We start from the raw sequence: 121,896 nt of genomic DNA on the forward strand, positions 1-121,896 counted from the left end.
GATCTACGAGAGGGAGAACTTCAGCGGCCAGATGCACGAGCTGATGGACGACTGTGAAAACATCATGGAGAGGTTCCGCATGTCCAACTGCCAGTCCAGCAACGTGATGGAGGGCCACTGGCTGATGTACGAGCAGCCCAACTACAGAGGCAGGATGATGTACATGAGGCCCGGCGAGTACAGGACCTTCATGAACACCGGCATGAGCGGAATGAGGTTCATGAGCATGAAGCGCATCACCGACTCCTGCTATTAAACTCTTTGCACTGAATAAAACTGTCAAAACCTAAACTGCTGCTTCCTGTTGTTTTACTCGGGGCGTTTCCACACATTCACACAGTTCAGAGCTGGTTTTTCATCCTCATTCAGTCAGTTGAGCTGTGGGTCTGAACATACAACTGTGAACAATCTTCAAACAAACAAACAAAGTACTTGTACAATGCGCTTAAGGACCAATAAAATAAATAAATAATGGATACAAAATCTTTTTTAAACAAGTATAACATGTAAAATAGAAAACCTAACTTGCCAAATAGAAGAAGAAGACCAGGGTGTGTCTTCGTATTACAAAAATAGCATTACAAAGAGAAAATGTATGTAAAAATAAAATCAGTAAAACCGAAAATTGCATAAATGACGGTTGTACAGTTGTAATGACCCAAATCCAACATTAACCATCTTTTCAAGAGCATGTCTGATAGCGATTCTCTCCATCTGTCATAAATATTTTTATTCCAAAAACCTGCACAATCTAAAACATTAGCAATGTAATGTGATCTTTTTAATTTTAAGTTTAGCATTTTTCTTCTGCTTGGCCAGGTCAATAAGATTGATGGTGTCTTTACACAGAAACAGACCGGCACTGTTTTAAAATGTGTTATGTCTGTGACTGTGTTTCTATCAGAGAGTAGAAGGTGGAGTCAGTGAAACGTGAGGGTGAGGCCATGGGTATTCAGTTGGTTGTGTGTACACAACTTCACCACTAGATGCCATTAAATCCCACACACTGAATCTTTCAGGTACGTCTGGCTTTCGTGAAAATATCATAGAGACTCATTGATGAATACAAGCTATTTTGGGGGGAGAAATTAGGAAAGCAAAATATCTACAATAAAAAATTGGCAAAACAACACATTGCTCCATAGTGTGTTTACTTGGGTGAGAAGCTCCAGGCTGCCTTGAATATAACTGTGTGGATATAGAAATCACACAAGCTGTTAAACCCAAGCTGGTTGTTTATGGGCAGAGCAGACATTAAAATAAAAAAAACAGGTTTACATGTAGGACAAGTGTCAGGAGTCGGTAGATTTCCATGTGTGAAACATACAGACTCAAACTGCCTCCTTCTCATTATAAATACTGAAATGGTTGCACCGAGCAGGAGGACGTTTAGTCTGAATCTGAGTGAACTGTAAACCATTGTGTCTACAGCCTCACATAGTAAACTTGGACGGTGTCGTATAAATACTGGAATAGCCAGGATTCACTGATTATATTTACACTGCTGCAGTTTGGCCGCTGAAGGACAATGAGATGTGAATAATTTGTTTTGAAATGTTTCTGCTCGACTGTGTGTTTGCCAATGCAGTCACACAGGCAGATGACTCACACCACCAATCAGATTCAATGACATTATCACACATCGCCCAGCCATTAACATGGAGGAGGCAGAGTGTATGAGCATTACTTCAGTCGGCCACCAGATGGCGATCGTGACGCTTTGGCTTCACTTTTGTGGATCTGTCATGTCGTCCATCTTTATATATGATTTTAGGTGTACCTAATAAACTGCTAACACAATGTATCATTCACTTATATACTCCAACAAGATAAATCCCTATATACAGACAGTTTTAGTTGTATGTCTCGGAGGAGCACATTAAAGGCACATGCCTCTTTCTTTCTCTCTTTCTTTCTTTCTTTCTTTCTTTCTTTTCCTCTTTCTTTCTTTCTCTCTCTCTTTCTCTCTTTCTCACTCCTTCCTCTCTCCTCTTCCTCCAGAGAGCAGCCAATCCAGCGAGCGAGAGGGGAATCGATGCCCTGATATGAGATTCAGCCTAATGAGGATCAGAAACATCTTAATAAAGACCCATAATCCACCACTTAATCCCTCATTACAGAATCATCTACATTCACTGGTCCTGCTCCGTACCGCCGCAGTGACGGCACATCCAGGCCCATTGTTCTGCCTCGCCTCATCTCTCACCGAGGGCTACGTCTCCCTTTGTCTCCCCTCGGTGTCAGTTATATTTGATCTGCTCTCATTAGACTTTCAGACGAGATGAGCAGAAAGGCCTGAAAATAGTGCTTTTGTGTGCAGCTTCTTCGCTATCTCTGGTCTGAAATGGAAAGTGAGACATATGCTTAATGAGGAGGAGATGGACTGGGACCTGGGAGTTGCCGTCCGACGGAGAGATAGGGAGCGCATTGTGAAAGAGGAAGTGCCGTGACCGATACCGCTAAAGGACACGCTTTCCAGGCAAACGTCCGCGTCAGTGATTATGACTTCTGAGAGAGAGAAAATTACTCTGAAGTGGGACACATGGATTAAAGTTTAATGCTGAGCCCTGGAGACGTTCCGAGGCCGCGGTTTGGTTTAGTGCAGCATTAACACAAAAGTTGGGGGAAGTTTTACTCAAGTTAAAAAGTATTCGCAGTACATACAGTATATCCTTGATGGGCCGGGATTTAATTTCCCAACCTCGTTGTCATGAACCTGTTTCTCTTCCTTTTCAACACTATATAACGTTTCCATCACCAGCAAGTGAAGAGTTATTCAGTTACAAAATACACTCAACGATTCAAAAGTAAAAGTATTCAACGCTGTGAGTGTGATAATTTATTTGATTATTATTACTTAGCAATAGTTGGTTGAGGTGGAACTAGATTTAATTAATTGTTTGGTTTAGAAAACATAAGAAACTGGTGAGAAATGTTCTCCACAACTGCCCAGAGGTCGAAGTTACATCTTCAAATGTCATGTTTTATTTTATTTATGTCCCCATATATAAAATGTTAACAGTTAATAAACTAGCCTGTCATCACCTGTCATCTAGTATTGGTCATTAAATTTTGGTGTGGATCTGAATCAGGGGGCGGATCCAGGAATTTCTTTTCAATTTCCTAAACTTTGCAAGATGAGACATTTTCATCATTTTTGATTTCAATGAGTGTGTGAAATTTGGTGCTGCTTGGTTGAATTTAATGGAACTGGTGAGTCTTGGTGGATAAATGTGTTTCTTGTTTCTTGAAGAAGGGATTCGGTGAAACTACTAATTACTATCAAGTAAAAGCCAAACAAAAGAATATTTGCTCAGGATTGATTTCACACGCTTCCTCTTTGTCCACGAGTAAATTTAGAAACAGCAGCAGACAGACGCTCAACATTCAATGAGGACTAACAAAGGAGGTTATTATAGAATTATGTGGAGAGGAGGAGGAATCTCTTTTCCTTTAGGTGAAGCTGTGAGATGATCCTCACGGGGGTCGGATAATTAGCCCCGCGAAGGTGTAGAGACGTCTGATTCTTCGTTACCCTGCACTGAGGTGAGCGGGAGGTGGAGGAGGATAAAACAAAACAAATAAAACTCATTAAAGGTGCCTGTGTGGCTACAGATCCCCCTCCGCAGTCTGTGCTTACACACCACAGACATCATTAGCTGCGGTCAAAGGAGCCCAGATTATTCAGCCTGGATATGAACACAGATCAAAGTCGGCTTCGGGTCATCGTCTTTTAACCCGAGGCGGGATTCTTCAAAATCACAGCTCGCTTTCGTTTGGCAGGTTTCCATTTTCTCCCTCCCTGATCCCAACCTGTGGAGACTCGGAAAACCGCAACAAAAAAAAAATCTAAACGATTTCTCCACTGATGCACCCGTGGCATTTTCTTGTTGTGAAGATGGGAATTAATTTTTGAAGTTGCAAAATAAGATAAAGGTTCTTTTGCGGTTCTATAAAAAGAAGTTTGGTGAATCTTCATAGAAAAAGAGGACTGGTTTTTCCCACGTTTTTGTGGCTCTGTGGCCAATGTCTCAAAATATACAGGTTTTGAGAGACATATCTTAATTATCAGCTGGATTATAGAGTGAAATTCTGAACATACTTTGACGTCTTCCTGATAAACAGCCAACATTGTCCAAAAACGTCCAATAATTGGAAATAACGCTGAAAAAAGACGGTGCATAATAAATGTGACGACTAATGATTTTCTCACTAGATTTGGCAACTTCAAAGACCATTTTAGAAACGTCCACACAAAAACCCTCAAAATTCATAATTGCAAATGATGAAGATAGTTCAGCACAGTCTGGTTTAATGTCATTTTTAAGACTTTCATTTTTAAATGAAAAGCATTGGATGGGCTATGCTATTTCATCATGACTTTATAAATTCAACCCGTCATATGACGTCAAACGATAAGGAATCATTTTCTGATCAATATAAGCTTTAGATCATTCCTCTATTAAACTAAAAAATGTTTTTGGGATCATATTTTGTTGACCTTGAACTTTGACCTTTCAGCTCCAAAAACAAACAATCTGGAGATTTCTTCCAAAGTGATATCAACCCACTACGTTTGGTGAAAATTGATCCAAGCGTTAAATTATTTTGCACACACACACACACACACACACACACACACACACACACACACACACACACACACACACACACACACACACACACACACACAATACAAACATACAACACCCTACTTGCATGCTCCAGGGTAAAGATCTGGATATATGTAAATACCATGTTATGACTGATATGTAAATTCGTGTGATGGCTGGAGCCACTTTCTGTTGGAAATATTGTGTAACACTGATAAACATCAGCATGTTTTCACTGATGTTCTGCTCCAGCATGCTGGATGTGATCCCACCGGCCTCACATGACTCATCCTCTGGGCTCCGTCCCTGTGACCCCCTGACAACTTGATCTCATCCGTGCAAATGCCTTCATTCACATCCCACATTTCCCCTCCTGCTCACACACACACACACACACACAGATTGTTTTTTCTACCTGTTTACATCAAGCGGAGACGGAGGCAGGTGCAGGGTGTTTCTCCTCGGGGCGGCTCCCAGCTGTGACGGCTGTTAGACAGAGAGGGAGCATGTGCCGACAGATGTGCTGTTCACTAATCACACATGATAGCATCTCCAGCCAACAGACAGCAGGCACACGTTACAGACCTGAGGCACAGCAGCTCAGAGCTGAGGGAGCGACTGCAGCCGGCCGTGACCGTCCAAACACACACAGGCCAAGGGGACTCCCTTTGTAACATGTTTGCAGAAATTTAAGAAGCCAGCTGAGATGGAGCTTGTTTTTATGAGCTGCTGAGATATTTAATCCATGACTAATGACTATCTTTAACTGAGGTACAACAAGGACAGTAGCTTCCTTGTTCCTCAGAGAAAAGCTGGGTTGTAAATTGTTTTGTTAAACCACTGTTTCCAAAGTCAAGAATGAACTTCATTCATTTTGTAGAATAATCCTTAAATTAGATATTTTTAATACTTAGATACTTTTAATACTTAGATACTACTTAATTTTTCTATTTTCACCTTCTCTGGCAGGTGGAGGTTTTTCATTCAGGTGAAAATCAGAAGACAAACTTACCTGAGGCCTTGACACAGAAAACATGATAAAATACATAATGTAAATGCACATTAAAACCAACTATGCAAGTTCACGACCTTTTGATTTGGGGCCTTTATTAATTTATTTTAAAATATTTTTTACCAACATATACGATACGAAAAGCAGCAAAATCCTGACATTTAAGAAGCTGAAACTGAATAAATCTAAAATGGGACATCAAAAGTTATTCAGTCATCAAAACTGTTAGTTTTATTGATCAAATTGAATCATTAATTGATTGAATAAATCAACTAATTGTTTCAATTCTGCATTTGCCGACATGAAAACTTCTATTTTACATTTTTACTATGTGGAAAAGATGCATTTGTGTTTATATTTCATGTGAAAATGATTATGTATGTTTTCTGTATCATATTCAAGCTCTGTATATTGTTGTATAGTTAATTATCATTAAGTTTATGGTTAAACTGTAAAATATGAATCCTCAATTACATTTCTTTGTTATTAGGGTTCGATAATCAGAACCACAAAGTTTTTACTCCATCATATTGTCATCGACCCCCAAAAATCCATATGGGTTGATCAATTAAAATTAATAGAGCAGAAGTAAAATCATAAATTCCAACTACTAAAGTTAAATATATATATGTTTTTGCCCAGTTAAACCTGTGCTCAGATAAATCTAAAGTTTTAAAGAATTCACACTCTTCATTCTTTCCTCCTCTGTTTCCAGCCATCACCGATAATAACTCAGGTGGAGGAATGTTGGCTCCGGCGCTGAGTGTTTGTCCTCGATGACTTATTCCTCCAGCTTGTTGCAGTTGGAAGCTTTTTGGGAAAGAAACAAACTGTGGAATCCCGTCTGCTCGTAACAGCAGACATCCAGGAAGTGCTGGGTGAACAGAGCAATGGGATCGAGCCAGGACTATTGTGTTCCCATTGTGTAACCGAACACACACACACACACACCCTGCACTGGTTAGCGGCGGTCAGACATCGACCTCTGACCTCATGATGAGCAGGTTGAGTGTTATCAGCACCAACATGGAAAACACAAACCAGCTTTGACCGATGAGAAACGTCTCTTGTGCCAAAATGATGAATTCATGTTTTTAAGGGTTGGATTCCTCATTTTTTACTTACTATACTAATTATACTTATACTGATTATAGCAGCTTTTAAAATAAAAACAGGGATTTGCTGCCACAGCTGCTGCGAGAAGATTGAAAAGGTGAGTTTGTTTTTCTTTTGCCATTAAATCAACTTTTCCCTGTCTACTCGGCTTTGTCCAGATGAGGAAGTGAAGGGGTTAAGGAAAGTCTTCACGGCCTCTGAGACGGCTTCATCGGATTAACCTCTGACCTTTGTCACATTAGCCACTTAGCAAGTCGAGAAGATAAACACGTAGAACACCGGGAGCGCAGAGTTCACTTGCAGATCGAGTCTCTGCTTTAACATCAGAACTTTTCTTTATTTTCATCCATGCAGCATCACAGTGAGCTCAAATTCAAGTTTCAGGAATAGTTTTCTTTTGTGTGTGTGTGTGTGTGTGTGTGCGATTCTATTTTGATATACTTGGTCGTCCTTCTCTGAGATCTCGGTGCTTTGGCATTGTCGCTGAAGAAGAAGCCGTTTTCAGACATGAACTCTTGGGGAAACTTCACGAGGAACGCAGAAGGAGATTGTCGACGACGGGAAAATGATTCAGACCAGGGATGGCGTCTGGGATCGAGCACGTATAAAGTCCGTTGCGTATAATCAAAAACTCTCAAATATCTTTTCAAATTGACATCTTCTCCTGTGCATGGCTCATCTTTTTCATCCTGAGATATTCGTATTCTTCCAGTTTCTCGTCCGTCGCATGTCAGAAACGTCGTCAACACGCCCTCTCGCTACTTGTGAATTTTACAGACGTGCCCCTGCTGTATTCCCACATGCGCTCACTCCCACATTTTCCAAACATTTTCCTCTGGGTCTGGCAAGAAAACTTCTGACTTTGACATTTTGCGTTCTCACACGCAGCCCCTCCGGACTTCAGTGCGTGTCTGAACCCAGCTCATGTCGACTGATTCCACTGCCGATTCCACCTCAGGGAGTCTCGGTGCACAGACACTGATGAGGCCCTGATGACCCACAGCGACCTCTGACCCCTGAGCCCTTTTATATAACCTCAGCTCATCAGTTTCATATTGTGATCCGGAGAGGAGAGCCCACTCCAGAGTGATTGAATTAGAACTCTCCCCGTGTGTGGATCAGTGGAACATACCGAACCTTATGAGGACGACGATGATCAAAGGAGTTATTAACTGCACTGTAAGTTACAGAGTCAATGTGTAATGAGGAAATAACTGCTTCTCTTTCTTTGAAGCTTGGTTAAAGACTGACAGCTGCTTTCACTTAAAACACAGTCATTATTAGAAGGAAGCCTTTTAAACTGGGGCTTTTTTCAATACCACAAATGTAAGGATGTACATTTTATAACTTGTAAAATCTGCAGTTTGAAGTCGGAGTCAAACATATTTTTATCTTTGCCCTCAGTGATACAACAGATTGTCAGTGTCGGCCGAGCCCGTGGCGTGGGCCATGCTGTTGACACAGCTGCAGTCTGGGTGTAAACCAACGTGTTCAGGATACATGTCGGTGCTGCTCGCCAGCGGAGCAACTTCACGAAAATACAAAGACTGGAAAGATCGTGTCTCCCACCCAACATGTGAATCCAGTCTGGGAAATGTTCTCTCTCACTTTGTTTGACCTTAGAGGAAAATCTCAGATACTTTACGATGGGTGAAAAGGACATTTTGTTAGACCTCCAACAATGAACAACTTCTCACTGTACGGTGCAGTATAGTTTCACACAGAATAGTGGTGTACATGTCATTACTCATTATACTTGCACTTTACTTGCGTATTTTTATACTTTAAACTTGTGGTAGAGATGAAACCTTGTGGTTCCCAACATATTTAGCTTCTGCCTGCCTCATAAAAAAGTAGTGCCTGCATGGTCGGGGCCCCTTCGTCATGTTTCAGATGTCAGCAGTTAAACCAAACAGTAATTTCCCCACTAGACATTGAATTGAAACAAATGTAAAAAGTCCAAATGTGAACTTTGTCTTCTTTCCTCTCCCATCAATCATCTCCTGAACCCTCAGATTGACCTTTTGACCCTTTGTGAGAAGCAGGAACCTATGTTGGGAAACACTGGTGAATGGTACTAATACTTAAACCTTTCTGTGTGGAGTTTGCATGTTCTCCCCTTGTCCTACAGGTCAGGTTGAACTCTAAATCGAAGGAGTGGGTGTGAATGTGATATTGAATGTTTGTCTGATTCTATATGTTGACCCTGCGTATACTCCAATGTCAGTGCGTACATCCTCAACCCTCAGAGGATGAATGATAGATGATAGATGATGCATGGATATACGATAAAATATCAGTCACAGCAACCCCTTCTCTGCACAATGCGTATTATTGTATGGTATTTTAAGTACATTTAGCTGAAAATACCTCTTTTCTTTTACTTTTGCTTGTACTGGAGCAGTTTTTTCTTCACAGTTGTATTCTTGCAGCAGCAGACGCTACATGATGCGTGCAAGAATTCGAGTATATCTTATCTTATCGTCCTTTTCTGAGTTTACAACGTATTTCACAATCCCTTCTCTGGTGTTTGTTATATTTTTATATTCAATTTTGTTTCCTTCTTTATATTCCTTTATTTATACTTGCACAAAACACAACACAGTAAATTCCTTGTATGTGTAAACCTACTTAATAAACCCAGATTCTGATTCTGAAGTAAGGAAGCAGCCCTGGCCCATTGAGTACCACTCATGACCAGAGGGGGGCAGTGATTCTATGACTGAATCCCAGTTGAGGTGGATTCTCCAGTTCTCCAGCTCCACTCACTCACCAGATGTCTTTCAAAGAACCAAACATCTGAAACTAAACCTGACAAGGAAGCCAAACTCTGACCCTTTGTCAGCAGCAGATCTGAGACTCTGCAGGATCTTTCTCTTTGCTCTGGTATCATAGCTTCAGTGACAGGGAAGCCTTGCCCTGTAGGCAGACAGACACAGGGAGAGGAATCACCCTTTGTCTAGCCCCTCCACTTCTCCTCAAGCCGGGCTCAAACATTCAGCTTTGTGTGAGAGTGGGTGTTAATGTACCCGGGGACAATGGTATCAGATGGGCCCTCCACGGGGACAAGTGTTCACAGATCTATATTTAACACTGTATATCCCTGAGTTGTGTTTCAGAGGAGGATAGAGTTGTTGGATAGAGGATAGAGGATAGAGGTATTGTTGTGTGTGGGTCGGGGGGCTGGGGGGTGAGAGGACATCCTCTCGGTGAAGTGAAACAGGTGCTGCAGGGACAGAGCTTCCCCCGAGGACCAATCACACGGAGCCCTCGCTGTACGGTGCACGGTTTACACTTGTGAGAACAGAGAGGAGAGAGGGAGGATGCGTCATGACAATAAAGCGAAGCAGCAAAAAGTAGACAGATGCACATTCTCATCTATAAACATGAAACAAAGCTCAGGAACCAAAGAGTCAACACATCAATCAATCAATCATCTTCCTCCTGGACTCTTGTTTCTCTCTCACATTCTGACTCTGTTTTATTAATGTACCCCATTGTTAATCATTCATTGTTTTCCTCTTGATGACTCACTGCAACACATTCACCTGGAAGCCAAAGATGATACGTCTGAAGAGTCACTGACACAAAAAAAGGGATTTGATGGGTAACAAGAACTTGAAGTGACTTTTCATCCATGTTGACTTCAAATATGAGCTTAACGGTTCATTTTTAATTTAACAAAGACTCAAAATATCCTAGAGAAGTGAGTAAGTGGATAATTAGTGGAGATGGATGTGTTAAAAATAAGTTATTTAGCCCAATTCTTTATCTCTAGCTAAGTCTCTAATCCTTGGCTTTGGCCTTTATTACTATAAAACACATGTAAATTCATAATGTTTCTGGGTCAAACAAACAAAACTGAGTTTGTGGTACTGGTCAGCTCATCCCAGGTTTGATTTCTCTCTTATTTATTCAATTGTTTGCGGGAAACAGGGGTAGAAAAACATAAAAACGCGTCCATGTCCGAGAGGGAAAAGGTCCCTCAGGATCTGAGAGTTTCCGTTTTACAGTAAATCCTCTGGCATTTTTCACAGAGGATCTGAGGTCATTTCCTGTTTGTTATTCCTGATGCGATCATCCTGAATGGCCCAGCCGTTGTTTTCCAACCATCCAGGAAGTCCGCTCTTAATTTGTTATGCCTCCATCACCTCCTCTCCTTTATATCTATCTCCCAGTTAAAACGGTGCACAAAGGGAGCGGGTGCTTATCAGCCAGAGACTTTAAACATGTTTATTTACAGATCATCAGGGAGCTTGGGAAGAGGCCTCCAAGAAAATCTGCCTGCTGGTCTTCAAACCCGGGGATTCGGTCCCTCGGCGCAGCGTCGGAGGCCGTGCTCCTGTTGCCATGTTTGATGGGTGTCGACAGCCACTCCCGGGGCTTCAAAGAGAAATGTGGCGGCTGTAGATGTGTGACTGCTCACAGGGTCCTAATCTGTTCAGAGGAGGGGGGATCCAATCCGGATCTTTTTCATCCAGCCGCACAGAGACGGGGCTTTTTCCAAGAGGCCCGCTGTAATACTGTGCATTACTGAGATAAAGGCCTCTGCTCACAGCTGTCTCCTGCTGACAGACTCCTGGAAAAACTGGCTCTGGGTGGATCTGGGAGGATCCCTTCCTCCTGCTGTATCTCTGCCACAGGTTTCTTCCTCTGCAGCCTCACACTTCCCTTCGAACCCTTGAGTTTGGCCTTTTTTCACCCGCAAATCCCTGTTATCATTGTTTGGATAAGGTCTCCTCGCGGTCCTGGTTCATAACACTTCACTGCAAAGCCACAGCCATTTCTCTCAGACACATTTTATTACTAAATGCTGTGAGACAAGAATCACTTTAAAAAATACCAATCAGCTTATTCTAAATTAGGGTGTTTAGTATGGCAGCCACAATGTGAACCATCGTGCAGGAATTTGACAGAATCAACTTATCTTTTCTCATTAATTATCAAATATTTCAATATTTTATTCATATTTTAAGACCATCTTATACACTAATGATAACATCGTCGGCATATAAAGATATTTCCTAACGTGTATTGTTTGAGAGTTAATTCTCTCCTCTCTTGTAGTTTGGAGAAAACATTCATGAAAGAAGTAATTAATATTTGAACATCTGCAAATTTCAACAAAGCATCTTAAATAACATGACATTCTTAAAAACTAAACTCTTAAAAAACACCTTAAATTTAAATGAATACTTAACAAATTAGGTATATTTTAAACAAAGGGTCAAAAACATTTAAACTCCTCAGAGACACAGAGACAAGCTCTCTTCTGATTGGGCCATAATAATGAGGTTTATAGCTGCTCCGGTCCAATAAGAGTCAGCGATGTGTCTGTTGTGTTTGTATTTATAGAAGCCAGAGTGATGGATTGTAGTCTTCCCTCCTCGCAGCAGACAAACCAGGACGCAGAGAGGAGGCCGTCCAGCCGAGCAGAGCAGGGAGGAAGGGAGGAAGAGAAGGAGGAGAGGTGGGAGGGAGGCTGTGGGCCCCAGACGTCACATCTGCTACCACTACTCCCCAGGGGCCTCCAGGGCATGGGAACGTCGCTCACCTCCAACCAGGCCCCAGCCCCCCATGCTCCGACCGGTCCCTCCGCCGGCCTGAGACCTGAATTCACTTAGATATATAACACAGGTTTATTTTAAGGTTTCACATACAATCAATTACAAATTAATTTTAGCCGGTCATCCTCAAGGGTCAAAGTCCTTCACTGTTCAGTTACTGAGGATGTGAAGGCTTGAGAAACTCCCTCTGTTTAATAATTTCCCACAAATATAGAGAAAAACCAAGAGAATATCATCCTGCTAGTAAGTACTGCAATATGTTTTCCAAAAACTCTAAAAATATAATATAATAATCATAAAGTCATGTCATGTGTTTCAGCTTTAAATCGTTTGGGAAGATTTTCCCTCCAAACCACAGTGGAAAGTTTATCTTGCTTATTTATTTTGGACTTTTTTATGACAACGTTCAAGTTGCATATTTGCAGGAGTCTTTTACCAATTAAAAAAATGAAAATCACATCTTGAGCAGCTTATTTTCTAGAGTTGTGTTACACTGACATCCAGAAAGGACTTAGACGGAACATAGAAAATGTCAAATTTTAGTTTCTTTTAATTTAACTATGCCCTGATGACCCACTTGTTCACAGACATGTTCATTCTGTCCTAAAAAAAAAACTTGTTCCAGAGACGGACTTGGACACGGCTTCTTTCCAAGTCGACCCAAACTAAATTTATGTCACACTGTTGCATTTACTTCCCAGTTTTGACAGTTCATGTTACCATTGTCAGATTATCTCCTCCCCCTTTGCATGTCTGGGGTAATACAGCAGTTAAACCCCCGCCAGCTGTTAACAATGGCGAGCTGTGTGTGAGTGTGTGTGCACATGCATGTGCAGCAGCTGTTGGCAGCACGTACGAAGGCCTCCATCTTCCAGTGGCCAAAACACAGCAGCCGGCTGCTCCCACCACTCACAGCACGGCGGCCTTCACACATTTACTGCGAACTGCTGCCGGCCCTTTACACCGTGTCAGTGTTATTACAACACGTCCCAACACTTGAACCAAAAATATCTCCGAGTATAATGGGCCCGAATTAGCATTTTCAAACTATTTAGTCCTTAATCCTGGCTTTCTGTGCACAGCAATACAAAGACAGCGGCATTTTTAAAATTCTTTAAGACTGTAGCTTCTACCTTACAGGTAAAACTCAATCAAATTAATGTAAGATGTTAAACTTGATATATTTTACTACAAAAGGAAGAAGAAAAATGGAATTCTATGATAGCTGTAGCTATTTGGCTTAAATTCTGGCTTCAGTTCTAAGATTGTGGTCTGAATTTGAACGAAATATGTCGCCAGTGTATTTTAGATACAGAAACAGGCTGTACTCACAGATTAGCAGTGCTATAAGCTAAATGCTCATGTTATCAGGCTATAAGGGCTAAAATACACTTCTTCTGCCTGTGTTTTGATGATGGACATGTTACATGAATTAATAGCAACCTGAGCGTGTATCTTTTTTGTTAGCATGCTAACATGTGCTAATTAGCACTCAGCTCACAGTGCAGTTCAGGCTGTTTATTTTTTTATTGACTTAATGGGATGAAAGCTAAAACCTCCCAGATGAGAATGTTGCCATCTGCGCAGTAGCGATTGGGGGATGGAGCTCCAGGAACGAGGGGTCGTCATTACAAGCACTCGACCAATCACGAGTCAGTCTCAGCTGTCAATCGTCAAATTTTAGCCTGTTTTTTTAGCATCAAATAACTAACCAAACCAAACTTACTGGAAAAAATGAAGAGGAACAAACATCAGTGTGATCAGAACTATCTACAATCACAGAAACCATCTTTGAAACACATTTATTTAATGTGCACTTTGATTTCTTTTTGTTTGCTCCATGTCCCGTCTATCAACATGGAGGAGGCAGGTGGCGATCAAGATGATTGGTTTCACTTTTGGGGAGCTGTCATGTCGTCCATCTATTTATACAGTCTATGGTATTTTCTTATTCATTTTCTGAGGGCCGTTAATGTCGTTACCAATAGTTGTTGAGATATTTAAGTCTGGACCAAAGTGGTGGATCTGACCGACATTACCATCCTGAGAAATCTAAAAGAATCTTGATTAATGAAGTATAACTTTGTAATTCTTGCTGTTTTTTAAGCAGTAAGCCCTGGATCTCTTCTCTTTTTTTTGTCTGAATCGTGTGAACGAGCTAAGATACCCCCCCCTCCACTAGCTTAGCGGCGGTTAATACTTCATAAAAGTATAATGTTTCATCTTGGACCCACAACAAATCAACATCAAACAGACGACACATTCTTTTCTCGGCTTAGGTTTCACAAAGCTGGTCTGTGTCGCAGTCGGGGGAACAAACAACCCCGTGCTCCACATGCCAAAGTGCGGTTTGTCACAGCCAGTCAACACATGTCTGAGTGTTCTCCAGTCTCATATGTGACTAACTGCATGTTGTCAGACTTACATCAGCAGAGAATAAAACGGCTCTGACCTGCATGTAGACAGAACAGATTTGGCACAAGCTTGTTTTCATCCAGGTGCAACGCTCCGGGCTTGTGTGCACTTTGCCCTGAGAAACCAGTCGCAGAGGTTTCTCCATAGTTTCCTGCAGAATGTCTCGTCTTTAACAACAATCTCCCTCCGAGAGACATCTGGGAATCTTCATGCTCCCTTATTGAGGGGTCTGGTCTGTAGGGAACGGCCTGTTCATATAGATTCTCGCCTCCAGCTCTGTAGAAACAGTTGGGAGGAGTGCGACCACCTGAAATGACACAGTGCACCAGTGGAAATTACATCATTTCTGAAGTGTGGCCCTGCACCGAGGGCAGGAGCATGACCTAAAAGCTTGATCCATGTAAAAAGTTCAGAGTTGACTGGTGAGTGGTTATATTATAGAGTTATAATACCCTGGTTATAATAAGACTAGATATTTTGGTGGAAAGCAAATACAGTGATGATTTTACCGATACATTCAACATCAATATTCCTCAGCAATACATTCAAGTAATCTAGATACTTCAATTCAATTCAACTCAATTTTGTTTGTATAGCGTCAAATCATAATAGACATTATCTCAAGGCCGCTTTACATTGAAGGTCAATGTACTTCAGCTGTTTGCCCTCAGTGTTGTTTCTTTGTCATCCAGTGTTTTGCAGTGAAGTCGACTCCGGCTTCCTCCCGACAGGCGGGAGCTGAATTCAGGGAACAAACTCGACACTTTCCGGAGATTCTTACTCTTGAACACAATCAGGCCTGAATTACAGCTTATCACTACAGGAACAATGTTCTCGTTCAGGTCCTGGACCTAAAGTACAAGGAACTGGTCCAGCAATAATAAGCTGGCACACACACACACACACACACACACACACAAACCTATATTTATGTACTTAAGAGGCCATTCTATTGCCATTGAAAACATTCAAACCAGTTCTGATTACATTCACTTGACCTGAAACTGAGACCTAACCATGAAATAAATGGGGAACCTTGTAGGGATCTTACTGTTTGTCTACATAAGGTGACAATTTAATTGTGTTAGTTGTTACATCAGAAGCTCAGGTTTGCATGTGTGATTAAGTTTAGGCAATAAAAACCCTTTTAAATTTGCTGCCTCAAAATGTGTTTTCATTGTTAAAAGCAGCTCAAGAGGCGTCGCATTTCCAGAACTACAGGTTTAAAATGACCGATCTTGCCTGTATTTGCATGATTTGATAGAAGTGCAGCACAAATGTAGAAGTCTCTGTGTTTCATTTGCTGTTTACATAATTTCTTCATGATACACACATAGATTTGCACAGACGAAATTGTGAAATTAAGAAAATACAACTGGTTTTTATAAAGAAATATAAAAAAAACAATAATAAAAGCCAGTTTAAAAGAGAAATGATATAAGGAAAAAGTTGAGGAAGGTTTTATGTTTACCTGAGATAATTACATTGAGAAGACTGAGTGTAAAGATGACTTTACAAAAGCTGACATAAGACTCCAAACCTCCTTTAAACCCTGTTTGTCTCCATCTGTCACTTCACGTCCTCCGGGGATTTGTGGCGTTTATCAACTCGACGCATAAACAGTAATAAACCCCTCATTTGTCAGGAAGTGTATCCAACACCTTGTTAGAATCTGAGGCTTTAAGACGCAGCAGCTGAACCACATTTCCCATGGTGCCCCGGCGACCACTGGGAGGGGAAAATTGACTAAATGCCCCTTTAGAGATGTGGCCTGCTTAATTGGCGCGGTGCCGCAGATGGACCTCCTGCTGATATCGGAGATGAGTGAAGCAGGAGGCATCGTGCTCACATGTTCTCCTCCGCTCTCTGCCCACACACAGAATCAAGAGTGATGCTAACTGATAAAAAAAAAAAAGGGATGAATAAACACAACAGGGGGCATCAGAAGCTGGAATATCACGTGGGACACGGAAAGGAAAGAGATTTTTTCTTAGAAAGAATACGAGGAAAAGAACATTATAAAAAAAGTTTAGAAAGGCTAGAAAGGAAAAGAAAGCAAAGCAAATTGTTGCACATTTCCTGTCTCCACCTCCTCGGTAATCCTCGTGTTGAGCAGAGGCGGCCGGGAGATTGGCAGCTCTTCAGTCCCTAATGAGCGCCCGTCTCCCTGACCCTGCCTCGTCCCTCTCTTCCTCCTTCCATCCTCCGTTCAATAAAGCCCTCACTCCAAACCTCCAGCCTCTGCCTGCCTCGCTCCAGCCAGCTCTCCGCAATTAGGAGAAGGACCAGATATAATTGCAAAGAAAGGAAGGGAGCCTGTGTGGCCCACGTCGCCGTCGGGCTCGGCTGTGTCAGAGCCAGACGCCTCGCCGCTCTCAACGCTGTCCATGTGCACACAGTGAGCGCCCTTGTTCCCGGAGGAGAGCAGATAGAGGAAGGGCGATGACCGGTGCACCCGGGCCAAGAGGAGGCCTGTCCTGCAGAACCCTGCTCTGTTAATAAGGCTTGTGTCTGATACTGGCAACATGGAGTTCTTTAGGAGTGCAGAACAAACGATACACTGCTGAAGACTTGAGCTCATTCATGCTCAATGTTAGACACGGAAGTAGACAAAGCTCCTTTCATCAATATTTGTGCACGTCTTCTCAAAGCTTACGGATACGGACAGAAATGGAGGAAGAAATTTCAACGATGGCGGAGACTTTGCGAGCGGTTTGTTGTCACAACCTCCGCCCCCGTCGCCATGTTTGTTGTGGGCAGGGTTACACCCAATTCATGCTTGTGTGTCGAAGCTACGCCGTAGATACACACGTAGCCTACGCACGGGGCCGAGCATTCATAGTTGTGCGTAGGTGTGTGTGACAATTACACACCGCAGAAACGCTAGTGGGGGTAAAGTGTCTGTGCTGGTGTTGAGTGTCTTCCGGTTCCTGGTCCGCTTATTTACAGATTCTGTGTTTACTTCAGAACAAAGGTTGTGATCATGTTGGAGCTCATAGATGTTGAAGAGCAATTACTTTTTCCTAAAGAACTGTATTGAATAAAAGAAAAGACGTCGTCCGTGTTCGTTCCTTCAACTCAAGCTAAAAAATGGCGGCGAGTGTCCTGGAAATGCGATGCTACCAAGCGGACCAATCACAGCTCTTGTGATACGCGTAGTTACATTTTCGAGGTCTTTGGTGTAGCTTCGACGCAGAAGCATGAATTGGGCTTTAATGTCAATCCGACAAGTAGAGAGTGAGAGAGTGTGTGTGTGTGTGTGTGTGTGTGTGTGTGTGTGTGTGTAGCTATACTAACATAAAATAACCAAAACATTTACACAGCTAGTTTGATGAAATTCTGTTATGCAAAACCTTTCAATGATTGATCTGTTGGCATTTTTGAGGATAAACATGTTTATGCAAAATTATTCCAGCTGCTCAGTGACCGTCTCCTGTTTTTTCTCACCACCATCAAACACAACCAGTCGTGAACCGCGTCAGAACCTCGAGAGGCTTTTTCAGTCCCTGCTCCAGACATCACTGCTAAATATCTTTATTTTGTGTCATGCACGATATCAAAGAGCTCGTGTGTTTGTTGCAGAGAGCAGTGAAACCCGAACCTCTTTCAGGTACCAGGGAAACCACTGTGTGAACATCAATATGATTTCCTCACTCAGGAGTTTGTTCCCAGGCTCTGGAAGAATTTGGTTCCTGTTTGAAAAAAAAAAAAGACTGCAGAGCCAGAGAAAAAGATACAGGAGTTGGTTGGTAAACAATAGCCAGTAACCCTGAGGCTTTTCTCCTTTGTGATGCTGCAGGAATGGGGTGGGGGGGCGAACCGGAGAGTGAGATGAAACAGGATGACAGGTGTCAGATGGTCTCAGAGATACTGGACGGCAGCAGGGTATGAGATATATATATATACACTTTTTTTTTTTTAAAGTATGCAGTGTCAGCATTTACAAAACAATCCCAAACAGAGGGAACGTCTCGAGCAGCCGACTCTGTGGGAAACTGATGAGAAGCTCGATTAAGTTTCTCACAATCGCCTTTTCTGGCTCCTGGAATTTAAAGGTTGAATAAATATGAATATGCCCCAAATTACTAATAATTAGCCACCAACATTCTTTAAGGACAATTTAAAAAGCCTTTTGCAAGTTTTACATTACTGTACATTTAATTTACCAATGTCTGATGCATACATCCTGAAAAAATATGTTTTTTCTAGGCTGTAGAGCATAAAAAAAAAGTTCCGGGAACAACAGGCCATTTCCTGTCGTGCAGCTTTGGCGGAGACATATGATTTCCCCACGCAGCCTCCTGCAGATGTTGGCCAGTGGTGTGAGCTGAACCAGAGGAGATTGGTGTTTGTACATGCCATCATAATTAGAGCCACTTAATAAAGACCAGTGAGGGCATGAATAGAGCAAGATATGTTCTCACCAAGTAAAGAAAAGATGACACTGGTCGTTTTAGTGATCGTTTGATTTGCTTATTTTGTCTTTTCTAACTTTGTGAGATGGGCCGTTTGTGAAGAAATACTGCAGAAATCAAACATTTATATGAGACCTGTGTGACACCTGAGATGATGCAGGGTGGTTCTGTTTTTAAAACGCTGCCTGGGAGATGAGCTCTGAGCATCAGAGAGTTTAAGAAGAGTTACATTCTTTAAAAAACCTTTGCATTTTGTTTTACGACTTCAAAAACCTTATGTCAAAGTAAAATCTGGTCTTTCTGAGGTCTGAGTAGCTGCATCACAGCGTCTCTAAGGCCAGAAAAACAGGAAATCAAACATCTCAGGGAACAATTACTCACGACAACGTTTGTTTGTGAGCAAGACGACATAAAAACCTTTAAACGAATTTCCACAAAACTGGAAGGATCCATTGTGAGTCAGGGAATAATCCATTAAGGTTTGGTGTGGATCTGGATCAGAGGGTGGACCTAGGATATTTTCTTTTCAATCTTTTCCCACGGAATATTTAAATTGAAGGGCTCCAAACACCAGAGAGTCGTATGTTTCTTTAAAACCTGCATTTGCATTTCGTGCTATGACTTTAAAATCTTGTTTTTTTGCACCTGGAACTCTGGTCCGTCTGGAATCTGAACGACTGCATCACAGTTTGGAAAAACAAGGGAACAAACATGTAAGTGAATAATTACTGCTGACGTGTGAGCTCAAATTCGAAAAAAGTTCAATCCGAACACCTGTCAGTCAACTCGTTGAACGAGGCGTCGGGAAAACACTAAACCCATTGTTCTGTTTTTCACTTGTTTGTTTGGAAATGAAAGGATTTCACAGTTAATGGCGGTGAAAAGGTGCAATAAACCTTTTATCTGAGAAGTTTCTCACCGCTGCTTTTTCAGGATTAATGCCACTCGATTATGTCGTTCGGTTGGATAAAATACATTTCCCACCGCGGTGAGATTGTCTGGTCATGAGAGCCAGCCGAGGACAAACAGGTCTCTAAATGCAGACTACTGTATTTGTCTGTGTGTAGACAGAGGGGATATTCAAGTACCCTGTGAACTGCACTGGAGCTGGAGCCTCAAATAGCTGTTTTCTTTTAGGAGCAGGATTAAGTACATAAGCAAACAGTTACCGGCTCTATAATTCATGTAAGTTCTTGGAGATGTTTGGAGGTGAAAGTGGAAATGGGAACTAAAGTCAGATCCATACGTGGGACCTGGAGGAGAGGGGCACTTTTCTTTTCTTTTTTTTCAAACCAGAAGCTAAGGGGCTTAATTGCAGAAAGCAAAACAGTTACTTCCTGTGAACTGTGTACGTGCTGCTGGGAAAAGCGGCGCAGTGGGTGATTCTGTCGGCTCGGTACCGCTGAGGAGGAAACATGCACTCCGAGTGGCTACTTATCACCCGTTTTGTCACAGGAGCCATTGTTGTGTTTTGTGTTCTCGTGCTGTGTCCAGGATTCCGTCAGTCATCTGCACACACACCACCCTGCAAATTCACTCAAATTCATTATGTAATAACAAACTGTGCAGAGATCTCTTTATTTTAAATCTTATAATGTACATCTCCAAGTTTCAGGCTGAACTTAAAGGAAAAAAGACATTAAATGAAATTGTGCGGCCGTCTTGGGTTTGAGTTTTTGTAAATTTGCACAAACATAAACAAGCAATCAGGGCCTGAGGACAATACAGAACACATATGTTGTATATATATATATATATATATATATATAATTGTCAGACTATGTGCAACAACACAACTTTTCAGCAGCTGTCAGCTCAATTGTACAGAAACCATTGTGAATTAACACCTGACGCTGCAGCTGCCTCAGTTTTCTGGAGCTTTATGGCGACTTTCAGTTCATTGTTTAAAAGTCTTGTTTACTGCAAATGTATAGTTTTGGTTCAATCTCACTGTTCATCCCATCAGGAGATGTCAAACTTACTCAAAAACAGGAACATGATACGCTGAAATGTTTTGTACGTAAAAAAAAATGTAATTTGTTATCTAACCATGCAGAAATCAATAAATCATAACATGGAAATAATCAGATTCTAATTCAAAACTAGAATGTCCTTAATTCCCATTAACATTTTTGTTTTTTCATCTAGATCCATGAACTAATCTGATCTGGATAGAAATGTAAGAGGTTCTTTCCTGACTTATACCACATCCTTCCTCTAAGTTTCATCCTAATCCATTTTGTACATTTTGGGTAATCATGCTAACAGTCAAACAGATAATTACAGTGTTGAAGTCAATGTGAACCTATATGTTGAGAGAAAATATATGTTAAGTCACGTTTGAATGAACGAGTCAGTCGGACATATCAATTAAACAAGATCAAATCTAATTGTACCTTATAACAGTTAAACATGTTTTACGACCCCCCACCTAACTGAGAAAGCAAATCTCATTGTCGTGAATAAACGAGATGTGTGTGAAATTCCTCTTTCCGTCACTTCCTCGTGCTGAAACCTTCAGGTGCTCCATTGTCCCACAATGCTCCTGGTTTCCTCGCTCTTTGTGTGGCACCGTGTCACAGGCTCCCACACTGTTCTCATTACACAGCAGCACACAGAGGAGCGCTAATCCTCACCCTTCCTTCCCCTGCCCAAACGACAATTATGAGATTACTCCCACAAACAAACAGCACACACACACACACACACACACACACACACACACACACACACACACACACACACATTACTGAGGCTCGCAGTTATATTGTACAAACTCTGAGCACTTGAGGAGACATCAAATCTTAGAAAAATAAACCTTGAGAGCATCAAAGTCTCAGGGTAAACAGTTATTTTCCAGCAAATATTTTTCCTCCAAATATATTCAGTGGGAAAACGAGTGAAAGAAAGACACTGAGGGTATTTCTGTATATTTTGCAGAGACTGAAAAAGAAGCAGGAGGGGAAATAGTTCCACGAGAGACAGAGTCCCTAATGAGAGAGAGACAGAAAGTCCCTCTCGGTCCGAGCGGTGACCTTTCCCCGGTTAAGTCCATATCAGTAACCCCCCCCTGCAATCACAGGCTTGACATGGAGCTATTTCATTCCCATGACTGGGCTGCAGATATTTACCCACAATCCCACATGGTCACGGAGCCAGTGTGTCCCACAGCCTCCCACATCTCCCTTATCAGTGCACCATCAGTGGAGAGCAGCTATCGGGTTAAACATCTTTCAGTGAGAGGACGACAGGTGCGAACGTTTCACCGTGGAGACAAGATGTTGAGACTAAGGATGAAGGAAATATTTCATCAAACTATGGAAACTTAAGTTTAACTGAAATTCCTTTAAGTTTGGGTGTTAATTTCAACCTTGTTCTGCCACGAGGGATTCTTGAGAACTCGAGCACAATTCCTGTTCCGGGCCCTTTACATTGTTTCCCATCATGTCAACATGTGCAGCTGTGGTTCAGGAGCTGGAGCGGGTTGTCCACTAACCAGATGGTCGGTGGTTTGATCCCTAGCTCCTCTAGTCCGTCCAACCCTGTATGAAGATGGACGAGGCATCTCCACTTCTTCCCTTTGTACAAAAGTTTAGCTGAAATATACAGATACAGGTGTGGATACACATGCTTGACTAATTGTGAGTCAGTCTCAGCCAGTAGTCATGATGTCTTACTGGAAAGATGAACACTTTGAACAAACATCAATGTGATGAGAGTTACCTAAAATGACCATTTTGGAGAAAAATATGTTCAATGTGTTCTTTGGCTTTTTAGTTTGGTCCCATCTGCTAACATGGATGAGGCAAGATTTATGATCTATACTGCCGCCAGCCACCAGGAGGTAATCAAGATGGTTTGGCTTCTTTTTTGCTGAGCTGTCATGTCAGGATTTGCACTCTCACACTCAGCCCCTCTGGTCACAACAAATATTTGATTTGATTGAGGTTTTTCCAGTTTACTGCACTTTGTATGAAGTTCATTAATAAATACAAACTTGATATAGTACTTTCAAAAGCATCCTCACTTGACTTTTTGTGTCTCAAACGTGCACAGTTCTGTATAAGGATTTTTAAATCGAGGTTTATACATCCAGAGCAGCCTCATGTAACAGTAAAGAACCACACCCTCACTCCTCGAGCAGACAGGTTTCACTGGCAGCTCCGGTTGTACTTTTTACCTCTTTCCCCTTCATTTCCTGTCAAATGTCGAATGTCTCAGAAATGTGGGCAAACGAGGGGCTGGGCTCGGTAACGACGTTAAATAGAAAAGTGGGAATGCCAAAAGTGGATCAAAATGGGCCGTGACTGGGGAAAAGGTGACGCACCTCGCCATAATGTGAGGTGGTGGCTCTCATTCCGCAGGAAGTGATTCAACATCGGAGAATATGGTGCCCCTATGTGACATCATCGGGTGAAATTTGGCATCAATGAATGAGTTTTTGTTTTTGCAGATTTAGACGATTTAAGACTCAAAGGTTCAAAGCTTCAACCACAGTGATTATCAAGATCAGCTCATCAAGCACTTCTGCATGAAGTCAATATCTGACACCACATTCCTTTTGATTGAGATTTTTAAGCAACAACACAGGCCTTTAATGGCTTGTGAATTAAGCTTGTGAGTTATTTTTATGTTTCCCTGGAAGTTCCAATTTAAAACTGCGGTGGAAAAAAAGGGGAATTAAAGTTCCTTAAGTCGCCTCTGGGAATTAAACAAGCCTGGACCTCATGGCAGCGGCACTGTGTGTGTGTGGGAGGGAAACATTAGTGGCTGGCAGCTGAAACGTAAAAAGAGCAAACAGAGAGGGAAAGATTAATAGGAGGGGAGTGAATGGCATCATCAGGATGGCAGAGGCAGAAACGAAGGAAAAACAGTATTTCAGTGAGAAGAAAGCTGAAGTTTGAAAGATGGAACCAGTGATGGACGGAGGAAGAAGTGGAATCACAGAGTCTCTCGGGAAATCCCAATAAGGGAAAGGCCGCATGTTTCCCAAACCTACTGAAACCCAGAGGTTTTTCCTGGCTGCACCTCCGGCAAACAGCCTCAACACTGGGAAGTTAACATTTAAAGTTACATGTAATCCCCTTGACTTCCTCAAAACAAAGACTCAGATATAACTTTTTCCATTAAACTGTGAAAATAGTAATTTTATGCATAATGCCGTGGTCTTCACGCGACGGAGCACATGAAGGTAACGTGCGGTGGTGTGCAGAGGGCGGGGGTTAAGAGCTTGCTCTGTGGTAACTATCAGATATTTGAGGAACAAAGGAATGGCGTTCTCATGGGAACAGTGGCTCAGAGGTGTGTCCCACTACGTCTAAAGCCACAACAAGCGGAATGCATTCCTCTAAGAGCTTCATAGTGTATCATTATGTCACTGCACGTTCTGTGGTGAGACTTCTTTCATCATCCAGTGTGAAAAACTGTGTTTCATTAAACCCATCGAAGCAGCTTTTGTCCATTTTGGTCATTTTCAGATTTGAACTTCGGATATTGTCTGAGAAATTGGTTCTGGACATTTTCTAGAGTTTGTCTTTCATGTACAAAGAGCAGAGCAGGAGATTGTCTGAATCGGATGTGTCCACAGCAACATGAAAACATCCAGAACATTCAGGTGAGGGCTACGACCTGAGAAGAGCAGAACATAACGTGTGAATCCCCCTGAGGAAACCACAAGTTTTTGTTTGTTGAAAAGCTCTCGAATTTAACTGAGAACTTCTCAGTTTAGGCGATGATCATGGTCAGGATCAACAAAAAGCACTTATTTAAGTTTGGGGAAATATCGTAGTTTCTGTTTTGTTTCCCTAAACTAAACGCCGACACATGATGTCCCAATATGTGAGTGTAATAATTCTGTATTGTGTTTTTTTTGTGAGTCAAATTTGATTGTTTAATGATTTGGGGTTTTATTTTAATAGAGAGATTGTATGTTTACTGCCTTTTCTGGACAATCTTAAAGAAGTAAGTTAAAATATAAATAAATGTGTTGCCATACAAATCCAGTAGATGTTTTATTGTTTCAATATGTAAACTAATAAAAAAGAATTACATTTTACACTATAGAAAAAAGAGCTAAAAACTAAATACATGTTACAAATTGCTACAGATCTTTGAAACATTAGTTTCAACTAACTTCCCTTTTGATTTATTTGATCCTTTGAAGAAGAATACAAATAAACAACTCATTTTCAGTGGAATCTTTACTTTGAAACAAAGAGATGAAATGTGTGTTTAACACCCTGAACGAAGATGAACTGATGCAGACTGAGAAACAGAAGGAGCTGGAGTGACGGTGGCATTAACATTGCTGCAGCTTTAATTCAACCCCCCCCCCCTCCAGTAAACAAAAGGAGGAAGTGGCCCTGTGCGACTGGCTTGCAGGGACTTCCTGTTTGTGATTTTATGTCCAAAAACAGAACCAGGGTCTCTGGACCTCCCACGACACTGCTTCACTCAGAGCTGGAGAACCACTGACCCGCTGCGTCTGGCTGTCCGCACATTGTGCTTACGTAGCCGGGGCGCCACAATACTGGGAAGCAGCTGCAGCAGACATAAAAGTGACAAATGCATGTTGTTAATGGCGTGCAACACTCCAGCTGTCATTAGTGTAATTATCTCAATAAGTAGTAGCACGGGAAACAGTCCTAATGACAGTTGAACTCTCTGGGTCCATTTTTAAAAGATTAACTTTGTTCCCATCGGGGGTGTTGAGAGGAGTGTGATTGTGTTTCTTCTTAATGGTGGCTAAATAAACATGAGCCTCTTTTCTCTCCTCAGAGAACCGATCATGGAGAGTTTGTTTCAGACCATCCTTCAAACATCTCAGACTGAATCTTTGCCCCTGAAGTTCCACCTGACAAAGTCCCTGACTCCTGAGCTCCTGCTACCGCTGCTCAGATTATACTGTCTCAGAAAATCCTCAAAACTGATCTACTGGTTCCAGTTTTTATTTTCACTCGTACTGCTCCACATGTTACAGCCACAAATCTTTTCCTAGAAATAAAAGCCATTTTCAGACATGACCTGCGTATAAAGTCCAGACAATTGGGTCCGCAGATAATCCGGAGGCTCTCACTCGGACATTTGCGTTCACACATGCACCTCCTCCGGAGAAAATGCGTTGAATCTCCAGAGTTCAGTGCAAGTCTGAAAGCATCTTAAGTCTCTTCTTTGGAGCCTGAGTATTTCAAATCCCAAAGATTCTCAGCAGCCAGCTCCTTCCCTCGACCTTGCCACCGCAGGAAAGCAGGAGCCAACGACCCTCGCCTTCACTTCCTCACTTTTGGCGACATAATCAATGATTCAACAATAAAGTGGGTAAACCCTCCTCTCTGATAAGAACAATACCGCAACACCAGGATACATTAATCTGTGCTTGAAACACTCAGGAAATAATACGAGTGCAATACAATGGTCTATTTCCCTTCCCGCAGGTACGCTTTGTATGGTGGTGGACATCTCGCTTGTAGGAACCGTCGCAGTGCTACATGCAATGCATACTTTGACAGTAAATTCAATGTTAAAGGTATGAATCTGAGGAAACCAGGTTTGTTTACAGGGAAAAGGAAACACAGACAAAAGAGCTGATCGAGCTTTTGTTCGAGTCTCACAACGTCCTTCTTCTTAGAAGCTAGAAACAGGAGCAAGAGAGTGGATGAACAGATTCATCACTTCACACACTTGTAGTCTCATGGGAAAATTAAAGATCCAGTAATTCATAGTTCATATCGACAAGTTTAAAGCAACACAAGGTCGTTTGTATACCTTAATGCATGGAACTGAACTATATCTGTGTCTCAATTCAGGGGCTTCACCCTTTGGAGGACACGGTCGACCTGGCCAGAGAAGATCGTCTCCTTCTGCTGTTGCCCAACAAAGATGGACGCGACGAGAAAGTTTTAATGCCCCGTGTTTTTTTAACATGTTTACCATTTGCTGTTTGAAGGAGCCTTTGAACTGGGAAGGTCTCGTCGCGTCACAGTGACAGAGATGGTCCTAACATGCAGCCTCCAAAGGATGCAGCCCCTGAACTGAGACACAGCTTATGTGACTCTGGTGGATCGGGCTGAAACATTACGACCTGTTTCTACAGCATACGTCACACAAACCAACAACCAGCTGTAAGAGACAACTCGCTCGCCAGTCTTAGTGTGGACATCTTGGCACCAAAGAAACCGAAGAGGACGTTGCCGGAGGGATCGAGTATGAACCCGAACATGAGTGAAAATCAGAGCATATTTCATCTGTTAGCGAGAGGTAAAAGAGGCCAAAGGAACTTGTTTGCTTTGTCTTGTGCTGTTCTGCTTGATTAACCTTGGACCCCAAAGTTTATGACTTGCTAGTTTGTCACCAGAAGCCTGGTAAAACCTGTTTTGATCGAGGTTTAGCTAAAGTTAGCCAAACAAACACCGTCATATTTATGTAAAATCTCTTCGTTATAGGTCGACATAGTTCTTTGGCTTCGAAAGGTTTCTGGTTGCTGGTTTCTTCTCCGTCATCTTGTAAACAAATGCTTGTGCGCACAGCTGCATGCACTGGGAGGCTCAGACCACAGATTTTACGAATTTCGCATCCCACCTGTAGGGGGAGCACGAGTATGGCGAATACTGCACTGTGTTACTTTAATACCATCGGAACATTTGATCCTGTATCTGCTGCTTTACCAGTAAAGGGATTTTAGAAACATATTGATAACTGATGAAAGAAGGATAAGGAGGCAAAAAAGAACAGAGACATAATAATAAATAATCTGATTACATAATGCAGCCCACTGTGTTCCTTGTCTTTAAAGACCTTTAGCTCAACTGGACCCGAGCAATCTGGTCTGAAACTAATGAGAGTCCCTCTGGGATGTGAGGGTAAGGGTTGATTCTTTCCACTCACACAGCTTGTTACAGGCCTGTGAATGTGTAAGTAGTAAACAAGACGGTATAATTAGAAATTCTCTGGTTAAGGACATTTTCTGGAAAGAAACAAGACCACAGAGCGGAGAGAAGCTTCCGATGATATTGTTTGGGGCTGCTCGCATCCTTCAGAAGGGATATTTTTCGATTTGTGGGAGATTTTTATAGTCCTAAACATCTGGAAGTCATCACTTTGAGGTCGTCACCACGTCATCTGCCACATATTCAGATAACAAAACAAAGAGAAGAAGAAATATTTTAGGCCCAGCCGACAATCTCTGACGATGAGTGAGGCTGTCGTCAGACCAGATGCGGTGAAGCCGTCATCAGTCTGAGGCCAAACGCAGGAAGCTGCTGTGTTGATGGGTCAGCGGATTAAAGCAGCTCAGTTTTCAGGGGTCATTTACTGTATGTGTCACAACTTCAGTTCCAAGATGAAGAGTCGAGATAATGAGTCACTCTGTCTGATGAATATATGAAAAGGTTTTTTAAATGTTTTTTATTCCCGTTAAGAAAGTTGTTGTTTGTTTTTTTCGTTTGTCAGCAGGATTATGGAAAAACTACTAAATGGATTTCCACAAATCTTGGTGGGAGGATGCTACATGTCCTCAAAAAGGGATCAATTACATTTTAGTACAGATCTGGACTAAAGGGCGGATCGAGGATTATTTTTTTTATCACCTTATTTGACATCGCAAGGCCTTTTTTTTGACAGTTTCACAGATTTCCAAGGGAAGAATGAACTCTACTGAGTGCCGTGGTTTTTAGATTTCTAGGTTAATTTAAGTTACTCTGGGAGTTATTCTATTTTTATTTTTATTTCTATCTTCCTGGCCGTGAAAAACATCCAATAGATTGTTGTTTTTTTGTGGGAGTTATTGACTAAAGGGAAAAACTGAGTAAAGCTAAAATGTCTTTTCTTTATTTTGATATATGAATAAACAGTGGAGGATGAAATTGTGTTGCAGACATAAGATTATTTGGCTTTAAATAACTAAAACTTCTCCCTGTGGCTCTAATCACCTCTGTATCTTTCTTATTATCTCAAAGCAAAATCACTTCAACTCTTTCAGGACTTTTAACTGGGAAAGTCACACTGACAGAAAGAAGCTCCACCAGTTATATATGTTATGTTTTCATATTACATGAAACATTACAAGCTGTTTGACAGTTTCCACCTGAGGGAATATTTCAGCTTCCTACAGCAGCAGATGCAAAGAAAGGAGCCAAGCTGACTTGTAGGTTACATGACATCGAGCTCCGTCAGCGCGCCCTGACTTGTCCCGTACACGCCACATCTGCCGCTCGGCGCCCACCCACACACTTTCTCGAAAGGCCAAACAGTGGATCTATTATGCAAAGTGGTATTAACTTTGTAAGCACTTGGCAGAACTCTCGGTCATGAAATTCAGGGAGTTGAACGAGGTTATATTACATCACAGACGTAACAAGCAGCCAAAAGTCAGGAGCTAAATGGTCGTGACACTATATGAATGCATGATTTTATATTTTAGAGATATAAAAGTTAAGATAATTAGACATAGAAATACATTTGATATAAAAAGATATTATATATTTCTAAAAATGTCTTTAATACAGGTTTGATTGCAACCATAATGGATTTCTGGACACTAATGCTTCACCCAGTCAACTACACATGTCAATCTACCATGACTGGGACAGTTCTTTAGCACTTTAGTTATGGGGCAACAACCAACAATTGTTTTATATGATCGATTGCTGATCTAAACCAAATTATCTGCCAATTATTTTCTTGATTAATTGATCAGTTGTCTGGTCAATAAAATAGCAAAAAAAAGCACTTGACTCCAACGATTAATTGATTTTCAAAGACGTTGTCCATTATTTTGTCAATCAGCGATTGATTGACTAATCATCCTGACTCCGCAGCTCTCCTGAGTTATTTGAAGGATGAACACCTAGAAAAAAACAATATCATTGATGGTCACTTTTAAGATATTCATTGACATAAAGATCTACAGAAGATAACATCAGCCGGATTCCTTGAAAGATCCAATCAATGAATGTAAAATACTTTGAATCATAGTTTGGCCAATATGTTTTTCTTATAATTTAGAAATTAAAAAAGACCCTGAAGTCCACTGATCTTGTCACATGAGGACCAGAAGGGTCGACAAGTGCAGATCTGTGAGATCAGCATTCACACTCTATATTGTGATCCGTCATCAGATGGCTGGAATTAAAAAAAATCAGTATTATACGATAATATCCTCTAAATAAACCGATATCCATGCGTCGCTGGGGGCCACTGAAAGCAGATTGTGTTTCTCCGATGTGATCCAGCTGTCTCTGTTTTATGAGGCTGATAAAGTGGAGCAGTTCTCTCCATCTGTGCCGCACCAGTCGTGGGGACAGAGCCCAACCCCCAGGTCAACACAATGAGCAGGAAATCAACACAAATCCTGTTTACTCTCCACCTCACAATGTGATACAATAAACACATTTCCCCATTGTGCTTTTGCTCAATGAGATTTCAATGAAACGCAGCTTTTAAAGGTAGATGTTTGGAAATATGCCGCAGGAGGGATGAAGGGTTTGATATTTGTTGTTTGACCACAGTTGTAAGTGTGATACTGCCGTGAAATGGTCAATAAATTAAAACTAAGAGTACAGAATAACTCTGAGGTCAAACTTTTATATATGTTTTATTTAATTGACCAGGACTCTGTGGGACCGTCCTGCTTAAATAAAAGATACATAAACCATCACACTCAAATTAATTGATTAATTGTATCTAATGCTTGTGTGTTTGTTTCACATGCAGCAAATAAAAACCAGGTTATCCTTTAAAGTGCTTAGATTAATTGAATGATTGAGCTACAATCTCGATGGGTTAATAACCAAACAGATGATTATGAGCTTACCGGGATAAAGATAACCAGACTGAGACATTTGCATGACAATACCCACGTAGTAGTATTGCTTTAATCAGATTACCGTGATAGAAATGTAGGTTACACACACGGTTACACCAGCGCTTCCTCGTGCACTCTTTGTTTTTATTTTGTTTTTTATGACTGCCCTCAGGGTTATAACGTCTGCCTGATGTTTTTTCTGGCAGCTGTTTTACCTGTAACGTCCAAACAGGGTGTCTGTGTGTCTGTCTGTGGTTTATTAAACAAATGAGGGCCCGGCGGTGTTGACACTGACAGTTACCAACTGCTTCAAAAAGGTCTGTCGGTTTGTCTGATCCACCTTTAATATACATACAGGGTCTATAAAGAGTCATTTTTGAGTGGAATGGGTTTAACAGGCTCAGGCTGAGGCCCCCCCCAAGTTTGATCCTCTGTTATTTCTTATTTGAACCAAAACAACAACAAAGAAACACACAACAACCACAAGAAGATGCAAAATGACTGATTAAAGGATCAGGATTAGGGTTTAAAGTCATTTTTTTGCAGTCAAACTCTGAATTTGTCGCATCAACGAGAAATATTTGTGGAACTTCTGGAAGCGTGCATGAGGCAGGACGTTACGTATTCTGCTGCACAAATCATGTGGTTTTGTTTACAGGTCTTGCACGTGTCCATTTCCCCCAAATTTCTCCCACGTGTGCTTCTCGTAGTCTCAATACAAGTATTAGGAGTCATTGTTTAATTTCTTCAAATAAAGTTAGCATTATTATTTCTTTGTTATTCCCAAGTGAAGGGGAGGCGGGACTCTGTCAAAACAAACAACTGCTGAGGCGACAGTAAAGTGAGACAAGCTCACGTGTGTCCACCGGCAGCAGTTACCTGTGTGAAACTTCTCAGACTCCGTTCACAAACTCACTTGATGGGAATCTACCTCTGCTTCTGCTGAGTCTGCAGACGGCCTGAGTGAGAATGGATGCGAGTCGCTGTCAGCAGTTATTTATCAGCGTAGAAGATCCTAACTGCTAACAGGCCGGTTTCCATGCTGTGTCAGGCTGTGATGCCCTGATGCAGGAACGAGGTGGATTTCAGACACAAGCTCGGTTTACTTGAGCTTCTCTTTGGGGAACTGTGATTGTTTTCATGTAAAGAAAACTCAAGCAGTTAAATGTCTGTTTAATTGTTTAAAGGTACAAAATTTAAAGGTTATATTCAAGTAGTCGCTGCTCATCTGAGTGATTACAGACAGGTAATATTTACAGATGTCAAACTGGTGGACATTGGTTACATGATGGTACCATGAAATCAAAAAAGTTGAAAGAGTCTATTGACTAATATTCCTCTGGTTAGTGGTTGTTAAAGTTTAATTGAGCAATAATGGGGATTAAATATTAGCGTTGCAACTTTCATTTCTGATTTCCACTTCATCTTGCTTACTTCTAAGTTCTTCATTTTCTTTACTGAGGTTTTTCTTCCCTTATTTGGGGTTTACAAAAGTTTTTATAACTTTTTTGTAACTTTAAGTTTTTCACAAGTTTTTTTCTTTCATTTTTTTTCATGGTTTAGTATAAGTTGTCTCCCAACTAGGATAATCAACTTTAAGAGGACCCACAACACCAAGAGCTCACAAACTGCACACAGATTAGATGCATGTTGTCTGAACAGCAGCAGCAGCAACAACAACAACAACAAGAATAATAACTGTTCCTAATTTCAAAAAGTTCAGACACTTGTTTAGCACAATGTTACATTAGCATTGAAATACAAGCAAAGTAAAGCAGATTTAAAACAAACATTTATATTTACAGTGCATAACATAAACTCCCAAATGCTCAGAAGACGTGTTTAATGTCTTATTGTTCACTGTGTTAACAACAAACCTAACTTTTAAAAAAGAGACACAACATGATAAGTGTTACTAATTAGTAATTGCGACTAATTGCTGCACCAGTGATTCAGACTCATTACTGAATGAATCACTCCGTAAAGAAAACAAAAACCAACTTCCTCACTATCTCTTCATCAGGTTGTTCAGTCTGTGTCTGAATGTGCAAGTGTGTGTGTGTGTGTGTCTGTGTGCGCGTGTGCATGCGAGGAGAAGAACGCCCCTCGGCGCCGCGCACGGAGAAGCGCGCGTCCCTCCAGTCATTCCCAACTCGGGAGCTGAAGTGACAACATCTCGAGCGTCACACGGACGCTTCACTTTCTCTCTGCGGATCCACCGGAGGATGAACTGAAACTTGACCGACTCCTTGATATTTTTTTTCTACCGGAGCTGGGAGACACTCTATCGGATCTATGAAAAAAGCCACGTGGATTAGTGAAACCGTTTTAAACCAGAAGGAATGTATATGTTCTTGGTCAAACTAACTCTCCTGCTGTCGCTGATCGGACAAACACGAGGTGAGACTGCGCTCGTGGGACTTTTCATTACTTTCAAACAAGATGAGAGAACGTAGTTTTGATTTGTTGAAGTTTGATGAACAACAGGCAACTTTTCTCTGTGAACTCATCCACTGAAACTCACTTCTCCCTCATGTTTATAACTTATCCTGCAGGTTTTCCTCACTTTCCTCATAGTTTCAGCTCCACAACTAACTCTAACCTCTACTGTGTACAAGTTGTAATACTTTTCTAAACTTATAACACAGTCATAATGAATGAATCTGTATCTGCAGTGTGGTTTGGTAGAGAACACGAGTTTCTTATAGAATTCCATGCACCTGTTTGCATCTTGAACATCATGTTTTCTCCAGCCCACTTCTTCTTCTTCTTCTTCTTCTTCTTCTTCTTCTTCTTCTTCTTCTTCTTCTTCTTCTTCTTCTTCTTCTTCTGCAAACTGCATCACCCCTCAGCCTCCAACTTCTTCGCAGCAGTATGTAAAACGCATGCCTTTGCATTTTGCATCCAGAGCATCTATTTATTATTGCAGAGCTGTGCTGCTCCCACAAATGGTACATTCTTTGTTGGGGCAGCTGCAGGGAGAAGCACTCTGCTGCCAAACCAGAGTCAAACCCCCTGTTCACCGCAGAAAACTGCACTTCCCAGGTGGCAAGAGTCACACCTACGCTTCACATTTATGGAGTAATACCGGTGCCACTTATTTGCCCCCTGAGAAAAACAAAAAAACTTGGATGGTTCTTGCTGCAACCGACTTCCCGTGTTGCAATAACTTCCAACTGTAACTAAGTAGTGATTTCAGATGTTTCAGGGAATTGCAGGTGTATTAAAACTCTCCCTCCGCAGGCCTGAGATGCACCGAGTCGTGTTTGAACCAGGGGAAATGTGAAACGACTCCAGATGGGACCGGAGAGTGCAAGTAAGTCCAACATCTGCATTTTTTTTTTTATGTAAAAACCAATGAGTGAAGGGGGTGCGGGGGATTTGGAAATGTGGGATTTGTGAAATCAGAGATGACTCAGATTTTTTGGTTGACATGTGAGGCCTCTAAAGGTGGAGTTCTCATACCAGTGCTGCTATTTCTGGGAGGCAAATGGTCAGAGAGCACAGACAGAGATGAGTGGACATTGATGGGGACTGGGGTCACTGTGTTTGTGTGTGTTTGTGTGTGTTTGTGTGTGTTTGTGTGTGTTTGTGTGTGTTTGTGTGTGTGTTTGTGTGTGTGTGTGACTGCCACCACACTCTCCCCTCTGCGGCCAAAACTCTCGCAGCCCTAAATCTTGTTTTTCTTTTCTTTCACGGAGCGACAGCTGGGGTTGCCAGAAGCTCGGCGACCATTGTTCTCCGCTGCGATTAATTCTGTGTGACTAATCTGGGTGAGGCTTCCCAGAGAGACCCTCAGACCCCGTCCTCCTACCCTCCGTCTCTGCTGCCGCCCCTCTCTCCCTCTCCTGGGATTTTGTCCCCTTCCTCAATGGCCTTCAGTCTCTCCCTCTCTCCCTCTCATTCCTCTGGACAGATGGCAGATGTTAGATGTTTTCTAACCTGAGACAAGTTCCTCACTTTGTCTCTTGAGGTTTTCTTTTAATTTGGGTTGATGTTTTGAGTTCACTTGTGAACCTGATCTGCCCTGAACTCTTTATTTTCCAAGCATCAACAGCCCATCTTTGTGCTGTGAGTTGTGAGTTGTGTGTCTGACTTGGCGTGAGCAGCACCAGCCAGAGTCCAGTGTCGTCTCCCTGTCGCTGACCGCCGGACGATTGGGCCGAGCCGGGGTCACAGACAGCTTCAGGGCCTCGAGAACCAGGCAGCACACACCGCCATGTCTTAATTTGGTCTGGTTGTGTTATTCACTCGTCAATTACCCTCCCCCTCACCCCGCAACCTCACCTCCTCACTGTGCCACAAAGCCAGCATTGTGCTGCTGCACTGTCCTCCTCCTCAGACTTCTCCAATTAAACATGGAGATGGGCATCATTGTGAAGAAGGAAAAAAGAGGTGTGTGTGTGTGTGTGTGTGTGTGTGTGTGTGTGTGTGTGTGTGTGTGTGTGTGTGTGTGTGTGTGTGTGTCGTTAATACATTTCTTTCTTATTGTTAGTTGTCATTATGCTACCAGAGGGCTGCAAACTCCTGAGAAAAAAAGTTTAGGGGTCATTAAGTTCTCGTAGGAAAACTTTCGAAGCAGAAACTCGTAGATAAGATTTACGGGAAAAATGTTAAATATTTTTCTTCTAGTAGTGTAATCTGATTACCTTTCGGATTGTACATTTTGGATTAAGCTGGACTTGACTCAGGCCCTGGGTTGTGTGATGGGTATTTTTTTTTTGCCACCGTTTTGTATTTTATAGATAAGGTGAATAATTGATAAGCCAGAAGAATAATTAGCTGATTGATTAACTGTGAAAACTGAAATTCAGCATCATGTTAATGATTTTTGGCTCCGCTGATGTGGAACTGTTACATTCTTCCTTGTGTGTTTTGCCCTGATGGAGTTACTGCTAACCGCCGTCTTTGTGCATGAACCCAAAACATACAGACAACATACCCCAAATAAAACAGTTACTGTTCCGCCTCACTCATTTGAACCGGATCTCTGTGAGGCTGTAACTGTCAAAAAGAAGTCAGTGATCTAAAACAACTTCTTTTTTCTTGGTTCTAGTATGCTGCTGATTTTTATGGCATCAAATAACAAAATAAAACAAAACTTATGAGAACTACCTCAATTGAAAAAACTATCTTTGGCCCATCTGTTAACATGGAGGAGGCAAGGTTCATGACTTATGCTGTCGCCAGCCACCAGGGGGAGATCAAGACGCTTTGGCTTCACTTTTGGGAGCGGTCATGTCGTCCATCTTTATATAAAGTCTGTGGTTGTCACAGTTATTTGACATATTCCATCTTTATTTAGTTGCTGTGAGGTCGGGGTTAAAATTTTAACAGTTGCAGAGGAATCTTAGTGTTAAAGGGTCAAAGAGTCATTCCAGAAATGTAGTATTACTCTTGCTTAAAGTTGTGGAACTTGGAAATAGACAGACACAAAAGAGAGAGAGAGAGAGAATGGTCAAGTTCCCAGTATTAGCTAAGCTGAATCACTGGTCTCAAACCTAAGCCAAGTTAACCCTGATGACACAGTCAGAGTCGTTTTCTCACACTGGACAAAGCTCCGTCCTCCAGAGCCATAAAATACATTATACAACAGTTTTACAGAGTCGGACTCGAACGCGATAATTCACCTGTGAACTGGAGCTGCAAAGTGAACGTCACTTCTTTTCCGTGAACTTCCTGTAAACGGTCTCAGAGATTGACGACTTCCACCGCGAGTGCGTTGGGTCGGTCAGTGCAGCTGGTGGAGCAGCACATCTGGCAACATCAGGACATGCCCAGTGAGAAGTGATCACAAGCAGGTGGATCCTGTTTGAAGCTCAGTGTGTTGAAGTATCTCCTCAGACAGGAGTGTTAAAGGTCTGTCAGTGCAGTGAAGGGTTTATTATCTCGGCCAATGAGGTTGTTTTCACCCGTTTGTTTGTTTGTTTGTTTGTTTGTTTGTTTGTTTGTTTGTTGGTTAAGTTTGTTTGTTTTTTACGCAAATTATTTTTTGTGGTGTGTATCCGGAGAGACCCAGGAATTTTGTTTTTTACTTTGTTTAATTCTGCGTTCATGTGGTGTTGTAGTAACAACAAGTACGTTTTTGACTAGGACGTTTCACGTGAACGTCATCTCAAGTCACAAAAACAACAACTCAGACACTTGGGGAAATTTTGGTACTTGAGTTGCCGGGGTTGCTGACGTCATCATAAACCAATAGGCATAATTTTATCATCAGCTCTAAATTAGTATGATGCCAACTTATTAAATGTGACTATTCGATCCTTTGATCCTTTTTCTTTGCTGTTCGTTGTCATGCAAATATTGGAGAGAGGTTTCAAGGTGTTGCTGTTACTGATGCATGAGTTGTGTGCAGATCCAAATAGAAAGCTGGATTTTGTGGATTTAAATGTGGTTTCATAAGGGAACTGTTGTCATTCTAGTTAATATGTCATTGATCATGAAGTTTTTCTGCGTTTCCGAAAAGCTTAGAGAGGTTTGTTTTGTTCTCCCTCCTCACTCCATGCATGACAGAATTATGAGCTGCTTCTCCTCCATCAAAAACCCACTCAAGTGTTATGTTGAGTTCCAGTAAGTGGCGTTTCAGTTTTATTTAGTCTGACAGAGATGCCTCCTCGACATGCCATAACATAAATACCATCCGCTCCCCGTATCTGGCCCAGCGAGATCCCGACCGACTGAAGTTTATCTCCACAAGAGCTTCGAGGAGGCCTCTCATTTACTGCAGAGGCTTGGCAGCAGCGAGAGCCGAGCACAGCGACGGGGCTGAGCCAATCCAGATCGGGGAGAAAATAACTCTCAAGAGATTCCAGCGGCACGATTCTCTCCACCCGCAGGGATGAGAGACGTCAGACGGGCCGGTTCGGGAGCGAGGACGGACGCCACGGAGAGATCACATGCTCTCATCATCAGATAGTTTGATGAAACAGTACAACAGGTTTCTGACAGCCTGTTGATAGTAGAGTCACATTCTGCGAGAAACGCACAACAGATTAACACAGAATCATCAGGTGTATGCATTTCCCAGTCTCTTGCATAAAGACAGGAACCTTGTCCCTTCTACTTTGTTTAAAAACATTATTCTTACGAATTAAATGTGCTCTCAAACTTTCAAATTGCTTGATAAAACAATCCCGTCTTTCTCTCTGGAGCTTTCAGCTGCCTCTCACCGGCTTCAGCAGCAAACAGAGCTTGATGTTGTTGACGTTAGCAGACCTTGAGTTGGGGGGGGTTGATGTTTTTAAACTGCTAATGCCAATGTCAAGAATTAAGTTTCATTCAAGAATTCCTGGAAGTCCAAGGGATAAAATCACGAGAGCTACGGGAGCGGATCCAATAACTTTCACAATTTGAAGCCATTCCCTTGCTTTGGACATTTTGACATATTCTGGGACCACTTAGGTTAAAATGCTTCAGGTTTCAGGGGGACTGACAAACACTTAAATCCTGTTGTCAGGCTTTTTTAAAGATTTGTCTGTGTTTGGGTGAGAGCAGCCTCAGGTAACGAGCAGTGGATAACTCCTCGCTGGTATGTGCAGCGACGGCTACAGTATACATCCACTTCGGTGAAAGTGAGCCCTTGTCTCTCCGGTTCTGGGGATTCTTCAATGGCACCTCTGTCTTCTCTGGTCAGATGAGTCCATCGTAACCCCCCCCCTCCTCTTACACCTCCATTCATAGTCAGGAAGCAGCCTCAGAGCGGCCCGGGGGAAGAAAAGGTGCTGTATCTGATCATATCATCACACGACGAGAAAAAACACAGCGCTCGGCTTTTATATGGCCGCTGCCGCCCGTGTCGGGTTCCCTTTGGTATGAGTCCTGCCGGGTGAGAGGGCCGATCGCTGTGTTCTGGCCGTATGAAGCGACTCAGTGGTGGGGAACCTCATAGCGCCGGGAAACGGTGATACTTGAGCCGCTCTGGTTGGTATATGCCAAGAAAATCACGTAAACTTTGATCGCATTGAGACTGTGTGTGTGTGTGTGAGCAACAAACCACACTTCCTCATTTCTTTTCAGATTTTTTTCCTCCAGTCAGACCACCTGTCTTTGGATTTTAGTAGAACAGCTAAGTAGGGACGTGCACTCGTCCACACAGCAGCGTGCTCCATAATACCCATGATTACTTGTGGTTTCTGCCCATTCAGCTCCGCACAGCAACGCACCGGCTCCGTCTGCCAGGTTTGCTCTTAGCCTTCAGTCACTCTCGCTGCCCGACACACATTCAGTCGCAGGATATTTGGGAGAATGGAGCGTGATGCCTCCGCAGTGAAATGGAGCAGCTTGTTCAGGATATCTGTTACACAGGGAGGGAAAAACGACAGTACCTGGAAGGATTATTAAGTCCAACACTTATCCACACATGAAAACTTACTGTGTCGTGAGCCAAGGGTCAAAAGGAACCATTAATACTTTTCCACTTCGACATATACAGAGGTTTATGGGAGAAAGATGATGTGTGAGAAAACTAAGACAAATCTGAAGACATGGACGTAATACATACATATTTAGATTTAAGACTCATTAATGCTCAAAGTTTACAGATTTGTATTTGTTCACGTCTTCTTAAAGCTCATGGATGAAACAGACACAAACGAGCGGTACCCCAGGAAATCGTACAAGGAAGAAATTCAAACAATGGTGGAGGGACTTTACGAGGTGGTAAGAAACAACAAGAATTCGCCCGAGCAAAGGGACAAACATCCACTTTCGCCTCTTTATTAAGAGGTTCATTATCCCAACCTCCTCCGATGTCGTCATGTTTGCTGTTGTCAGAAACTTTCACCTCCAGCGGAAGTATGCAGGCTTACATCATTTGAAACAGACCGATTTCTTTTCATGCATAAAGGCAGCACAAATGAGACCTGTCAGGGACACAACTCCGCCCGTAAATCAGCTCGTAGGCCACAGAAAGTAGATGCTTCTGTAACTACAAATCATATCAAATCTAAAACTAGCCTGATCCCGGTCTTGTTTTATGGCGCCTGGAGGATGAGGTGATGGGACAGTTTAGCTTCGCCCTGGCTCAAGCACATGAACAACCCGAGGGTCCTGTTGTCAGCTACACCTTCAGACATCCGTAAAGCATTTAAGTGGTTCCCAGCCTCGTAAAGCAGGCAGTGGCAGAAGTCATTAGGCTTGCTGTAACTCTCAGCACACACACACACACACACACACACACACACACACACACACACACACACACACACACACACACACACACACACACACACACACACACACACACACACACACACACACACACATGCACAAACACACTCTCTTGAGTGTTGATCCCTGGGGGAGCTGTCTCTTTCCCATGGGCTGTGTCCATAATACACCCAAACATACAGGGTCTCTAATGAAGGCTGCCAGATGTGGGCTGGCCAGGTCATCTCCCCTGTGCTATTAGAGAGGAAGGAAAAGAGGGATGGATGTAAGGAGAGAGAGAGAAAGAGGGGCAGCGCTTCCCCTGTAATTTCTGCGGCCAGTGAGGATTTGGTGGTAACTTTGGTTTCGGTTCCACAACAAACAACAGCCCTGTTTTTGTGCCAGCTATGGTTTTAACCAAAGAGCTATTTTTATTCCAGCGGAGTCACTCTGTGTGATGTGCAGCTGAATCCCAGCGCGCATTTTCTCCGTTGACTTTTCTGCACGAGTGGTGGCTGAGTCTGTCAGTGTCCATATGCCGCTTGAGAGGAAAACACAAGAGAGGACAAAAGGAAGAGAGGAAAGGAGACGAGAGAGCCCCCCCTGGGCAATGCTTGTAAAACAGATCAGACGGGACTAAAGGGGACTTAGAGAACCAAACAGCCAGGAAATGAGAATAGGTGGAGGGGAGACGGGAGGCACGAGGGGAGGGCGAGCAGAGGTACAAACATGCTCCACTCACACAGTTTGACTCCGGGTTTAAGGCCTTCGTCACCAAGGAGAGAGAGATAATAAAACCACTTTATTCAATAGCTTGGCAACTTTGCTTAAACGAAAGCCATTTTCAACAATGAACTTTGGAAAATGTCCAGCATATTAGGTCCTGACACTTTCCCCGAGTTTGCCTACAGTTAACCAGAGATCAGATCCGTTCTTAACAACAGGAAAGTGTCCAGAGCGTTCAGAGCTATAAATACACTGTGTGGTTGACATCTCCGTCTGCATCTTCTCTGTGCATGCGACCTCTTTTTCATCCTGAGATATTTTTATTCCTTTTGTCTTTGCAGTTTTGTCACAGAAACGTCATCGACAAACCCACTCGACCGCCGTTAGGAATTTTTTAATGCAAAACTCCAGGATAGTCAAACATAAGTTGAACTCACACAAACCCTAAGAAAATAAGGCCTAAATTTGATTAAACTGGACTTTTCCCCTTAACTCGCAGTCTAAACACGGATTGTCTTTTGCGATGTTTTCCCCAAAAAATGGTAAACAAGGTATTATCCTTAAATATTCCTAATTATGTCACGTACAGAAATGAAGCCTGACACTGATTCTGTCTCCCACACGGCTTTATGCGGCTGAACAATTGAATAAATGCACAATCTAATTCAATAAGCTTCTTAAAAGCCAGGCAGAGTGAAGCCTGTGCAGCTACGAGTGCAGGTTTGTATTTGTATACAGTGCACGTGTAGCCCGCATATTACGTTCAAAGCCTCTGTCCCCATCTGTGTGTGACCTCAGAGAGATGGCAGATGGCAGATTGGCCCGACACCGAGGAAAGCCCCTTTTTTTTAGAGTGACGCCTGGCTCAGGGTCAGATGTCACCACAACATCTGCTGGAGGCTCGAGCCGCCGCCCCGGCCCTGTTATGCATCCCATCAGTGTTGCAGACCTGTTGCCACGGGCTACTGTGGCAGCAATCGAATAGGAGCCTGGGCACAGAAGTGAGCGCGGAGGGGAACAATGGGGGCTATTGGTGCAGGGATGACGGAGGAGATAATAACAGTATCGGCCTTACCGCGGATATAATTCCGCTGCTGTCCTGCAGTTATACGATACCTTCCAAACACCTGATATTTGCTCAGCTTCTGATTTGTGCCCCTCTTTTCATGTCTTCTTTATTTACCTTTCCAGCCGCTCGGTTCACCTGCTGCTGTCGAGATTATCCCGGCAGATTTCTCTTGTTGGAGCAGCTGCGTTGCTCTGTTTGTTTTGAACACAAGCAAGACTCCATAAAAGAGTCGTTGAGCATCTTTTGTCTCATCGCTCCCTTATTTTGTACGTTTCGAGCTCCCGTTGAGACAGTTGAGCCCGACGCCTGTGAAAAACCACTTTGTGCCGAGCGTGTATTTGACGTGCTCTCGCCAAGTTAAAGAGCAAACTGTTAGCATTCTTTGCCCAGCGTGTGCTACAGTTGACTTGCCGCCTGCACCTCAGCCAGGGCGTGTTTGAATAGTGCGTCCACGTGCACCGAGGTAGGGTCCAGGGGGCTCTATCTGTTTGTCTTTCGGGCCTCGGTGTGAGACGCTGGGCTGTTTTTCTGCGGGGGAAGGTGCCGGTTTCAAAGCCGGTGCGAGTTTTTTCAGGGAGCCATAAAGTGAGGCTGCCAGCAAGCCTCTCCATTGAGGTTGCTCGGGTTAGGAATCAGGACAGGAGACTCTTTAGAGTAAACACCAAGATCCCTTATGAGCTGGCAGCCCCTGTCTCTCTCTCTCTCTCCCCAGAAAAACCCAACCAAACCAGTTCCCTTTCTTCCAGACTCCTTTGTTTGCCCCACCACTTGTGTGTGTTTTGGATTTTAAGCTTTTCTTTTCCCGTACGCTTTTTTGGCATCAAACATTGCCGACCGCTTAAAAGTTGCAGAGCAGCTTGGAGGAAAGTTTTTTTTATTTTTGGGGAGGGGGCGTGAGGGGTAGTCAGTTGAGACTTGTAAATCCTAAAGTCTTGCAAATGAAAAGAAGTTGGAGATGTTTTTTTGGGATTGAGAGAAGGTGCATGGAGCGGAGCGGGCGGATGCCAGCGACCACGCAGCTTTGAACGGAGGAAGTGAAACCAATAATGAACAGGGGGGGAAAAAAAGGGGGGAAAATTCAGGGATGAGCCACATGTAATGAAAGGAGATTTGGAGAAAGATTTCTTTTTGGGATATGGATAGAGGAAGAGAGAAAAGGGAGAGGAAAGAGGAGGTGTAACAGCTGAATGGGGAGGAGAAACAATGGGCCCACTCATCCTTCTCTCTCTCTCTCTCTCTCTCTCTCTCTCTCTCTCTCTCTCTCTCTCTCTCTCTCTCTCTCCCTCTCCCTCTCTCCTCATTTCTTTGCCATCAGAGGAAGCAGCCATTCACATACCAATGCTGGAAGAAATAAACAACTCATTTAAATATTTAAAAGTGAAAGATCGGACTCTTTTTATATCACATTTTAATCGATTTAAAATTTTAAGCAGGCGATAAATATTTTAAATATTTTCTCCACCACTGTCGACTCAATGTCTCAAAATAAAATAGTTACTCTATAAATGACTAATTCTGATTAATTCCTACATTAAAAAGCGTATTTCTGGGGAGTGTATAGGTTCTCGGACAGTAGCAGGATGGGGTGGGATGGGGGTGCCCTGGAGAGGAAGGAGGCAGAATGGTGGGATAAGGGATGACGGAGGGGGGGGGGGTGAATGGCTGGAGCAGCAGCTGCCGTCTCCTCATTAACATGCACACCTGCTCCCTGCGACCTTTTTCCAGCGAGTTCGTGTGGCGCCTCACGACCTCAGCACCCGCCACTGCTGGGGCTTAACTGGACTGGCCTTCTAGCAGCCAGAGCCCCCCCACCCCAAACCACACACACACACACAGACACACACCAATGTCCTGCAACCACAGATTGTGGTTATTTGGAGGAGTTTGTGGCTCCATCACAAGTTGCGTGAAAGTGAATCTGCAACAGAGATGATGTCTGTGGCCCCATGTTTAAAAAACACATTGGAAGTTGTTAAAGATTCATCAATTTCTCCAAAAATCGAAATTCAAATTGAGATCAAATCCTCTGCAGTTTGTTCAAATGAATTTAAATACTAACAGATGTTTGATTACATTATAGTTTCAATACATATCAATATTGATTATCAATCTGATGCCATTGCTTTAATTCCCACAGATTTCCAGTCTGTGTCTCACAGTCAGTGCATCATGTCTGGTTGATTGGGTCAGTACCTATATCGAAACACGATTGTTTCCTACAATTAAAAGGCCTTAATTTCTTTGTAGGTTTCCTCTCAGAACATTTACTGTATCAAAACCTACTGTATCTGTCTTTTGTGATAGAGAACATTATATTGGGTCGTACGTTTGTGATTTTTGATTCATATAAATTCAGCCTCCGCGCCACCGACTCTCTGCTCTGGACGCGGTGACATGCCACCACCACTCACTACTACTGTTTGTGCAGCGGGCAGCCTAGCATGTGATGTTTTCTTTTCCTTGCCACAGTCCCAAGGCCGTCTAATCCCCTGAGAGGGCGACCCTGTCTAAACACACGCCTGTCCCTACAGAGGGGCCACGGCTTGGCCCCCACTCACACACACACACACACACACTGGCTGGCCCCCCTGGGAATGTTTGGGGACCGGGTCCTGCCAGCCCCCTCGGGGCTAACAGACTTGTTGGCTCTGCTCAGGTATTTGAGAGCGACGGCGTGTTTTCATGTCGTGGGAAGTCCGCTTTGATGTCGACAGGATGTTCTATGCACAATATTGTTTCTGCACGAGAGTAAAAACACAACAATATTCAAACAGAGCAGTTGATTGTCAAGTGTAGAAAAAACAGAAAAGACATTTTCATATCTAGACATTCCCTGTGTAATTTTCCTCTGTGCAGGAATTCGCTTTGACAAATCTTTCATGTTTCCTGACAGAGGTTGTTCCACCAGCTCTTCTGTTTCATCCTCTTCCCATCTCTAGTTTGACGCTGAAGCAAATCCTCTCTGGGGGGGGGGAAGAATAACGAGCATTGAGTTGTTGGCATGATGCTTCATAAGTTGCCATAATGTTGGCTCGCAGCTCAAACGCTGTGGTATAGATGGGGCCTTGTCCTCAGGATGAATGAGTGCTGACAAAAGGGTTGAAGCGAGCACATTTCAGCGCTGAGAGCCGCTGCCATGATGGCTGCTTTTCTCGTGTCTCTACTTTTACCGAGAACAGATTAGGAAGAAGAATTCCAAATACCAAAGACTTTTTTTTTGTTCATGTCTCCAGTGGTATTGAGTAGATTCTTTGTAATGCCCGCGCCTGCTCGGCCACCCAGCGCTGTCGACAACAGGACTGAACCCCTGAAGGTGATGAAAACAGGAATGTGGTGGAGAGGGTGGAGCTCAATGCATTTATGGTAATGCCCGAAATTACAATTAAGGAAGTTGTGTTTTCATCGGCGTTTGTTTGTTTGCCTGTTAGTTTGTAGGATTAAACAAAAACTACTGGAGTGATTTTCATGAAACTTGGTGGAAGGATGAGTCGGGAAAGAACCCAGTACATTTTTGTGCGGATCTTGGATTTTTTTATTAACTTTTTTTAACATTGCAAATGAAGGTGTTTCACCCAGGGAAGAATTCATGGACCTAGATAAAAAAAAAACATATTCAGGGGAATGATATCTGTGATTATGTACAATTTGGTTCCAGATTCCTATTTTGGGTGATCAGTAACTCATTAAGATATCGTCTAAATATACCTTTAAGTTTTATAAGTTATAAAAAAGTGTAATTTTGATATAAATAAGCAAACTTTTACAAAGCTAACTTAAAATCTCACAATCAAATGTTGAATTGAAATTGAAAAAAACTGAGAAAATCATCACATTAAGAAGCTGGAAGAGTGAAATAATGAAAAATTATATATAACATAATCAATAAATTGAATATGATGTGAATGTTAAACATGTAAACTTACAAACTGTGTGTGTGTGTGTGTGTGTGTGTGTGTGTGTGTGTGTGTGTGTGTGTGAGAGATTGTGTCTACGTCTGTGTGTGTAAAAGAACCTGCACACTGTAGGTATGTGTGTGTGCCTGCTGTGTGTGTGGCCCCTTTGTTGAGCCGTGCGTATCCTCAGGGGACGCTTTCAGCTCCTCTCATTGTAATTGTAAATGTGCGACTGTGTCCCTGTGATCTGCAGCCTCTGGTGTGTGTGTCTGTGTGTGTGTGTGTGTGTGTGTGTGTGTGTGTGTGTTGTGTGTGTCTCTGGGAACTTGTCCAGTGGACGTTTGTGACACACACAACCTGTGAGAAACCTCTCAGTAGTTTGTGCCCCCCCCTCCTCCCTCTGTTCCAGACCACTGTTTTACAGCCTCACACACATTGTTCGTGGGGGTCACAGTAGAAAGATGAATGTCCCGTTCAGAGCATAGTTTCTCGTGTCCGTGTTGCCGTGTTGTAAAAGCAGCAGGGCAGAGCAGGGCCGTGGTTTTAAAGGAAACAGATAGTTAGTCCTCTTGGTCCGAGCTCTTACCAGGCAGCTGATGGATGAGCACAGTACGAGCACAGAGGGACTGAAGTGTTGTCTTAACCTCTGCCGGGCTGAGAAAGATGGCATCGGTGAAAATATAGGACCTGACTCTTTGTAATGCTAATTTCAAAATGAGATTCATAAATAAAGAATGGACGTTTATTATTCAACCAATACATCTTGCAGAAAAGATGTTTTTTTATTAACTTGCAAATTGCTGTGATGGTGGGTTCTTCATGGTCTTTTGTCTGATGATTAAGTTTTCAAAGGCTTAACAAGATTTTCTGAAATATTTTTATGACCTAGACCCCAGAATAGTGCTGGACAATAAATTGAGTTGAGCAGATTACAGACGATGTGATTATCCGTCTGATCTCAGTTTACTCCCATCGCAGCCAAAACATATGATCAACACAGAATCCACTTCAGTCCAGTTCTTTTAAACAGTTTTACTGAAATGAATCTGGACCAATCTGGTAAAAATATGCAAGATTAAAAAAGGAATAATTAAATACTGTTGTATTTTTTAAAATTCAGTTTGAAGTAAATGTACCCGTTTCTTTTGCTGTGTAAAGTGGATCAGAAGTTTAGTTTTGAGAATCAACAACTTTGCAAAATAGGTAAATAACAGCATGTTTATAAGAAGCTCTAAAGATTGACATGCTGTCAGTTTTTTACAGATGTTTAACTCTGTATGTCATTACTATTAAAATAATCCCAATTTAATTGAGTACAACATTTAATCCATTTGCTGTTGCTGAAAAAAAAGTATCGAGGTATTGAATAAGTGACTACTTCTCTTTTTTCACTGTTAAACTCCTCAAAAAACATTTTCTAAATACGTCAAATCACAGATATACAACTATACATCAGTAAATGAGGGATGAAGGTGAGATAAAGACTGGGGACAGAAACAAAAACGTCCCTTACTCACTGCGCTTGTCTTTTCCCAGGTGCCGGGACGGATACATAGGAAGCCGTTGCCAGTTTCCTGACCCGTGCACCTCCTCGACATGCACCAACGACGGCGCGTGTCATGCCTTCATCAGGGGGAGCATGGTGGACTTCACCTGCACCTGCAGACTGGGCTACACCGACCGCCACTGCCAGACGCCCGTCAGCAATGTCTGCATCAGCTCGCCGTGTCGCAACGGAGGGACCTGCGAGCTCGAGAGCCTCCAGACGTACAAGTGCCGCTGCCCGCCCGGATGGTCAGGTAACCGGCACCACAATCCTTTTCTCGTGAATGACTATAATTTTAATCTCTTGAAAGAAAACTAAATTACTCTTGAGTTGAGATGATCAGTCAGAGATTGAACCAAAAACTATAGTTTCAGTGTCTGAGTTTTGAATCTCAGGGGTTGTGGGGATAATCGGTTAATCGGAACAAATTTGATAAACTTTCGATTCATTTTGTGTAAAATGAGAATATTAACCTTGACAAAGAAGAAGAGGGTTGAATTTTTGAGATTTGAGATTTGAGTCTAACATCATTTCTCTGTGTCCTCAGGTAAACTCTGCCAACAAGCCGACCCCTGCGCCTCGAACCCGTGTGCCAACAACGGCCAGTGCTCTGCCATCGAGTCCCACTACGTCTGCTCCTGCACGTCGTTCTTCTCCGGCAAGACCTGCAAACAGGACGTCAACGAGTGCGATGCAGCCCCGTCGCCCTGCAAGAACGGCGGCGTGTGCGTCAATGAGGTCGGCGGCTACAGATGCAAGTGTTCGCAGGAGTACATGGGCAAGCACTGCGAGAGCCGCTACCTGCCGTGCAGCCCGTCGCCCTGCCACAACGGAGGCACCTGCATCCAGAGGGGAGAGACCAGCTACGAATGCTCCTGCGTGCCAGGTAGAGATACCGTCTAAATTCATGTGTAATTTATAAAACAATTAAATAAACTGTAGAGCATTATAAGAAATAATACATGTTTTTTCTGTTGTCACATGGTGGAACCAGGTCTTTAATTCATTTTTGTTACGAAGAAGAAATGGAAAGTTTGTAGTTTTGGGGAAAAAAGAAGTTCCAACATATTTGTCTATTTAATAAACTTTATACATTTATACACCTTTTCTTGAACAGTCACGTGCTCCTCTTGAGTTAACGTGAGGTCGACTTCTCTGGAGTTGAATTTAAATGTCAGTGTCTGGTAATTGCTGGTTGAGAGATGATGTCATCTAAGGCTGGGCGGCTCCAGCCTTAGATGTGTGTGTGTGTGTGTGTGTGTGTGTGTGTGTGTGTGTGTGTGTGTGTGTGTGTGTGTGTGTGTGTGTGTGTGTGTGTGTGTGTGTGTGTGTGTGTGTGTGTGTGTGTGTGTGTGTGTGTGTGTGTACGTGAACATTTGTGGGTGTGAACAAGGCAGAGCAGGAAGGCATCGGGGGTTTATCGTAAGGAAATGGTCAAAGGACAACATCCTTTTCACATAGTGGAGTGAAGCTCTGGAGCTTGAGTTCTGCTCACCAGCTCGAGGCTCATTCTGCTTCACGTAATGTGTCTTAGTTTCCATCCCATCTCACCAGTGTACACAACAAGCTGTTTGTTGACATCTCATGAAGCTCGCTGACGCTTTAACTACATAGTCACCCTCTGGAGGAGCGTCAGGGAGGACTTGAAACGATAAAACAAGAATTTCATTTGAGGCCTATTTGTACATATAGTTAAGTTAATTATCAAGAAGGCTTTCTTAATTGCTATAAATTGTTATTGACAGTAATAATTTTTTATTTTCCGACAGACTACAATGTAAATTTAAATTTATCTGTGGATGCACATAGATGCAACATTCTCTTCTTGCATAAAAACAGATACTGTCGGTTAAGCAATAATTAATGATGTGATGGAGAATTATTGTATTGTTTCAAAGCTATAAGTGCAGTTTAATATTTTATCTTTAAATTCAATTGGAATTTGTGCCACATAAACATTTTTCAATGTTGGTTTGCTTTATTAGCTACTGGTAAATCCCTTGAATCTTGAAGTAAACCAGCAATTATTGAGGAAAACACCGTTAAGTTCCTCATTAAGTCTACGACATAATTAATTTTCAGGCCACTGGTCCAGTCCAGTGGTTTCCTCTTGTGTAACTGTAAAACACAGTGGATGTTATTACACGGCGCGGTTGCCACAGACCTCAAGAGGCTACAGCTGCCGTCTGTCTGCTGGCAGGAAAAAGACAGTTGACCACATTTAACTGTAGAGAAGTTTCACTCCCTTTGTTGTGATGGGACAATGTTGAGACGAGTAACTGAAGCTCCCACTAGTAGAAGTTACTCAGGGGGAAGTGAAGGAAATACGTTGCAATGAATAAAATTGAGTCTTTTATTTGTTTAATTCAGGTTTTACTGGGAAAAACTGCAACTACAACATCGACGACTGCCCCAATCACAGGTGCGAGCATGGGGGGACGTGTGTGGACGGAGTCAACACCTACAACTGCCAGTGTAAACCGGAATACACAGGTTTGTACAGAGGTGTTTCAGTACAACACTGGATTCTTATATAGTGGACATGTGTCAGGAAACGAGCGGCATCATGGGACATTAACCAGCTGTAATCCTCTGACCCGTTGGTTCCCCCTCAGGTCAGCTCTGCACCGATGACGTTGACGAGTGCCAACTCATGCCCAACGCCTGCCAAAACGGCGGCACGTGCCACAACATCCACGGCAGCTACCAGTGTGTGTGTGTAAACGGCTGGACCGGGGACGACTGCAGCGAGAACATCGACGACTGTGCCAGCGCCGCATGCCACTCCGGCTCCACCTGCCACGACCGCGTGGCGTCTTTCTTCTGTCAATGCCCCCTTGGCCGCACAGGTACATCAGGATTTATTTACCTCTGGGGGGGTTTTCGTACGAGCTCAAATTTGCTGTCGTTGACTAAATGACGCTTTAATTATGGCGTGTGATGGACGAGGAAGTAACGGATTGAAACGAGCTCAAATTAAAGGCTGTAAAGTCGACACCAGAGAACGTGACACTCAAATAAATGCTGATGTTTGGTTTCTCCTGTGGTTTTGGAGTCTTAAACTAAACTAAACTCGTGCTGGTTGACAGGAGAGTGTTTCCTGCAGTTTGCAGATGTATCATTTCTTTACTCACTCACTCTAATTTGATGACATCCATTATTTAGTTTGACATGAGTTTTCCTTAAGCACCAGCTGTCGGTCATTAAAACGATTCAGATCCCCGTCTTCCTGTCACGGCAGCTTCTTGTTTTATGGCCTTACAGCCCTGTGGCTTTAATCGTTAACCAGAGGACCAGTTTGAGTCATCGGACGTCTGGATCTTAAGTTATCAGAGAAACAAGCTGAGCAAACAGCGTCTCCTGATGTCCTGTGTCCACAGAAACGCTTTGGAGATGATGATGTATGTATACTGCTGATAAACAGGAGGGCTTACCTGAGCTTTCACACCCAAAATAACAGGTGTGAAAGGAGCCTCGGGCCCTGGTCCAGACCTCATGAGGCGGTCCTGGTCCAGACCTCATGAGGCGGTCCTGGTCCAGACCTCATGAGGTGGTCCTGGTCCAGATCAAACAAACCATAGTTTGGTTCGTTTGCAAAGTGAAAACATTGTTTTTTATAGGTCTGACTTTTGAAAAAATTGCAGTAAGTTGAGACGGCGTTGAGCAAGAGAAGTACTTTGTAGTTTTCGCCTCTAATGATAGTGAATTGATTATTATAAAATGATTGAAACAGTGGCTATAACATTAAAGGTTCTCTCATTTTCTCTATTCAAATGGAAAGACATGTTTTTTTCTTACACGCTTGAAAACGCCTGAAACTGTGTTGGACTCGCATCAGATTTTCTGTCAGTGAAAAAATGTGCAGCACTGACAATTAAGAAATATAAGTTTAAACTTGACTGAGTCACAGGTTTATGGGATTCAGGATAATTACAGTTCATAAAACAGAGAATCATGAGCTGACAGTCCTGAGTTCAGTGGATGAATAATGAAATCGACCGTCTGTCCCCTGCACCAGGTTTGCTGTGCCAGCTGGACGACGCCTGCATCAGTAACCCGTGTCAGAAGGGCTCCAACTGTGACACCAACCCCGTCAATGGAAACCATTTCTGTACCTGCCCCTCGGGATACTTCGGTGCTTCCTGCGACCAGGATGACGATGAGTGTGCTCTGGGTACGACGCTCACTCCTTCACCTGCCAAATCTCTGTCTGTTTCAACTGCACTGATGAGTCAAAGTTTAACTATAAATCAAGAAAGCTCACACTTATCTGTAATTATGGGATTTCTGGAAGCCCTGATTGTACCTGTAATGTTTGAATTCGTCCTGAACCAGGCTCCAACCCGTGTGAGCACGCGGGGAAGTGCATCAACACCAAGGGCTCGTTCGAGTGCAAGTGCCAGCAGGGTTACATGGGGCCGCGGTGCGAGCTGGACATCAACGAGTGCATTTCCAACCCCTGCATGAATGAGGCCACCTGCCTGGACCAGATAGGAGGCTTCCACTGCATCTGCATGCCAGGTGAGATACTCATGAGGTTTCATCTTCAGCTGTGGAACCAGGCAAATTTGTGATTTCTGGCCATATTGTTATTAATTTAAATTTAGTTTTCATTTCACCAAATTGCAGATGAATCAGAAAACAAGTCTCATAGAGTCAAACGCAGACTATTTATTCACCAGTTTTCAAACACTCCTTCGAGGTGAATCTGTTCCTTTTCAGTCTCTGTGGCTTTAGCGGGGTTCTCTATACTTTCCCTGTAATTTACGCTTGGGGTAAATACTCTGACCACATGGCATCAAACATGGAAGATGTAGACATGAACCTCTTTCTCTTCCTTTTTACATCCTCCTATTTATTTAGTGCTGAAGTTATTTACAATTTAAGTTCAATTTCCAATCAATTTCAAGTCTGAACAGTTTGGTAACTGTCATTTTTCTTGTTGTTCCCTCCACGCTTTTAAAGATTTAGCTGCTTCTCTTTGTCATGTGTGATAGTAAACTGATGATCTTTGCGATTTTTCAGGAATTTGTTCATGTCGATAAGTTGATTAACTTAGACAATAATTGGTAATTGCAGTTATTCTCAGACTCTCGTAGCCACAGTGTGTAATTTAAGTCCAGTACAGAGGTATGTTACAGCAATGTGAAACTGCCTCTCACTGTGTATCTCTGTCTCACCGATCCATCCCCCCCCCCCCTTGTCCTCCCTTGCTAATTGGCCAGGCTACGCGGGGAACTTCTGCGAGATCGATTCGGACGAGTGCGCCAACAGCCCCTGCCTGAACAACGGCAAGTGTATCGACAAGATCAACTCCTTCGACTGCCAGTGCCCCACAGGTGAGGCTGCCGTACCGCTGCACAGGAGGGAGGAGGGGGGAGGAGACGTTTTCTCTCTCTCTCTGTCTCTCTCATTCAAACACACACTCACACACACACTTACACAAACACACAAACACCTCTCTGGACGGGCACTAATCCCAGCCCTGAGGCAGGCTTACCCAGGCCCGGGTAGCCCCGAACGAACGCAGCAGTCGAGGTGGAGAGAGAAAAAAAGAAGAAGCGATCTATAGGGAAAGACTTGAGGAAGTTTGAACTTTTTAAAGAAGTTTCTCATCCTCGTTACAAACTCTGATGACTGAGCAGAAACTTGTGGATCCAAACAAGACTAAAATTAGCAGGCAGAGCTACGGCAAGGCTTCATTAAATAACGTTTTCTGTGTCCTGGTGGTGAGCGAGGTTGTCCTTTGGTTTATTTTGAGGGGAGGAAGTTGTTTTGCTGCAGAAATGCCAGCGGCGTTACAGTATTTGGACAAGTTGGACTGATGTTTTGTCCTGGGGTGAAGGAATGCAACTATTGAGAGACAAAAGAGAAAGGGAGAAAAAGAAAGGAACGTTCTTCTAATGTTTTTTTTTGGTTGTTTTGAAATCTTTCACTGGGATCATTGACGTGGAAGTAATTTCTCTCTTTTTCTGGGAGGAAAATAGCGAAGCTCCGAGTCGGGCGGATCAAAGACGGCCTGGGTGGAGAAAGGCAGGATTCCTCCTGTTGAGAGAGAAAAAGAGAGGAAGGAGGGAAAAATGGAAAGAGAGAAAGGAAAAGAAAGAAAGAGACATCCCAACGAGGAAGCTTTAGAATTAATAGAGAGAGGGGGGGGTACAAGAGTGAACACAGGAGCTTAACGCCTACGAGAACCCTGTGTGACATTGAGAGCGGGTTATGTGAGGAAGCAGCACTAAGTGGTGGCAGTGAAAGTGTTTTTTGGGGTGGGGGGGGGTTGAGACGCACGGACCGTTATGCCGAAACAGGAAGGGGGGGCCAAAGGAGGAGGGGGAGGGGCTTTAACCGCTCTGCTTGAGATGTAAATTTGTCCCCGGGGGCGAGGAGGGTCCCCTCTTTTCATTTCTGTACATGGAATAGCCATGGAAACCCCACTGAGCGCCATTGAAATGTCTGATTCCAGCAGTCTGCGGATAAATCCCTCTTTGGCGGCTGAGGTGCACGGTGCATGTGCTCGCCCCCTCTGTGCATGGCCACATTTCAGCTTCAACTTTTGTATGTTTATGCATATGTGTGCATCAGGGTAAGAAATCCCGCTCAAGGTTCTTTTGATTTCCGTGAGGAGGATTTCATTTAACTGTGAAGAAACAGATTATTTGCAGCGCGTCCTGGCAAATAAACACTCACTTTGTGTCGCTGGGGTTTGTTCCAGGTTTTCTTTTTTCCCGCTGTTTGAAAAGTGGCTCTGGTGTTTGAACCTCTCGGTGTGCAAACAGCTCATGTTCTGCTTTTTGTCTGTTAAAGTTTCTTCTATATTGGCTGTTCGGCTTGTTGTTGATTCAGACTTCATCCACGCTATCACATTTACTCCTGTCATCCACAATACTCTGGAGTTCTAGCAACTAGAGCGGAGAACGCTGTTGGCCTGGTTTTAGTTTGAAATCTCCACGGCTGCGTTGTGGTCTGGACGCGCAAAAGCGGAGACTCTCAGGAATGATGACGCAGTTCCAATAAGTCATATTAAAAGAAATATGAAATGGCTGGTGTTTAAAATATAAGTGCAGTTATAAATTATGGTCATCATTATTAGTTCAATTAGGTCAACCCAAAATGTGTCTTTATTAATAACTTAAACATGATCTTTAAAGCATAAGTAAATTATCTATGAATCAGTAAAGCAGGTATCTTTGAATTAACTTTTCAAATTTTTCCGAGGCCCCTGATATTTTCTTCACAGTCTTCATGTCTTGTCTGCGCTCACGACCAAGTCAGACTGGTTCTAGCAAAGTCCTCTGGGAAAACTCCGCTCGCCGCCAGCCACACAAATACTTCCTCGCTGTCTGTCTTTTTTCTTTTTTTCTAAGCCTAAACCACCTGCGTCTTCCAGCGGCGAGGTGTGGGGGGGGGGCAGTGGAACTTTATCGCTTCATCAGACGACAACATCCCACTCGTCTCGTGGACTGTACCATCGTGTGACAGAGGGGACATGAGAGGAGAATATCTGAGATGAGCTATAATAAAACAAAAAGGGGAGAAAGCCTGCTGGTGGATTTTGAATGACGGGGAGTTTGAATAGTGGAGGGTCAAAGGTCAAGCTGGCTCTTTGTAGAGACGGCCCGGAGTGGAGGGGGTTGTCGAGTGGGGCTGAAAGTAAGACGGGAGAATGCACATTGTGATGGAAAAGTTTTGGAGGACAAAGGAGGCAACAGGCTCAGTTTGGCTCAGATGAGGCGTTGGGCGCACAGGCCCGCCTTTGTCTCGCACCCCTCGGTCAGGAGGCCTCGCAACTTTCATTCTTTCCTTATTTCCCCCCCGTCTCCCGCTCTAAACGAGCCAGTCCCCCCCCTCCCACACTCTCCCTTCTCCTTTTAGAGTCGCGCTGAAAAGAGGAGACGGGGAAAATAGAGAGTGTATAGTGTTTAGCTCTCGTTAATTAACATGCAGATTTCTGATTCGTCGAGAGCCCTTGTAGCCTGGGCTCTGGATTATGAGCGGGACTGGTTTGAAGTGCTGAGAACACAGTAGCCATGTCTGTACACACACACACTCACACACACACCCACACACGCACACACGCACACACACAGACATTGGCACAATAAAACCCTCTTGTTGTTTTTCCAGGCTTCACTGGGAACCTCTGCCAGATAGACATCGATGAGTGTGCCAGCACACCGTGCAAAAATGGCGCCAAATGCACAGACGGCGCCAACAAGTACACCTGCGAGTGCACTGAAGGTAAACGAGTTTTAACAAAAGCTGAGAAGGTTTAACAAATCCTGGAATTACAGAGTATAAAACTTTTACGAGTGGAAAAGTGTCAAGTTTTGGCACGGGAGGCCAAGATTCAAGCCTGTGAAATATACAGAATTTCAATTAGAACCCCCTCTTTTGTCAGGTTACAGCGGGAGACACTGTGAGACGGACATCAACGAGTGTTACTCGGACCCCTGCCACTACGGCACCTGCGTCGACGGCCTGGCCTCCTTCAGCTGCAACTGCAAACCTGGATACACGGGCCGGCTGTGCGAGACCAACATCAACGAGTGCCTGAGCCAGCCGTGCAGGAACGGAGGCACCTGCCAGGACCAGGAGAACTCCTACATCTGCAGCTGCCACAAGGGAACCACAGGTAAACACCACACACACACACACACGGGAAATAAAATAAACTTCAGTGTGGCTTCTGTCTGAAATCTTGGGGTAACCGATGCCAATTTTCTTCCAGGAATCAACTGTGAAATCAACATAGACGACTGCAAGAGCAACCCCTGTGACTACGGGACCTGCATCGACAAGATCAATGGCTACGAGTGTGCATGTGAACCGGGCTACACCGGTAAGCAACTCCAACATTAGCTTTAAACATGACGGAGGAATCAGAGCAACACTTTCTGCAAAAAGCTAAAATCACAGCAGGAGAAATGAAGATTACATTCAAACAATTCGAAGGGGGCATGTTCCTCGAGGTCTGGACGGAGCAGTGCGGCCCTGATGGGGAGGGAGGGAGACAGATGGCGAGCGAGTGAGCACGCTCCTCTGAGGCTCGACCGGTGTCGCCTTCCCGCTCCACCCTGTCCCCGACCTGCTGCTGTTAGGACACGCAAGATGCCCTCGCACACAAAGCGCAGACACACACACACACACACACACACACACACACACACACACACACACACACACACACACACACACACACACACACACACACACACACACTCTCTGGCGAACACTGTCACCGGAGATTTGAGCCAGAGAAAAGATTGCCTGAAAGATTCCTGAAAGTTGAGCTTTTAAAAGCTTGGAAGCCGGGCCCCTGCTTTAAAGCCAAATGGGCCGCCTTTATGTTATGCGCGGCACCGGGCTGAATGGCGTCAGTGCCTCAAGTGGCCGACAAAGAGGGGCTTAAAACCCCCTCATGTTTCTGGGAATCGATACATCACCTGCTCTGAGATATAGACTTCATTGTGTGGCGGCTTTGTCTGTTGTGTATTGTGTATTTAAAGGAAAGGTATCGGCATAATTTCAAAGCCACTTCACCGCCTTTACATCAATAAAGACGATGAAGAATGAATATCAAGCACCGTTCCTCTCTCTTCCTTCAGGCACCATGTGTAACATCAACATCGACGAGTGCGCCATCAACCCCTGCCACAACGGCGGCACCTGCATCGACGGCATCAACGGCTTCACCTGCGTGTGTCCGGAGGGTTACCATGACGCCACCTGCTTCTCCCAGGTCAACGAGTGTCTCAGCAACCCCTGCATCCACGGTGACTGCAACGACAAGATCAACGGGTGAGCACGTCCGTAAACTGCAATGAAAGGGTCGAGTGTAAGAGGTTGTTCCCACGGTTTTCAGTCTTTATGCCAAACCAAGGTCACCAGTCGTTGGCAGTTTCACTATATTTACTGGCCAATAAGTTTATTTTCCAAAATGTACAACTATTAAAGATTATAATACTATATAATTACTAAGACTATTAGAGTAGGTGATAAATTAAAGGTTCAGTGAATACGATTAAGGTGAAAGGGTTATTATATATGTAAAATATAAGGGTTAGTTAAATATCCCCAAAGATCAAACAATTTTCCTTTGACAGTTTTGTTTTTTTGCTTTTTGAACGAAAGCAGATTTGAACATTTTTAACATTTTCATTTAAATCAATAACCACCTGATCAAAGAAGATAAATAATCTTTCACTTTTCTTTTCAGTACTTGATAGTTTTTGCAGTTTGGTGCAGACGCCACAAATATCTGACGCTAGACTTCGAGTGAAATTTTGCAACAAAAATCAATTTCCAACCCTTTTCTCCCCGTCAGCTACAAGTGTCTGTGTGATCCTGGCTGGAGCGGCAAGAACTGTGACATCAACAACAACGAGTGTGAATCCAACCCGTGCATGAATGGAGGCACCTGCAAGGACATGACCAGCGGATACGTGTGCACCTGTCGCATGGGCTTCACCGGTCAGTATCCCTGTGTGTGTGTGTGTATGTGTGTGTGTCTGCGTTTTGGCTTGTGTCATGTGTTCATCATCCAAACCACACTTCCCCTCCGCCACACCACTTGACTGTTGACCTTCATCTTAAATTGAAGTGTGTGTGTGTAATAAATCCTCTCCCGGCTCCGACCACAGGACCCAACTGCCAGACCAACATCAACGAATGTGCCTCCAACCCCTGCCTCAACCAGGGGACGTGCATCGACGACGTTGCCGGCTACAAGTGCAACTGTGTCCTGCCTTACACGGGTATGAAAATATTATTGCGAATCGTTGATATGCTTATGTGCTGACCTGGTGCTCAGGCATTTCCTCACAGTGGCAGTTGGGGGCGGGGGCAGTTTCCACGGCATGTGTACTTTAAGTTAAAGAGCAGAAGCAGGAGTCGTGGTAAATAACTGTCGAGTAAAGTTCAGCGGCAAGACTTCCTCGGGGCTCAGACGTCCAAACCTCTGCGGTGCACGAGCGTCCTCGATGAGAGATCTGGAAAATATTTTCATGTCATCTCAGCTATTACTTGAAAAAACAGATAATAATGGAAAGGATCAGGGCAAGAATTTCTTGTATTTGTTGAGTCGTCTTTTCGGAAAAAATCTGCAGGCCCCTTGCTTGTGCCGGGGGGTGGGAACGGGGTGCTTGACACATTTCCTGTTTGCCTGCTTCCTGTCTCACAGAAAAGCAAATGGCTTCACAATGGGCGGAAACTGGAGCCGGCTTCCTGTACGAGCCGTGTGTTGTGGAAACAGATAGGGAAACGTCTCCGCAGGCCTCTAATACCAACAGAACCTGGCTAAAATCTTCTGATAGCACTGACTGAAAGATGATTCTGTGTCCATTTGGGTTGGGTTATCTCCAAGTTCATGACTCCTACATGATATCGCACGGTGGCCCTTAAGGTTGTTATTGATTTCAAATGAGGCTCTGGTGTAATATGAGTGGTTTTCTGTTGATGTGTTGCAGGAGATAACTGTGAAACCCTGATGGCCCCCTGCAGCTCCAAGCCCTGCAAACATGGAGGAATGTGTCAGGAGTCTGAGGACTATCAGAGCTTCTCATGTGTCTGTCCTGAAGGATGGCAAGGTAGACATGACATTCACTGTGTCACTCAGTAGAGCGCACATCTCCACAAGGGCCCAACAGTCCCCTTAGATTCAATCAAGCTGCACCAAATGTCACTCACTGATGTTAGTCCCCTAAATAAACCTTCTTTTCATCAAGATCCATGAATGAATCCCGGGGAAATTGGTGGAAACTTTGCAATATTGAGGAAAGTGAAAAACAATTCCTGGATCTCCAGATCCAAAATTGAATGAATTCTTTCTTGGTTCATTCTTTAACCTAGTTTCCTCAGAAGTACGTCTGCCAAGGCCCGAGATTCTCTTATGAAACCACATTTATATTCACTGGATTTAGATTTTCTTTTGGATCTGCTCCACATTGTTGACACATTTTTTTCCTCAAGTTCCATGAATTATTCTCAGTGGAATCAGTAAAAATGTTGAAAAACGCCCTCACAATGTTAAAGGAAGTGGAATAAAAATTCCTGGATCCGCTCTCTGATCCTGGCTCACACCAAAATTTAATGGATTGTTCTTTGGGTCAGGTCACCAGCACCTGACCTGAATTATACAAGAAATGAAACTTTCCCATTTGTATAGAGTATGAAGTTCAATAGTAGTTAGTAATTCATTTAATATCCTGTTATATCCCATATCTTGTTATCTAAACATACTATTGTTCCTTCATGTGAGATGAAATAAAAATCTCTCCTTGCGTTCCTTTACTCTCAGGACAAACCTGTGAGGTGGACATCAAGGAGTGTGTGAAGAATCCCTGTCTCAATGGAGCGACCTGCCAGAACACTCTGGGCAGTTACCGCTGTGGCTGCAAACCGGGCTTCACCGGACGCAACTGTGAAACCAACGTTGACGACTGCAAGCCCAGTGAGTTTTCCAATTCTTCCCCCTTCATTAAACCCCTGAACCCCCCCCCGGTGCTAAGTCAAACTTTCCTCCTCCTCAGACCCCTGCAGCAATGGAGGCTTCTGCAAGGACGAGGTGGACGGCTTCCTGTGCACCTGCCTGCCCGGCTTCAGGGGCACAAAGTGCGAGGAGGACATCAACGAGTGCGAGAGCAACCCGTGCAAGAACGGCGCCAACTGCACCGACTGCGTGAACAGCTACACGTGCACCTGCCCGGCCGGCTTCAGCGGGATCCACTGTGAAAATAACACCCCTGACTGCACGGAGAGGTACGACGCTCACAGAGAACAAAGAACAGGGGAGCAGTGGTGGTTTTTGTTTTAAATTTACACAGATTTGTGGGTCAGGTTCAGATCAACAGGTTCATTTTCCTCCTCCTGATAAAGTATAGCCCATTTTCTTGTCCACTACTGCCCTCTCTGGTGGATCTTTGAATAAGCTCATCATCTCCTGTACTGCAGCTGTCACATGAGCAATGTAACACAAGTTTTCTGTGCATTAAATTAGTGTGTGACTGTAGAGTTGTGGCTAAAATGTTTAAAGTTTAAAATAATACAATAAAAATACTCTGAATTTGCTCATTAATGTGACTTTTACTTTGCTCTCCTCCTTCTCTCTTCTTTCTAAAAAGCTGCAGAATAACTTGCATCTCATTTTGGTTTATTTCAACCATTCATTCCTCTTTTTCTTTATTCTGCAGCTCCTGCTTCAACGGCGGCACCTGCATGGACGGCATCAACACCTTCACGTGTTTGTGCCCGCCCGGCTTCACCGGCAGCTACTGCCAGCACGACATCAACGAGTGCGACTCCAAACCCTGTCTGAACGGCGGCACCTGCCAGGACAGCTACGGCACCTACAAGTGCACCTGCCCTCACGGTTACACCGGACTCAACTGTCAGGTAGGAGTTGTTGCTCTTTGTCATTGTGTGTTTTTAAAAAGTGAAAGTTTTTGAGATGTTGTGGAGACTTTGTACTGTAAAGCTGATGTTTCTGTAGACGTTGATTCCCATATTCCATTTTTCAGGATCCACTTTTAAACTCTTTTTCTCAGAAAATAACCAAATCAGACCTTATTTTCATATTTAAATTTGTAAAAAACATGTTGATACTGTGTGAAACAGTGGTTTTATGTCAAATTTCTCTCCTGCACCTTTCAGAACTTGGTTCGCTGGTGCGACTTGTCCCCCTGTAAGAACGGAGGAACCTGCTGGCAGCGGGTCACCACTTACAGCTGCGAGTGTGAGACCGGCTGGACGGGCCTTTACTGTGACGTCCCCAGTGTTTCCTGCGAGGTGGCAGCCAAACAGAGAGGTAAGATGGACGATGAACAGGTTATAAACATGTGTGCACAGGTGTTTTACCTATTAAAGTCATTTAAATCATCAATTAATATACCTTCTATCTCGTCCTCTCTACGCAGGAGTCGATGTCGCCCATCTGTGTCGTAACTCGGGCCAGTGTCTGGACGCAGGAAACGTTCACTACTGCCACTGTCAGGTGGGATACACCGGGAGCTACTGTGAGGAGCAGGTGGACGAGTGCACGCCGAACCCCTGCCAGAACGGAGCCGCCTGCACCGACTTCTTGGGCGGATACACCTGCAAGGTAAGAAACCCAGAGAAACCTGAATTTACATGAAACTGAGAAATCAAATCCATGCAGCATCAGTGTGAAAACAGTTTGATATGTTAATTTTACTGGTTTTAATAAACATACCTGTGTTGTGACAGTTTTCCAGTAGAAATCAGTCTAATCTTGCAAATGCTTACTTTGATTTTAATTGCAATTTGAGTCGTAAATTCATTTCAAAGGCCTTTCAACCTTATTTTATACATTTTAAAATCTCAAACCTCTATTTAGTTTAGTTAATTTGTTAAAGTACAGTAGCTGTGTGCGGAGCTGGAGTCTTTCCAGCTGCAGCAACACTGTGCCGTCTTAATGAAGAGGCCTGTTTATAAATAGAAGGCTCCGTTATGTTAATCTCCTCTGGAATAAAGGATCTGCTGGCCTTGGCAGGATGGAGGCCAGAAAAACAGCCAGGTAAACAAAAAAACATCTTTGTTTCATGTCAGACATTGATTAAACTTTCCCCTCTCTTCTCCCTCTCTCTTCCTCTTCCTCCTCTTCTTCTCCTTCTTCTTCTCTCCGTCTCTCAGTGCATGCCAGGCTACGTGGGGACCAACTGCTCCGACGAGATCAATGAGTGCTTCTCCCAGCCGTGCCAGAACGGGGGCACCTGCATTGACCTGATCAATACCTACAAATGCTCCTGTCCCCGCGGAACCCAAGGTCAGCGGACCCCACGCACACGCCTCCGCACCTCTTCTTCCTCTCCTTCCTCCCCTTCCTCGTCTCCACGCTTCATTAATTAGGGCTTAGCAGCGCCCAGAGCGAGTCTGCAAACTCCTCCTCCCGTCTTCCCTCCATCCCTCCCTCTACTTGTCAAATACGCCATCGATTTCTCCCTCGCAGACATGAAGGGAGTGTGTGTTGTAGGTCAGACTGAAGTGCGCTGTGAAGAGTTGGGTGGATCCCAAAAAAGCCAACATGTTTCTGGAGTTTTTCTTTTTTTTTTATAATCAAGACTGTCTGAGCCTTTGACATGAAATCCACCATGAAATTGGTCTTTTTTTCTTTTAAAATTTATTTTAAAAACACATCTGAACTTTTCAACCCTAAAACCCTGTAATCCCCCTCTCTTATTCTTCTTTTAGCCCTAAAGTGTGTTGCATTACAGAAGCAGGGCACACGATATTCAGTTTTATTTGATTTTGTATTATGTTTTTATTTCTGCACAATTCTGCCTTTCCATCCTCTTCAAACTGTATTTAACTTGGAATTTAATACAATGGATGTGTTGTGAGTCAAAACACATCATTTTTAATTAGAATATCCATATTTTGACAGGGTTGGGATCAGTTTAAACCAAATTCCAGCTGGATTTTATTTCTCTCTACACTGCAGTTTATAGTAAAGAAGATTATCTTGCAACTAAAGGGAGGAGAAAACTAATAAATGGGGATAAAATGGGGAAAAATACAACTATACTCTGGATAATCTTTTATCCCTTTTATTTAACTATGGAGTGCTTTATTGTATTATAGGTTAATTCAAATCTAATATACAATAATGTTTTAACTTAAGAATAAAAATAATCTAATGAAAAAATTATATCTGCAGTAAAACAGAGACAAATCAGTTATGTAAGAGGCAAATATATGAGTTTAGAATTGTGTGTTACTTTACCTTTATGGGTTTGTGGCTTTTGATTGACATTCATAGAAAATGATTTAGTGAAGAAAAACAGAAACCTGTCATCACCAACATCACATTAAATGTTGCCAAACCACATGACAGTAAAACTTTACCTTTGCACCAACTAAAGAATCGTCCCTTGTCCTCCTTCCCGTTGCTCCACCTCAGGCGTGCACTGTGAGATCAACATGGACGACTGCAACCCGTTCACCGACCCCGTCACCAAGGAGCCCAAGTGCTTCAACAAAGGCAAGTGTGTGGATCGGGTCGGGGGCTACCACTGCATCTGCTCCTTGGGCTACGTCGGGGAGCGCTGCGAGGGGGATGTCAACGAGTGCCTGTCCAACCCATGTGACCCGCGGGGCACGCACAGCTGCATCCAGCTCACCAACAACTACCGCTGCGACTGTCGCACCGGATACACGGGTAAGAGAGCCGGAGGTCAGAGGTCGTACAGTATGTTTACATGTGCTCCACCTGCTCATATTCTTATGGTTCGAGTTAACTTCAGTCCATTTTAAACTGTCGGGGAAACATTGGACCTCTTCCTTTTTAGTTTATGAGGTTAATTCAGATTAATTAAGTTATTTTTCGAGTGTTGCTTATGGCCTGTAAACAACATCTGCAGATACAGATGTTGCTTTAATTGGCATTTACATTTCTTGTTACTTACAGCCAACGTACTCACATATACCTACTCTTACTCTACGCTTTACAATAACGGTTTACAGTATACATATAGTAAAGTATCTAAAAGACATTTTATGTGCTTTTAATATCAAGTAAATATGAATTGTAATCAATAACAGGAAATGTGAGGATGGTTTTAAAATTTTAAATATTCTTTTTGTGTGGCTCCTCTGTAGGTCAGCGCTGCGACACGGTGTTCGACGGGTGTAAGGGCAAACCTTGTCGTAACGGAGGGACCTGTGCTGTCGCCAGTAACACGCCACACGGCTTCATCTGCAAATGTCCTCCTGTGAGCAACACACACACACACACACACACACACACACACACACACACACACACACACACACAGATCTTTGTCACTTGTCAAGACATTGTAGGCTAATAAATCAATCATTCATTGCCTCTAACTAAGTGATGCACAGCCTAACCCCGACCTTTAACCTGACCTCCTGTTAGGGCTTCACTGGCTCCACGTGTGAGTACGACGCCCAGGCCTGCGGCAGCCTTCACTGTCGCAATGGAGGCACCTGCATCTCCGGCCACAAGAGCCCCAAGTGTCTGTGCACCCCGTCGTTCACCGGGCCCGAGTGCCAGTATCCCACCGACAGCCCCTGTAACTCAAACCCCTGCTACAACGGCGGCACGTGCGAGTACACCTCCGAGGCGCCGTACTACCACTGCGTCTGCCCCACGGACTTCAACGGCCTCCGCTGCCACATCCTGGATTACAGCTTCCTGGGAGGGTTCGGCCACGACATCCCGCCGCCGTCGGAGGTGGAGGTCGAGTGCGGGATCCCGCAGTGCAAGGAGCACAAGCACAACAACTTCTGCGACGTGCTCTGCAACAACCACGAGTGCGGCTGGGACAACGGCGACTGTTCGCTCAACTTCAACGATCCGTGGAAGAACTGCTCGGCCTCGCTGCAGTGCTGGCGCTACTTCAACAACGGGGTGTGCGACTCGCAGTGTGATAACGCCGGGTGCCTGTACGACGGGTTTGACTGCCAGAATCTGGAAGGTCAATGCAAGTAAGTGACCTTCAATTGAAATGTATTTGTTGTGTTTTAAGCTGCTGATTAAAAGAGCATCTTCTTTTATACACTGGCTCTAGCAGATAAAAGCAGATCTTAAAAACCTTGTTTCATTTTGTATTTGACAGATTTAGGTGCTAACCTCTTGACACATTTTTCTCTAAAATGTCAGGATTGCATTTTCCTAATCCAGGATTTTAATCCAGAAATTGGATTGCTCAATATATATATATTTTTTTACAGTAAACCAACAGTTTCATTACAGAAGCAGCAAAGGACACAAATACATGTCAGTCTCTGCGCCTGCCCTTTTGTCCCATTCTTCTAAACACAATATCTGGCCCACAAAATATATTTTTGGCCTCATGAACGTGATGTTTCAAGTCTGCCTCTAGGGAATCCCTTCATATTTTGACCAGTTATCACATGGACTCAAAGATGAAGTGATTGGCTTTCAGTGGTCAAAGGTCAAAGGTCACGGTGACCTCATATGAGTCTGGGAAAAATATTTGTGTAGACTAAACCTGCACTGACGGCGAACACTGACAATCACACTCACAGTAAAACTCACTCAGTTTCATTACAAAAGCAGGACACCATTGCAACTGTGTCTATTTCTTAAACAATTTCTATCTTTCTTATACTAAATATGCTCCATGCACGGAAACACTTCACATAATGATCCTCACGTCCACATTACAACACCCCTGACCTGTGCTTCCCCACCCCCCAGCCCTCTGTATGACCAGTACTGTAAGGACCACTATGCCGACGGCCACTGTGACCAGGGCTGCAACAACGCTGAGTGTGAGTGGGACGGCCTGGACTGCGCCAACAACATGCCGGAGAAGCTAGCGGTGGGCCAGCTGGTGGTGGTGGTCCACATCGCGCCCGAGCTGCTCCTCAGCAACTCCTCTGCCTTCCTGCGCGAACTGAGCCGCGTGCTCCGGACCAACGTGGTGCTCAGGAAGGACAGCAAGGGCGAGGTGATGGTATATCCGTACTACGGGAACGAACACGAGCTGAGGAAGTACAACGTGAAGCGCTCGGTGGACTCGTGGTCGGAGGCTCCCGCCAAGGTGCTGGACGTGGTGAAGAGGAGCCTGTACGATGCGGCAGGAGGGAGCAGGAGGATGAGGAGGGAGCTGGATCACTTGCAGATTAAAGGGTGAGGAAGAGTATTCAAAATGTTTCCTGCACTGACATTTTTTGATTATTTTCCTCGGTTGTTGGCTTAATATGACGCGCTGTCTCTGTGCTGCCCTTTAGTTCCATCGTGCACTTGGAGGTGGATAACCGTCAGTGCTTCCAGCAGTCCACCGAGTGTTTCCAGAGCACCAACGATGCTGCCGCCTTCCTCGGGGCTCTGGCCTCCAGTGGAAAACTGGACGTCCCCTACACCATCAAAGCTGTTTTCAGTGAGTACACTTTATAAAAGTCTAATACATTTAAAGAAAAGCTCTTTTCAATTCTGCTGAACTGATTTTTGTTATGCATTTGTTTCTGCTCATCTCTGAAAATCAATCATCAGACAGACTCCTGAAACTTCAACATAAACCTTCTTGCGGCTGGAAGCACAAAATGAGTTTACACCTACTGCTTAAACTATCCCTTACAAATTAATTATTTACTTCTGTTTGAGTAATGTTTGCTAAAAAATACATTACAACTACATTATGTTGCCTTTTAAGATCAGATGTAATAAAATAAAATCCTTTGTTAGTCCCGAAATGGAGAAATCTGCAAAAACGTAATTAATAAGTAAGATAAATAATGATCAGCATGTTATAGAAACATAAATAAAAATGAAATCATAACGGAAATATAAAAAATAGCGATAATATGTACAACCTTAACAGGATTGCGGATAGAAAGATATTGAAATTAGAGTTTATATGAAATTACACCTGAGTTAATTTAAAGTGTACATGTCTGTCAGAATTCTGGTTTGAGAGAAATATCAGGACTTGACTTTAACTGTGATGGCACCAAATTTTGATTTTTGTGGCTGTCGCAGGAATATTTCCTCCTCCTATTTCAAAATATTCCTGATTTTAAGGATAACATCTTCAGTGGGAATGAATTGACGTGGTGCCACAGACATGGAAGTTTGAGAGACAACAACAAAACCAGAGAACGTCACCATCCTCGTCCTTTAAACAGCATTTGCACAACCAAAATAATTTAACTTGAATGCACAACTCAAACTAGTTCAAAGAGTCTGGTCATTGATTTTCATTTGAGAATAAACCAAAGGCGTCTTGTTCTGGTAGGAGAAAAAAAATCAAACAGCCAGAAATGAAGAATAAAACCGAACTGAATGTTTTTCAGTCTGATCAGTTGTGATGTAGAATCAATTTTCTGTGAATCGGCCGAAACGTTGCTATGGTTCATTAAAGGCCTCGTTTTCATGGTGACACGTACAAACTCATACACGAGTGGATGAGACACGTGCGCTTTTCACGCTCAAACGCAAAGTATCAGCTGCGCCCTCTGGTCGGGTCCTAACCCTGCTGCTCTTTGATTGTGTATTTGTTATGCAGCAGTGAACAAATGCAATTGTGAATCTCATGGCCTAAACAATCAATCCTTCCCTGGTTGTGTAAATCCACTGGCTTCGGGCTCCAAAATGGTTAATTGCTGCAAATCAACTCCACCAATCCCCTCCTCACACAGAGTAACTCTCCATCTCCGTCTTTCTCAGACATGTACACGTTTACGTCCGCAGATAACACACTCATGCACATGCACACGCTCGCACACTTCATCCCACAGTGTGAGGGGCTGCTGCAACCTTCACCTCGCTGAATGTAATACCAGGACTTAATGCATCTCTGAGGGTTTAGGTTGGGGGAGTTTATCATTTCAAAATCGTTAGTGGAAAAAAAAAAAAAAAGAGAAGGGGAAAAATTGATCGGGAGTGTGCTAGAAGTTGGGAGTCTTTGTTATCTCGAAAATCCTAATAAATCCTTCGTCTTTACAGCTTAAAGCGCGTGCAGTAATTTGAAGTTCATTAATCCCCCTCCTTTTTTTCTCTTAAAGAAGAAATGGTAAAGTTGTCTCCTGGTACCCTAGGTTGAAAAGGGAGAGAGGAGGTGGTGCTGGTGTTCTCCTTTTCCCCTCTTTCTTTTTTTTTTATCACGCCCCATCCCTGTTTTTTTTTTTTCTTTTCTGAAAAGTGGTTAGCAATTCTGATTATTACTGAATAGGTAGTGGAAGCTAGCTTTACCAACGGTGAGGACCGGCAGTCAGTTTGTGGAGCTTCCTGCTGGTTGCGGTGTGTTTTTCGGGGAGCGGGAGCCGCGGGGGCGTAGAAGAGCCGGACTCGCTCTGCTCCGGCACTCGGGCTGATCCTGGGCGTCCACGTCTTTTCCCTCGTGACCATGTTGTCCCTGTTCCTACCAGGCGACGTGGACCAAAAGCTCTCACCGAACCTCTACCCCATCTACCTGGTCCTGGGCGGCGTCGGGATACTGGCCTTCCTCGGAGTCGGGATGGTGGCTGCCCGAAAGCGGCGCCATGAGCACGGGCGCCTCTGGCTCCCCGAGGGCTTCAAGACCACAGAGACCAGCAAGAAGAAGAGACGTGAGCCTGTCGGAGAGGATTCAGTGGGATTAAAGTAAGTTTCGGTTTATTCAGCGGCGGGTACCTGTTTCTGTGCGGGTCGGGCGAAGGGCTGGTTCTGAAGGACAAAATGGGTCCAACTGGTGATCAGTCAAAATTTGGAAAAGGAGGGTGTTGCCCGGATCATTAATGATAATGATATCGCAGGTTCTCATTAATTGACTTGCTGGGGCAGAGGGGTGGGGTGTGGATTCAATCAATGCTTTTGTTTTTCGGCATTGCTGCACCATTAGCGGCGGGGGGCTCGGATGAGATGGAGGCTGTAGAGTACGAGGATCTTTACTGGGTTTGCTGCTTCTTCACAGGCCACTGAAAAACACTTCGGACATTTCGCTGATGGATGACGCCCAGACGGATTGGGGCGAGGACGAGCCTTCGGACGCAAAGCGCTTCAGGGTGAGGACACGGAAACACAAACTGAGATTTTAAAGATTTCATTAATTCATAATTTTAATTAACTTAAAACTTATTCCTAAAAAAAAAAAAATATTCAGGAAATATTGAAATTCCTATATGGGATTTAAAAAAGACTTTGTTGTGAATTTTCAATTGTCCAGATTTTTTTATAATGTCATCAAACTAAATTGAATTATACTGTGATTTGATTTAAACTCTCGTGCTCAGCTCCAGTTGTCTAACCTCTTGCTGTCCCCGTTCCAGCAGTTTGACGAGCAGGCGATCCTGGAGGTGGACGACCAGACGGACCACCGCCAGTGGACCCAGCAGCACCTGGACGCCGCTGACCTGCGCGTCCCCTCCATCGCTCCCACACCCCCTCAGGGCGAGATCGAGAACGATTGCATGGACGTCAATGTCCGGGGACCAGGTGGGATGAAGGCTTAACATATTACATACATATTAAGGAAATCAAAGGGGATTCTGTGCTTGTGGGTTTGGATCTAATTAGATCAAATTCTCCTATTTTTACAAAGAATAATATTATTTCCACACAATCATAATTGTGTTGGAAAATATTAATTAAATCAGTCTAATTTGTGACTTTCTCAAGAAGATTTAATGTAAAAGAAAGGAAAATTGTTTCTAAAATTTGCTTTATTTTTATTTCTTGCTTGTTTTGTGAAACACTGGATAATTTATTCTTTTCAAACCTTTAAAAAAAAATTCAAGTGAAATAATTTGAGATGGAAAACTCACTCGTTAGCGGAACTGATATTAACTTATGTGCCAAAGCTTGTGATATTGATCAAGGGGTGAAAGTTTTTGAGTAAACATTTCTAGTAGTGTGTGTGTGTGTGTGTGTGTGTAGATTGATTCACGCCTTTTCTAAAGGAACATTTCACGTTTCTTGTGTGTTCAGTGTGTGTGTGTGTGTGTGTGCATGAGTGTGTGTAATCGCGCATGTAGGAGTTGCTAAAGCCCCATGTCCTCAGGGTAAAGGATCTTCTTCAAAGCAGCCGACTGGAAGCCAGGCGCCTGAGGGAAAACACTCATTCCTGATCAGATTAATCATTTGACCAGTAATGGGCCTCTGTGTTTTTTTTCTGTTCCACATTACAAAACCCAATGAAGGCATCAAATGCAAAAACCTAATTTTGTAATAAGTGCCAAATTCCCTGAACAAAAGCTATGAACAATCAAAGTAACGGGGTTAAGAACTTGAGAGCACACTTTTTTCCCCCCCGCCGGGGATCGATGCACTTGAATCGACCAAATCTGCGAGATCTGGGGCTTGGGATCCTTTTGAAGAGGAGAAAACGAATCCGAGGCGACTGACAGGGCTGCCTCTCACAGTTAGATATGAATGTTTGGGTTTTGCAGCAGCCTAGCTTTAACAAGCCCCGGCCTCTATCCCCCCAGCTTCGCTTTCCCTCAGAAGCCTCTCCTGTGCCGAGGCCTTGATCAGAATCCGTTATCGAAAGGAGAGCTGTGATGATTCAACCCAGGCAAAAGTGTCAAATCCACATTCGATTTGTTTGTTGCCTTGTTTTGATCTGGCGGATGCTTTGAAGTGCAGGCTCTTCTCTTCTTGTAGCAGCTCGCTTGCTCGGTGCTGACCACGCAGTCCGTTACCTGCAAGGCGCCTCTTCTCATATCCCCCTCTCCTCCCTCTCCTCCAGATGGATTCACGCCCCTGATGATTGCGTCCTGCAGCGGGGGAGGTTTAGAAACCGGCAACAGCGAGGAAGAGGAGGACGCCTCCGCCAACGTGATCAACGACTTCATCTACCAAGGTGCTAACCTCCACAATCAGACTGACCGTACGGGTGAGACCGCTCTTCACCTGGCCGCCCGCTACGCTCGGTCCGACGCTGCGAAGCGCCTGCTGGAGGCTAGCGCCGACGCCAACATCCAGGACAATATGGGCAGGACGCCTCTGCACGCTGCTGTGGCTGCTGACGCCCAGGGGGTTTTCCAGGTGAGCTCTCATGTGCCAAATTAATTACATACATTTAAACATACAATATGAATTCTTTATTTCTGTGTCATGCCAATGTATTTGTTTCATCCCTTTTTGGGATTACAAGACGCTCCTAATTTACAAAAATGTACATCTTCTTCTTCTTCGTATTACAACTACAAAACGTGGAGAAAAAAAAGAGCAGACTCACACAAAACAAGAAGAGAAATCAAAACAGAACTTTTTCATTTCTATAAACAGCTTTTATCCTCTTCTCCCAGGCTTCCTACAGATAACTGGCTAATTGATATGTTTCATACATAAACAGACAACTCTTTGTGCTTTATCGATATTTAAAAAATCTCGCAGTTCAAAACGATTTCCCAGGTGGTATAGTTGGTGTATTTTACTGAAATTAAAACAGGATCGTTCAATTACAACTGTTTAATGTTTTATGATGTACAAATACGATGTGATGACTTGCTGATGAATTTGTTTTATGGTTCTGTTAATTGTGTTTAAGATTGTTTGTCACAGTAAATGAGGGGTTTTGTGAAGTTGTGATTCTCGTGTTTTGATTGTTTTCTGAGAATTTGTGGGCTAAACAGTAAATTTGTTAATCCACAGGAAGTTGGTAGTTAAATCCCAAATAAAGTAAAGCTGTCAAATAACACAGACAAAAATTACAAAAGGTTAAACTTACTTCAAATTATTCACAGTGTACAGTTTCCATTTAATGTTTGAAAACCTTGAAATTTCCATTGGATAATATTAAGATTAAATGTAATTATTGTGTGTCTATAGATTCTGATAAGGAACCGCGCAACAGACTTGGATTCCCGGATGCATGACGGCACCACACCCCTGATCTTGGCGGCCCGGCTGGCGGTGGAGGGTATGGTGGAGGAGCTCATCAACTGCCACGCTGACGTCAATGCAATCGATGATTTCGGTAAAGGACCTAAAACTCTTAGAAAACTTCTGAGTCCTGAAATAAAGCCTCAAATGAAGATTCGATAACCTTTTTTTTGTCTTCTCAGGTAAATCAGCTCTACATTGGGCTGCAGCTGTAAATAACGTTGAGGCTGCTATTGTGCTTCTTAAAAACGGTGCCAACAAGGACATGCAAAACAACAAGGTGTGAAAACAATCTGTCTCTTCTTCCTCTTTGTGCTGTAAAACGACAGGGAAGCATATTTCTGAAACATTATAACCTTGTGCATGTGAGAATCTCTTAACGTGTGGATTCCCTTTCTCTCTGCCTCAGGAGGAAACACCTCTGTTCCTGGCTGCCAGGGAGGGAAGCTACGAGACCGCCAAGGTCTTACTGGACCACTTCGCCAACAGGGAAATAACTGACCACATGGACCGGCTGCCCAGAGACATTGCACAGGAGAGAATGCATCACGACATCGTGCGTCTGATGGACGAGTACAACCTGGTACGAAGTCCTCCCATGCATGTAGGGTCTCTCAGCACCACTTTGTCGCCCCCTCTTTGCTCGCCCAACGGTTACCTGGGCGGCATGAAGCAGCAACACTCTCATGGTCAAGGCAAGAAGGCTCGCAAGCCCAGCACCAAGGGCATCGGCTGCAAGGACGGCAAAGACATGAAGGCGAAGAAGAAGATTTCCCAGGACGGGAAGTCCGGGAACCTCCTGGACAGCTCGGCTGTTCTGTCACCCGTTGACTCGTTGGAGTCTCCTCACGGCTATGTTTCTGACGTGGCCTCGCCGCCCATGATGACCTCACCTTTCCAGCAGTCGCCATCTGTATCCCTGAACCATCTGCAGGGTATGTCTGACCCACACCTGCCTGTAAACCACATGGTGATGCCAAACAAGCAGGAGCTGGCTCGCATGCAGTTTGACCCGCTTCCTCCACGTCTCACCCATCTGCCCGTGTCTGGCTCCGGTGGCCAGGGCGCCATGAACGGCCAGTGTGATTGGCTGTCCAGGATGCACGGCAACATGGGCCAGCAAGGCCAGTTCAACCCTATGAGGGGAGGTCCCGGCAGTCAGGGAGGTCTGCACCAGGGAGGCCAACACGGGTTGATGACCGCCCTCCACAACGGCCACACCGCCACCAGCCTGTCTCAGATGATGACCTACCAGGGGATCCAGGGCACCAGACTGGCTCCGCAGCCCCTCATCATGCAGCAGCAGGCTCAGCAGATGCAGCAGATGCAGAACCTGCAGCAGCTCCAGCAGCAGCAGCAACAACAGCAGCAGCAGCAGAACATCCAGCTGCAGCATCAAAACTCAAACAGCGCCAATAGCCAGAGCTTCATCAGTGGGGAGCTGAGTTCTCCGGAGCTCCAGCAGGGCACAGGCAGCTCCAGCATGCCCATCCACACCATCCTGCCACAGGAAACCCAGATCATGCCCTCCGCCATCAACCAGTCAATGGCCAGCACCCAGTTCCTCACCCCACCCTCCCAGCACAGTTATTCAGGCCCCATGGACAACACCCCAAACCATCAGGTCCAGGTGCCTGACCACCCCTTTCTAACGCCCTCCCCCGGCTCCCCCGATCAGTGGTCCAGTTCCTCACCTCATTCCAACCTGTCCGACTGGTCAGAGGGCATCTCGAGTCCACCGACGAGCATGCAGGCTCAGATTGGACATATACCTGAACAGTTCAAATAAAGAGCATGCGTCTTTCTGCCCAGAAGAGCTGCTCTCTATTTTTTTATACAAAAAAGGCACTCTGTGAAAAAAAAATGAGAAAAAGGGCAAAGTTGTAAACAAGATTTAATAGGACTTTTTTTTATATGCTTTCATACTAACAGCAACACCTGCTTTTCATCCATTATTTTTATTTATTAATGTCTTATTTTATTTATACACATTGCCTGCTTACAGAAATTTCGGGGATCCATGGTGTTGGGTTTGTACGCAGGACAGAGACGGTCTTTTAGAGACTCTTTTCTTTTAGTGCTTTTTTTTTCTGCAGTGAAGTCGCAGCATACACACTGGGTATTTATTTCCTCGAGGACTTTTAGTCTTTGCCTTTTTTTTCATATGATTTCTCAGTCTTTGTTTATGTTGATATTTTTTTTGTATAATCTTGTTTATAAAGAAAATTGTGATTAAGGGGCATTTTATAGAGCACATTTTATGTTTCAGTGTTATTTCAATTCGTGGTTAAATGTGGGAAATCTTCTAGTCAGCAAGTGGAGAAAGTTAGCGGAGGATATGTCCTGTGTTTCAAGCACAAGTCCTTTTCCCCTTTTAAAATATTATGTGATTCTTAGTTACACTCTAGAGTTGTGTACATTTCCTGAATCGGTGGAACAGCGTTGCGTTGAGCCTCTAGATTTGATTGCATTCATACGTAGAGATGTGGTGGAGATGTGATGCGGTGTACAGTATACAGCCATCTTGGAGATTGGCGGTTAAGACAGGCTTGAGTATCTGCTGGTCCTGTGGTGTTGGAGAACTGGCCGGTCGGCCACAGTGTATGTTGATGTCCAGAGGGAGCAGGAAACTTCATTTTCCCCCGTCCCTCCTATTAGTTTGAGCCTATGGCTGTGTTCAACCTTTTGTAAATATGTTCCCGTGTAAGCAAGATTTTGTTTAAGAAATCTGATGTCTTAAGCATGCAATTTTGATCTGGTCTCGCACCAGTCAACAGCCTCTAAAATATCAAACAGAACAGAATATATATATTTTGTATTTTACTGTCCCTTATGCATAAATAAATTGGAATTATATACAAATAGATACAATATATTGTTAGGCGACATTTTTCTCATAAAAAAGAAAAAACATAATAAATATTGAGGTTTTATAAACTGATATTTATTTACTGTTCTGTAACACAAAAATCCACTGAGGCATCCATCTGTGTATGTTATGAAATGTTTTTGTTACACTTCAGTAAAATGGGGAAAAGAAAGTTTGTTGGATAAGTTCTCAGTTGTGTTCTCCAGTATCATTTGGAAATTGTTCTGATTTAACAAAAAAAACATATGGTTGTAGTGAAATTGTAATATCTGCAATATGTTTCCTTCCTCTCAAAGTTATGATTTGCAAGAAATGTATTTTATCTTTTCATTTTCTATCTGTAAAAATGTTCCTTGTTATAATAAAGGGCACGTGTGTGTCTTAAACGCAAAAGAACCGTCTTTTTTTCCTTTAAATTATGATAAAGGCCTCTAAAGAGTAATATTTTATGTTTGATTGTTTTATCCTTAAAGAAAACTAAGGATTACTAACACAATCATAGATCCAGTAAAATAGTCACAGTATTATCTTCTGTAATACTTTCTCCCCAATATAAAGTAGCAACTAATTTTTGCATTTGCTGATTGGCCGACTATCATTTTACTTAGTGTGTCTCCATCTAGTGGTGCAACATTTCATGTACTTTTAAATCCAGCTGCAGCATCTATGCAATTTGTACATTTTGAAACAAATCTCCACTATTTACCTTCTAGGGGAAAAATAAGGTACCACACCCAAGTTACTGTTTTCAACAGGTATAATCTTTCTATGATTATGTTTGAATTCCATCTCGGTCCAGGTTAGTTGTGCGATCATATAAATAAACACCTAAAAAAGATTTTAGAACATAGGATAGATAAGATGGAGACTATTCATTGTATGTTTGAAGGTCTACTGCATTTATTAGGATGCCAACCACCAGTTGATGTTAGCATCATTTGTTGACAAACCTTGTGCTTCACGACATTGTGACTTACAAAAAAAGGCATGCTTAATTAATCAATAATGTAACTCTTTCATTAAATTATGTGATCTAGACATTCTTATGACAGGTTAAGAACCAAATTAACAATAGAAGCAAGACATTGTAGTTTTGACATTAAATTCTTTGATTGGTTCGTGAGTTATTTGGTCTATAAAATGTGCATTTTTGTTTCGAAATTGCTCCAAAAATTCCTTATGCAATTATGTGAATTAATTTCTCCATCACTGCAGCTGATATTAATCATGTAGAGACAACAAAGTGCAGATATGGTGTTTTAACACAAAAATCTTATTCATAGCTGTTGACAAAACTATCTATAGTTAATTATTTGATTTATTTACAACCACATACGTACAACTGTACGTACAACATAAAAGACAACAGTAGATTTTCAATGAAAAGGTTAAAAAAATTATGTGACATAGAATAATTTACATGTATATATGTACAATGTATTGTATATTTTGGATTATACTGTATATCATAAACTAATGTATCATATATTTCTTCACGACCTTGTACTGTTGTATAATCATATTTTGTAGGATAATCACGGATTATTTGTTGCATTTTAATCTGTTTGTGTCATTTCCACTGGATTTTAGAGTTGACAGCGACAAAGAGAAAGACTACGACTCCCATGATGCACCGCCGTGGCAGCAAGTTGAAGTTCAAAGTTCGGCCGCTACAGTGGAAACAGGCTGCTCGCTGGCTGCCCCGCTCGCGTGTCAACACCGGGAAATAAACCGACTTGGCGGACACAGCAACCGGCGGCCACCGCCCCGAAGCCCCGCAGAGGAACCCGGACATGTCCCCCCGCTGACCGGCGGCCGCTCTCGCTCCGCTGTCGGCGGACTGACACAACAAACGGCTAGCTAGCTGGGCGCTAACCGCTAGCACGCTTAGCTTGCCAGGAGCACATAGCAACTGCGGCTTGCTAACGTCACCACCGCCGCCGCCACCGCCGCCGGGACCCCGGTCGTGTTTACCGCCGCTATGTTCGTCCAGGAGGAGAAGATATTCGCCGGGAAGGTGCTGAAGATACACATCTGCACCATGGACGGCACGGAGTGGCTGGAGGAGGTGACGGAGGACACCACCGTGGACAAACTGAAGGAGAAGTGCTTGAAACATGTAGGTGCACCAGGGTTGTGTGTGTGTCCCCCCCGTCCCCCCCACCCCCTGTGTTTGTCCTGTCACCAGCGGTCCATCGTGTCCTCTGTGTAAAGTGTCAGTGGGTTTGTATTTATAGTAACTGGGTAGACTCTGCTATTTATAATTTAGCAGGTTGGCCGCCCCCCCCTTCTCATGCTAGCTGCGGCTAACGCTACACACTTTACCCCCTTTTACTGTCCGGAGAGCCCGGCTATTATTACCCAAGCCCGTCTCTCCTCTCCTTCTATGGCCCAAGGCATCATCTGCAAGTGCGGCTCTAATGTGTGTTTCGCATGACAACGTGGGACAACACACAGATCCGATAACACGTTGTGTGACACCACAACGCGTGAGGATGGGAGTTGAAAGTGAATATCGCATTCCGGGCTTGTGTCAACAGAGTGTAGGGGCTGAGCAAAGGAAACGATATCTATAATTATCGCGATATCATTTTCAATCGATGGCGATATATCAGAACTTGTGTTGCTTTTTTCTACTCGCTCGTGCAGTCATCCCCTGCCACTGCACTTTATAACATTTGTTTATCAAATGTTGTCATTCTTTACTACTGAAGACGAGTTGTGTCATGGGACATTTATTATGATAATTATCGATATTGGCTATAAACGTTTTTATCTTGATAATGTTTTTCGGCTATATCGCCCAGTCCAATTATAAAGTTATTAAGTATTCTTCAAATCATTTTATCAAAAATCAGATAACACTAAAAACACAATTCCCCAGGGTCTCAGATGAAGCCTGCAACTGAATTGTCTTTTTTCATATGAAATGTCCCTTTAGAGCTACAATCAGTTGTCAATTAACTGATTGAATGGATAATCATTCAATCAATCAAACAATCATCTGTTTTCAAACATCTGTATAATATTTCCGTGTTAGTTGGAGGAAACCAGACATTTGAAGCATCTTGGACTCGCAGAAACTGTGATGGATTTTATTTTTTACTATTTGACTATCTTACTATTTTACAGACCAAACGGTAAATGATTAAAATTAAAAAAAATGTGTTACTTGTAGGTTTCTTTTGTTTACAATTATATGACTGAGAGAAAAGCATCAAATTATCTCTCGATATATGACTAAGAAGATTTATTGATTATCAAAATTGTTACAGATTAAGTGTCTGAGCTGATTTATGTTGTGCTTGTTTTGTAGTATGTACACGGAAGTCTAGAAGACCCCAAAACACTTACCCACCACAAACTTATTCATGCTGCTACAGAAAGAGTTCTCACAGACACTAAAACAGTCGCTGATGAAAATCTCAAAGATAAAGGTAAGTAAAGCCCAGTTTGATAATTTGTGTGACTATGTCATTAGTATCTTACACTGTTTTCCGTGAACTGAGCATGTTAAACATTTATTTTGTAGACGTTTTGCTGCTCATAAAGAAAAGACCCCCACCGACTGCTCCAAAGATGGCAGAAGTTAGTTCAGATGAAAAGGTGAGTTTATTCAACTTTCTATGAAGAAGATATAAAACCTTTCCTTATCATGCTTCAAATTCTGCAAAACCGGCGTCAGAAAAGAGGGATCTTATTTTGCCTGTTTCTTTTCAACTCTTTTTGTTTTTTCACAGAAGAAACAAGATAACAAAGCTCCAGACAAAGATGCGATTCTTAAAGCCACCGGCAACCTCTCCACCCGCCACACTGACCGCACTGTTACCCAGCACAATATCAGAGATGTGAGAAGCTCAATATAATGAACTTATACTGTGAATAAGACTTTTAGTTGCAGTTTAAAATTGGAAGCATCAAAGTTGGTATTGATTTCTGACGTGTTTGTGTTTTTGTGTTGTTCCAGTTTCAGACAGAGCTCAGAAAAATCTTGGTTTCTCTCATTGAAGTCGCCCAGAAGCTTCTTGCCTTGAACCCTGATGCTGTTGAACTCTTCAAAAAGGCCAATGGTGAGCCACACAATCCCGTAAAACTCTTTCCAAGCATTTGTGTTTATGTGCTTTTTTAATATTAACCATCAAAGTCAGTGCAGGGAAGCTCATATAGTGTTTTTCAGATCCTGACAGTTCACATGTATTTCTCAGCCTGAGTAGCTGTCCTCTAATGTGTCGGTGTTTGTGTGTCTTGTAGCAATGTTGGATGAAGATGAAGAGGATCGGGTGGATGAAACGGCGCTTCAGCAGCTCACTGAGATGGGTTTCCCTGAGAGCAGGGCCATCAAATCTCTCAGACTAAATCAGTAAGGCTGTACTTGTTAACTACAGTCATACTGCCATGTTCTAGTTTTAAAATACATCACTGTTACTATCTTTATGCTTGTCATCCACACTACTCTGGAGTTTCCCAAGTTTGGAAACTCTGTTCCATTTCAACTTGAAAACGCTGCGATTGTGATGTAGTATGTACGGGCAAAATGGAAAAAAATGATGCAGTCACCTGTATTTGCTTCCTGATTGGTTCTTATCAGTCACTCGGCTGTCATGGAGACAAAACGTTGTAAACACTGTGAACAACAGCTCCACCTCGTCATTGGTACAAGAAAAGAAATCCCTCGTCTTACTTTTCTCATTCTCAGTATTTTCTGTAAGTAAGCAACCGGCTGCAGAATAGACAAATCTGCTTCCTGCTGACACAGGCACAGGCCCAGTGTATGTGAATGATCACTAATAATCACTACATGATCACTAACGCTTGTGTGGACCCAAGTTAGTTTTAAAACAGAAACATATTGGTATGGATGTAGCTTAAATCCTCACAACTCCACACACTCAGCATTGTTATTACAATTTATATTGTTGAAAGCTGAAATCATTGACTTAGAAAGTATCCTAAGGAATTTGGATGGACTAGAGTCATCTGTTCTGGAGACATGTTATTTATTTTTTTCTCTCTCACCTCAATCTTCCCTTCTGCAGCATGTCAGTGACCCAGGCCATGGAGTGGCTAATTGAACATGTAGACGACCCCTCTATAGACACGCCACTACCAGCCCAGGACTCTTCTGGGTCGGCAGGAGCCACGGCAGGAGCCACGGCAGGAGCCACAGCAGCTGCCACAACAGGCCCCGCAGCCGCAGCCTCAGCTTCCGCATCAGCCATCGCATCAGCCTCTGCCTCTGCCTCTGCCTCTGCCTCCGCCTCCACCTCCGCCTCCGCCTCAGCCTCTGGTCCCAACCTTCTCCGCAGCCTCTCCAGCCAGTCGAGCACAGAGGAGAGTGGCAGGCAGGACGAGCTCACGGAGATCTTCAAGAGGATCCGCAGGAAACGGGAGTTCAGACCGGACTCAAGAGTGAGTGGCTCTATCCAGTCGGAGCTTTCATTCAGAAATTTGACTATGACTTACTTTTCTAAAACTCATCTCAGCACTCACACCTGCTATGTTGAAGACAGGGTTCCCTTTACACACATTATATAGACTGTTTTGCCAATTGAGCTGATGTGCCTATAAACACTTAATCTTTCCTTTACTGTGTATATATCCCCGCAAATCGTACAGACAGGTCAGGACTCATTTCTGCTGCAAAATGTAGAATTTGTTTTACCAGATACACGTGTGATAACATTATATTTAAACCTGCATCATCAGTATTAAGTGTTGGTATCTTTGTGGCTACGTAGTGGTTTCAAATGTTTCATTTATAACCTTGTGTGTGTTCAGAGTCTCCTCTCTATAATTTAGGGTTTCCCCAGTAACGCTGCTACAGATTATCTCCAAAAATAGAAATGTGATTAAAACCCCATCTTCCGACATAAGGCTTCCACAGATGTTAATTTATCTACCATAGCTGCCATCTGAGAGGTTGTAACTCTTCTTTAGGTTCTTCTGCTGTGCACAAATAAGCTTTTTGTACCCAAGACACATGCTGGGCTCCATAGGACTTTGTTAATTAGACGGATCATGCAAACCTTTTATTTGTTTCTGCAGGCTGTCATTGCATTGATGGAGATGGGCTTTGATGAGAAGGAGGTGGTTGATGCCCTGAGAGTCAATAACAACCAACAGGATGCCGCGGTACATTTACACATCCCTGACTGTTAATGTGTAATGTAAAAAAGAATTGACTTAATGATTTCACATTCTCCTTTGTTTAATTAACAAGCTCTAATGCGATTTGCACAGGTGGTGTTTGGCCCACTGCTGCAATTATCCCTTAAACAATTCCCAAACTTCCTGTGCTTGGTTTAACAGTAATGATCCAAATGAACTGCCGTGTTATGGTATGAAAATAAAAGCTAAAGACATCACTGTATTTTCAAAAAACAGACTGAGAAAGTTTCTTGCTGTTTTCCCCTCCTGCAGTGCGAGTGGCTACTGGGAGACAGGAAACCTTCTCCAGAGGATCTAGACAAAGGCATCGACACCAACAGCCCACTGTTCCAAGCCATCCTGGAGAATCCAGTGGTCCAGCTGGGTCTAACCAATCCCAAGACTCTGCTCGGTACAGTCTAGTCCAATTTTACTAATGTGACCTCTGAGGGCTGCTTCACGACCCCAGTTTAGACAGGAACAATGTATTGTTAAGACATGACAGACATATCTTATGACATATGGACCAAGAAGCGTAAACATGAAGTCATATGGACTGACGGTTAAGTTTTAGTGGCTGTTATCATTCAGGGTGTCATGGACTCGCAGAACATGCCTGACTTTTTTGGGGGTTTTCTACGTATACATGCACAGGCTGCTGGTTTCTGTGAAATATATGTGTCACTAATGTGTCTCGTGTTTTGTGTGCAGCGTTTGAAGACATGCTGGAGAATCCTCTCAACAGCACCCAGTGGATGAACGACCCCGAGACTGGTCCCGTCATGCTCCAAATATCCAGAATCTTCCAAACACTCAATCGCACATAGAGCCTTTTGGTGACCCCTTTGTGTGACTGTGGCAGCTTGTGTGTGTGTGTGTTTGACCATATTGGGATACGTGTGTGTGTGTGTGGAAGTGCGTGTATCTCAGTAGAGACACATGTATTGTTTTTTTGCCTTGATAAACACAAAGCTGGAGGAGTCAGAGTATGAATAAAAATGTTATATATATAAATATAACTATTTATAACAGTACAGTAAAAACATATACAAAACAAATGTTAACATAAACATTATTATTACTGTAATAATAAAAGAATTGAGATTTACTATGTTGTTTTTACATTTTAATGAGAACAATTTATAAAGACAGACATGATTTATTTTATATAATTTCTCCTTGTGCAAAATGACATCAGAAATCAATTTGTTTACGGTTCAAAGAAAACTTCTTTTTTTTTTGTATGTTCTGCAATATTTAAATATCAATTTACAGTTTTGTCTGTTTTAAATTGTTACTTTTCATCAGAGGGGAATGTTTGGAAGAATTCTGTCACTGTCATGTTTTTTCTCCCCCTTCTTTGTCTTGTTCTCCTCAAAAGAACTGCTTCTGTTAGAGAGGCTGATTGTCAGAGCTGCAGCGTTACCTCTCTCCGTTCACGCCTGCGAGGTCACTGTAGGTCGACTGTAAAGAGAACATTTGTCCTTGGAGCTTCTTCGAGAATATTTATTTGACTTTCTGGCCTTTTAGAGGAAAGCTGTCCACTAAACTGTTTGTGTCTTAGTCATGTTTTTACAAGAAAACGATATATATATATATATATATATATATATATAAATAATAGGTTTGTGTGTTTTATTGTCGATGTGCTCTTGAATGTCATGTTATAATGTTGCGTTCATTTAGCACCTGTTGACGTCTGTGAATATCGCTCACTACAGCACCGAGAAGTTACAGAAGCGGATTTTTGTGTGTGTTATGTCTCAAAAGGCTGTAGTGGGATGCTGAATGAAACTAAACCTTATCAAAGGGGGTTTGTCTTTTTAATCTTTAATCCGAATTTTGAGGATTGCACGCTCACACTGGAGATGCAAGCGTCTACGACAAGCAACCAATGTCGGGTCTTCTGGTTTACTGGGTTTTCCTTTTCTCTTTTGAGGGCAATGAACATTTATGCTGTCAAACCAAACCGTCACTATATAACCTGCCTTGGCATTAGATGTATCCTTTGAAAGTACCCCAATATTTCTGTGCAATAGCGAGGACTTATGTTGACCTGTAAAGAAATATATTTGATTTGATGAGAGTGTGCACTGCAATGAGGCGTGTGTTATACAATATTAGCCTTTGCATTGAGCACTTAAACTCTCTAGCTACATCGAGGTGAACTTGGCTTCTCACTGTACAGGGGAGTTAAAAAAAACAATATGGAGGACGGTGTGTTTTGCCAAGGTTTTGAGTGTTTTTATTCTATATTTAAAATGTGGTGTTGATGTGACTTTCTGCTCAGGGAGGCTGAGATTGTTTTTCTAAACCTGTCGTTACGGCAAACCTCTGCTCACCCCCCCCCCTTCTAGTTTGACATCTGACAATGGCTTTAACTAATCCGCCTAGAACTTTGCTTATGAATGAGCACCACTGAAAAATGGTTTTGTAAATGCAATATTTGAAAAATATTTAAATGTTTTAGAGAGAAGTGTTTGTTTGAGCTATGTATTATTACATTGTTTATATCGGAGCCAAACTAGTTACTTGTTTTTGTGTTCATAACATTTTTAGCAAAACCTCGAAGCTAATCTACAAATGTGAACAAATTAAATGATTCAAATCTTGTTTTTACAAACCATTATAAAACGTACTTATAGACTCACAGGTCACAGTGTGATTTCAAGTTGTGTTTGAATGGAGGGTGAAGTCCACACAAGTCTCTGGAAGCCGGGCTGCTCTGGAGTGGACCCTTTATCTAGTCCACAGTGATCAACTGTTTTACCACCTCCATTCTTGTCACTGGAATGCATACAAATAATAATGGAGTTTTTATTTGCCGCCCTTTTTTTCAAGAGCGTTGTCTTTCAGTCTGAGAGCAGAACTTATTGACTAATGCAAATTCAAATTTTGTTATACTTTCAATCAAAACCCTGCACTCACACTCAGATACTCCTGCTGGTGCTTAGATTTGCTCTTGTCCCCCCCTTGTGGTGGGTGTGTTAGCTTTACTTCTTTGAGAGTCCCGTACAGGGCGTTTATTTTAACCACAACGAGGGTGGGATTATGTCACGTGCAGGAAATCCATCCAAGCCACAAAATATCTGAGTGCAAGCACACAGTTTGAGTTCTAGCACAGCAGATCTAACCCTAGCAGGGGTTATTTGAGTGTGAGCGCAGGGTTTTGAGTGCAAGCATTACAAAATTTGATCATGAAATCAATCAGTCCAGCTCTCAAACTGAAAAACAATGCTTTTGAATAAAGACAGGGATCAAAAATACATAATGTCTCTCTTGAAATAGACACTGGGAGATTGCACGAGTTTTATAAAAACGCAGGCGTCAACAGGAACAGAAAGGAACAAAATTGGTTGAACTACTTATTGGATCAGTGAAGAGTGGTCGGAGTCACAGGTTATTGTTTTCACTCAGCTTTCATGCAGGACTGTACCAGATCAACAACCTATGCAATATACTCTCACAGTCTGTTCATTCAAACAGCCTCATGGCTACTGGCGTCCGAAACACTATCGCATTAAAGTTATTTTTTGTGGCTGTATTATTTGGATTCTGTGTGGTTTTTCGGTGACAAAGGCCGGGGCAGTAACCACGTAACAACCAGTGGTTACCACAGTGACCAATGTTAGATGGGGGGTAAGTCCACAGAGAGGGAGTAATGTATTTACATTACATTTTATATTCACATGCATTTTGAGAATAGAGTCGAAATGTTGAGAATAAATTTCAAGATTTAAATAAGTGTACAAATTTATTATTACAATTTTCAACACTCCAGTACAGAAGAGAATCCAACCACACTTCAATCTACATTTTTATTTATTTATTTATATTCCAATGACAAACAAATCAACAAATGTCTCTCATTCAGCCTAAGAGAAGGACAGACAGACTCAAACACTGAAATGTTGTACCACATTTTACCACTAGATGGACTCATTGGTCAAAGTCACACGGACAACTCTTTAATCAACTTGTTAAACAAAAATCACAAATGTAAAAAAGAATTATAATCTGTGCTTTATCTTTGAAAATAATAGAGTTACAGCTGGTTTATTATTAAAAACTCTTCATATACTGTTTCCTCAGGACCTTAGTTCATGATATATGATAAGATAGTTTGTGTTTGTGCATTTGTTTTCGATATGTTATCCTAAATGATTAGAAACGTGTTTATTAATTTATAAGTTTATTTCTTTCATCGACCAAACAAAAGGATTTCAATGCAAACACCAAATCTCAAATCTTGAACGAAAAGGAGCAGAAAGAATAATAATTCGGTTTTCCTGCTCTTTAATCAACTACTCAAACAAAAATCAAACGTGTAAAATAATAATAATCTGCGCTTTATCTCTAACAATGACACTTACTGGTTTATTATTGACAGTTCGGACCAGTCCTACTCGTAATGGTCTGGAAGCTCATCACGCATGCGCAGTCGCTGCCCTGGCGGATGATAATTGCGAGCAGAGCGCGAACCCAGCGCCGCCTCCCTGGTCCCCGCGCGCGTCTGTCCCACTAACATGAGGCTTTTCATTCCCCTTCGGACCCAGAGGAGCCGCTGACCGCCGCTGGAAAGCCCCCCCATCTCCCGCTCTCCTCCCTGCCCGCGGAGGTGTCGCCGTGGAGCGGTCGCCACGCAGGCCGCGGATCGGGGTCTCGTCGCTGGGTGGAGACCGCTCAGACTCCCCGTTAGCCCCGTTAGCTCGCTACGATGCGTCGCTGCTGCCACCGCCGCTGCTGCGTCTCTTCTGTTCAGCGAGGCGGGTCCTTGGTTAGTGGTTCACCCCGACTGAGCTGAAGGGGGACACGGGAAACGACGCCGCACCCTTCGAGGTAAAGTCTCGCCTGTTAGCTAACATCTTCCACAGGAGGGTGGGGGGACGATGAACCGAGCTAACGGTTAGCTAGCCAGTTAGCTCGGTGCTTCACATTTGCATGCCCGGCCACTTGAGCTCACATCACCGTTAAGCAAATGTGTGTCAACCCGGTCACCACAACAACAACAACAGCAACTGAGTTTAGAGCTAATCTGTTAAATTAGCCCTTTTCTCTACCTAGTCCGACAAGCTAGCATCGGGCCGTCGAAGGCAACACACGGGCTCAAGGTAGCGTTGAGGTAATGCTACAGGTAACACAACACATGCTAACTTTTCAGGTAAACTATGAGTAACACGCCTCACACACACACACACACCCTAGTGTGGTAGCATGTTTGCGTTGTGGGTTTCGTTATTGATTATGACTTGGACGTGTTAGTATCATTCATACGCACCAAACAAAGCCAGTGGTCCACCTCAGATACTGCAGTTTCAAGGTGTCTGGAGTAATACAAATACAACTTGCACTACACAGTTATGGTCCAACTCAATCAAAACATTCAGCACACACAGGGCACTTGAGTGTAAAATTTAGATTGACTTATTTAAGGAATAACAAACTTGACCGCAAGAAGTGAAACCAATACAATTAAGGTTGACTGGAAGTTAATTGGCCACATTAGAGAGGAAGCAGTAAAAATGATCAAAACAAAACGTAAAAAATCTAACATTTCCACCACATTTGAATAAGCAAAGGGTTTGAGAGAGGATTTAAAAGAAGCTAGAGAGGAACTGTGAGTGTTACATAGTTTGAGGGCTTTAATACCAAAAGCTCACTTTCCCCTCCGATCTACCTGGAAGTGACCGGCAGTCACAAGATGAGTTTGTCGGCCCTGATGACAAATTCAACCGTCTGTAGTTGTGAGTCAGAACTGGAACACCACTATCACAGTTTCATAGAGATTGTCTATCAGGAGGTGTTCATAGTTATCAGCAACCAGTAAGTTTCCCCAGACTTTTGTTTGTAGTCACAATGTGCTTTCTGTGAGTGGTTCAAGCACAACACAAATAGTTTGTTCTCTACTTGTCGACCACCACAGTACATGATTCGCTTGACTGGAACATTTCACCCTTGTGTTTTGTGCGACTATACTCTCCCTGTCACTGAAGTGTTTGCCATAATGACTGTGATCCTGCCTGTCAGGGTGCTACTTTAGTACTTGTGTCTCACCCACCAAATGCTCGTCCTCATTAACCAATGTAAAGAGGAATCATTTCCTCAATAATCAACAAACACCAGATGAGATGAGATTTGATTTAATTATTAATTCAATTATTACTCTAATGGAACATCCAGCCGCTCCCAAGCCACGCCAAGGGACTTTGACACCTGTCATATTATGATTAGCTGTTATTTGGCTTTGCAGTGTAACTGTAATGTGACTGTAACATAGTGTTTGATTTATTTTTTCTTCTTTCTTTTAAGATGGATGTTGATTATTGTGCTGGTGGGGACAGTACCAGGAGGAAAGTGGATCTGACTGTGGCAGAAGGCACAATGGATGTTACACCACTGGAAATGTACGACTCCGCCAGAGCAAAAATAGCTGCCAACCTCCGGTGGCTATTTGCAAAAGCCTATGGCATTGGTAAGTAATGTAAATTTATGTTTAACCTTTACAAATGCTAAGACGCATGGTGTAGTTTTTAGATTTACAGTCATCTTTATGACTTGTACAGAAAAAGATCTGTATATCTATTCCTATGGACATAATAAAAGTTACTACCCTGAAATTCAGAGCATATTTTCCTCATATGCTCATTTATTTTAGAGATTCAGAAGATGTTGTTGCAACAGTGGGTTTACTCCTCTCAACATAGTGATGGTCAGCAGATTGTGTGCTGCTTCTGTGCTGAAACATTGACAGCAAGAGCCCAAGAGAAAGAAATATTTGTGCATGTGTGCACTCAAGCCAACACTAATTCCCTCATGACACTTGGCAACAGAATCCTCCCTCGCTGACTCACAACATCCTTCCATTCTCACAGAGTGGCCGGTGAGATTGAACCCAAATCAGGCAGAGTGACAGACACTGAGGTATTAGGCTATATTTGTTAGACTGTTCTCGGAGCATGGAAAATACTGTTCTGCACTGCCAGTCACTCACACTCCATGTTAAGATGATATAAGCATTAGCAACGGGGCCTCTAAGGCAGATTTCACTGTCTTGTCTTTGGATGCAACTGGTGATTATTGAATACATTTCAATGAGGATTTGAAATGAGTTGACTTTTATGGGTGTGTTTTGTTGTGGCTGTATGACTAGCACCCTAAAAAGCTCCATACTCCACTGGGCGCACACACACTCATGCAGCACTGGATGTCAAAAAACCCTAATTGTTTTAAGTGTGATGATGTTGGTATTACTTGTCTTTGAGAACCTTCACCCACATTATAAATGTCAACCTCTGGACTCAGACATGGCCTCAGAAAACATCTTCACTCTTCAGCAAGAGTCAAAGCGTCAGTGCTTGAAAATGTTGCAGGATCAGTGATGTCCATGAATTTAGGTGGAGATTATGTTGAGTTACAGAAGCTGCAAAGCGTTGTTGGCCCAGAGGGCAGCAACATTATCTTCCTCTCATGGGAACTGAATGTATTAGGCCCATTTGATTTTCACCCCATGGCTCATATGGTTTCTGTTGTGATGCTAATTCTGCACAGGTGTTGACTTTGCTTGTGCAACGACTGACAGACACAGACAGTGACGTAGTTCCATTATAGATAATTGCAGCAGTCAAGTGATGTGGGGGGTTGTCAGGGATGCAGGTGCATCTGGTGATTGCTCATTACCTTGTTAAGTCTTTGAACCAGCAGGTTTAGGATGGTGTACATGCTCTCCACTCCTGCTGCCCTTCACATGTGTCACAGCTGCTGCCAGCCTCAGGGACAGACAGCCAGACGCATCACCAGTTAGTGAGCGCCTGTCATGGTTGCAGGCACATCCGCTGGTCGTTGACCTGCGCTCTCCCCGGTTTGTGCTGATGATGTTGTGGTGCTGATCACGGTTGGCTGATCGTTGCTGTAGCACATCCTGGTTCTTGTTGCCAGACCCCATCCTCCACCCCATGGAGGATGTGGCACGAGGGTGGGGGGGGCAGCTGCCAGACGAAATCAGTGTCTGTGGAATGAAGTCAAACGTGAAGACTCGCCCCAGCCAGACCCCTTTTGTTTTCATACACAAATAGTCCCACTGTTCTAATATGTTAATATACTCAGACCGTAGACTCAGACGCAGCTCTCCAGGAATGACCCACACCCCTCTGTGTTATGCCTAATGAGTTAATTACGTCGTATGACAGCATCCTTAGTTGCAACGTGTGTATGGTTGCAGGCAACATGTCTGTGAGGCTTGTGTTGTTGTAGTGCACGTAGAGTTTATAGATAGAGAGATAATTAGATCAGTCTTTATTTAAAGAGCACATATTTCTGCCAGTGCTGGCGGAGGGAGTACACGGTCGCATTCTGTCGTATTTATTGATTAAAAAATATGATGGTCAAAAGCAACATTGGTAGCACGGCTTCATAAAACCACGGATTTATACAAACTGTAACATCACCACATAGTAAATTGACTCAATAGAATTCATAAAGGCCACAAAAACACCACTTGTGCAGTTCAGCTTTTGTGTTTGGTCCATTCTCATCCACAAATCTTGCTGGGAGTAGCTGCCTTCCTGTTTTTGTGAGCAGGAGTTTGCTGACGAGTGGCTCCCTTGATCCCGTCAGTCAGAGCAGACGCTAAGAACACATCACATACACACACACAGAGCTTACACTGTGTTGCTGGAGCTAAGGCTGAGTTCAGAACTGGCTTAATTCTATCAGTGGGATTTTTGGACAGGTTCTGTGCTGTTTCAACTTGTACATTTTTGTTGTGTGCGTGCCTCGAGTCCAGTGCGGCTTCATCTCATGCCCTTACATGGCTGGTTTTGAGAATGACTTCACATCTTAAGCAACAGAATCTCTTGTTTAGGTCATAGTTTCTTTTTTAGTTCTTGTGACTTCAGTATTGTTAAACTAACCCGAGCCAAACCCACCATGTCACCTGAGAAGCTTGCTTTCACTGCAGACTTGGCTTAGTAAGGCTCTGTTTCCTAATGTACTCCTGAAGCAACAAGCTGTGACTTACACCTACAAATGGCCATGTTTGCCCAAAGCAAACTGACGCAGGCATAGAGCAAATAGAAGACAGAAAGCACGTTGCTTTGTTACATTCCTGTAGTCTGTTGACATTGTAGGAGTTTGATAGATGCGGGGTGTTAAAGGGTGTTTACCTTCATTTCCTGCTTCATCATATAATATCTTACTATACTGTTGTCTCACAAGCTATCCCATTTGTCTTGTCTAAATTGCATGTACTACATTAGGAACGCGTTCCTAACACCATTCTCTCCATTGCAGACCATATTCCAGAGGACTTAAGGGACCCATTCTACACAGATCAATATGACCAGGAACACATTAAGCCGCCTGTCATCCGCCTACTGCTGTCCTGTGAGCTCTACTGCCGCGTCTGCACCCTCATCCTCAAGACGGAGCAGGCAGTGTCTCTTCAGTCCCACCTGTCCGTCATCCAGGCCCTGTCCAGAAAGGGGATTTACGTCGTGGAGAGTGACGATACGCCCGTCACAGATGGAGACCTGGCCTGTGTGCCCATCAAAATGGTGAGTAGGTGCACTGGAAAAAAACAAACAAGCAGATGTCCTCATCAATGCCTGAGCAGTAAATCATAAACTTCATTCTCAGTGAACACTAATTGATCATAAATTCTAGCTTCTGCTCTGGGTGAAGATTATGTCCTTATGCTACGTATATTAACCGTTAAACCGTTAACTGACAATAAGAATGCCATCCGTTAATCTGTAAAAACAAAATACTCTACCATTTGAGCAGGTATTCTCTGCTGTGGGTCTCACAACAGACTCGGCACCAGACTCACCACACAGCATGTGGACACGTTGTGATTTCTGAATAAAAAAAACTGTAGAAAGGCTGTCTGCTGACGACTGTGTACGCCTGGCCTGTTAATGAGGGTTGATTATTGTGGTTGCTCACTGAACGTGTACACAGTTTACTCATGTGCATCAAAGTTAAGTGCGTGTCCATCACGGTCGCAGGGACACGAACTGCTTAAGTGAAAAATTATGCTAACGTCTGCTTGTCTAAGATGCTAAACAAAACTTGGAAGCATTGATGTTTTTTAACAGTTCACTGGGCCTCTGGAGTAACTGAGTGAATTCTACCATTAATGCTGCTGTTTGCACGTATGTGAAAATGAACCCCCTCTTTAAACATGTTCAATTTGACTTTCTAATGCGTCAGTTGTCCATGATATAACATAAAAATGTACATCCTTAGTTTATATACTTACTGTTCATCACACAGCTTTTAGCACCAGACAGACCAGGATGTTCCAGCAGCTTTCACTAAAAATAACTTGTTGCACTGACACCAGAGAAGACAGAAACCAGGGCCAGTCGCTACAACACCTCTGCATCTCCTCTATAATCCCAACCACTTCCTGTTTCTGCTGTATTTTCTTACCACAGTGAACTCTGTGAAAGTAGTCAGTGGTTTTATATTCACTCAGCTGTACAATCAGAATCAACCACAGGCATTTGACACACTTCTTTAAAACTCTATTTGCAATTGTTTCACATTATACGCTGTGTATAAGTGTCAGACCTGCTTTGCTGTTTGAAGTAGAGGAACAGTGTGTGGATGCAGATTTGGATGCACCCTTATCATTTTCAGTCAAATTATTTGAAGGAGGATATCCTGATAGAATTGCTGAGATTCGAATATGTAAAGGGTTATTATGCCATGGCAGTATTTTGCACCTTATATTTACTCCTTGATACTCTGCTTTGAGTGAACAGTTTAAATTTAAACAAAGCGTCTCACTGATGCAGCAGGGTTTTTGCATTTAGCACAAAGTTTGGGTGGAGCACAATCCTTAATCACTGATAATTACCTTTTATTTAGGGCTGCAGATAATGATAGTTTTTGTCATGAGCTCATCTGCAGTGTGATTTTAAAAAGCCAAGTTGACTCAGTGTTTTATCAGAGTCAAAACCACAAAGACATTTACTCTACAGACATAAAACCTGCAAACTGTATATAAAAGTAGATCTACCTCTTTCTTATTGACGTCAATTCTGCCCATAACATACAGCTGAATTATTGTGATTACCTCATGTTCAAAAATACCTTATTTTAATTAGAATACATTGGTTTATTAAGCTGCTGTTTTTCATATTGAACTAACTGCTTCTGACTCTATTGCTTTGTCAGAAATATCACTTTCTATCTAGCTCAGGAGAACAAAATCTACAAATCCTCATTAAAAAACGAGGCTTGTTCCCTCTCAGAACAGGAACTGTAATCAGGACCATAAGAGGGTTACTCTTTCGTTAATACTTCTAAGAATGGGTTTCATTGTCTGTGATATTTTTCTGCATTTTTTCCCAATCTGTTAAGAGCATTTACTGCATCTTGGCACGTGAAAATTTGAAAATCCTCCAGGGCTCAATTTAAATGCTTTTCACACAACTGTGCTCCATTCTTGTTTTATTAGATGATCTAGGAGAAAATATAAATCTATGTACAGAGAGGTCATATGTTTTTATGAAGGAAAACTGTTGGTTTGTCTCTCCTGAGCCTTTCTGTAGCCGCCATCATCGTAATATTTTCACAGATCAGCTCGTAAACTGGTTTAATGTCCTCAGTGTGTGTCGGTCATCACCTGAAACAACAGCACCAAGTCACAGTGGCAATGAGATCTGATGTCTCGCAATTTCAACAAGAGCACTTCAAAGCAGGATACAAAGAACACCAACCAGCTCGCTTGATCTCGGCCATCTTCTTACCCCTTTGTTACCATGGAAACCTGCCTGGGTGCCCCTCTGCAGGCTGCCTAGTCTGGGATGTGCTGTCTGCGTTTTTCTGCGAGCGGCCTGACAAAATAATCCACGCAGGCCCGTGTGTAAGCATCCAGACACAAAGCCTGGTGAGGGGATGGAAAATCCTGAGCAGGACACAGCTTATCTCTAATAGACTGTTGGAAACCCCCCCCTCCCAGTGTGCTGACTTGACACGAGGTTTCCATAGCAACCTGCGTATTCCTAGAGGGAGTGTGAGTGAGAGCGAATGAGAGAGATCCCGTACCTGCAGACTGTTCCCCTGCATCTTGTTTGAGGCTACGTCTAAAATTGAGATTTTGAGGTGCTAGCCCTGTTTTAGTTTGAAAACTCTTGGGTTGTTGCATTTTAGTCTGGAGGGGCAGAAACTGTGCTGCTGACACCCACGTCCGCTTCCTGATTGTGTCTTATCAGTCATGACTACCAGCAGTGACTGATGTTCACTATGCAAAAAAGACTGAATGGATTTCCATGAAACTTGACTGCACCCATAAAATGTTGGTGCTGATCTGATCAGAGGGCTTTTTTTTTTTACTGTTTGTCCTAGGAAAATGTTTGAATGTAGCATCACTTTTGTTGGAGCAACAGCAAGCCGTACTCTTGAATCCACTTTTGTGTATTAATGTGTGTGTGCATGCATGTTGCCCGTCTCGTCAGCGTGCACAACCACAGCTCGGGGCCACAGCAGCCCTCTGCTCCCCATGGGGGGTTTCACTGCACACATGAAGGGCAGAGCGAGAACAAAAGATATGAACAGCACATCTGTCAGATTTGCTCTTTTGTGTATTTATTAAGAAACACTTGTTAATGCTTGGGTGTTAAATGCGGTTCATCTTTTTTGTTTTTATGCTGAGTCGTTTCATTTTTTTTTTTGCTGAATTCTGCCAAATTAATTTGAATGTTACTGCTTCCGATGGTTCTGATAAAACTGTACTCGCCAGTTTCTGAGATCTGTGAATGTAACATCAGAAACAACAGTCAGATGAGGATGCATGTTTTACCCACACCCCCACTAGAGAAGAGAAAATGGAAATGCTATGTATGCTATGCTGTATTGTCAGTGATTAGAAATCATTTAGCTTGTCACTCACATCTTGATTGTCTTAACAAACAGGTTTTTTTACCTTTTAGGATAAGCAGCGCCAGTGTGTTCAAAGATTAACTTTTAAGTTGGAGAGTTCATCATAACTGATGGAACAGATACTTATCTGACATGGCTTTAATGCTTAATTTGCCTTTTGAAAACAGGCCAGTTGAACAGTAGCTACTGGGCAATTGAATGAAATGACCCAGCAGAAAGCAACAGAGCAGCCTTTAGCCTCCCTTACACACAGTCTTCATCATTTGTCATGTATTAACTGTCCCCTGTCTTCTACATTATAGTCGAGGTTGGTCTGGAAGTAGATTTTCCCTGTTGTTCTCTGTGTCCATGGAACTTGTGCTGTGGAGAAAGCTCATTTGTTACGTTAACCATCGTAATCTCTAAGCACTTCCATCACCAATTGGATTATACTCTCAGCCTGACATACAAAGCACTGACTGAAACAATGGCATGCACTGTAAATATTTGTTCTGTAATGGGCTGTGGACTAAAATCCTTAGTAACAGACTTTTACACAAGATTTAGATTTATATACCAAAATTAGGCTTTGCCAGCGGAGAAAGAAGATCTATTAGTATTTTGTCTGTGTAAATTCCCACTGGGGCTATCAAGGGATCAATATTTGAACTGGTTGGCACCTGGTAAGGCCCTCGCAGTAAGGCCCCTGCTGGGCCTCTTGATTATATTAGGATGTAGAGACCGGATCGGACACCCATTGTGCGAAAGAGAAGATTTTCACTTTGATTAAGCCATGTTGGTTATTTAAAGCTCCACAATTGTTTAGGGACCTCAGAATGTCCCCCTGGAGTTCTGAATTGGATAATACCATTATCCATTAATCTCATCCATTTATCCACACCCCATAGTGGCTGTGAAGTCCCAGTATCCACTGGTTACTAACGTTTCCTGTTTTTATAACAAGATTCAAAGCTGGAAGACTGAAATTACTCTGGTTAAGTTCTGTTTATTGGTTTCGACTGGTTATACTGATTTATACGTGGAACCGCTCAATAAAGGGAAAACACAAAAAATGCCCTTAAATTATTTTACCTTGTCTAATGACCTCACTGATATGTTGTGTTTGTAAATCTGCATTAGACTGCGTTGTAATTTTGCGTAAAACTGGAGGTAACTTCATTGTAATCTAATGAAATGGAATTATCCTCTCTTTCTCTCTCCCTCAGAGTGCTCACATGCCCATGATCGATGCCCTGATGATGGCCTACACAGTGGAGATGATTAGCATCGAGAAAGTGGTGGCTTCCGTCAAGCGCTTCTCCACCTTCAGTGCCTCCAAGGAGCTGCCCTTTGACCTGGAGGACACTATGGTCTTCTGGATCAACAAGGTTAGGACACATGGACAAAACGGCATCTCATACATCTTTCACTGACTTTTTACTCTCTAATATCTCACTGGTCGTGATCATAGTTCTCCTTCTCATTTATCCCTTAGCACCATGTTGGATGAATAATCTTTTTCCTATTAACACCATTAGTGACAGTGGTTCACTTGTGTTCTTGAGGCCTGTTTGTCACTGGTGAGCAGAGACTCGCCAGCAGATAGCAAGGCACACACAAGAGGCTCAGTCTCATGTTGCAGTCGTATTTCAAAGGGTTAACGGCCCGAGGCAGGGAAAACCATGACGCAATGTTTCCATGAATCATCATAATGTTCCACACCATTGTCTGGGAAAAGGAAAGTGTCCATTTCACGTTTTAAAATCCCATGTGGCGACATTTATCCTTGTTAATATGTTGATAAATTGATTTTACATTCTCTGCTTATAAAAAAAGAGTTTAAAACCACAATCTTAACTCAGGAGCCAAAATCAATCTGTAAATAAATCAAAGTATTAAACTTCGAATGGAGAAAACTATGTAAAAAAACATGAAAGAATTGTGTCTTGTGTATTAATCTGAGTGCAGCAGTGAAATCTGATACCCGAGCCGCTGGATATTTGTGAACAGATTTATAATAACCACGTTACTGCTGAACATGTAAATGTGTTTGGTTATCTGCGTAACCTGGTTTCCCTGTGTAAACGTGTTACTTCATCACATGTGAATGTACTGGACTTCCTCTGCAGGTCAACATGAAGATGAGAGAAATATCGGAAAGGGAACACAAAGTCAAGCATCACCCTTTGGAGTCCCCCAGCCACCAAAAGGTAAAATAAAACCCCTAACCCTCCTTTTTTAGAAACTTTTTCCTCGCTAAGTCTTTATCCAGGTGGATGTCTGCCGGAGAAACCTCTTTTAAGTAACGTGCTTCAAGAAAACAGCTTGATTTTTACTTTTCAGAAGAAATGTTCTGACCCTGCCTCCTTTTCTCTGTTTTAACCGGAACCACATCCAATCCTTATTGTCTGTGGCCTCTGACCTGTTAATCTCTCTGCTCCTGTTCCTCATATGTACCCCCCTCCCCTCTTTTATCCCTGCAAACTGGATAGTCTCCCTCCAAATGGTATTGGAAGCTAGTCCCTGTAAGTTGGATGCCAGTCCCCCACCCCCTTCCCATAACCCCATTATCTCCCCTCTCTCCCCCTTGCACGCACAGTTGAGCTGATGTGCACACAAAGTCCAACACGGCTCATTCAAGCTCAATCTGTGCTGCTTGTAGCCGGCGTGTCTGCAAGGGGGAGAAAGCTGACGGCTATTTTTCTTTATTTTCTCCTTGTGATAAATATGTCACACACGTGTAAGGCTGTTCTGACCTTGTGTCAAGTGTTCAAAACACATTATTTTTGGCTGTGCTATCTCATTTCAAGCTCAACTAGGCCATGTGGATTTGCTATGTGTGTGAATACTTGTTAAGCTATTTATTTTTAGGACAGATGTGAGTTTTTGGACTATTGGGATGAGGACATTTTTAGCAAAGTGAGGATATTTTGACCAGTCCGCACTCGAGTCCAATCAATATATCTGTTGACTGATAGGAGCCTTTATCAGACAGGCGTTTGTTTTTTTGCCAATATACATCAATGAGTAAACTTTTATTTAACAGAATAAATGTTTATATAGCTATACGTTAGAATTATTTGTTTTCTTCTTTTATTTCGTGTTAGTTTATGGTTAAACTGTAAAAATCAAGCCTTAATTTCATTTCTTTCTCAGTTTCATGACGACATCTTAAGAATCATTTTAATTAACCTTTGAGGGTTAAGATGTAGTTTTAGGTTAAGGGATAGAATTAAGTTTAGGGTAAGGAAGCTTGGGAATACGTTATGTCCTCACAAAGATAAAAGTAATGATGTTTGTGTGTGTGTGTGTGGGGGTTATTCTCTTTCCCAGTGAGAATAAGAGCAAATCCAAGCCTACACTGCTCCTTTGCTTTGCAGTCCCATCCCCGGCCACCTCCTCCCACTGATCTCCTTTGTCACTTCTCCTCCAGTCTCCCTGTTCCGCTCTCACAAACTGTCTCCAATGTGCCCACTGTCTCCTCTTGACTATCTCTGTTCCGTGTATATTCATGTGTTTGTGTGTTAGCCTGATGTCGTGCACAAGCCGGCCCACTGCATGCTGGAGCCAAAGGAGCTCACTGAAGCGGTACGGTGTTTCCTTTCAGTCAGGAGGGGATTCCCCTCAGTTGTGTTGTAATAGAGCCTCTGGTTGGGTTAGTTAGTTTCACCTGTGACTTGTGACCACACCTGCATCTCTTCAGTTGGTGTAGTTCTGTAGAATAGCCTTTACTGAAGTAAACATTGAATAATGTGATGTTTTTAGATCCTTCTATTTCTTGCTGTTCGAGTATTTGTGTTGTACATAGTCTGTTTTAAATAGTGACTATTTAGCACTGGCTTTATTTGCCACATTACAAGGTACACAAAGACAATCTGATGCAGTCCAGTACAACAACTTTGCCACGTGTTCTACCTTTTACAAAAATAAACTACAACAGTTAGTAGGTAAAGTTAATACCTCTCAATCCAAATTAAACACAATTATCTCTGTAAAGGTGGAATTTATTGCTCAACTGTTGAATTGGATTGTTTGGGATTTTACAGGTGTACCTAATAAAGTGGCCAATAGTTGCACATTGAGCTCTTGATTAAGATGTGATGTGATTCATTGATCTTGCACATATTTAATAATGCAATGCGAATCTATAGACTGTATATGAAGATGCATGACATCTCCAAAAGTGAAGCCAAATTGTCTCGATTGCCCCCTGGTGTTTGGCTGCAGTATTGGTCATAAACCCTGCCACCTTAACGCTAGTGGATGGGACATGAGTCAAATTTAAAAGTTTCTCATAGATGGTTTCTGTCATTTTAGATAGTTCTTATCACGCTGATGTTAAGTGTTAATTAGTTTAAGTTAGGGTTTTCATCTGGGATATTTTGGCTTCGTTTCTGGATAGTAGGAAGATGTGTAGATGTGTCGTCCATCTTTATATACAATCTATGGTCTACTCCTATCTGCATTTCCTAAAAACTTTGATCCATTTTAGTCATAAAGATAACTACAGATTGATAAGTCATGACATAGGGAGCGGTGTTCCCAGTATAAGGTGAATATTTGTAAGTCATTGGCTTCAGAAGCAGTTGTACCAGTCAGTACAGACTCTGGCATCCTGCACGACCTATATTTCTGTTGCTCCAAATCATATGTAGGTTTGTAAGTAGTTACTCAATCGGGTGTTGGTGTATAACAATGTTTAATCGTTGTTATTTGAGTCTGTTGTGTTTAACAAATTTGTTCTTCTAATGCTCAATTTGATTAATCAATGGTGGGAAACAAGTAGAGTAACCTTAAATGCTGCACAGAGCTTGTGTCCAAAATACATCTGCTGTGAATGAGTTTCTGTCACAACCACACACTCATTTCCCATAAGTGGGCCAGCGATTACCCCAGTTTCCGTCCCAGTCAGCTGCTACACGCTGCCTGGGCTCCACCTGGCTGCCTTCTTGTGGAAGCCGTCTGAAGGCCGACCATCGACTGTGTTGTTCCTGTCACTGCTCGAACACCTTCACCTCCATCCTCTCACTGGTCCTCGGGGTTCTCCCTTGAACTGGTCGACCACGGTGCCACTTGACCTTTTTCTTTATTACATCACACCTGCTGTTGGATCAGTTCAGGAGGAGTTTCGAATATCTTTTACTTTGAAATTCCCGAGGAGAACCTTGAACTGATAATTACAGTATTTGGCTAAAGCATGACCTGTCATACCATGGTGGGGTGTGTTGCTGCTGTGATTTTTCTTCCTCTTAATAAACTGTCATGCCCTCCCCCTGGTGGTTAGGTGCGGTATCGCCGGGAGCATGCTTCAGGCCGACAGCAGGCCTTCTTCCCTCTCCTGGAGGAACTGATGAGGGATGTTTGTGACGGAGCTGCACTGCTCACTGTGGTTCACTACTACTGCCCGGACCTCATGAAGCTGGATGGTATGCTGCGTTCACACACACACACACACACACACACACACACACACACACACACACACACACACACACACACACACACACACACACACACACACACACACACACACACACACACACACACACACACACACACACACACACACCTTTCATCAACAGCTACATCACATTAATTATCAGTTGCTGTTGAAGCATCTAAAGATGATCAATCTTTCTTTGCTGACGTTGAATGTAATATCCAGCCTCTCTGTCCATGTGTGATACTGCTCTGGTAACTTCACACGGCCTGTTGGCCCGATGTCACCGTGTGACATTTATAGCCGTCAGGTCAGTGAGCCGTGTCCTAATCTGACCTGCTCTCTGCCTTGTCTGATCAGACGTTTGCCTGAAGGAAGTGCCCTCCATCGCTGATAGCCTGTACAACATCCAGCTGCTCAGAGAGTTCGCCAACGAGTATCTGAATAAAAGTTTCTATCTGACAACGGAGGACATGCTCTACTCGCCCCCCGTGCTGAAGGTAACCGACATGAAGTGTTTTCATGAACATTTACATAAAAAATGAACCAGCTAATAAAAGTCAAGAGTCAGTGTTCAAGTCTTTTCTTGTGCTCTCCATGCAGCACAATGTGATGGTGTTCATCGCTGAGCTCTACTGGTGGTTTGAAACTGTCAAACCAGAGTTTGTCCAGCCCAGAGATCTCCAAGAGTTTAAAGACGGTGAGCATCACAGTGTGACTTCTACACATACCAGAGGAAAATGTCACATGGGTGACAGACTAACCTGTGTAACCTTTAAAAAGCTGCTAAACAGTCAAAGTAATGAAAGCAAGACTGGGGTTTAGCATTCTTAAAGTTTAAACCTCTTACTGTTTTTTTTCCAATTACTTTCATAATCATTTGTCAGTTTTCAAGCAACAAAACCAAACATTCTGTTATTCCAGCTTCTCTAAAATTTAAGAATAAGAATTTAGAACGATTAATCAGTTAACCAAGGAATATTTTTCTGATTAATTGATAATGACATTAATCGTTTGTTGCAGCCCTGTTTATAGAAGATTGCATTTAAAATATGTTTTGTGTTTTAACTTTTATTTGGGTCATAATTTGGAAATAAATCACCCCGTGTTGCACTTTTCTTGCGACAGCGAACTTCACTCACTAACTGTTTTCAATGATCAACATCATTGTCTCTCTTTCCTCAGCTCGAGCCATAGCTCAGCCCAAGAGTGCCCGTCCATCAGTGCCCATTTCCAACGCCACCAAGCGCAGCTTCCTGGCCAGTCCTGGCGTGGCTGATAACCAGATCAGCCCTGAAGTCTGTAACAGGTACTTCCTGCACCCTGAAGACTCTGACCCCCTGTAAGTCTTCTCTCGCTTTGCTTCTCATTCCACCCCGTCATGATCCTGCTAACCAGTTACAGTAACCCGACAAGGATTGGAAGTTATGCAGTGTCTGACCATCATTTTCACATTTAAGCTCTAGCTTCATTTCTGGATAGTGGAGACACGTGGTCCATCTTTGTATGGTTTTGGCAAATCTCACATTTTATTGATTTCTGTTGTTTTGGGTTTTTAGTAAAGGGGGTCCAGCCTTCAGTCCTTCCCACCCACTACTGCCCCTGCGACAGAGACAGCAGAAGCAGCAGGGAGAGGATGGAGCAGGTAAGACGGTGGAGCCTCCTAATTTTAATTAGGGTTAATATTCAAATTGTCATGTTTTTGTGGCATTGAAGAGCTTGTTTTATACATGATTGTGTTTTTTGTTAGGTCTGAGAAACCGCTCAAATTCTCTGACTCAGATGGACGGACAACCCAGAGGTTCTATTGCTGCATGGCCAGAAAAGAGGCAAAGGTAACGGAAAACAGAAAAATGGCACAAATGCATATTTAAATCCATAAGAAATGTGCTGATCAGACCAAAAACCTTGTATTTTACATATGCAGTTATCGATATAAACATGTCAAAAAGTAATTAATGGAAAATGATAGAATCCTGATCAAATTGTCAGATACATGAAAATGAGTGTCTATGTTCTACTGACTTTATTATTTTTCCATGCCCTCTCTCTGCAGACCACTGTCCACACTGAGTCCCTACATGTTGCATTCAGCCGCAGACGGTGATGCAGATATGGCCTCTGGAGACAGCGTGAGTCTGGCTCGCTCCATAAGTAAAGACAGCCTGGCGTCCAACGTCATCAACGTCACACCCAAACACCAGACCTCTGTCCACCAGCCCTCGCAGGGTGCAATGCGCAGAGTCAACGGCCACGGCCTGCTGGCCAAAGTTAACATTGAAGATGACGACAAAACTATTGTGGCAGTCGCACGGACTGATTCTCCCGCCATCCCCAAACAGGCTGACGGGACACAAGCGACTGCCGCAGCGTTGTCTAAACCTTCCACTGAGTCCAAACCTGCACCAGATAGCTTTTACCTAGAACCACTGATGCCTGCCGTTATCAAAACGGCTAAAGAAAAGTCTGTATGCCTAAACAAGGAGGAGGAGAGCGGTGAGGTGCCCCGCTCCTCAGGACGGGGATCTTTACACAGAGGAGATGGATCTACATCAGCAGTTCGTAGGAAAACATCCTGCACCCTAAACCAAACTCTTCCCCCTCCAGGTGAGGAGGCATACTTGTCAGAGGAGCCTTGCCAGAGTCAGTCAGGTTTAAGGCCCACTGCCACAAGCAGCGTGGACCCCTCGGCCAGAGAGCCAGTTGGGGGTTTCTACCGGCATTCAGACGCTGAAGAACCAAAGTGTGGCCCAGGCCTGGATCCTGAGCTGGAAGACCTGGATGAGAATGAGGAAGAAGAGGATTTGGATGAAGCGAGTACCACTAAAGACCCCAATTGGCCCAGGAAAGCCTTCAATGAGGAAGATGAAGAAGAAGAATCAGCCAAACTGCAAGAGGATATGAATGTGAAAGAGCATGATGACAAAGACATGAACGGAGGCAGCGGTCGTTCCAGCCCCTGTCTCAGCGCTAACTCCCAGGCCAGCAGCATGGCCAGCAGCATGGCCAGTGGCAGTGTGCGTATGACCTCCTTCGCAGAGCGCAAAGCTCAGCAGCAGCGCTTCGGCAGCAACCACGACCTCCGCTCCAGTGCCTCCAGCTCCCAAAGGACCACCCCAGATGGATCAGAGAGCAGCGGGCCCCTGTCGTCCTCCTGGAGGCTTAAAAGAGACCAGAGCCCCTCCTCGCCCATGGGAGGACACTCTCGTACAGGGGATGGTAGCGGTGGTGTCCTGACTTCTGAACTTGTCCATCTGCGTATGCAGCTGGAGGAGAAGCGACGTGCCATTGAGCACCAGAAGAAGAAGATGGAAGTGCTGTCGGCGAGGCAGAGGCAGAAGCTGGGAAAGGCAGCTTTCCTGCACATCGTTAAGAAAGGTGGAGGCAAGAGTGACTCTTTACCCAGTCCGCTTAAGGCCGGCATCTCTAAAGAAGAGCTCAATGGAGAAAAAGGACCATCAAATAAAGATGGCTTATGTGTAGAGGCCCTGAGGGGGGACAAAGAGGTGGTGGGAAACCCCCCGCCCGGTGCCTTAGAAGCAGATAAGAAAGGAAGCAGTGGCAGCTTCTATCTTGAGGAAGAGTTGGACCTAAACGAGTGCAGCCGCTCCATTGAGCTGCTGAACGACGCCATCGGCAGCATCCAGCAGCAGATGATGCAGATGTCACTACAACAGGAGATGTTGATGAAACAGAATGTACAGTCGCCCCCTGCTGGTGCAGCCCTGCCTCCTCCTCAGGCTAGTGACAAAAACAGTGACCCTAAGTCGGGGGCCAGCTTTCATTATGTGGAGCAATGCTCTGGCAGTAACACCGCCCCCACCAGGAAACCCCCCAAGCTGAGCTCAGGCCGGAGCTCCAGATCCAAACCATCAGATCTAAAAATAGCCAAGGAGCAAGTCCGGCAAGTGTCCAGGACCCTCACCCCCACAAAGAGTGGGTCAGAGACTTTACCACATATGAGGCATTTAGCCGGGGGCAGGTCCCCCAGGGCCGAGCAGCCCGGCAACACCAGAACCCCCACAGCAGGAGAGACAATCGACAGGCCGGGCTCTGGCCACATTCGGAGCGCCAACTTCAGGCTTCATGACGAGGCAAACATGCGTCTGCCGACCAGGCTGGACCTGACGGCAGTGACGGCCTCAGAAGTGTCCTTTGACGACTGCCTGTCCAGCACCCTGAGGGAGCCTGAGCTCAACTCTTCAGACGGTTCGGGGAAAGAGAACATCCCATCAGAGGAGCTGCAGCGCAGCAGATCCCACCTGATCGAGGTCGATCTGTCTGAGCTGAAGGATCCTGAGGAAGAGGAGGGTGCTGAGTATAACACAACAGAAGGAGGGGATGGAGAGCAGAAGTCAGGCCTGGGCTTCTTCTTCAAGGTAATGTTTGTTTATAGTTTTTTTGTAATTGATTTAGTCCTAATTTCAATTATGTTTATTTCATGGCTGATTCCATTTCAGTTTACCAGGGTCTGAAAATATAACAAAACAAAATAAAAACTATTCGGAAAAAATTATTGACAACTTCACAACAACATAAAAGATCGATCATTACTTTTCAAATGATAAAACATTGTTCTTTGTCTCGTGTTGTAGGACGAGCAGAAGGCCGAGGATGAGCTGGCGAAGAAAAGAGCAGCGTTTTTGCTGAAGCAGCAGAAAAAAGCTGAGGAGGCTCGACAACGTAAGCAACAGTTTGAAGTTGAATCTGAGCTGAAACGAGATGAAGCAAGGTAACTCCTTCTTACCAACATTTACATCAGGATTCAAATGTTCTACCAAAAAGATGCTAACAAGCAGGCGTTTGATTTCTCCTCTAGACGGAAGGCCGAGGAGGATCGCCTGCGTAAAGAAGAGGAGAAGACGAGGCGGGAGCTGATTAAGCAGGACTATCTGCAGAGGAAGCAGCAGGAGATCTTTGAGGAGCAGGGAGTTGTGAAGCCCAAAACACCGAAACCGAAGCAGAAGCAGAAACACAGACAGAAGCCGGTGCTCAGAGAGGAATCCTCCAGCGACACTGTCTCCAAGTGCTCTTCCACACGTAAGACGTCATCATCAGTTTGACATTTAGCTGAAGCTCCATTTTTCTGTGGGACACATTGACCGACTTGGCTGCAATGATTTTCTATTTTACTGTTCTTCTTTGCATTAGATAGTGATATTTGTCTATTGGTTTAAATAAAAAGTAACAGGGAGAGTTGTTGAAGATGTTTTTCAGGGTTTTCTGATGTGTTTTATAGTGAAAGTGGTTGTTGTCCCGGTTATAACATTACAATTACCACACTTAGATTAAATTAAATAATAAACTGACACACTGTGGTTGTTAAATCGATCAGGAATCAACACTTTGACTAAACAATGCAAACACTGTTTTAAATCATCCCGATTAGTTTAGATTATTTCAAGAATTAGCAAAGAATTTTTCCATATTTTCATTTAAAGCATTTACAAGATATTTAATATAATTGTTGAAGATTTAGAAGCAACTGCTAAAAACACAGTAAACACAAAAATATTTTAAATTGTTTCTTCTGTTTGTTACAGCCGACAACCTGAGCTCTGCCCAATCAGGATCCAGTCTGTCTCTGGGCTCCGCCGCCACCAACGAGGCCGACAGCGTCAACTCTGGAGGAGCTGGCTCTCAGCGGTAAGCTGCTGCTCACAGAGGATCTTTTATTTATGCATTGTTTGCTTTTAAGATTTCTGGTATTTAATAAAATTTCTGTTTACAATACATCTCAACACGTCATTGTTATTGTTCTTTTCATTTCAGCTGTGACTCTGTGGAGTCGTTTCCAGGAAGTCGTAACAGTCGGACTGCAGAACGCGACTGGGACAACGGCTCCACTGCTTCTTCCATCGCTTCCATGGCTGAATACACTGGTTAGTGCACTGGTACAGCAGTTACCCGACAAATAGACTGTTGGGTCAAGTTGCAGTTAATTTATAAACGGAAACTAATCTGATTATTTTTATCTCTTCCTCCTCCAGGTCCCAAACTGTTCAAAGAGCCCAGCGCCAAGTCGAACAAGCCAATCATCCACAACGCCATCTCTCACTGCTGCCTGGCCGGCAAAGTCAACGAGCCCCAGAAGAACCAGATCCTAGAGGTACGGACCCACTTATGTTTACTTCATCAAATGTAAAGAGTTGTTTATTTGACCTGCTCATGTAAAGTCAGTGTCGTCAAAAAAATTTGAGAATCTTCAAAAACGTATAAACTCTGCAGCTTTATGATCTTAAAACAAGAAGGTCAGTGTAATTTTTTGCACTGAGAAACTCATTTAAATCGATTAGACCATCACAAAAAGTAATCGTCAGTCTGATATTAATAAACTTTATTTGTGTTGTGTTGATCTTCACAAAGGATTCACAGGATAAAACAACATTCAAATTTAATAAAAATGTAAACCTGTTATTTAATTGTATTTCTGTGTCACAATAACTGTTTTCTAACTCCTCGTTTACCAGGAGCTGGATAAGTGCGAGTCCAACCACCTGATGATCCTGTTTCGTGACGGCGGCTGTCAGTTCCGAGCGCTCTACTCGTACTTCCCCGACACCGAGGAGATCCAGAAGCTGACCGGCACCGGACCCAAGAGCATCAGCAAGAAGATGATCGACAAGCTGTACAAGTACAGCTCGGACCGCAGGCAGTTCACCGTCATTCCTGCCAAGACTGTGTCGGTGAGCGTGGACGCCCTGACCATCCACAACCACCTGTGGCACGTCAAGAGGGGTGCTGTGCCAAAGAAAAGTGTAAAATAGCCGGAGGCTGGACTCGGAACCCTCTATCTTTACAAATCATCATTTCCCTCATCTCACTTGTGTCCTGAATTGACTGCATCGGCGCTCACAGCCAAGCTCGCCGCCACGCTCGGCCTCCAGGCCTCCTCAGGAGAGGCCCCAGCCATGAACAAGGGAAAGGGAATACGTGCTCGTGTGTGTGTGTGCGTGTGTGTGTTACAGGTGGTCTGAGGGACTGGTGCTTGCAACAAAAAGAGGAATGATGCCGGCTGAATCTGCTTCTCCTGCCTGTGATCTCAGTGCGATCTGTTCAGGTTTCGTTCTTTTTCTACGACGACCACAACAACAACTCTCAAGCATGTGGCATTATATTTCTCTTTTGTCTCTCATGTGTGGTGGATGTTCATTTTTTTTTTTTTACATGAAGTATTTATTAGTTCAGCACTGTCATGACGGAGAGAGCTCAGCTGCAGCACTAAAATCCTTCCTTCCCCCCCCGGAAGCACCTCTCCTCTGGACTCTTTCGGACACCAGGAGAGGACATCAGGGGGGGGACTTCTGTCTCAAAGGGACCTTTGTTACGACCCCTTTAGGTCTGTGGGACGACCCCTCTGTCGTCCCGTCAAAAACACTTTCTTCCCTCGTGGACCGTCGAATCAGGCTGGCATTGCCGATTTTTGCCTCACCAGGGATCTCCGAACAACCTGCTGCTCTGAACTGTCTTCTTCTTTTTGTCACGGGGTGGGGGGGGGAGAGCTCCCCTCAGGTCTCCCCCCCAGACATCTGTTGGCCTTTCACGCATCGTGGTACTATCGCCTCTTTTGATTCAACCGCTTTTTAAACTCGACGCTGATCGTGTAGCACTGGGTGTGTGTGTGTGTGTGTGTGTGTGTATAGCAAGAAGAGAAAAAAAAAAGGAACAGGTCATTTTAAATCCTTTTCTTTTTTATTTGGAACATCCTTTTTTCACGAGGGTGTCAGAAGAGGGCGAATCATGGGCTCTGCTACACAAATTCTGCTTTGTCTGGTTTTTGTTTGAGCGTTTCTTTTTTGTTATTTTTATGGATTCTTCTTGAAGCGATGTGGTTCTAAAGTGATGTTAATGCGTTTTTCATCATAACAGGAAATTCTCTGATGTTTAGGCCTTAGTCGTGTTTTCTCCCCACCGGGCACTCTTGGATTGTCCTGTTTAAAAAAAGGTGCACTCACGAACACTACTTTCATACAGTGTAACTCCCCCACTCCTCCCCCCACGTGTCTGCCTGTCCCGCCACGACAGCAACACACACACCCCCTCCCGTTGTGAAGCGTGTGTGTGTTGCTGCCGTGTCACCAGTTCGACTGTGGTTCAGTTCTGTGCCGACATTAAAGAACATTCCTGACAAGGTTTTGACGAACACTGCCACGTCGTCTCTTCTCCTCCTCCTTCTTCCTCTGTCGTTCTAAACACAATCAAAGTGCTTCTTCGCATTAAAACCGTTCGTTGGCCTCGAGAAAAACAACCACAAGTGTCGCACACGCACTTTACTTTTCCGTTTGTCGTTTGGGGGAATTTTTACTTTATATTTGTTTTAAATGGGCATAAAAACGAGGAACTAATTGAAAACACTGCTGTCGCCGTGCGCGCCAAACCAAACACTATGATTTGAATCCTGACACGTGAAGCTGACATGATACTACTGCTGTCTCCGAGAACAACAGAATACTTGATTTCTCATCTGCTGCATTGTGGTGTTTTGGGGGGGCAGGGCGGGTCGTACATCTTTAATCGTGTGTCAGTGTATTTTTATGTTAACTAAAAGATTGTATTGGCATTTGGTCACCATTTTTGTTACACCAGTGTATTTTTGTCATCCCTGTTTATTTTGTCGTTGGTCCCATGCCATCTATTTATTTTGAAATGGAAGCACTGAAACGGAATAAATTTTCAAGTGATTAAAAGTCACACTTTTTCATTTTTGTTCTTTCCTCATGGCTTGATTGTTTTTTTTATTCATTTGTGAAACTCACTTCTTTCTTTTCTCTGCTAGTTTTTTGACACCACACGGATTTTTAGCATTTAACACAACAGCTCACCGATATTACTAGTGTTTTTATTTCCATCCTTTCACTGAAACTTTTCTTTTCATCCATAAGTAAACTATTCTCACTGAGTTGTGTTAATCTTAAAGCAAAGAAGAAAAATATCAGCATTTCTGCTGTTTCTTAAAACGTCTAAAATTCAACCATCTGTATTTTAGGCCTTAAAAAGTCTTAAATATGTTAAAATATTATCTTCTAACTCATAAATATTCATTATAGTCTTAAAAAGTACTTTTAGCTAAACTATAATTAACTATATTTACTTGTAGCAGTACTACAGACAATGTAAACCAGATATATTCACTGTGAACAGGTTTGTAAGATGATTATTGCACCGTTCAGTGAAACGACTCCTGAGAGGATGAGGACACATTTCTCTCGACTTTGTTCATGAATGATCAGATTTATTTCCCCCAACAATTCCTCTTAATACATCACAAGAATATTATCAACTCGTGATAAAAGTATGTTTCCATTTCCTTTCTTTCTTGGCATTAAAACATTTCCTCTCTCACACCTCCTCCCTCATAATATTCTGAATAGTTTTAAAAGTGAATAAATCTGGATGAGAAGAAGTGACAGTTATCCCAGTATCTAACAGGTTAATTACATATCTTTAGGAAATTATGAGGAAACTTTCCAGGAAATTCACACGTCTCCCTCTTATTCTCTCGTCGTGACTTGATTTCATTATTTCCTCTGTGAAACTCACGTTTTATTTGCTAGTTTTATAAACACCACACTGATTTCAGTATTTTACACATCACTTTATCGGGAAGTTTATTTTTCTTATTTGTTGTATGAATCTTCATAAAGCAAAAGGTTAAATATATAAAGTTAAATGTCTGAACCCGTCCTGTGGTCTCCTGGCGACTCTCACTCCATCGACCAACTGGAACAGCGTCTTCTCTCAACGCATCAACGCCGGTGCTCGTAACCACGGCGAACTGTGATCTGCCATAGCAACGGCGTTTCTCTGTCACACCTGGTGAGTTCAGGTCATCACAAGACCAGCGGACAGAAACCCAGAGTCAGTCCCAGACCTGGATCCTGCACTGAGGAGACGGATCAACATGACGGGTGAGAGTTTCTTCTTTCATCCTCACCTTCTGGAGGAATGTTGAAGATATGATGTGATTCTGATCTTTCTCCTCAGTTGTTGCTGCTCTGGTTCTGTTGCTGGTGAACGTGGAGCTCAGCTTCTCCTGTGACGCAGAAGGACGAGTGTTGATCTGCAGGAGCGTCCCTGCACGTGAGAACTCGGCTTCACACGTCCTTTACTTTTAAAGACACTTAAATATCAGTGTTTTAACTGAATATTCCATTTTGATTTGATTAGATTTCCTTCCTTAAAGCAGGATTTTAAAATGTAGACACTTCAGTGGGAGTCAGGGCTGCAGCATGTGTCCTTTAAAAACACAACATTTTGATTTAAGTAGCAGATCCAAGACATATTTGAAATAAGGCTTTTTTGACATTTTTCTCAATTTCTCAGGAAATTAAAAATCTGTATCTCTTTATGTCAAGACCGACGAGCTGATGCTGGTGTTGACCTGAATGTTGTATTTTGATATGAGGCAATTGCTTCGGTTTGAAGTTAAAAGCTGAGGTCCAAAATACTTTAATCCTTTTCTAGTGTGATGAACTAAATGTAAAAAAGCACTTTGTAACCTTGTTTAGATAAGTGCTATACAAATAAAGTTAAGTGTAACTGATCCCAGTACATTTATTTGTGACCTACTGTAAAGCCCGAATGGTTTAAAACAAAGTTGAGCATGTTAAGTTTGTTTGTTTGTTTGTTTGTGGGCAGGATTGGAGAAAAACTTCCATCCTTCCACCAAGTTTAGTTTAAATCTGTTCAGTAATTTTTGTGTGATCCTGCTGACAGAAAAAAAAACAAGAGAACAAAGTGTAAAACTTGTGGAGGCAATAAATGTGTAAATGGTAAATAAATACAGAGTAAAAACACAACGTGTAGTAATCGACCTTAATTCGTTTTTATTTCAATAAAAACATTCTCTCTGCTGAAAGAGAGAAACGATTCTGTCTCCTTGTTCAAACTCTCTCAGATTTCAGTTCTGGTTATTTGACCCTGGCGATGTACGTGAGTGACTTCGGGGAGATCGGCTCCTCAGTGTTCCACAGCGACGGCCTGGCCTCGGTGATCAGGCTCAGGATGGACACCGCGGGCGTCACATCCGTCGCTGAAGGAGCCTTCGGTTCCTTCCTGAACCTGACGAGCGTCAGTCTGACGAGGAACAAGTTGACCCATGTGACCTGGAGGTGGTTCGGACGCCCTGAGGTCCTCACAGAGCTCAGCCTGACGGAAAACCACATCAGAACCCTGAGCGGGTCCGAGCTGAGCGGCCTGGTCAACCTCACGAAGCTCAGCCTGAACAAGAACAGAATCACAACGCTTGGTCCGAACAGTCTCCTCTCGCAGGTCCACCTGACGGACTTGGACCTGTCGGAGAACAGGATGACTCGGATCTCACCGCAGGTCCTCAGGTCGCTCCGGTCCACCCGGGTCAAACTGGACCTGAACCCCTGGGACTGTTCTTGTGGAGCCGAGGACTTTGTTGTTCTCCTGAAAGGTTTGAGAAATATCAAGACACACAACAACAGGACCTGTGTGTTTAAGAGTAGAATGAATGTGCTTCTGTTGTCAGGTCTACAGAGCAGGTCCCAGCTGGACCGACACACGGAGGTCACCTGCGAGACGCCTCCTGCCCTCAGGGGTCAGCCGGCGTGGAACGTGACGGTGTGCATGACGTCACCGGCGCCAGGATCCACGTCAGAGTCACAATCTGGTCACACTAAACCCACTGATGGGCCGAGAGCCTCCGGTACATCTGCTGCTTCTGAGTTTCTCACTTCAAATCCTGGAAACACTTGATTTCACAGATTTATTAGCTAAAAAACATCCTCGTACAATGTCAATAAAGAATCTTGAGTCTTTAAGGGACATGGAGAAAATGTAAGTTGTTACAAACTTCTCACAAAAAGAACCTTGGAAATAACGTTGTTGGTAAATTAATTTTATAAACAGAAGTAAATATCAGAGTGTTATCGATAATAAAATAATACACATTTTTAATTCCTGATTGTATTGAAAAACAAACAGTGAAACACTTAATTGAAATGTATTAATAATTCATTATTAATTACATTTTATATAATTTATTTAATTTTTGATCATGATGAGTGTGAAACACAAAACTAAAGGGTTTCCAAAGCAGATGTAATTAAATTCAACCAATTATCAGCATCGGCTGCTGTTAAACTACTGGTTTTACCAAGTGGATCTGTGATGTATGCCAGCTCCAAAATATCTGTTTACAAACTATAGTTTTTACTTATCCACCACTTCTTTAAAAAAGCATATTATTAAAGAGGATTATAAAAGTATATACAGTATATTTATATTATTTATTACTATTATAATGTAATAAATAAGAAAACAAATATAAACAAAAGAAAATATAAAATAGCAACACCACATTCAATGTAAACACAAAATGAGTATTTTACAGTTAAGATCAAGTTACTCCAGAGATAATGTGTCGTGCAGAGTTCAGAAACAAAGACTTTCTCCAGTTCCATTATGATCAGAACTAAATGTTGTGCAGGCATTTGTCAGAAATATCACTTATCTGGAAATTACAACTAATCTTAAATCTTTTTTTGGGAAATTATGATTAAAGTTTCCAGGTAATTTACTCAAAAATACTGCAAAATGTAATGTAGCATAATATTTCATTAGCAGTATTTCAGTATCTTATATTGTTCCCTCCAGCAAAAGTTGTGACAACTGCATCACAGTCAACATCAGAGACGTCCGTCCAAACCAAACCCGCTGACGCCTCCACTATGAAAACTTCTCACTCTGGTACACGAGCTTCTTCATGTTTCACATTCTCCACCAGAGTCGAGTCAGATTTATTTTATTTATTTATTTATTTTCCCCAACAACAGCCCATACTTTATTATTTATCTGCTGCAAAAACACATTTCATAAAAATAAATAGGTAAGTTAGGCCAGTGTTTGTGGATAGCCCCCCCATCTGGTAATTTTACAAATAATTTACTGTATATTCCAATGTTACCATTTCTGATCTATACATTTTATATATACTTTGATAGTTTTAACAAATTCATTCATTCATAACTTAATTTAAGGGACAGGTACACCCACCTTCTCTCATCCTAAATTGTTTTTGGTATTTCACCTACAGATGGCGCCCCAGCTGCATGATAAATATTAACTATAACTCAGTGTCACGAGTCTATACACTTTTACAGATTTTAATTTTCAAATGTTAAATATCCCATTTAGACGACTACATGGACTTACTATATGTGCGTGTTTCTAGTTAAGCATCTCTGTTGTTCCCATAGCAACACATGTGACGTCCCCATCATCAGAGACGGAGACGGAGACGTCTGTCACTTCTCAATCTGGAGAAACTGGTGAGTTTGGTTCTTTCTTTGGTTGTTTTACAAAGGTCCGATATCGCTCATCCATTGCATGAATAATTAATGCTTCATGTTTCTGTTGTTTCTTCTAGAAACATGTGCGACTTCAGAACCATCATCCAATACAAATACAGTGTGCACGCTCATCACTGTGATAGGTGAGTATATTCTATATCTATGTTTATTAACAACTAGACAACTTTCTCTCTGACACCTCTCTCCTCTGCAGTGGTCCTGTGTGTGGCGCTGTGTGTGTTGTGTTTCTTGGCCGTGCAGCACCGGAGGAAACGCAGCCACAAAGCTGTGACGCCTGGTCGACCGAAAGAAGAGAGAAACGAGTCTGAAGCAACGAGAAGATGGAGTCATGATGATTCTGCAGGACGCTCAGAGAACAGAGACCCAGAGGAGGCCTGGAGGAGGCCGTTCACTGGAGTCCGAGCCAAGTCGGCTAACGCTATTCTCTTCATCTCTCCTTCTGGTGTGTGTGGGGACGGTACAGTGTGGACTGTGCAAAATGACCTGGAGGCTCAGTCACAAGACGCAGAGAACCGAGGAGACGCAAAGAAGAAACTGGAAAATGAAGCAGAAGCAACAAGTGGAAATCAGGCAGAAAACATAAGTGAGAAAAACAAGAAACAATCTGATGACGACAACAAGATGGATGAAAACCCTCAGTGTGTTTCTGTCGGCGCTGACACTGAACCTTATCTGAGCATCGGCACCAATCAGAACCAAACGAATCCTGAGAATCTCAAGCAGTCCACTGACGGTTCAGGTCAAAGGTCACAGTTGGGGAAGGTGATGGGGAGGATTTCCACCTGGCCTCCGACCGCAATTCAGTGGCAGGAAAGATGTCAAATGGAGGAGGAGGGAAATGAGACGGAGAAGTTCCCTGGTGAAGTGAAGAAGACTGGAAACAAAGTGGAGCATCCCCCCAATTCTGACAAGAAGGAAGAGGAAATGGAGCAAAATCAAATAGAAGATTTAAGAACTTCTCAAAACCAAGATTCTCAGGAAACATCTGCACGTCTCATGAAACCGAGTCACACTCAGTCCTCAGAACCAAATTACAAGACCTCATCTTTCAGCGAGGCCCCGGCCCACACGGACATAAAGCAAGAGGACCCGGCCTCAGCGAGACGGACGAGTCGTAAGACCCCAAATCCAGACCCTAAATCTGCAGGAAATCCCGGGCACAAGGCCTCCAGCCAATCAGAGCAGAGGAATGAACCAAAACCAGCTGTGACGAGCAGACAGGGGGCAGAAAACAGAAGCACCGGCTCAAAGGCTCCCTCTGGTGGAGCCTCGCCAGATGACGCAACGCTGCTGTATGGCAACGAGTACGCCTTCATGGACCTGCTGCACGAGGTCGCCCAGAACAACGGCCGCTGGACACGAGAGAGGCGGAGACAGACACATGTCAACAAGCAGCGGCGTTAGTTAAGACTCTGGCACAAGAACAAGTTTTGTAAACAGGTCGTGATGTTTAGTTTTGCAGTTTTACCCGAGCATTCTTTAAATTAAATGAAATGATTTATTTTAACTGCAATTGTGTGAGATCAAATCAGCACTTAAAATTCATTCACTTTCTTGGTAAGCGTTGAATGAAGAGATGGACATGACTGATGAGAGTCCATTAAAGGGACACTCAGGTGATTTGGGGTTTCCCTTCAATTAAATCCGGGGATTAAGAAGAGACGCATCAAAACAAGAACCGTCCCAATCAAAGCAGCAGAGACTGAGATATCCTGATTGTTTCACCTCTGGTGTGCGTGAAGCTCCAGAAACACAGGATCCTACATTTCCTATAATTACCTCTGCTCAGGAAGTTGTTTTCATTGCTGTCTGTCTGTAGTTCAGCCAGATTACTCAAAAACTACAGACGTTTTGTGGAAGAAAGAAGAACCCGTTCAATTTGGGAGCGGAATCCAGGAATGGTTGAATTCAGTCTTTAAAAAGCAAGTAAGCAGATTACAAAACATGGATTATTTCTTTCAATTTTGATCATGAATGTAATTAGCAAGATATTTTACAGCTGACAAATAAAATTACAGCTTCAAAAAATGGTTGTTAAGTTTGACTTCCTCTTCTTCTTTGTTTGGTTTATTGGTTCGTGGCAACGTTAAAGGGATAGTTCACCGAAAAATGAAAATTCACTCATCTACTCACCATTAAGCCGATGGAGGGTGGGTGAAGTGTTTGAGTCCACAAAACACTTCGTTTCGAGTCGAATATGAATATTGTGGCTTGTGGACAATTAGATGACAACACACGAGCAGTATAGAGCCATGTTATGTTTTCTCTGTTTTACTACGTCTGAAGAAGTGGTCACCAGTTACTTCAATTGTATTGGAAGTGTTTTGTGGACTAAAACACTTCATCCACCCCTTTACTGTCATAACAGCGAGTAGATAATGAGTGAATTAAAATTTTTCTGTGAACTATCCCTCTTAGGTGCATTACCACCATCTACTGCCATCTACTACCTCCAACGCTGAAGGTACGCATTGATATGAGAGAGATCAAAGACATCAAAGTAAAGCATAAAAGCACCTTGACTCGATGTGACACAGTTTTAAGAAAACAGTAGTTAAGAAGACACAGTAGATGGTGGTAACGCATCTTGAGAGGTTGAAAGTTAATCTACTTCTTTAAGGATGGATGTTGATGTTGATGTGGGGGCAATTTCTGGAGAGAGGTCAATATGACTGGGGTAGCAATGGATGTTACAGCATTTGACATGTATGACTACGGCAGAGCAAAAATAGCTGCCAACCTCCGGTGGCTGTTGACAAAAGCCTATGGCACCGGTAAGTCATATAAATTCAGGTTAAAGCTTTTTTACAACCCAGTTTCTGTCGAGGAGGAAGAGGAGTAACCCAGCACCGATGGTCTCTGGCAACGCAGCCTTTATTTGTAACAGTGCTACAAGTGATTTACATCAACAACAGTGAACAGTGAACAAACATGCTACACAGAGGGTTAGGGGCGGAGGGTGATGCCAAATCATAAAATAGATGAAAGACAAGCCCTCTTCCTAAACCCTGGTCCTGCTCCCGGTGTCACACAATAACACAAATGCAAGCTGCCTGTCTGATAACTAACTGCACCTCATTTAAACAAATTTAGGCCCGTTTGATTTTCACCCCATTTATTACATCTAAATGTTTTCCCCTGGAATTTAGACAGAGAGCTGTGCAGCTCTAATGTCATGTTTTGATGTAATACATTTATACTATAGATTTATACTTCAGCGTAATATTTTCCAACATATTTTAGATGTTTCTCAAAGCCTAGTTTGTTTTCACCTCACTTGTGCACTTCAGCTTTTGTGTTTGGTCCATTCTCATCCACAAATCTTGCTGGGAGTAGCTGCCTTCCTGTTTTTGTGAGCAGGAGTTTGCTGACGAGTGGCTCCCTTGATCCCGTCAGTCAGAGCAGACGCTAAGAACACATCACATACACACACAGAGAGCTTACACTGTGTTGCTGGAGCTCAGCTGAGTTCAGAACAGATTAAAACAGAACTAGCTATCCCATTTATCTTGTCTTCAATGTAGGTCACAGTTTGAAAGCTAAACTGAATATATCACATTATATGCCACAGGGTTCACGTAGCCACTCTCTCCATTGCAGACCATATTCCAGAGGACTTAAGGGACCCGTTCTACACAGATCAATATGACCAGGAACACATAAAGCTGCCTGTCATACGCCTACTGCTGTCCTGTGAGCTCTACTGCCGTGTCTGCACCCTCATCCTCAAGACGGAGCAGGCAGTGTCTCTTCAGTCCCACCTGTCCTTCATCCAGGCCCTGTCCAGAAAGGGGATTTATGTCGTGGACAGTGACGATACGCCCGTCACAGATGGAGACCTGGCCTGTGTGCCCATCAAAATGGTGAGTAGATGTCCTCATTGATGCCTCGGTTGTAAATCATCATCTTTGTTCTCAGTGTAAAATACTTGATCACAAACTTAAGCTTCTGCTCTGGGTGAAGATTATGTCCATAATATTGATATGTTTATACTAGTTCTAGTACTTACATTATCCAAAATGTTCAAACCCAGAGAAACCCCCAATTTTGCCTTTTAAATGCGTCGTATCCGCTTTACCTGTGGCTTTGCCCTTTTTTTTGTGAATTCAATGAAATTGAATTGTCCTCTGTTTCTCTTTCTCTCTCTCCCAGAGTGCCCACATGGCCATGATTGATGCCCTCATGATGGCCAACACAGTGATGAATAGCGCAGAGAGTGTCCGCAAGACCTCCTTCGCAGAGCGTAAAGCCCAGCAGCAGCTCTGTGGCAGCTCCAGAAGGAGCACCGCAGATGGATCAGAGAACAGCGGGCCCTCCTGGAGGCTTTCAAGAGTCCAGAGCCCCTTCTCACCCGTGGGAGGATACTCTCCTACAGGTGACGGTAGCGGTGGTGTCCTGCTACACATACATCTGCAGAAGCAACAAGCCATTGAGCACCAGAGGGAGAAAAGTGAAGTGCTGTCGGCGAGGCAGAAGCTGGGAAAGGCAGCTGTCCTGCACAAAGGTGGAGGCAAGAGTGACTCTTTACCCAGTCCGCTTAAGGCCGGCATCTCTAAAGAAGAGGTCAATGGAGAAAAAGGACCATCAAATAAAGATGGCTTATGTGTAGAGGCCCTGAGGGGGGACAAAGAGGTGGTGGGAACCCCCCCGCCCGGTGCCATAGAAGCAGATAAGAAAGGAAGCAGTGGCAGCTTCTACCTTGAGGAAGAGTTGGACCTAAGCGAGTGCAGCCGCTCCATTGAGCTGCTGAACGACGCCATCGGCAGCATCCAGCAGCAGATGATGCAGATGTCACTACAACAGGAGATGTTGATGAAACAGAATGTACAGTCGCCCCCTGCTGGTGCAGCCCTGCCTCCTCCTCAGGCTAGTGACAAGAACAGTGACCCTAAGTCGGGGGCCAGCTTTCATTATGTGGAGCAATGCTCTGGCAGTAACACCGCCCCCACCAGGAAACCCCCCAAGCTGAGCTCAGGCCGGAGCTCCAGATCCAAACCATCAGATCTAAAAATAGCCAAGGAGCAAGTCCGGCAGGTGTCCAGGACCCTCACCCCCACAAAGAGTGGGTCAGAGACTTTACCACATATGAGGCATTTAGCCGGGGGCAGGTCCCCAAGGGCCGAGCAGCCCGGCAACCCCAGAACCCCCACAGCAGGAGAGACAATCGACAGGCCGGGCTCTGGCCACATTCGGAGCGCCACCTTCAGGCTTCATGACGAGGCAAACATGCGTCTGCCAACCCGAGTGGACCTGACGGCAGTGACGGCCTCAGAAGTGTCCTTTGACGACTGCCTGTCCAGCACCCTGAGGGAGCCTGAGCTCAACTCTTCAGACGGTTCGGGGAAAGAGAACATCCCATCAGAGGAGCTGCAGCGCAGCAGATCCCACCTGATCGAGGTCGATCTGTCTGAGCTGAAGGATCCTGAGGAAGAGGAGGGTGCTGAGTATAACACAACAGAAGGAGGGGATGGAGAGCAGAAGTCAGGCCTGGGCTTCTTCCTCAAGGTAATGTTTGTTTATAGGTTTTTTTGTAATTGATTTAGTCCTAATTTCAATTATGATAATTTCATGGCTGATTCCATTTCAGTTTACAAGGGTCGGAAAAAAAACTATTAAAACTATTCTTAAACGAATGATTGACTACTTCACAACAAAATAAAAGATCGATCATTACTTTTCAAATGATAAAACATTGTTCTTTGTCTCGTGTTGTAGTTCGAGCAGAAGCCCGAGGATGAGCTTGAACAGAAAAGAGCAGCGTTCTTGCTGAAGCAGCAGAAAAAAGCTGAGGAGGCTCGACAACGTAAACAACAGCTCGAGGGCGAATCTGAGCTGAAACGAGATGAAGCAAGGTAACTCCTTTTTACCAGCATTAAAGGAATAGTTCACCCAAAAATGATAATTCACTCATCATCTTCTCAGCTCTATGCCGATGGAGGTGGTGGGTGAAACGTTTGAGTCCTTAAAACACTGCTGGAGTTTCCGGGGTAAACAGTGGAGCAGCCGATTCCAACACAACTAAAAAAATTATGTCCGCTGATATCTTCCGACGAGGAGCATTCAGGGGCCGTCAGAGATGCTAACGTCTGCTAGCTTAGACACTTCTGGTGGACTTTTAGGCATGCATTTGAATGTTCAGGCTTGTGGACACTTGGATGACACCACACGAGCAGTATGGAGGATGTCAACTTTTTTATTCTGTTGTTTTTTTACGTCTGAAAATAGTTCACTAATTTCTTGAGTTGTGGACTCAAACACTTCACCCACCACCTCGATCGGCATAGGGCTGAGTAGGTAATGAGTGAATTATCATTTTTGGGTGAACTATTCTTTTAACTTCAGGATTCAAATGTTGTTGTACCAAAAAGATGCTAACAAGCAGGCGTTTGATTTCTACACCAGACGGAAGGCCGAGGAGGATCGTCAGCGTAAAGAAGAGAAGAGGAGGAGGCGGGAGCTGCTGAAGCAGGAGTATCTGCAGAGGAAGCAGCAGGAGATGTTTCAGGGACTTGAGAAGCAGAAAACACAGAAACACAGTCAGAAGCCGGGGCTCAGAGAGGAATCCTCCAGTGACACTTTCTCCCAGTGCTCTTCTACACGTGAGACATCACCAGTTTGACATTTAGCTGAAGCTCCATTTACATTTTCTATTTAACTACAATAATCCCATATGTTCAGTTTCAGTTCAGTTATTACGTCACATTACATTTGATTTACACGTTACTTAATATATTGAATTATTGGAGCATTTCACATTAAGTATATTTAATACAACTTATTGTATTTAAGATTTAGAGGCAACTTCTAGACACACAGTAACTCATTACTTGTTTGAAATGTTTTTTAAATGTAGTTTTCTTCTGTTTGTTACAGCCGACAACCTGAGCTCTGCCCAATCAGGATCCAGTCTGTCTCTGGGCTCCGCCCCGACCAACCAGGCCGACAGCGTCACCTCCGGAGGAGCTGGCTCTCAGCGGTAAGCTGCTGCTCACAGAGGATCTTTTATTTACTTGTAATCTTGTGCTGAAGTCTTTTCTACAATTTTACAATTTTATTTAATTTCTGTTTACGATAAATTTCATCATTGTTCGGCCTGGACTTCCTTTCATTCCAGCTGTGGCACTGGAAAGTGGTTTCTAGGACGACGTCACAACAGTCGATCTTCAGAAGGACACCGGGAAAACGGCTCCACTGCTGAATACACTGGTGAGTGCACAGATTATCAGCTGATATCACATGTTCCTGTTACAGCAGCCCCCCCCGATTGTGTTTCTTCACTCTTCTGATCATATTCTGATTGCTTCTTTTCTTCTGTTATGTGTTGTATAATAAATTGTGTTGTGGCTGATGTTCCTCCTCCAGGTCCCAGGCTGTTCAAGGAGCCCAGCACCAAGTCAAACAAGAAGATCATCCACAACGCCATCTCTCACTGCTGCCTGGCCGGCAAAGTCAGCGAGCCCCAGAGGAACCAGATCCTACAGGTACGGACTCACTGATGATGTGTATTTCATGAAATGTAAGGGGAAATTTAGTTGTTTGATCGATGAGTCTATCAATAAAATTATTAATTAACCATTTTCTAACTCCTCGTTTACCAGGAGCTGGAGAAGTGCGAGTCCAACCACCTGATGATCCTGTTTCGTGACGCCGGCTGTCAGTTCCGAGCGCTCTACTCGTACCACCCCGACACCGAGGAGAGCAAGAAGCTGACCGGCACCGGACCCAAGAGCATCAGCAAGAAGATGATCGACAAGCTGTACAAGTACAGCTCCAACAGGAAGCAGTTCACCGTCCTTCCTGGCAAGACTGTGTCGGTGAGCGTGGATGCCCTGACCATCCACAACCACCTGTGGCAGGTCAAGAGAAGTGTATAGCAGGAGGTTGTGTTAGAAGCACCAGACACAGTAGCTGCACCTTGACGTTGGCTGCAAAGAAGAAGAAGCAGAAGAAGCACGATGTCCCCTTGGGAATATCATCGAACCTGCAGAGCCCCTTGACTCCGCCCCCCCAGCCACTGCTTGAGGAAATCATGGAGCCACCCTTACACACGCGCCGCCAGTTTGATATACGCGGAGAACCCAACTGTTTCAAGACTGCAAACATTATAATTCAAATGATCTAAATAAATATATACACATTTATTATGTTAAAAAAGCCATATGCCTGCACAAAACAACCAAAAAGTGAAGACATATTTTTTTGCTTGTTCCCATAACACCCCCCCCCATAATGTGCTAAATTCATTATGTGTAAACTCAAATGACCTTTTTAAATAATTAAATGAAAATAAACACTGTGGTCAACTGTGTTATAGACTAAAGTTGTGCCATAGAAGATGAATGAGGTTCTACACATTTGATAAATCATTTGTTTGAAAGGTGTCGAGTCTGTTCACCTTGGTTTTGAGCTTGTTTGTCTAACTGATTTGAAAATATGAATTTTGCGCTGAACACTGGGTTTTCTGGTACAAAGCTTTACTCACATTACACTGAATCTAGAGTCATTCAACATTATTAACATTTACTTAATGTGAGATGCTCCAAAAATATATTAAATAACTTGTTTCCTGTTCTTGCAATGAGGCAAAGGCACAATGTCATAATCATAATGGGCATAATCAGAAGATACAGAACAAGCTGAGTCATCGTGCTAACCACCACCTGCATGCTAGCTAGCGGTTAACTCGGTTTACACGTGTTTTTAAACAAAACAAAAAGCTCAGCAACTTTGTTCTGCTTCTACAAAAAGAGATAAACATGATACTTACAAATGGTTTCCAAGGCAACAACGTAGAGAGGACAAACTGCAGCAGGAGGAACAGTGGCACCCTTAATTAAGTCTGGTGGCAATGCCCTGCTCCAAGCTTCTCCCAGAAGGGGGCAGTATGATACACAGGTGTCTGCTGGACATGGACAACCTTCCTTTAATTCTATCTGATTAATTATTGATCAGATAGAAAATGTGTTACACTGAGTCACTTGATTTTTCTGATGTGTGGAAATATGTTTGTATAGAAGTAAAACTGTTGAGGCAGCATTGTGTTTTTTTTATTATCATGATCAGTGTGAAACAAAACTAAGTGATTTTCAAAGCAGTTGACAAAAATATTTTAAAATAAGTTTCCTCTCAAGAGTTTTTTTTCTGGTAAAAGCATTAAAATTAAAGTAACAATATATATTTTTTAAAAGGTTTAAACTGTGGGAATCATATCTCACACTTGAATTAAAATGTATGACATGTCTGCTCCGTTTTTCTGTCGTAGTTCTGACATACTTGACATGAAGAATCACCAATAAAAAACTACCTTATTTATTTCAGTTTTTTCTGTAATCGTATTCATTAATTTTACTAATAACTGCTAGGTACACGCACTTAGTGTCATCCTAAATTGTTTATAGTATTTGACCTACAGATGGCGCCACAGCTGCATGATAATTATGAACTATAACTCAGGGTCACGACTCTGTAAAAAATATATTTTCTGCGGCACTGAGGCACCTGTCTGCAGGATTTTCAATGATTTAATGTGTTTTGATACAGATTTAAGTGTTTCAGCTGTGAATATTAATATAAACATCACATTTGGACGAATGTGTGGCCT

The 121,896-nt window shown here is 43.2% G+C and overlaps 5 protein-coding genes across 9 annotated transcripts in view; all 5 read left to right on the forward strand.

The window, feature by feature from the left end:
- LOC124852405 (gamma-crystallin M2-like) overlaps nt 1–261 on the forward strand; it is a 4,212-nt gene extending 3,951 nt beyond the window's left edge. For both annotated transcript variants that reach the window (XM_047341331.1, XM_047341330.1), the window contains one exon: nt 1–261. This exon is cut by the window's left edge and continues 23 nt beyond it. In XM_047341331.1, the coding sequence (XP_047197287.1) occupies nt 1–256 (256 nt within the window). In that variant the 3' untranslated portion in view covers nt 257–261.
- A 32,837-nt stretch (nt 262–33,098) lies between these two features.
- notch1b (notch receptor 1b) lies at nt 33,099–74,897 on the forward strand. 2 transcript variants are annotated; one of them, XM_047341205.1, is made up of 34 exons: nt 33,099–33,338; nt 34,182–34,254; nt 47,313–47,575; nt 47,870–48,208; nt 49,693–49,815; nt 49,938–50,171; nt 51,341–51,496; nt 51,658–51,843; nt 52,548–52,661; nt 55,447–55,560; nt 55,721–55,954; nt 56,051–56,161; nt 56,928–57,120; nt 57,647–57,792; nt 57,963–58,076; nt 58,788–58,907; nt 59,618–59,770; nt 59,850–60,078; nt 60,510–60,711; nt 60,970–61,123; nt 61,233–61,417; nt 61,969–62,101; nt 63,236–63,493; nt 63,934–64,046; nt 64,217–64,788; nt 65,525–65,959; nt 66,061–66,209; nt 68,197–68,410; nt 68,721–68,811; nt 69,076–69,241; nt 70,494–70,792; nt 71,579–71,726; nt 71,815–71,912; nt 72,042–74,897. In XM_047341205.1, exons 1-34 carry the CDS (start codon nt 33,281–33,283, stop codon nt 73,419–73,421), a joined length of 7,557 nt encoding a protein of 2,518 aa, XP_047197161.1. In that variant the 5' UTR covers nt 33,099–33,280; the 3' UTR covers nt 73,422–74,897. The 2 variants fall into 2 exon arrangements, with proteins under 2 accessions (XP_047197161.1, XP_047197162.1); XM_047341206.1 differs by having other exon boundaries at nt 69,079–69,241.
- Nucleotides 74,898–76,152: 1,255 nt separating this feature from the next.
- Nucleotides 76,153–84,192, forward strand: ubac1 (UBA domain containing 1). The gene is made up of 10 exons (XM_047341427.1): nt 76,153–76,620; nt 77,818–77,938; nt 78,034–78,107; nt 78,242–78,349; nt 78,469–78,571; nt 78,753–78,861; nt 79,538–79,910; nt 80,547–80,633; nt 80,922–81,060; nt 81,360–84,192. Exons 1-10 carry the CDS (start codon nt 76,483–76,485, stop codon nt 81,473–81,475), a joined length of 1,368 nt encoding a protein of 455 aa, XP_047197383.1. The 5' UTR covers nt 76,153–76,482; the 3' UTR covers nt 81,476–84,192.
- A 685-nt stretch (nt 84,193–84,877) lies between these two features.
- Nucleotides 84,878–107,646, forward strand: camsap1b (calmodulin regulated spectrin-associated protein 1b). Of its 3 annotated transcripts, none has more exons than XM_047341424.1 (19): nt 84,878–85,487; nt 86,958–87,120; nt 89,937–90,199; nt 94,742–94,903; nt 95,645–95,725; nt 97,044–97,103; nt 98,800–98,941; nt 99,316–99,455; nt 99,559–99,655; nt 100,141–100,297; nt 100,515–100,600; nt 100,706–100,790; nt 101,012–103,334; nt 103,551–103,687; nt 103,775–103,995; nt 104,499–104,601; nt 104,728–104,837; nt 104,946–105,064; nt 105,426–107,646. In XM_047341424.1, exons 2-19 carry the CDS (start codon nt 86,958–86,960, stop codon nt 105,720–105,722), a joined length of 4,746 nt encoding a protein of 1,581 aa, XP_047197380.1. In that variant the 5' UTR covers nt 84,878–85,487; the 3' UTR covers nt 105,723–107,646. The 3 variants fall into 3 exon arrangements, with proteins under 3 accessions (XP_047197380.1, XP_047197381.1, XP_047197382.1); XM_047341425.1 differs by having other exon boundaries at nt 84,879–85,487; nt 100,141–100,264; XM_047341426.1 differs by lacking the exon at nt 97,044–97,103 and having other exon boundaries at nt 84,881–85,487.
- Nucleotides 107,647–114,978: 7,332 nt separating this feature from the next.
- Nucleotides 114,979–121,383, forward strand: LOC118115218 (calmodulin-regulated spectrin-associated protein 1-B). The gene is made up of 9 exons (XM_047341286.1): nt 114,979–115,069; nt 115,896–116,158; nt 116,448–117,800; nt 118,011–118,147; nt 118,698–118,894; nt 119,169–119,271; nt 119,410–119,501; nt 119,658–119,776; nt 119,894–121,383. Exons 1-9 carry the CDS (start codon nt 114,979–114,981, stop codon nt 120,167–120,169), a joined length of 2,631 nt encoding a protein of 876 aa, XP_047197242.1. The 3' UTR covers nt 120,170–121,383.
- The last annotated feature ends 513 nt before the right edge of the window (nt 121,384–121,896 follow it).

The sequence above is a fragment of the Hippoglossus stenolepis genome, chromosome 9 (genome assembly GCF_022539355.2).
Source record: "Hippoglossus stenolepis isolate QCI-W04-F060 chromosome 9, HSTE1.2, whole genome shotgun sequence".
Taxonomy (NCBI): Eukaryota; Metazoa; Chordata; class Actinopteri; order Pleuronectiformes; family Pleuronectidae; genus Hippoglossus; species Hippoglossus stenolepis.

Excerpts from the sequence above, each read along its gene's own strand:
- notch1b (XM_047341205.1), top strand. The coding sequence starts at position 33,281 with ATGTATATGTTCTTGGTCAAACTAACTCTCCTGCTGTCGCTGATCGGA. Across the intron at positions 60,712-60,969 it reads ACACCGGACTCAACTGTCAG|AACTTGGTTCGCTGGTGCGA; the intron begins GTAGGAGTTGTT and ends TGCACCTTTCAG. Across the intron at positions 63,494-63,933 it reads CTGTCGCACCGGATACACGG|GTCAGCGCTGCGACACGGTG; the intron begins GTAAGAGAGCCG and ends GCTCCTCTGTAG.
- LOC118115218 (XM_047341286.1), top strand. The coding sequence starts at position 114,979 with ATGGATGTTACAGCATTTGACATGTATGACTACGGCAGAGCAAAAATA. Across the intron at positions 117,801-118,010 it reads GCCTGGGCTTCTTCCTCAAG|TTCGAGCAGAAGCCCGAGGA; the intron begins GTAATGTTTGTT and ends CTCGTGTTGTAG. Across the intron at positions 119,777-119,893 it reads AGAGGAACCAGATCCTACAG|GAGCTGGAGAAGTGCGAGTC; the intron begins GTACGGACTCAC and ends CTCGTTTACCAG.
- camsap1b (XM_047341424.1), top strand. The coding sequence starts at position 86,958 with ATGGATGTTGATTATTGTGCTGGTGGGGACAGTACCAGGAGGAAAGTG. Across the intron at positions 104,838-104,945 it reads TTCCATGGCTGAATACACTG|GTCCCAAACTGTTCAAAGAG; the intron begins GTTAGTGCACTG and ends TTCCTCCTCCAG. Across the intron at positions 105,065-105,425 it reads AGAAGAACCAGATCCTAGAG|GAGCTGGATAAGTGCGAGTC; the intron begins GTACGGACCCAC and ends CTCGTTTACCAG.
- ubac1 (XM_047341427.1), top strand. The coding sequence starts at position 76,483 with ATGTTCGTCCAGGAGGAGAAGATATTCGCCGGGAAGGTGCTGAAGATA. Across the intron at positions 77,939-78,033 it reads TGAAAATCTCAAAGATAAAG|ACGTTTTGCTGCTCATAAAG; the intron begins GTAAGTAAAGCC and ends TTTATTTTGTAG. Across the intron at positions 81,061-81,359 it reads CAATCCCAAGACTCTGCTCG|CGTTTGAAGACATGCTGGAG; the intron begins GTACAGTCTAGT and ends TTTTGTGTGCAG.